At 39.2% G+C, this 142931-nt stretch overlaps 9 protein-coding genes and 2 long non-coding RNA genes across 17 annotated transcripts in view; 7 read left to right on the top strand and 4 right to left on the bottom strand.

Moving 5' to 3' along the window:
• Positions 1-8334: 8334 nt before the first annotated feature.
• On the bottom strand, positions 8335-17426 carry LOC131698891 (C-type lectin domain family 1 member A-like). Its single transcript, XM_058993573.1, has 6 exons — positions 17256-17426; positions 15909-16007; positions 11227-11361; positions 10106-10260; positions 9177-9289; positions 8335-8612 (listed from the first exon to the last, which is right to left on the bottom strand). Exons 1-6 carry the CDS (start codon positions 17356-17358, stop codon positions 8474-8476), a joined length of 744 nt encoding a protein of 247 aa, XP_058849556.1. The 5' UTR covers positions 17359-17426; the 3' UTR covers positions 8335-8473.
• Positions 13376-15580, top strand: LOC131698890 (uncharacterized). The gene is made up of 2 exons (XM_058993571.1): positions 13376-13753; positions 13942-15580. The coding sequence occupies exons 1-2, from the start codon at positions 13546-13548 to the stop codon at positions 15420-15422; spliced, it is 1689 nt and encodes a 562-aa protein (XP_058849554.1). The 5' UTR covers positions 13376-13545; the 3' UTR covers positions 15423-15580.
• Positions 17427-22630: 5204 nt separating the features above from the next.
• Positions 22631-34188, bottom strand: LOC117425252 (killer cell lectin-like receptor subfamily B member 1B allele C). Of its 2 annotated transcripts, none has more exons than XM_058993572.1 (7): positions 34088-34188; positions 28693-28818; positions 28105-28194; positions 27188-27316; positions 25989-26143; positions 25275-25387; positions 22631-24259 (listed from the first exon to the last, which is right to left on the bottom strand). In XM_058993572.1, the coding sequence occupies exons 2-7, from the start codon at positions 28784-28786 to the stop codon at positions 24130-24132; spliced, it is 711 nt and encodes a 236-aa protein (XP_058849555.1). In that variant the 5' UTR covers positions 28787-28818; positions 34088-34188; the 3' UTR covers positions 22631-24129. The 2 variants fall into 2 exon arrangements, with proteins under 2 accessions (XP_058849555.1, XP_033897965.2); XM_034042074.3 differs by lacking the exon at positions 34088-34188 and adding an exon at positions 30434-30554 and having other exon boundaries at positions 23435-24259.
• Positions 34189-38768: 4580 nt separating this feature from the next.
• LOC117425835 (solute carrier family 2, facilitated glucose transporter member 1) lies at positions 38769-52048 on the top strand. The gene is made up of 11 exons (XM_058993570.1): positions 38769-39136; positions 41365-41412; positions 41643-41741; positions 41873-42033; positions 44918-45158; positions 45701-45863; positions 46683-46867; positions 47354-47458; positions 47562-47663; positions 48519-48722; positions 51214-52048. Exons 2-11 carry the CDS (start codon positions 41398-41400, stop codon positions 51397-51399), a joined length of 1461 nt encoding a protein of 486 aa, XP_058849553.1. The 5' UTR covers positions 38769-39136; positions 41365-41397; the 3' UTR covers positions 51400-52048.
• A 17593-nt stretch (positions 52049-69641) lies between these two features.
• On the top strand, positions 69642-79503 carry LOC117425250 (killer cell lectin-like receptor subfamily B member 1B allele A). Of its 2 annotated transcripts, none has more exons than XM_034042070.3 (6): positions 69642-69846; positions 70476-70574; positions 71210-71341; positions 75200-75351; positions 76119-76228; positions 76394-79503. In XM_034042070.3, exons 1-6 carry the CDS (start codon positions 69720-69722, stop codon positions 76512-76514), a joined length of 741 nt encoding a protein of 246 aa, XP_033897961.3. In that variant the 5' UTR covers positions 69642-69719; the 3' UTR covers positions 76515-79503. The 2 variants fall into 2 exon arrangements, with proteins under 2 accessions (XP_033897961.3, XP_033897960.3); XM_034042069.3 differs by having other exon boundaries at positions 75197-75351.
• A 1521-nt stretch (positions 79504-81024) lies between these two features.
• On the top strand, positions 81025-86370 carry LOC117425249 (killer cell lectin-like receptor subfamily F member 2). Its single transcript, XM_034042067.3, has 6 exons — positions 81025-81156; positions 83122-83220; positions 83557-83721; positions 84918-85072; positions 85450-85562; positions 85832-86370. Exons 1-6 carry the CDS (start codon positions 81066-81068, stop codon positions 85956-85958), a joined length of 750 nt encoding a protein of 249 aa, XP_033897958.1. The 5' UTR covers positions 81025-81065; the 3' UTR covers positions 85959-86370.
• A 243-nt stretch (positions 86371-86613) lies between these two features.
• On the top strand, positions 86614-87859 carry LOC131698888 (uncharacterized). Its single transcript, XR_009307889.1, has 3 exons — positions 86614-86641; positions 87182-87314; positions 87656-87859. It is a non-coding gene; the product is annotated as an uncharacterized LOC131698888 (long non-coding RNA).
• A 1274-nt stretch (positions 87860-89133) lies between these two features.
• LOC131698889 (uncharacterized) lies at positions 89134-94062 on the bottom strand. The gene is made up of 3 exons (XR_009307890.1): positions 93789-94062; positions 91115-91331; positions 89134-90490 (listed from the first exon to the last, which is right to left on the bottom strand). It is a non-coding gene; the product is annotated as an uncharacterized LOC131698889 (long non-coding RNA).
• A 2479-nt stretch (positions 94063-96541) lies between these two features.
• On the top strand, positions 96542-108417 carry LOC117425223 (E3 ubiquitin-protein ligase TRIM39-like). Of its 3 annotated transcripts, XR_009307888.1 has the most exons (6): positions 96542-97322; positions 100059-100178; positions 100702-100800; positions 102198-102377; positions 104914-105036; positions 105397-105407. XR_009307888.1 is itself a non-coding variant. In XM_034042017.3 (5 exons), exons 1-5 carry the CDS (start codon positions 97226-97228, stop codon positions 105948-105950), a joined length of 993 nt encoding a protein of 330 aa, XP_033897908.3. In that variant the 5' UTR covers positions 96542-97225; the 3' UTR covers positions 105951-108417. The 3 variants fall into 3 exon arrangements, 2 of the variants coding, with proteins under 2 accessions (XP_033897908.3, XP_058849551.1); XM_034042017.3 differs by lacking the exon at positions 102198-102377 and having other exon boundaries at positions 105397-108417; XM_058993568.1 differs by lacking the exons at positions 104914-105036; positions 105397-105407 and adding an exon at positions 102977-104514.
• A 10262-nt stretch (positions 108418-118679) lies between these two features.
• On the top strand, positions 118680-139301 carry trpv6 (transient receptor potential cation channel, subfamily V, member 6). Of its 3 annotated transcripts, XM_058993567.1 has the most exons (18): positions 118680-119188; positions 120301-120379; positions 121491-121647; positions 122908-123005; positions 123732-123854; positions 124887-125027; positions 125388-125486; positions 125929-126104; positions 127318-127464; positions 127668-127880; positions 128220-128306; positions 128517-128593; positions 130434-130599; positions 130760-130826; positions 132442-132710; positions 133571-133677; positions 134857-134924; positions 136003-139301. In XM_058993567.1, the coding sequence occupies exons 3-18, from the start codon at positions 121532-121534 to the stop codon at positions 136098-136100; spliced, it is 2052 nt and encodes a 683-aa protein (XP_058849550.1). In that variant the 5' UTR covers positions 118680-119188; positions 120301-120379; positions 121491-121531; the 3' UTR covers positions 136101-139301. The 3 variants fall into 3 exon arrangements, with proteins under 3 accessions (XP_058849550.1, XP_033897829.1, XP_033897827.2); XM_034041936.3 differs by having other exon boundaries at positions 118682-119188; positions 134857-139301; XM_034041938.3 differs by lacking the exons at positions 132442-132710; positions 136003-139301 and having other exon boundaries at positions 118681-119188; positions 134857-135006.
• A 2662-nt stretch (positions 139302-141963) lies between these two features.
• ephb6 (eph receptor B6) overlaps positions 141964-142931 on the bottom strand; it is a 40263-nt gene continuing 39295 nt past the window's right edge. Inside the window, exon 19 of the mRNA XM_034041919.3 lies at positions 141964-142262. Coding sequence (XP_033897810.1) covers positions 142157-142262 — 106 coding nt within the window. The 3' untranslated portion in view covers positions 141964-142156. The remainder of the gene's footprint in view (positions 142263-142931) is intronic.

Here is a 142931-nt window from a genome sequence, read left to right as displayed (position 1 = left end):
ACCACCACCAGGAGCAGAGGAGCAGGAGCTGCCTCTGCCTCCGCCACCTCCACCGCTTCCTCCACTAGGAGCAGAGGAGCAGGAGCTGCCTCTGCCTCCACCACCACCAGGAGCAGAGGAGCTGGAGCTGCCTCTGCTTCCGCCCGGAGCAGAGGAGCAGGAGCTGCCTCTGCTGCCCGTACCTCCACAGGGAGTACGGTGGCCGGAGCCCCAGAAAGGGGAGCTGCCGGCCACGAAGAAGGGGGACGAGGTCTGGAGACCACTTTCCCCAGCAGCAGTTTCGCTGCAGGAATTCTTGTGGCCGGAGCCCCACAGGAGGGAGCTGCCGGCTACGAAGAAGGGGGAGGTCGGGGGACCACCTGCCCCCGCAGCTTTTTCGCTGCAGGACGGGACCAGCATGCTGTCAGCCGTGCCACTACCGGCAGGGGAGCTGATAGCATTTCCAGACATGGGCCCACTGAAGCCTCCCTTCCCAGCCCGAGACTTTGGCCTGGACTGCTGGGTATTTAAGGGGGGAGGTGGCCGTTGAGGCCATGTGTGCTGCGCACAAGGGGGGGTATATGTGGCAAAGTGCCCCGCCCCTGTGTGCATTTGTGTGTTCTGTGTATGTATGTATGTATGCGTGCGTGTGTTAATGTTGGTGTATAGTCATTGGTACACGGGATATAAACGGGTCTGTGTTTCACGTGTATTTAAAAAGTGTATATTTGTATTTAGGCACGGGATTGCACATCACGCACGTGCATTTAAAATATAATATGCGAGCACGGGGTTGCACAGAATTAATTCACGTGCTGGGATTCAAGTGAATAATTAATTAGTAATTGAATCCCAGCACAATAGTATATATAGACGCACATTTCTTGCACTCGGGGTTGGGTGTTCGGTGAGTGGAGAACGGGATTGGAGACGGAGGTAGTAATTGTTAGAATAAGAGTAATAGTTAACGTGTTTTCACTCACCGTGTTTGTTCGTCTGTCTGTCCTGCACCGTCTGTTTAGTGTTTAGTCGTTTTGTATGTCTGTTTATTTTGGCGTCAAGTGCCGTGTCCTGTTTTTGTGCTGTTTGAAACCTTTTATTTTGTTAATAAACGCTGAGTGCAGCCATTGCACTCAGCTCATCACCATCACCGTCTGTCTGTGTTTGAATTCCTTCCTGCTTCCGGTCTGACGCCACCCACTCTGGCCGTCTTTGTGACAGGGTGTTATAACCCCTTGGTTCCAGGTCTCGGGGAAATACCCAGCTCTCAGTACAAGATTGAGGAGTTTGAGCAGGGCCTCCTGCAGCTTGGGGCTGCTGTGTTTGAGCATCTCAGCGTTGATGCTGTCAGGTCCACTTGCTTTTTTTGATTTGAGGGCCTTGAGTTTATCATTCAGCTCCTCCCCCGTGATTGGGGTGTCTAGGGGGTTCTGATTGTCCTTAATACAGGATTCTAAATTTTTTAGTTTTTCACAAATGGCATTTTGAGTTTTTTGTTCTTTGTTTTGTATTTCTTTGTAAAGGTTTTCAAAATGTTTTTTCCAAATGTTTCCATTTTGGATGGCCAATTCTTCTTTTTTTGTTGAATTTAGGTTGTTCCAGGTTTCCCAAAAATGATTTTGGTTTATTGACTCCTCAATTTCGCTGAGTTGTTTATTAATATGGTCTTGTTTTTTATTTCTTAGAGTGTGTTTGTATTGATTCAGTGCCTCACAGTATCTGAGGCGTAAATCTGGGCTGTCTGGATCTTTATGTTTTTGATTGGATAGCTGTCTTAGTTTTTCCCTTCTAGTTTTACATTCTTCATCACACCACTTTTCTTTGAATTTATTCTTTTGGTTGTTTTTCCGATTTACGATTTTTAATTTAGATTTTTCTGCTGCTTTTCTAAATATGTTATTCAAATCTTTTACAGCCAGAGTTACTCCTGTTTTTGTGTGTTGATACTGTGTGTTTTGAAATGTGTGTATTAGGGTTTCTATTTCATTGGTGCCAATTGCTTCTTTGTATATTTCTGTGCTGTTTGGAGCCCATCTGTAGGAATGGTTTAGATTGTACAGCTTACAGGGCTGTGTCTGTGTGTTGTTGATCTGCTCTGTTCTTTTTATGAACACAGTGATTTGGCTGTGATCTGACAGGGGGGTTTGTGGTCTGACAGTGAATGCATTAATAAAGGAGGGGTCCAGGTCAGTGATGGCATAGTCCACCACACTGTTACCAAGAGCTGAGCTGTATGTAAACCTACCTAAAGAGTCCCCTCTGATCCTGCCATTCATGATAAATAGGCCTTGACAGAGATTCAATAGTTGTCTCCCATTTTTATTTACCACACTGTCATGGGTATTCCTGTTTGTAGTCAAGTGCGTGTGGTATAGAGGGGATTGTCCGAATATGTGGCTGTTCCCGTGTGTTAATGGAGTCAGGCAGAGTGCCTGTTCTGGCATTAAAGTCACCGCAGAGCAGCACACTTCCCTGGGCCTGGAAGTGGCAGATCTCTGTCTGGAGATCATGGAAGGTGTCTAGCTTGTAATAAGGGGAGTCAGATGGGGGGATGTAGGCTGCACACAGGTAGATATCTGTTTGGCAGGTGACAATACTATTACTAATTTTTAGCCACAGGTGGGTCTCTCCTGTTCTTATTGGTCTAATAGAGTCGGTGAGCTCCTCTCTGTACCACACTATGATCCCCCCTGAGTCTCTGTCACGCTTTACGTGTGAGTGTTTCAGGGAGGGCACTATAATCTCCCTGTAGCCTGAGGGACAGTGTGTGAGCGCGTCTGCACGGCACCATGTCTCCAACAGAACTATCACATCGACATCTTTTGTATTTTTAATAAATTCACGGTCTGTGCTCTTCAGCCCAAAAGCAGAGGAATACAGGCCCTGAATGTTCCAACAGCTAACAGTAAATGAACTCATGTAATCCAACCAATATTATTCTTAATGAAATAAAATGTCTAACAATAACACAACCTTTTATCATTTTAAGTTCCCTTTAAACAGTAAAGTACAAATATAGTAATTATTTTAGTAGTACTAATAATTATTTATTTATTTATTTGTAGTTATTTACATGTAGATTTTTTTTTTTTTTTCCTTCCCTACCCGAGTGTTGCAGGTCTCAGTTCAGCAGCCTGGAGCAGAGGATGCTGAGGAGCTGTTTGATCTCTCCCAGTTCGGTGGGGGCTGGGACAGAGTTGCAGCATAGCTGAGTTGCTGCTGGTGGTCGCTGAGCCTGGCGGTAGTGGGACGAGTGGGGGGCCGGATGGCGGGCGGCTGTACGGTGCTGCGGGGGCGGGATGTGTGCGCTGCAGTGTGGGGGGCTGCATGCTACGCTGGCCTCTGCTGGCACTGCTGCGAGGGGGGCTGGCTGGGCTACGGCCCATGGCTGCATCCTTCAGGGTCTTGGCAAAGACTTTGACCCCCTCCTGGTTGAGGTGCACCTTGTCGTAGAGGTGCCAGGGGCCCACTGTGGGGTGGTGTGCCAGGTGCACGTTAGGCAGCGCAGCGCAGCCTCTGGTGACCTCTGCGTTCACAGCGTTGTTGGTGTGTGGGTGGGTGTCGGCTCGGGGCAGCAGCGTGGAGATGACCACTCTGGAGTCGGGGAACTCCTGCGTGGCTCTCTCAGCCACCCTCCTCACAGCCGTGGCGGTGTCGTGGCGCAGGGAGCCCAGGGGGGGGAGCGGGGGTGGGGATGGGACCGGGGTGGGAGTGCGGGGGGCAGCGGGGGTGGGAATAGGGGGGGAGCGGGGGTGGGAGTGTAGCGGGGGTGGTAGCACGGGGAGCAGGTGGGGGGGGGGGGGGGGGGGGGCTGTGTATCTGTGGAGCTGCTCCCTCAATCCCTGCAGCTCCTTGTCTACACTTTATTGCAATTTCCAACTGTCACTGCCAACGCTGCTTTTTTGAAAGTAAACTGAACTTTTTTTTTTTTTTTTTTTTAAACGCAAACTACTGCTGAACTTTTAATTTTTGTAGTATTTTTTGTATTTATTACTATAAAATTATAAAATAAAATGATGGTAGTGTAAAATGCTTACCTCTACCTCTGTAATTTTCTTCCTTTATTTTCCTCTTTTATTTCCTTCTATCTTTTCTTTCTTTCTCTTTCTTTATCCTTTTCTTTCCTTTTCTCTTTCTTAATTTTTTTCTTCTCTTCCTTTAATTCTCTCTTCTTTCCTTCCTTCCCTTTGCTCTGTGATTTTCTTCCTTTCTTTATTTTCCTCTTATTTCCTTCTTCCTTTCTTTACTTTCTTTCTCTTTCTTTTTTCCCTTTCTTTCCTTTTCTTTTAATTTGTCTTCTCTTCCTTTAATTCTCTCTTCTTTCCTTCCTTCCCTTTCCTCTCTGTGTTCTTGTTTCTTTGGTCTTGGGATCTTCTTTTGGCGTTTTTATAATATTTAATCAAATGTTTTCTCTTATTTTTTCATATTACGTTAAATACTACTTTAAGTACTACTTTACATATGTTTATGTTATTAAATTGGCATTTTATTTCACTAAGAAACATATACATTTTTAAATTTTCAGGAGCTCATATTTTCTGTGACTGCTCACTCTAAAAGTCTCTCTCTCTCTCTCTGGAAAGTGGTCCTTCTCAAACACTGTCCAGCTGCCTCTCAATTGCTACATTTATTTGACGATCTAGTCACTGTCTCTTTACTTTCATTTCAAGCACGTATTAACGGTGCATAAACTTAAACTTTGCAATACAATATGTTGTTTTAACAAGACTGTATATAACAATGCCTAAAGAAAATAACTCGTACTGAGTGACTACGTAACCTGACAGACCTACGCTGCTTAAAATAAAACACGAGCTTGGTACGTGAACTCAAAAGAAATAAAAGCAGAAGTAACAGAATACTCTTCTGAAACTTGTTTAAACTGAAGTACTGTCTACTAAAGTTTATAGGAATTTCCTGACTTAAGAAATCCTCACTTTCACTCTGCTGAATCACTTAGTCTGTACTGTTCTATTCTAGCTCCCGTTTTTATTTTTTTCAGACTCCCCTCTATTCTCTTTTTTTTTCAAAACTTTTCCCTGAGACTCCCTCCCACTCTTGCAGGGACGATTTCTATTGGCTCTCGGGAGATCAGTTTAACACACAACGCCACATTGGCCATGAGAACACCTCTCCTTCCTCTGAGTCTACTCTGCTGAAAACAGGTCCTAAAGCCATCCAGATATAGTCTATACAGAATTTCTGTATATACGTAATTCGTATTTTACCACTGGGCTATATATATATATATATATATATATATATATATATATATATATATATATATATATATACACACACACACAGCAGTTTAGAGATCCAGTGTCAAATAACGTATTCATATTGAAGACTTTGAATCTTACATTCAAATCCAATCGTACTGTTCCATATCACTTTGTGTTGCTAAGCAGACGCAAAGTTCTCTAAATTCTGCTGTTTAATTTAGGTTTAAACTTGTGTTATGCAACATATATATATGTTTTTAATTTCCTCACTATTCAGGAAACATAATGATTTTGTTAACAAACTGAACAAACTGAAGAACAAATAGAAGAAATGGAAGTTTCTACGACAGTGACTGACTGACAAGACAAGTTCTGTACCACATAGAGAGACAGACAGATAGACAACTGGAGTCCATTACAGCCATACCTTGTCTCATCCTATTCCACGGAACACGTTAATTTAACGTAGATTAAAGCTCTATCTTGTATCATCCTACACCACATTACTGCACTGCAGTACTAAAAAGTAGTTTCTGCCAGAATTGAGTTTCCCAGACTTTATGAAAGTACTCACAGTACCTGCTCTGTTTGCTGGAGGGGTGCTGGTTACTGTACCCCCCTCCCCTGGGGCATTGGAGAATTTGATATCTGAGTAGATCACCTCTCCATCCATCATCCTTCTCTTTCTGCTACTCTGCAGTGTCTTGGTACAGGCAAGCAGAATGCAGGAAGTGAGAGACAGAAGGAAAAAGGGGAAGTAAACGTACTATATGGGAACACCCTGTGAAATTAACTTGAAGCACTTCGAAGACAGCCTTTTTATTATATTAATGCAGCAGTAGAGAGAAAGAGACATCGCTGATATTGACCTGGTCAACATTCAGATCTCAAATAGACTAATTAAGCAACACAATTTGAAAGTTGTACCATATTTGATTAAATATGATAGAAACTAATGATGCACAGTTTCAATGCAGATCTGCATTTCCATTTCCTACATTTCCATTTTTTAGTGGGGTTGTCCTATACCTACTAGCGACAAGTAAGTAACAATTATGCACCGAATCTGTAAAACAAAAACAAAAACTATCGGCCAGCACTACTGAAAAACAGCTTCTTATCCCCTCAAACATTTTTTCATCTTTTTATTAGTGTTTATGACATACAGACTGATAAGGACAGATTCATAAATATCAGACTGTCTATAGACAGTCAATAACGATTGAGACCAATGCCTTACGAATAGAGTTCTGTAAATAAAACACCAAGAGACTGAAGAAGCAGAAGTTGGAACTGAGCAGGAAGTGAATCACTGCAGCCAGTTGCTGAAATTTCAGTAAATTGAACAGCTTGATTTTATATCAGAGCACTTAATTTCCGTGAAACACAACTGTAATGCCTTTCATACCACCTCACACCCACAAAAGCACCTCACAATTCACAGCGAGGCCATTCAGACCGGAACTACTAATAACTCTACTATTGTTATTATTGCATTCATTTAAGGTTTGACTAACTATCCTCAACAAGCTCAATATCTTGCTGGCTTATTAATACACTCTTGTCAGCTGGCATGTAGCACAGCCTCTGTTCAAAGAGGAACAGAACTACTGTTGTGATCCTGCTCTGCTGCCTTATGGCCAGAATCTCTGCAGTGTAAATGATGGCTCTCTCCATAGCTAGTTCTGTTATAGAATTCAACTAATGAAAACTTTATATAGACATGTTAGATAGTGGCTATAGTTCTACTGGGCTTTATAGTGTTGTATAGTGAGGCCACGCCAGCATTACCCTGTGAGTACCAGGACAGTACAGCGAGGCTCTGACCAGCACACATCAGGAAATGCCAGTACACTAGATTACAGCTTTATATAGACACCATGTTGGGTAGCTGCTGTAGTTCTATAGAGGGTTTTGTAGTGTTATATAGTGTGTTCACAAGAGCATTACCTTGTGTACAGGACAGAAAGGCTCTGCAGAGTGCACTATAGGTAGAGACACGCAAAGGTTATCAGTACCTGCCTTTCTAAGACGTTTTAATTATATGTAAGAAGGAGCTTTCATACTGGGTTGAGTAGTTCTACAACATTTTATCTGAACTATCTATCTTCAGTACCTGCAAAACTAGGGTGGTGCCGGTTTACAATGAAGACTCAGTTTCATAATCTCAATAAGGAACTTTTATACTGGGTTCAGCAATTGCTGCAGATCTACAAGGTTTTATTTAACTTTATACAGTATTTTCTATCAGTTTTATAATCTCATTAAGGAGCTTTCATACTGGGTCTAGAATGTGGTTTTCCATGGTTTTAGCAGAACTATCTACAATTTACACCAATTGCTGTAGTCCTAAAAGATTTTGCCAGCCATAAAGGAGAATGGAGCTGATTTATAACTAGCTATGGCAATACCAATAATGATGCAGATATACTTTAGACGCAGGGATGGCTACAGCGTTACTGGATTTGGCTTACGTTCATTCAAGCCAAGATTAATAAAGGTCCATTGTTGTTCTATTAGTGACAGAATGGACTTGCATCATAAGAGATAGGGATGTGATCTGTGATCACCCTAAGCATCATTGAGATTTAACACAATGCCAAAAGCATGCTGGCCATGGAAGTGTGGCAGGCCTGTGTCATGTTCTTCAAAGTATTCAGATCATTTGGTCACTGTGAAAAGTCACATTCACTCATCTTAAAACTCAACTTGTCCATCAAGGTAAAAGTGAAGCATTCCGAGAGAGATCCACCTGATCGGCTTCATTTTAAAAATAGATGGGCATTGACTCTACCCTCCAAAGGGATAACGTCCCAGATTATGCTGTGTTTACCAGTGATGGTAGAAGTATCATTGAATGTTAATGGCCATGTTGTGTTGAATTGTGAATGTCCATCCGAACTGTAACGAATCTCATCTTAGCAGCTGATGAGTTAATAATATTGACTACAGAGCTTGCTGTTTAATTGAATGGTAAAGCCTTCGTCTTTTGACTGTATGGTTTGCGGTTCATATATATCCTTAACCCTTCCCTTTCTATTCAATTCAATGGATTGAGATACCAATTTATTACAACTATAACAGGGTAGTTGAGTCAGGCAGGTTAACACGGGAAACAACAGGGGTGGGAATTAAGCACAGGTTTGCTCATTTTTATTTTCAATAAAAAATTAAGAAACAAAGGGTTGCTTGTTGGCAAGGCATTTTTAGAGGCATTTAAAAAATATCCTCCTCTTCTGCAGTTAATTTACAATCTCTTTTGAAAGTGGTCAAGGATTGGGTGACAAGCGGAGAGCTTTCCTCTCACAGATCCTGGGTCTCCCTGTCTCACAAGGTTCTGAATATTTCTTAGTGTTAGAAATGATAACACAGTCCCGTCCTCTGTGATCAGTGTTGTTGAAGGGAAACCTGGGAGAAACAAAGTAACAAATGTATGAATCCTGTGAGTTTGCAAGATACACAGAGGGCAACATGGTAAAAAGTGAAATGCCACCAATACAAAACACAGTTTGAGAAAGTGCAGGTTTATTCATTAACTAAATCTGGTGTTTAAATATGCAACCACTCTAGTTTAAATGAGTGTTACACAAGGTTTTAATATCTATATTCATATCCTTTTAGCTCATACATCATTATCACTGTCCTCCCTTATCATCAGAGCTCAGGGATCTTTGCTTGTATGTTATACGTCTATATGGGATATGCAGATATTTCTAAGAAACTACAGAATAAAAAGCTTCTGCTGCCTACTGCTACAAAGTCATTTAACTGGATCTTAGTTGAGCTGTAAGAAGCTACTACACTGGAAGTGATTTGATACCATGAAGATAGTTAGATTTGGTGATAGGTAGCTTTGGTGTTAGGGCAATACCAATAATAATGCAGATATACTTCAGAAGCAGGGGATGGCTACAGCATTACTAGAGTTGGGCTACGCTCATTCAAGCCAAGATTAATAAAGATAAGACTCACAGAGTTGCATTGAAAGTTGTGTTATCCACCCAGCGCCATTCTTCCAGGCTCAATTTGCCTTTCAGCCCAATCCAGTAAAATGTACCTCCTACCATCTTACTACGTAGGAAGTGCTGGTGAGATGAACATCCTTATTATTATGATACTCTAATTTAAAGTTAAACATCCCAATAAAGCAGAAGTTAATCTCTTTGCAACCCACCGAAACACCACCATTACCAAGGAATCAATCTGTACAGCATCAGCCACTTATTTTTACAGATAAAATGCTCTTTAAAAAAATCCCCTATGTGTAAAGTAACTGTAGCTAGTAAAATAATTACATAAATATTAGCCATTTTGAACATCCATTATCTACATATACCTCAAGTTTGCAGTTTTGAAAGAAACACGTCATATCACACATGTATTTTTATTTTTAAACATGATATGTGGTACTACTTTACATTAAAGGAAGCCCTTAGTTTATATGCCTTATTATTGGGTTATCTGTTGGCACTTGCACTCCCTGGGTCATTTCACCTCAGCAGTGTTTTTTCGGTCAAAACTGGCTGAAAGCATGTCGGTCGATTGAGGAACAGGCTGGTTAGTTATTGACAGGAAAGAAACCAGTGAAGAGGTGGGAATAAAATCACTTTCAGGTGAAATGACCCAGTAAGTGCAAGGCCGTCTAAAAGCTTGGCTTGTCAAACAGAGATTTATTTAACCTAGTTTAGTAAAAGAGCATGTTTTAAAATGAAAATACATGAGTGCTATAATATGTGGTTCTTTCAAATCTGCACATGTAAGACCTACATAATGAAGGGATGTGAACGGAGGAGACATTTTTATGGAATTATTTTGCTAGCTACAATTGCTTTAATAAGTCAATACTAATATGTAACTGTTAATCGTCTACAGACATTATTGTTATTTTAGTTTGGTCCTACCAACTCCTGCTGGTCATCAATCACAACGAGATGACCTCCATCTTTAGAACAGGCATTGCTACTGGACACCCATGACTGTGGTATCAAGGAAAAGTCATAACAGCTTCCATTGTACTTCCACCTCCAGGTCCTTGGACAGATTTCACACAGATCAGCTGTACATTGAAAATAACACATTGTTTAAATTATGATCACTTCTATTAATGTCACCTTCCGCTTATTAGTAGCAACACACTGCTGGGAGTCAACAGTAAATAACTGCTTCATCCCAAACTTTTCATCCTTCAACATACATTCAGAGGTCAAATTATTAGAAACGTTTTCGTTAATGCCATTTTTGGACAGTGTAATGAGTTCAACAGTAAGTATAATGTCTTCTGATGTTGTTTTTGAGTGCAGGGCAGTGTACAAACTTAAAACGCTCTATCAGAAACACCAGGGTAAAACTAGAAGTAACAAAGTCATTTAGACATTTGAGTTCATGCCTCTGGTAGTAGAGGTTCACTCAACAGGTTTCACTTAACTATTGGTTTGATACTCATCAAGATGTGTGTATACGGTAAGGCACTTTGTTGCAGCAGCCATATTCTGCTCTCATTCCAGGATACAGATATAAAAAGACAAATCAGTACACTAAAATTTAAAAAAAAAATCTAATTTATAGGAAACAAAAGAAAAACAACAGCAGTGTGCAATTCAATGTTTTTATAGCAATATAAATAAGAGACTGCTGATGAGTTTCTGCAAAGGTACTCATGAGACTTCAATTTGTACAAAAAAATGTCTATGTGTCAGTGCTCTACCTGTGTATGCCACTATTCATACCAGAACTTTGGTTCCAGGGATTGATAGTCAACACATATTCCACCCTGTTGCCATTATACAGAAAACATTTTGAAGCATATTGGTACAACACAACTGAGCCATAACTTTGTCTGGAGTTCTTTACAAACATTTGAGGCCGTCATTTGAATGCTGTTGCGGGTTGAACTAATGCAGACTTTGTAAAACCATTTTACTGTATGTTTAGATTTTGCAACAGCGGAATGTCACAGTGAAAGTTAGACATTTTGAGTCTGAATGCAGAAATGTGTTATTCTAATAAGAGAAGTAAGATTTACCTTCATCTCCATTGTCTTGATCCCAACAAAATGATCTCACCAGGCCGCTGCTATTCTTCATATAAGAGTCTGTTGACGTTTGTGATGCTGTACTGCTATTTCCAGGAACACAGTGTGTTCCTTGTATTTGCAGAACTGGAATTCAATGTAGTCCCATTATTAAACAATTTTATATCTTCTCTATTTTCTTAATGTATTTCTTACCTGTTTAATATCCTATTACACATTTTCTTTATAATTTCAATGGCTGTTTCTGCTTTAACTGTGATTTTGTAACTAACTCAAAATATGTGTAGTCTTTTCATTGTGTCAAACGGAATGAAGATCACCAGACGACCCCAACGGCTGTAACTAACAGATGTTACCAATAGGGCTCTGCTGTTACTTGTATTTCTCAAGTAATTTCTTTTACAATGTATTTGTTGGCAAGTATTAAATAAATCCATTTAGTTTTGTGTTCATTTCAAAACAAGAAAAGCTGTCCTTCCTTTACAAATGAGTACCAATCAGTGGCAACTAACTTCTGCAATGAGTGTTTTCAAGTGAATTTTCCTGGGGGCTGGCATTCTTACTGTTGTACTGCCGTACCAAGACTGTAAATTCACAATGAAAACATGTTGCAAAACTAGCAAATGCAACTGATTCATTGTGTAAATATGACCATTCCTTAAACTCAAGAGCTGCCTCTGTGGGACCTGGGATATGTATTTATGCCAAGGACTACAATCCCACAAGTCAATGCAGAGATTATTTTTATTATTTATTTACCGGACTCTGCCACCGACCAGGGGTGTAAAGTTGTTGTTAAGGCAAAAGCATGTGAGTGGGGGGTGGAGAACTATGTGGTGCCATGTGTACAATTTGCATATTCCCCGATTAGCATTACAAGAGCCAATCAAATCACATGAAAGCACAAAGCTGGCAGAGGTCATTTGCATACAAACGCCAGATTTAGCTGGCCAGTTAAATATTTAGCTAAATGTTAAATCTTGTTAAGAGATTTAATATTTAGTTAAATATTTAGCTAAGTGTTAAATCTTGTTAATAGATTTATAAATGATATCTGAATGTACACATTTAAAAAATATATATATATTATTTTCACAACATTTTTAAATCTGGGGAAAAATACAAGATTTAAGTTAAATCTGGAAAAAAAATATTAACACTTTTTTTTTTTTTACACATGGCACCCCATATGGAACAGGGGGTGTTGACTCAGGCAGAGAAAAGATTACAGGCATTATTAACATTAGCTAGATAGATTACGTTAGCAATTAGGCATGCTTACATTTCAAAGGTAGAGCTCAGCACACAGTCACACTAAAGAATCAAGAAGTGCAGTTAACATATTTATTGACTGGTGAAATACACTTCAAAGTTGCTGCAGTATGTCCACTGTTTTGTCATTTCAAATATTTTCACAAACCAAACATTAAACTTTAAAACTACAATGTGCAGTGCAAAAGCACATAAACACAGGATATTTTCAGCCCACTAAAATAAATTCGTAGTCCCAGCAGTGTCAGCACCAGTTCCAGCAGTAGCAGCACCAGTGTTATCAGTCCTAGCAGTAGCAGCACTAGTCTACTAGACTGGTATTAATGTCATTTTCAGTCCCGTAACTCAGTTTCATCACTGCTGCGGTAGTTTAGTTACGACTGTTCGTTTCAAACTACTTTCGAAACTGTTATTTTACCAGGAGCGTAGCTAGGAATAGATTTTTATTGAGGCAAAAATCTAATTTTTGTCTAACCCCCCCAACCCTGCATATCCAGTTCATGAAGCCTGGAGAGTATTAATGCAAACTGCAAAGCAATATAAGTGGCTAACTCTTTTTACCATCATCCAAGGTGACCCACCTTGGATGATGTTTGAAATTTCATGAGAACAAGTATTAAAGAAAGGAAACACAAATAAACTTTTTAAATTATAAATGAGCTTTAGTGAGTTTGGTCAAGACAGGCTCTATATTAAATAACACTGACAGATTGGAATTGATTGATCCCACTATGTAACACAATTTTTGTTCCTGGGTAGTAAGTGTTATTTCCTAATTGCTTATACCTCAAAAGTATAGAAAATGGCTATTATTCCCCACAAACTTTGCTTTTGTGACCAGGACAGTGATATTTTGAAATTTACCTATTTTCCAGAACATTCCAGATAGATTCAGTGCTGAGTAAACTTGGAGTAACTTCTAGAACTTTCTAGAACTTTCCAGTAATATAAATAGTAGTATAAATACAGGGGCCTTAAGCCCACCAGTTCAGTTTAGTTCCAGCTGCCTAAGTGGATACATATCTGCATTTTTCTGAGATGGCATCAAGAGGCTGCAAGCATCCGGCAGACGCATTTTGCTATGTCTGCGGCCAATTTATCAAGATAAGAGCGAAAAAGTACTCTGTGGAAGCATCTGCTAAGATGTGTGAGGCCTACAAGGCATATTTCGGCATGCCTGTCACGGATCAAGACAAACCCTGGGCACCTCATTTCACCTGCAAGCACTGCAAAAAAACTCTGGAAGGTAAGATGGACAATTGTTGCTGGGAATTTTATGTTATAAAATTTGTTAAAATTTTTAAAATTGTAAAAGTTTTTAATTTTAAAATGTTTTACAATTTTCAATGTTATTGAAAAAATATATCATTTATGAAAAATGTTGCGAGAATCTTTTACACATTAGTCATGGGTGAAATAAATGTATTTTTGTAGGATGGTACAGAGGGGAAAAGAGAGCCATGAAGTTCGCTATCCCAAGAATTTGGCGGGAACCCACTGACCACTCAAGCAACTGCTACTTCTGCATGGTGGACCCTTCCAAACGTCGGACTGGCAAGAATGCACCTGCTATCACGTATCCGGACCTTCCTTCATCCATCGCCCCGGTGCCACACTGCCATGAGCTCCCTGTACCCACTCCTCCGGAGAGAGAGCAGCCGTCTTTAGAAGAGAGCAGCAAGTCAGAGAGCGAGGAAGACGTTGTAGATCGAGATGACAATTTCAGAGGTGGAGCTGAGGAGAGAAACCCATACTACCCCAACCAAAAAGACCTCAACGACTTGATTAGAGATCTTGGTCTCACCAAGTCCAATGCCGAGCTTTTGACGTCTAGGCTCAAGCAGTGGAACTTGTTGGATGAAAGTGTGCAAGTCGCAGATCAGAGGAAGCGTCACCAACCTTTTTCCAGCTTCTTCACCCGTCAAGATGGGTTCTGCTTCTGCCACAATGTGACCAGTCTGTTCGAGGCAATCGGAATCGCCTGTAGCCAGAATGAGTGGCGCCTCTTCATTGACAGCTCATCCAGGAGCCTCAAAACCGTGCTGCTCCATAATGGTAACAAGTACCCGTCTCTTCCCTTGGCTCACTCGGTGCACCTCATAGAGGATTACAACAGCATCAAGACCTTGTTGGACGCCTTGAAGTATGATGAGTACGGCTGGGAGGTCATAGGAGACTTCAGAATGGTGGCATTCCTGATGGGTCTCCAAGGCAGTTTTACCAAGTTTCCCTGCTATCTTTGCCTTTGGGACAGCAGGGACACCAAGGTGCACTACCACAGGCGGGACTGGCCACAGCGGACCGAGTTCTCTGTGGGGAGGAACAACGTCAAGTGGGAGCCACTGGTGGACCCCCGGAAGGTGCTGATGCCACCACTGCACATCAAATTGGGCCTTATGAAACAATTTGTCAGAGCTCTAGAGAAGGAGTCGGCAGCCTTCAAGTACCTTCAAGACTTCTTCCCTAAGCTGTCTGAGGCAAAGGTCAAAGCCGGTGTCTTCGTCCGACCACAGATAAAGAAGATCCTGGAGTGCAATGAATTCCCCAAGAAGCTCACTAGTAAGGAGAAAGCGGCTTGGAATAGCTTAGTCGCAGTGGTTCGGGGCTTCCTGGGCAATCACAAAGCCGAAAACTATGTGGAGCTGGTTGAGACTCTGGTGAAGAACTACGGCACAATGGGCTGTAGGATGTCCCTCAAAGTCCATATCCTTGATGCTCATCTTGATAAATTCAAGGAGAACATGGGAGCGTACTCGGAGGAGCAAGGCGAGCGCTTCCACCAGGATATACTGGACTTTGAACGCCGCTACCAAGGACAGTATAACGAGAACATGATGGGAGACTACATTTGGGGGCTGATTCGTGAAAGTGATTTACAGTATAATCGTAAAGCTCGAAAAACTACTCACTTCTAAATCTTTTGTAGTCATTTTTGTATTACTTTAGTATAAATACATGTTAATTTGGATTCATATGTTGTTTTTTTTCTGACTTTATGTGAACGAAAAGACACAAATTCGCCCGTTTTCTCAATGGAAATAGGTAAATTTCAAAATATCACTGTCCTGGTCACAAAAGCAAAGTTTGTGGGGAATAATAGCCATTTTCTATACTTTTGAGGCATAAGCAATTAGGAAATAACACTTAATACCCAGGAATAAAAATTGTGTTACATAGTGTTATTATTATTATTATTTTTTTTATCAGAAAAAAAAACCCCAATATGGTTGGGCCAGGTCAGTAATCATTCTACTTCTTGGACAGTGATCTGGTCAGATTTATAGCCTGTGCAGATAACTGGTGATATCAAACGCATGCACTCCGTATATCCCTAGCCAAATTAATTATTTGTTATAGCTCACCACTCGAAACTGAAGCCCTTATAAACCTGTTGTTCTTACTTGCTATTCCCATGCCGATGACTGCAACCAGTAAGACACACACTGTAACTCCCAGAGCAATGGTGACACTGGAACAAGAACTGGGCTGGACTGGGGAAACTGGGAGAGGGAGAGATCCCTGATTGAGCACACAAGCTGCATATACAACAAGACCATTATAACATTAAAGAGCTAGTATTGTATCACTTCTATATAAGTTATAACAGAACCTTTGAGATGTATCACTTGAAATCATTTTCAGTATTTTTAAGCATGCTTGTAGGACTTGAGGTGTGCAGGAAACTCATTACTCGTACTTGTACTCGGAAACCAATGTTTGTATGGATACTCGTACTCGTGTGATGTCACCAGGAGTGGGCGTGGCCAACACTAGAAGTACAGTAACAATGAATTTCTGGCCCTGATTTTCACCCGGCATGTAATCACACAGGGCTTTAATGTTTAACAGTGATCTTTATTGGTTTGAATTCCTAATGTGTCATTTTAATTCACGTGGAGCCAGATTTTGTGTTATTATTTAACATAACACCAAATTATATCAGATTTACAACAAGGACAGTGAAAAAGATCAAATAAAATAAAATACCCCCAGAAAAACCACCCCCTTGAAAAGGGTTATATTTTCCTAATCCTAAATATTATTTTGGTTTAACAGAAACACAGAAGGGAAGGCACTGCAGTACAAGAAAAAACAACAACAACTGTCTCTGTTGCTTTTCTTTTTAACAGAATGTACAATATAACAGTAGGTTCTTTGGTTGCAAAAACAGAAATTAGTCTATTTTCAGGATACTCAACTTCAAACCCATTTCATCGGTTAGCGGACATTAGTGTTATCCACATATCAAAAACAAATACCACTTCACAATTCAGTGACATGGTGCTTGAGAGAGAGACCTGGGACTGAACAGCACCTTTAACTACAGTAAATTTGCACTGTAACTGACAGTTTTCCCATGCTTCTTCCATGGTTATACTATGCATTTACCATAGTTTGCTAGGTTTTTATATGGTTTACCAAACCACTTTAGGCTTTACAGTGTTTAACTATATTTTACTATATTTTGCTATGCTTTTACTATGGTGACCTTTTATAAAGGCAGACAGGGAGGTTCAGTTCAGTATTGGCAATAATATGGAGTCAAAATATACTAGTCCAGCAGGCAGTCAGGCAGTCAGGAGCCATGAAAACTCCTCTGTCCTGACCTGAACCCCTCCTGCCTGTCTTTCAGTCATGGGCCTTATACTATTCATGTCCTATCCTCAGCAAGTGCAGTATACTCCTGTTTTTTCTTGTTATCCAGCATATTGTACAGTCTCTATTCAAACAGACAAATAACTACTTACCACCCTGTTGTACACCTGCTGTCCTGCCTTGGGGATTGTTTATTGTTGAGTAGACATCCTCCGAGGGCTTCTGCAGCCCAGTGTAAATGTTGTCCATCTCCATTGCTAGTGTTGTAGAGAAGTGAGCTAAAGAGGAAGTTCTGACTGTTATATTAACAGTGCAGACTGTAGAGCTGGGCAGGGGCTAGAGGAAATTAAGCAGAGTGGTGGTTCTGGCAGGGAACTCACTTTGATCTGTAAACATCAAGCATATTTTAGGTGCTTCCAGTGCCAGATCCAATCGTTAATCGAATAGCTACTTTCTGATTTTTCCTTCTATAAAAAAATACTTCCAATGATTGGCAGCTATCCTGCCCCCCTGCCCATGGCTTCGCTATGATCAGCTTCTCCACTTATCTGCAAACTCATTTATGAGCTGGGGAACCTCGAAAGTCAAAGCCAAAGGTCAAAGAACGTAATGTGAGAATATGTATAATGTAATAGTGCTGTCTAGTCTTTTTTAATAAATAATCAATCATATGAGTTTCCTGACTGAACTGGAGTGTCACACTTCAGTCTGTGTGGTTCACTGTAAATAGTCAGAGAAGTGAGCTGAATAAGAAGTTCTTAAATGGTGCAGGCTAAATAGTTATCTATCTTGAAACAAACAAAAAATGTTGAGTGCTCAGTGTTCTGATTGTGTAATTTTATTGTCACACTGAAAACACTGACTACTTCCCCCTTCACTGTGACTGAAATCTGTTTAGGCACAAGCTAGGGGACACAAGCCATGGGAAGGTCTCCTCAACGACCCTGATATGCCCATCTAGTATGGAAAACTACAGTTACCTTAATCCCCTAACCTGTGAAGACTTTCACTCTGCCAGTCATTTTAAAAGTCCACACCTTTTCACATAGTATTCTGGTTCATATAAATGGACTGTGTAGCTGAAATACCCCTGCACAGGGAATGGGGAAATGAGTCAGTGTTTCCTGCCTGATAATAAAACTGAGCTACAGCGATGGTGACCACACAAACTGCGTTTGCTGCGTGAAATCCTGAAATAGCTTTTTATGCAATACAGGACAAGAAAGAGTACAAAATAATACTCATAGTGAGTATGGCAGTTTTTCAGAATATGCTTTTAATACACTGGGCAAAGAAATGATTATGTGTATTTGAAGCATTCTTTTCTACATGAAAAAGTGCATTCAATTACTTGTCCTTCGATAAACAATACGTCTAATGATTGGCACCTATCCTGCCCACCTGCCCATGGTTCCTATAGGGCAGTGAGGACTGTCAATCTGAAGTCTAGCGATAGGGGGGGAGGAGGAGGAACCAGCAGCTGCAGTGTGCTGAGTGTTCATCCAATCCATTCGTTCACAGAAAAGGGAAGGAGACAGGCACTCCACAGATCTTTTCCAACAAGTTTTCCAAAGATTATATATATATATATATATATATATATATATATATATATATATATATATATATATATATATATATATACAGTGCCTTGCGAAAGTATTCGGCCCCCTTGAACTTTGCGACCTTTTGCCACATTTCAGGCTTCAAACATAAAGATATGAAACTGTAATTTTGTGTGAAGAATCAACAACAAGTGGGACACAATCCTGAAGTGGAACGAAATTTATTGGATATTTCAAACTTTTTTAACAAATAAAAAACTGAAAAATTGGGCGTGCAAAATTATTCAGCCCCTTTACTTTCAGTGCAGCAAACTCTCCCCAGAAGTTCAGTGAGGATCTCTGAATGATCCATTGTTGACCTAAATGACTAATGATGATAAATAGAATCCACCTGTGTGTAATCAAGTCTCCATATAAATGCACCTGCACTGTGATAGTCTCAGAGGTCCGTTTAAAGCGCAGAGAGCATCATGAAGAACAAGGAACACACCAGGCAGGTCCAAGATACTGTTGTGGAGAAGTTTAAAGCCGGATTTGGATACAAAAAGATTTCCCAAGCTTTAAACATCCCAAGGAGCACTGTGCAAGCGATAATATTGAAATGGAAGGAGTATCAGACCACTACAAATCTACCAAGACCTGGCCGTCCCTCTAAACTTTCAGCTCATACAAGGAGAAGACTGATCAGAGATGCAGCCAAGAGGCCCATGATCACTCTGGATGAACTGCAGAGATCTACAGCTGAGGTGGGAGACTCTGTCCATAGGACAACAATCAGTCGTATACTGCACAAATCTGGCCTTTATGGAAGAGTGGCAAGAAGAAAGCCATTTCTTAAAGATATCCATAAAAAGTGTCGTTTACAGTTTGCCACAAGCCACCTGGGAGACACACCAAACATGTGGAAGAAGGTGCTCTGGTCAGATGAAACCAAAATCGAACTTTTTGGCAACAATGCAAAACGTTATGTTTGGCGTAAAAGCAACACAGCTCATCACCCTGAACACACCATCCCCACTGTCAAACATGGTGGTGGCAGCATCATGGTTTGGGCCTGCTTTTCTTCAGCAGGGACAGGGAAGATGGTTAAAATTGATGGGAAGATGGATGGAGCCAAATACAGGACCATTCTGGAAGAAAACCTGATGGAGTCTGCAAAAGACCTGAGACTGGGACGGAGATTTGTCTTCCAACAAGACAATGATCCAAAACATAAAGCAAAATCTACAATGGAATGGTTCACAAATAAACATATCCAGGTGTTAGAATGGCCAAGTCAAAGTCCAGACCTGAATCCAATCGAGAATCTGTGGAAAGAACTGAAAACTGCTGTTCACAAATGCTCTCCATCCAACCTCACTGAGCTCGAGCTGTTTTGCAAGGAGGAATGGGCAAAAATTTCAGTCTCTCGATGTGCAAAACTGATAGAGACATACCCCAAGCGACTTACAGCTGTAATCGCAGCAAAAGGTGGTGCTACAAAGTATTAACTTAAGGGGGCTGAATAATTTTGCACGCCCAATTTTTCAGTTTTTTATTTGTTAAAAAAGTTTGAAATATCCAATAAATTTCGTTCCACTTCATGATTGTGTCCCACTTGTTGTTGATTCTTCACAAAAAATTACAGTTTCATATCTTTATGTTTGAAGCCTGAAATGTGGCAAAAGGTCGCAGAGTTCAAGGGGGCCGAATACTTTCGCAAGGCACTGTATATATATATATATATATATATATATATATATATATATATATTTACTAAAATCACATTGTTTTATTTTAAATGTGTATTTTTGTTCATATTAGGTTTATTTATGGATTGTATTCTTTTTCAAAGCTTGTCTTTCAGTCCGTGTCCACCTCTGAAAGACTAGTCTTGAAAAAGAATAAGAAATCAACATATGTGTTGGTATTTCAGTCAGGAGATCTCAGAAAAATCTAATAAGCAGCAGGATAAAACTTGCACAGCCCTTCTTGGACTGAGATATTGTTAGTTGTCAAGATGCTGGTTCTGGTTAAAACATTTATTTTTATACAGTTAAGTATGAAAAGAGTCTGTTGGAACCATTAATGTTCTTCCATAGGTCAGAATCGAATTGTTTTTTTAATGTTCCATGGGTAACTTGATCCCGCAGGGGCTAATTTGCTTGAATTAAGTAGTAATTGGTTTGTTCTCTTTGGTCTGCTGTGCTGGTGCTCTGCTTGGGTCCTGTTTTGTAATTCTTCCCTATCTGTTATAAGATAAACTGGTTGCCTTTAATGATCGGTTCTCCTCTTTAAATTTATAGGGTTTTTATAGGGTTCATTGTTTGTAGGGATTGTTTTATTTATGTTATAGTCCACAAGTTTTTAGCCTATGGTTTTATTATTGGAGTACTTTTTTTCAACTCAAGAGTAAACATGATATGTAGTGAATGTCGGACTTTATAACCTTTCAGCTTTGATAGTTGTGCATTGATTGTGTTAATCTATGCAGATTTGTGAGTGCATGATATCTGGAGCACTGATATCTGGAGGCAGAATGGGCAGGTGTAAGGTTCTTGGTCTGGACTGACCTGGTAGGCAGAGTGGGCAGGTGCAAGGTTCTGGGTTGCCCAGGTTGTTCCCTCCCTCAGTGATCTAGTCCTTGGTTATAGATGCTTTCTCCCTTAGGTGCATTTTCTTTAAGGGCTCCAAACAATGAACTGTTTTCTTATTCCATTGTCCTCTTACTGCAACCATTGTTGTTTTATCACTGTATGTCTGAATACATGATCCTGCTCGGAACAGAGCAATAATTGTGATCTCTTTGTCTCTGATTTTCATTTAATTGAAAAGGCTTGCGCGTGGGAAAAATAAGTGTCATTCAAGAGGTCCCATTCCTCTTAAAACCATTGGGTGGCGTAGTCAAAGTTTATTGGTCAGCTTTGCCCCTATGGGCACTCGCCCCACTTGCCACACAAGTATTCTATGAGGGGTCTAACTAGAGCATTATATAGTCTTAACATAATGCCCCAGACTATAGTAGTCTTCCATACTTTGGCTATGTAACCTAACGTTCTATTTTCGTTTTTTATTTGCCTTTCCACATTGGTGAGGTGCTGTTATTATTATCCTAATATCCTTTTCAAAACCTTCAGCTCGTATTTCAGTCTTTTTGGTTGTGTCGTTCGAATTACCTGGGCCCCAAAAATAACAAACTTTGATACAAAGCATGTATCTTAATCCAAAGTTGAATCCTAGTCAGAACTTTCTATTCAATGGGGATCTGGTCAGAACACTTAAGAGTTCAACTGAGTAGCTAAGTTGTAATAGGGTCAATGGAGACCAGTACATCTTCTTCTTACATCGTGATGTGCTTTTGCTGTATTTCAGAGAGATATCTAGGCAGTAGGGTCAGGCCAGGTCAGTCCTTTCATTCTTGGCTAGCGATCTGGTCATATTGCACAAAGATAAAGTAAGGAGCTAAGCAGCAGTAAGGTCAGACCAAGTCAGTACTTCAGCTTGAGTTGCGATCTACTCATATATTATTTCAGAGATGATCTAAACAGCAGGACCAGGCCTGGTCAACAGTTTTTCTTGGATTGGGATCTGCTCCAATCTCACGAAGAAACAAAGCAGCTGCAGTAAGCTTTTTCTGGTCTAGTTTGCTGTATGATACCACATTTGGCCAGACTTGGCCAGACAGGAACTTCGTCATCATGTACCAGGGAGGCATGTGCCGTATATGAAGCCAATAGGGGAACAGAGCTACACATGTCAAGCTTTTTTTAACTACTGCAATGGCTGTCAAAGAGTTTGGCCAAAAAAGATAATTGTGGCGGCACGAGGAAGAATGAAGAAACAAAAAATATCTTAACAATCTGGGCAGACAATTGGATCTTGAGAAGGCTGTCTAAAATCATATGTAGAGTGAAAATAAAAATAGCAACAAACGCTCTTTCTATTGCAGCATCCACAGCACAATACTATCCCACAGACTCCAGTCATATGTCAACGGTGGGATTTATTTATTTAGTAAACAATACAAAAAAGTACAGAAAGTTGCTATAGAGTTTTTGATGAGAATCACCCAAAGCCCTGTACAATCTTAAAAAAGCATTGGCGACTAAATATGTCTTTAATTATAGATTTTGTATTGGCTTTATTCCATATTGCTAATTCACTTGCTTGAAAGTACTGTTCCTCAAGTTGGACAAACCAATAAACCTATTAAAGTTAAATATATTTGGTACAGTATAAGTAGGACGGCTAATTCCAGGCTCTTTATAATATTTATCTAACCTGTTCTGTCTATGCTGGCATACCGCTACACTTAGCTTTGCACATTGTAGTGTATTTGCAGAGACTTACTAGATACATTTAATAAATACTAGCCTGGAGTTTTATACATACAATTGTTTGCATTTCCTTCAGAATAGGGAGAGTATATGGTTCTTCCCACAATCATTCTTTTTTCGAGTAAACATTTTGCAGTAATAACAATCTCAAAGATGGCCCAATAAATTATTCATTTTACCTTGGAAGGGAACTCTCAAACATAGAGATCTCATCTCATTAATCACATGTCTCTTCACATTACACTTCTCTGTCCCTTGACAAACTGGCTCAAACAGACGTCCCTCATGATTCATATTAGGATGAAACAACAGGGTAAGTAATAATATTGATGGGGAAAAATATTCAAACATAAATAAAAACAGTTAGTTTTATCAGTCATTCTACTTTAACACACTAGAAAAGTTATAAAAAAAAACCTTCAATTTGTTAGCAAAAACAGACTACACATATGTCATCCAAATTGCATTTTAATATATGTGTTTATGAACACTTGAAGATGCAACTTAACTCAAGCAGTGAGCAGCAATATACAGTACCACCTTAGCTGTGCAGTACACAACAGAGTACCATCATTTTTTCTGTATTCAGAATAAAAAAAACACATTAATAGCAATGTAATATTCTACATTTGTTTAATTCTAACAAACAATAACATTCATAAAATAATCTAGATGTAAGAGATAACTACAGGACATATCAATTGTATGAGGAGATAACCATCAAAAGTCAAACATTTTCAAAAGCTTTTTTCTAGTGAGTGGGGTGGTTACCTCCAAGTACACTCAATGCATTCATTAGTTCTAACTATTATGTGACAAGTGTTTTTGGCTGTCCTTATTTAGTTTATGGATTTAATATTAAAAAAAAAAAAGCTGGGTGACTTCAGACGAATCAGTCTGGCTACTGTGTTGACAATGGGAACCTTTGTGACATCCCTGTATATCAAAAGTGTCCTGCATATCACAATATGGTTTGTTTCCGTATGTGTCTTTTCCAAGTGTCTCACACTATTATCAAGCTTTTGTGACTTTAGATTGTCAGTTCCACTCAAGGTAAGGTATGTTTTTGGGATATCATGTATCCTGTCCCCTTGCAGCTCTCCCAATATTAATGGGTTCAACATCCTTGCATTTTGTCATGTGATTCAATTTAATGTGACAGCTCTCCTTTCACAGATCCAAGGTCTCTGTGTTGTACAATTGTCTGCAAGTACCTTTTGTTTGGAAACACTGACACAATCAAGACCTTTATGGTTTGTATTGTCAAAAAGGAACCTGAAAGAAAACAATTTGATATCAGCAATCAAAGCGTCTTGCATCTTAAAACACCAACTAAAGTATATAACATTTTGGAAGGCTGTGAATTAATAAGGTGACTGAAATAATTCTAAAATGGCAATCGATACCAATCTTTGACTTTTGTGTCATGCCCTGTTGCAGATTTGATTGCAAATTGAACCGTTAGTTTGTTATTGAATTAAGAAAATAAGTTTGCTTTTACAGACTGTGTTTTCTGTGAATTTGACCAGAAATGTGTTTTACACCATTGTCTTTTGGGCCATTACTGGTTTCATAGTGCAGTGGCAGCACGTTTGCTAAATTACACTGGCACAGTACAGTTTATGGTATGTTGTACAAATAAGAACATAAAAAACGATTGGGAGGGACAAGGCCGTTCGGCCCATCAAGGCCCATTACTTGTTGGCACAACATTTGCCCCTACTTGGGTGGGGGGGGGGGGGGGGGGGGGTCAAATTTAAAGCACAGAATTTAGTCTTTTTAAAATGTTCCCAGTGTTTTAGATCCTACTACTTCACCTGGTAGGCTGTTCCATGCATTTATAACTCTCTGCGTAAAAAAGGGCTTCCTACCTTCTTATTCTATTTATTTTTACTCAGCTTCCATTTATGTCCTCTTGTTCAACACTCTGTGCTAAATCTGTAGTGGTGTCTTGGGTTAACTTTATCTTTGATTATGTATAGACTTCAATCAAGTACAATCTTTCCATTATTTGTTCTTGGGATTAAGAGATTTAATTAGTTTGCCCTGTCCTCATAGCTCATGCTATTAAGTGCCATTGGGATCAGTCTAGTTGTCCTTTCTCTTTACCTTCTCAAGTGCAATGATGTATTTTTGTAGTAGGGTAACCAAAACTGCACATAGTAATCTAGGTAGGGTTTAACTAGGGCATGGTACAATCTTACCATAACTTCCCTAGACTGTTGACACTGTGCATCTAAGACTGTATGATTTTATTGTATGTGTAAAAAAAAATACATAGGAGACTCACAGAGTTTCTTTGAAAGTTGTGTTATCCACCCAGCGCCATTCTCCCAGGCTCAATTTGCCTTTCAGCCCAATCCAGTAAAATGTATTACCTGTAATCTTCGAACGTAGGAATTCCTGGTAATAAAACAGAAAAGAAAGTATTCCCCAAACAGAAGTCTGAAAACCCCATTATAATCCAATCATAATTACCCTAAAATACCCTAGATAAGAAAGTATTACTTGCAATGACAACAATATAAATGTGGAATAAATATTGCCCAGGGCAGCTACACTGAGACAAGAATGTTATTACAGTGTTGGATAGACAGTGTACAACTGTACCAGGACCCCTGTCATTACTGTGCAATATAGTTGTTCCCAATCCATTGTGCAGTTGCCATTGCTGGTTGACTAATGGTTCTGCTAGCCAGGGTTTCTTAAAGATAATGTAAGGTGCATTATTCTCAAGACAATCTGTCTATTATTATTATTTGTTTATTTAGCAAATGCCTTTATCCAAGGCGGCTTACAGAGACTAGGATGGGTGAACTATGCATCAGCTGCAGAGTCACTTACAATTACATCTCACCCGAAAGACAGAGCACAAGGAGATTAAGTGACTTGCTCAGGGTCACACAATGAGTCAGTGGCTGAGGTGGGACTTGAACCGGGGACCTCCTGGTTACAAGCCCTTTTCTTTAACCACTGGACCACACAGCGTCCTCTATGTTCTTACCAACTCTGTGTTGTTCTCAATAACAACAAGGTGATCTCCTTTGTTGGGACAGGCATTACAACTTGAGTCCCAGGAATTTTTTTCCTTGGAAATGTTATAACAGCTTCCCTTGTACCTCCACATCCAGCCCTTTGGACAGATTTCACATGGATCATCTGTTAATTAAAAGTAGGTTCTATTAGAAAAAAAATAGCAGCTCATGTGTTCAACAGTAATCATTTAAACATTAAGTACAGAGTCTCTATTTTCTTTGTGTTGTAGACTCACAGCCTTATTATTAGCCTTTTCAAGTTTTGCCAGAAATCACTGTGGCATTATCTGGTAGAGGATTCTGGTAAGTCTGAAACAATTGCTTTGTACTTATAAAGATACATTTAGTCCATAACAGCAGACAAATTAAAAAAAATCATATAATAAAATATTTTACGCTGTTTTTTCTTAAACTCTTTCTTTACTGCAGTGTGGCGGAGTGTCCCGCCCCTATTTATTATTATTTGTATTTTTGTTTGCGGCGCGGATAAAAGCGTTGCGTCTTTTATTATATTTAAAAACCCCGTGAGGATGCATGGCTGATCAGCTACTGATTATTTAACTAGCTGACAGTCATGCATCCTTACCAAACGCGTGCAGACTCTGGCCGAGGGATAAGATAATTACCAACTAGTTAATCCCTCGGCCAGAGTATATAAACCTGCAGCTCTCTGCACTCGAGGTTGGGTGTACAGAGGAGAGTACGGGGAGCGGAGAGAGCGAGCAACGTGCCCTTTTGTTTGTTTATTAAATACGCTGAGTGCAATAGCATTCAGCTTCACCCGCCCATCCACTGTTTTGGTGTCAGTTACTTCCTGGTCCGTGACGTCATCCACCTCACCACTGTGAGCCAAACTGTCACATGCAGTCTGCAATGTTTTTTTTATATATAATATATTGTACTTTTATGATTGATTTCATTTTTATATTTGCCTATTTTATTTATGTCTGTATTTATAGAATTTTTTTTAATTAATTGTTGCTGATTGTTTTGTACAACGCCTTGAGACACCTTGGTGTGAAAGGCGCTATAATATTATTATTATTATTATTATTATTATTATTATTATTATTATTATTCAGTCAGTGTGGCATAGGCTCTACAAGTCTGAAGGTGGATCGCAAGTGACCAGTGTTAACTGGATAAGAAATAAGAAATTGTTTTTAACCTTCATTTTCAGATTCTGGATCCCAGCAAAAGTCTTTTCTGAGGTCATTCCTCCGCTCTGAAGGTTTTACAGTTGTTGACCCAATAGCATTCTTTTCATCCTCAGACTGGGATGCTTGTATCTGTATAACTGGACAAATAAGCAGCGAGCATACTGAAATAATGCAAAGTGAGGCAATGCAAAGCAAGGCAATCTTTTCACTTGCCTTTTATAAACACTGTATCAGCCCCCCTGTTAAACCAGTGCTAACCAAGGCTTAACCAAGTCTTAATAGTCCACAATTCTAATTGATTAAGTTTAAACATCTGCTTTACATCTGTACTGGGAAAACTAAAAGCAGAAATTGGGAGCGGAGAGGTAAAAAGAAGAGGGCTGTTTTGAGAATGCAACAAGTTTGCAAGTGGGCTCTGTTACAAATGACTTCCTGTGAAGAGAAAGGGCTAACAGGCTGCCAGCTTTTCTGCAGGTGTTGTTTACCATGTTTGTTTCCTGTTTTGTGAGAAATCATGTGGTAGTGTGAAATTTCAACACTGTCTTCTATATTATACCGTGAAGGAGGTGGAGTCCACACAGTTTGAAAAAAACAACTTAAGTTAGATGGAATGGAAATATCAGGAAAAGGTATGTGCATTTGTAACTATTATTTATTTCTTAGCAGACGCCCTTATCCAGGGCAACTTACAATTGTTACAAGATATCACATTATTTTTACATACAATTACTCATTTATACAGCTGGGTTTTTACTGGAGCAATCTAGGTAATGGACCTTGCAAAGGGTACAGCTGCAGCAGTGTCCCCCACCTGGGACTGAACCCATGGCCCTCCGGTCAAGAGGCCAGAGCACTAACCACTACTCCACACTGCTGCCCTGTACTTTCAAACTTAAAGTACTTTCAAACTTAAAAATGTACTTACTTGCTATCCCCATGCCGATGATTACCACCAGTAAGACACACACTGCAGCTCCCAGAGCAAAGATGACACTTGAACGAGAACTGGGCTGGACTGGAGGAGGAGAGAGGGAAAGTATTTTAAAAAATGATTTAAATCACTGATGGTAGACTATTCAATGGAGACACAGTAAAGCATTGTTGGTTACCACTTTTAAATTACACACAAGTGTTTAGTCACCTAAATCTGGTGTCTAAATATTTAATGATATTTGCATATTAGTTTGTTTTATTTTGTTACATTTAAAAGCTGCTGTTAGAGTTGCAGCACCATCATGTTAATAATGTGCTTTCTGCCAATCACATCTACAATATCTATAGTTAAAGATGTCATGTGAAATTTTTTTTTTGAAATAGCCAAAACTGAAGTGAAAATATTGTAAGTGAGCACAAAAAGTAAAATAAATAAAGTAATAGTTCAGTAAAATATTTCAGTAAAGTAAATTAAAGCTCTATCTTATATCATCCTATGACACATTATTGCACTGCAGTACTAAAAAGTAGTTTCTGCCAGTATTGCATTTCTGAGGCTTTATAAAAGTACTCACGGTACCTGCTCTGTGTGCTGGAGTGGTGCTGGTTACTGTCCCCCCCTCTCCTGGGGTTTTGGAGAATATGATATCTGAGTAGAACACCTCTTCGGTCATTGCCCCCTTCTCTTTCAGCTACCCAGCACTGTCTGAGTATAGCCAGACAGACAGACCAGGAAATGACATAGAAAGAGAGGGAGGGAGGGGGTTGGGGTTTAGTGTGAAATCAGTTTCTAGATTTGAGGAAGAACTTCATAGTGCTATACTGTACATGTAATTTAAAAAAGCAGATCTTAAAGCTTTTTAATTTACTGTGCTCTTCAGAGGTTGCAGGCTTTTGATCCATCAAGCCCAGCCCACTTCGCTCAGTACAGCTCAATCATCATTCAATCAATCACTAGGGGACTACGCAACTGATATCAATGTTGGTGAATATTAAAACCACCATCATTAAAATCATTCAATAAGACCTAGCTGCATTCAATATGTTTGCACTAAAGAGGCTCACATGCACTGTTAGATGTTTATTTTTCAGAATCGTGGAACTTTTATTATCTCAGTATTTCAATCCCTTGCAAAGTGGTAGAATACCATGTTTAATATTTACAGACGCAATATATTTTTGTAGATATCATAGCTGTAATTATAAAACTGATCAATTTTGGTAACCAGGACCTTTTCTGTGGAGGTAACATCGTTCATGACTGTTTTTGTAAATGTGAAATGTCTTGGTTAGAGTTTGTGTGTGACATCTGTGAGAGAGTGCGAATGAATCCTAGTCAACAATCTCCCTCCCGACCTGTAAGGGCGCGGTATAACAGGAACAGTGTGCTCCGGACTGGATGGTTAGGCAGTTCATTCCAGGGTCAGTCAGAAGTCGGCCACCCAGAAAGGGGACGGAGTCACAATACCAGACGTCATCGCCTTAATGCGGTAAGCGATGTGTCAGTCATGGATTGGAAGATACGTGATTGCACTCGCTACTGAATGGGGCGTGACTGAGGATGTATATCAGGGGATGTGGCGAAGCAATCTGTTCCTCTGTTATGGCTATGAAACGACCAGATTAACCAGAAACCATGAGTGTTTAGTGTTGTCTTGTCTGTCTATTTAACTGTTGTTATTTGTCATTGTAGACAGCTAAATATCTGGGAGCTGTCGCTGTTAAGCCAGCATCAAACTTGGACTGCACTGCACCACTGTTATCACTGTTTTTGTACTTACAACACCACTTGCACACAGAGCACTAATTGTTGGACTGGTGATTGTGTAGGTGTTTTAAAGTGTGTGTTATTATTATTTTGGGACTAGACCCCGTGGCTTTGACTGGTTTTACACATCGCTGTATATAGCCAGTATTATTTAAGCAAATAATAAAGCTTCGTTTTTCACCATTGAACTGTTGTTTGATTGTTATTACTGATCACTGCATCACCTCTACACTGCAAACCACTTTGCCACACACCCATGCCACTTTTTATAGCAGTCACCCAGAAGATTTTCCGTTCGCAGAAAAAAGCAGAAGTTCAGAAATAGATGGAGGCTGAAGCAACATCATCGGAAGTTGCACAGCACTAAGAATGGCTAATCATATTGGGAGGCAATCTGTTCAAAATGACTTTTGGTCCAGTAAATGCTTTATGTTGAGCTCTGACTCCGTATATTGAAGCTCAATCTTATATCACCCTATTCCACAGAGCCCACACTGAACTGCAAACTAAGGAGCTTCTCACAGTGTATGTGAGTGTATGTGAAGATACTCACGGTATCTGCTTTGTGTGCTGGTTGCTGTTGAATTGGGGCCTCCTGTATCCCCCTCTCCTGGGATTTTGAGAATTTGATATCTGAGTAGATCACCTTTTCAGCCATTGCCCTTCTCTCTCAGCCTTACTGCCAGTATACAGGCACAACAGGAAATGTATGTGAAGACAAGGGGGGGGGGGGGGGGTTTGCGCAATAAGCAACAAACTGCCTGTTTAGTTTGAGCAACAAGTTAATATTGGTAACCAGAGTCAGAGGCAAATAGGTAAGAGATCCTGCTTCAAGTAATTAAGTAATTAGCTGTATTTAAGTAACATTATAAAGGTTGTTTTAATTAGGTGATCTTCTGTTTGTGATTAGTACCAGGTGAGTGTGGTTAAATTGAATAGAGGTTGATGTGCAATTTGATTGGTTTCCACACAATGTTTTGTAGATGTGTGATCCCATTGAAGTGTATTGAAACTATTGTATTGCTTAAGTATTGTCTTTAGCGCCATTTGGCAGCTGTTAACCAGTTCCCTTGCAAAGTGAGGGTGGAGTCTACTTAAGCTGAGTGAATCTACTAGTGGTCAGTCTACAGGTAACAAGACTCTGACCTCTCCTCCCTCCTCCAGGGCCACAAATTCACCATGTGTGCCCTGGACCCCCTCCCCACTCACCTCTTTCAAGCTGCTGCTCCAGCTCTACTCCCCTTCATTTCCTCCCTTCTCAACTCCTCTCTCCTCTCTGGCCTCATTCCCTCTGCTTTCAAACAAGCCTCTATCACACCCTCCTCAAAAAACCTACCCTCGACCCCACCTCCCTCCAAAACTACCGTCCTGTCTCCCTCTTATCCTTCCTCTCTAAAACTCTTGAGGGGCAGTACACCGCCAGCTCTCTGCTTTCCTGTCTAACCATTCTATGCTGGACCCTCTCCAATCTGGGTTCCGCTCTGTTTACTCCACTGAAACTGCTCTCCTGTCTGTCACTAACTTGCTAAACTCTGCCCCTGCTGCCACTCTCCCCTCTGTCCTAATTCTCATTGATGTCTCTGCTGCCTTTGACACTGTCGATCATTTGATTCTCCTATCCTCTCTCACTGACCTGGGAATCTCTGGCAACACTCTGGCCTGGTTCTTCTCCTACCTCTCTGACTGCACCTACCAGGTAACCTGGCGCAGCTCAACCTCCACACCTCACCCTCTTTCAACAGGAGTCCCCCAAGGATCATTGTTGGGTCCGCTCCTGTTCTCTCTCTATACCCGCTCCCTGGGCCCCCTCATCGCATCCTATGGTTTCTCATACCATTTCTATGCTGATGATGCTCAGATCTTCCTCTCCTTCCCCACCATCCCCTCCCGTAACTCTATCTGTCTGTCTGCTTTCTCCTCCTCATCACCTCAAACTCAACCTCTCTAAATCTGACCTCCTTTTCTTTCCCTCCTCCTCCCCCTCCTCTGATCTCTCCATCTCTGTTCCTCTGGAATCTACCACACTCTCTCCATCTTCCTCTGCTAAGAACCCCGGAGTCACCCTGGACCCCTGCCTCTCTTATTCCCAGCACATCTCCACTGTGGCACGCACTTGCCGATTCTTCCTGAGCAACATCCGAAGAATCCGACCCTTCCTCACCAACTACGCTACCCAGCTCCTGGTCCAGGCCTTGGTACTCTCCCGCCTAGACTACTGCAACTCCCTCCTGGCTGGCCTCCCTGCGTCCGCCACCCGTCCGCTCCAGCTCATCCAGAACTCCGCTGCCCGCCTGGTGTTCTCTCTGCCTCACTTCTCCCACGCTACTCCACTACTCCGCTCACTCCACTGGCTCCCGATCACCACTCGCATCCAGTTCAAGACTCTTGTACTAGCCTACAGATGCCTTGACCAGACTGCACCCAGCTACCTCCAGACCCTCATCTCTCCCTACACCCCCACTCGACCTCTCCGCTCCGCCTGCACTAGAAGACTGGCTCTACCTCCGCTACGCTCCCCTGCCTCCAGAGCCCGCGCCTTCTCCACCCTGGCTCCGCAGTGGTGGAATGACCTTCCTACAGATGTCAGGACTGCCCAGTCCCTGACCACATTCTGGCGCCTCCTTAAGACTCACCTCTTCAAACAGCACCTGTAGAACTCCTCTGTTTTTACCCTGGGACACTATCACCCTTCCTTAAATGCACTTTATTTGCTCTTATCTGCCCCTTGTTTTACTGCATTTAATCCTGTACTTCAGAATACTGTAATCTGCCAAGTGTCTAATCTGTAGTATTTTGTATTTAATCATATCCTGATGTAACTATCACTGTTATCTGCTGTATTATTGAATTGTATTTTGTCACACTTGTACTTTGCTTGAACAAAAGTCATTGTATTTATCTTGCTCTTATTGTATTACTTGTATTGTAACACTTGAAATGTATTTGCCTATGATTGTAAGTCGCCCTGGATAAGGGCGTCTGCTAATAAATAAATAATAATAATAATAATAATCTCTACCTACACCCTCACCCGACCACTCCACTCAGTTAATAAATATCATCACAACATAATGCATTAACTCCTGGGCACAATTAAGTGTGGATTGAGTTTAATCCATTAATCCATTGATACACATTGTCAGTATGATAGTTATCTGTTGTAATCACCAACACTTTATTGTTTCAAAGTTGCAGTGAAAAGTGCCAACATCATCCAATGACTTTGCCAACCTCAATATCCCTTAAAAAAGTTTACCATAGCAAAAGCATAGAAAAGTGTAATAAAGCACAGTGAATGTATGGTAAAGCATAACAAAGTGTAATAAAGCACAGGTAAGCATTGTAAAGAATAGTGAGATAGGGTAAGGCATATTTGTAGACATGGTACACCAGGGTAAACTTAGTTAAATGCACAGTATAACCAGGGGAAAGGATGGTGAAACTGCAAAAATACCATGCAAAAATACATGGTAAATCTGTGTTTAATTAATACCCCTTCTCCACTGGCACATCCAACCCATGAGGACTCGGTATGGCATGGGTTTGGATGGTTTTCCACTGGCTATTTGTCAAGCCGAGTGAGAACCAAACCATGAAACTCCAACCTCACAAGACATCTGAATCCGGCTGCGAGGGGTGGGGTTAAGGATATTCGTCATTACGTTGCATCAGTCAGTACAGTCCAGAAAGAAAAACAACAAACATGGCGGGCAGCGAATGTGATAAGAGAAAAGTACAGCCCTGGGACGCTGAGGAGGTGCAGGCTCTTTTTTTTAAAGTACCCAAACAAAAAACAACTAGAAAAAACATCAACTATCCTGTGGCAAAGTGCCCCGCCCCTGTGTGCATTTGTGTGTTTTGTGTATGTATGCGTGCATATGTTAATGTTGGTGTATAGATTGGTACACGGGATATAAACGGGTCTGTGTTTCACGTATATTTAAAAAGTGTATATTTGTATTTAGGCACGGGATTGCACATCACGCACGTGCATTTAAAATATAATATGTGAACACGGGGTTGCACAGAATTAATTCACGTGCTGGGATTCAAGTGAATAATTAATTAGTAATTGAATCCCAGCACAACAGTATAAATAGGCACATTTTTAGTCAGTCAGGGTTGGTGTTCGGTGAGTGGAGAACGGGATTGGAGACGGAGGTGAAGTAAAATAATAATAATAGTAAAAGTAATAGTTATCACTCACCGTGTTTGTTCGTCTGTCTGTCCTGCACCGTCTGTTTAGCGTTTAGTCGTTTTGTATGTCTATTTATTTTGGCGTGTAGTGCCGTGTCCAGTGTTTTTGTCTGTTCCAACCTTTTATTTTCTGTTCTGTTTATTAAATGCTGAACGCGATCACGTGTTCAGCCTCACCAAAACCCCATCTCTCTGTCGTTTGTGTTCCTGTTTCTGGTCTGACGCCACCCACTCTGGCCGTCTTTGTGACACGTGGTGTCCTGCGTGGGATCGACAGCGCCTCCAGGACTCAGGCCAGAGCAGGAACCGCAGTTTGGATTTAAAAAAAAGAAAAAAAAAAAAAAAAAAAAATGGCAGAAGACGCCATCAAAGTGCGGGACTGGATGCTGGAGAATGCTGGGCTGGAGGCCCAGTCTCTGCCCATAGTCGTCCAGGCCCTGTGGATGATGGACAGTGAGAGATGGGAGGCCTATCAGGAGGAACACACCCCAAACACCTTGGAGGAAGGTGTGGAGTTTGTCCTCAGCTACCTGGAGGCAACCATAAATGGAACAGCAGCCCAGGTAGCAGGACCACCAGCAGAGGAGTACCTGCTGTCCCCATCTCCACCAGCAGAGGGTGAGTACCTGCTGTCCCCATCTCCACCAGCAGAGGGTGAATGCCTGCTGGTTTTGCCTTCACAGCCCAAATGGGAGGAGCCCGAACGTCCTACGCCTGAGTGGGAGGAGCCCGAACGTCCTACGCCTGAGTGGGAGGAGCCCGAACGTCCTACGCCTGAGTGGGAGGAGCCCGAACGTCCTACGCCTGAGTGGGAGGAGCCCGAACGTCCTACGCCTGAGTGGGAGGAGCCCGAACGTCCTACGCCTGAGTGGGAGGAGCCCGAACGTCCTACGCCTGAGTGGGAGGAGCCCGAACGTCCACAGCCCAAGAGGGGGGAGTCGGTGCGTCCACAGCCCAAAAGGGAGGAGTCGGTGCGTCCACAGCCCAAAAGGGAGGAGTCGGTGCGTCCACAGCCCAAAGGGAGGCAAGTCGGGGCTTCCAAAGCCCTGGGACCCAAGCCACCAGCAGAGGGAAAATGCCTGCTGGTTCAGCCCCAAGAGCCGGAAGGGGAGGGGTTACAGGCTCAACCCCCTGAAAATTTTTTGGGGGGAGAAGGGCAGGATGCTGGTGTCCCCCAGCAGCCTCTCGCTATGCTGCTGAAGGCAGCACGGTGCGCACATGCCCAGCCGCCACAGCAGAGGGAGCCAGCACCGCCAGGAGCAGAGGAGCTGGAGCTGCCTCTGCCTCCACCACCTCCAGGAGCAGAGGAGCAGGAGCTGCCTCTGCCTCCACCACCTCCAGGAGCAGAGGAGCAGGAGCTGCCTCTGCCTCCGCCACCACCACCTCCAGGAGCAGAGGAGCAGGAGCTGCCTCTGCCTCCACCACCTCCAGGAGCAGAGGAGCAGGAGCTGCCTCTGCCTCCACCACCACCAGGAGCAGAGGAGCTGGAGCTGCCTCTGCCTCCACCACCGCCAGGAGCAGAGGAGCTGGAGCTGCCTCTGCCTCCACCACCGCCAGGAGCAGAGGAGCTGGAGCTGCCTCTGCCTCCACCACCGCCAGAAGCAGAGGAGCTGGAGCTGCCTCTGCCTCCACCACCACCAGGAGCAGAGGAGCTGGAGCTGCCTCTGCCTCCACCACCGCCAGGAGCAGAGGAGCTGGAGCTGCCTCTGCCTCCACCACCGCCAGGAGCAGAGGAGCTGGAGCTACCTCTGCCTCCACCACCGCCAGGAGCAGAGGAGCTGGAGCTACCTCTGCCTCCACCACCGCCAGGAGCAGAGGAGCTGGAGCTACCTCTGCCTCCACCACCGCTAGGAGCAGAGGAGCTGGAGCTACCTCTGCCTCCACCACCGCCAGGAGCAGAGGAGCTGGAGCTGCCTCTGCCTCCGCCCGGAGCAGAGGAACAGGAGCTGCCTCTGCTGCCCGTACCTCCGCAGGGAGTACGGTGGCCGGAGCCCCAGAAAGGGGAGCTGCCGGCCACGAAGAAGGGGGAGGAGGTCTGGAGACCACTTTCCCCAGCAGCAGTTTCGCTGCAGGAGTTCTTGTGGCCGGAGCCCCACAGGAGGGAGCTGCCGGCTATGAAGAAGGGGGAGGTCGGGGGACCACCTGCCCCCGCAGCTTTTTCGCTGCAGGACGGGACCAGCATGTTGTCAGCCGTGCCACTACCGGCAGGGGAGCTGACAGCATTGCCAGCCATGGGCCTACTGAAGCCTCCCTTCCCAGCCCGAGACTTTGTCCTGGACTGCTGGATTTTTAAGGGGGGAGGTGGCCGTTGAGGCCATGTGTGCTGCGCACAAGGGGGGGTATATGTGGCAAAGTGCCCCGCCCCTGTGTGCATTTGTGTGTTTTGTGTATGTATGCGTGCGTATGTTAATGTTGGTGTATAGATTGGTACACGGGATATAAACGGGTCTGTGTTTCACGTATATTTAAAAAGTGTATATTTGTATTTAGGCACGGGATTGCACATCACGCACGTGCATTTAAAATATAATATGTGAACACGGGGTTGCACAGAATTAATTCACGTGCTGGGATTCAAGTGAATAATTAATTAGTAATTGAATCCCAGCACAACAGTATAAATAGGCACATTTTTAGTCAGTCAGGGTTGGTGTTCGGTGAGTGGAGAACGGGATTGGAGACGGAGGTGAAGTAAAATAATAATAATAGTAAAAGTAATAGTTATCACTCACCGTGTTTGTTCGTCTGTCTGTCCTGCACCGTCTGTTTAGCGTTTAGTCGTTTTGTATGTCTATTTATTTTGGCGTGTAGTGCCGTGTCCAGTGTTTTTGTCTGTTCCAACCTTTTATTTTCTGTTCTGTTTATTAAATGCTGAACGCGATCACGTGTTCAGCCTCACCAAAACCCCATCTCTCTGTCGTTTGTGTTCCTGTTTCTGGTCTGACGCCACCCACTCTGGCCGTCTTTGTGACATATCCTCAAATGGGATATCTTCAGCAAATCATATTTTTAAAACCTTCTTTTTTCCCCTTCAACAGAAGTAATTGAACTTTATTAAGTCGATATAATCAATAAAATGTGTGGATTATAAAGACATTCCTAAATATATTTACAAAATATAGCAATACAAGATTCAGCTGTACCGTTGGTCTATTCATTTTTGAACACCATTTGTTTGCGCATCTTTTGGCAAACTGAGTTAATTAATAAAAACTTTCACTGCGTGTGACGTTAGAATTGTATCGTGCTAAAGCAAATAGGAAACAGCTTAACTCTGCTTACAACCCCCTACATGAGTTCTTTATTTCTGGTTTGGTTAACTTTATCGGTTGCCTTCCCTTGCTGTTAAAAAGTTAGCAAATGACGATTTGGAGTTGAATTTGGAGAATGTAGCCTGGGGTGTTTTCACCTTGGAGGTCTCAGTTAGATAGGAAACAAGCCCAAACTTGAACACACACACACGCACTTGCGTGCACCTTTCTTGAAGAAACTGCTCTCTGTGCATTAATACAGCACCCTTGTAAAAGCAATTAAGTGTGCCTGTGGGTTTGCATTCTGTTATGTTAGTGTGAAGGGTGGGGTACGATAATATGTCTATGCATCTACCCAGAGATCGAATTCCATGATCTACTGTTACGACCAGCAAGCCCTCCCTGGGGAGTTCAAGTGCTTCACTGTCTACCCGCTGGTGATGCACATCCCTGCTGATCCGACTGTTGAAACAGGTCATACATTTCACATCCTCTGGTTATCTGGAAATAGCAAGAACAACCCATTTGAACCGAGATCAAGGAATAGTTTATATGTCAATGGAGGGTTACCTTGGCAGGATTGTGCTGCAATTTCTGTAGGTAATATACACATCCCCAACTTTATTAATGGCGTAATTAATTGTATTTATTTAACCATGAGATTTACCCATTGAGACCAAGGCTTCGTTTACAGGGGGGCCATGGAAAACAATAAAAAGAGATTTACAAATGCAGAATGAGAGCTGTTTGGATCATGAAAAAGTTGACCACCTTGACAAAAATGTAAAAACGTATACGGGACATACACTTTATGTCCAATTTATTTGGACATTTACTTAATATTGGGTCAGGGCACTTAATATTGGGTCGGGTTTTCCCTGATCACTGCCTATACCAGGAGAACACGCCCCACACCAGGGCAGTACCAAATCCAATTGGGTAGACATGTCCTAATGAAATGGCCAGGCAGTGTATGTAGGTACGTCATACACCCCTCCTCAAGAATTTGTGCAAAAACATGCCCTTACCAAGATCCATCACATTTGGATAAATAGGTATATAGGTAAACATGTAAATGACTTGGACAAATTAATAGGCCCTTCAGTATATCGTGTATTTCTGTATTCTTAGTTTGTCAATAACTAGGACTAGATATGTCCTTGCCATGTTCCATTAAAATTGGATACGTCTACAAATGTCAGTGTGACATGCGGGTCCACATTCTAATATTCACAATAATTAAAGAATGCCCTTTCAAGTTTTCTGTATTCTGGGTTCATGACTCCCCTGAAGATGGGGAGAGGTGTAAATGTGAGCATGGTTAGTACTAGTTGTGACCCCAGTCACTGAAGAGCCATTGCTACATTTGCCAGGCAGGTGCAAATTCATCATATGAGAAAGAGAGCGAGAGAGACAGACAGAGACAGAGACAGAGAGAGAGAGGAGAATAGTAAAGGAAGATTAGGTAGAACAACAACACATATTTTTTCACTGGCACACAGACATGTAATTTGTTTCACAGTTAAACTTACAGTACCTTATACCTTAAATCAGTAGACAGATTTATAAAAATGTTTCCATGAGATTTGAACAAGACAGGAGGATGGGCACTTAGTTAAATTGGTGGACATAGACAAACAGTTCTGTACAGTAGTTACATTGGAGTTGATTGATAGATAGATAGATAGATAGATAGATAGATAGATAGATAGATAGATAGATAGATAGATAGTAAGCCAACATAAAGACAGAAGGACGGACAGGCATACAGAACTGGCTTCAGAACTAGGTGAGACTACCAAAATCAGGTAAGAACTTGTTATTAAATCTGTTTTATAATGTGATCTTGTTTAAAAAATGTGCATGTTAGATTCTGTTATTTTTACTGTTTCCGTTTTATTTTCTCTAAGCTTTGCTTGAGTGATTAATTTGGACAAAGGCAAATAAACATGCAATTCAGAAATAATAAATGAACAGATTAGGGAGAAAATAAGCAACAAAATTCAAATCCAGCCTTCCCAAGCATGCCAAGGTTCACAAAGAAGTTTTAAATAATGTCCGGAAAGTTATGAATTCCACCACATTAGCTGCTATTCCTCAATTCATTATGTTTTTCTGGCTGTTTATTTTATTTATTTATTTTTATCTTAAAGGCTATGAAAATCCTTATGAAACAACAACAAAGCCATTTGTTTTTCAGAAGTTTCTCCTAAGTAATCCCATGCAACTCTGTTGAAATTCAGAGGAATTTGGAACTGTTATTATAACCGTATAACAGTGTATTGTTTTATAAACTGACAGAAAAAAAGACATTACACATGATGTCATCTCTCATTTCAGCATAATACAGTACTTGCCTTCGGCTACATGACTATTGGTGTACTTCAGCGACGGCCATGCAAATAAATTACTAAATTATTATACATAATAATAAGAGAGAGAGAGAGAGAGAGAGAGAGAGAGAGAGAGAGAGAGAGAGAGAGAGAGACTGACATAAGGGTCAAGACAAGTTTGTTCCTGAATTCACTGCTTACTAGAGGTAAAGTTCACACTTTTTATTCAATGAAAATGTTTTTTTTTTTTTTTTTTAACATGTACATAGATATTTGAATGATCAACTAAGTTTCACTAATGAAGGTCAAAATGTTTGTCTGTTTGACTATGGGGTTAATTTTACCTGTTTATAAGCAGCCAGGATAAACCACAGCTGGTTTTTATTAAAGCATGTTTCATCACTGAGGAACTGCTCGGATTGGGTCAGTCCCCTATCCTTAGTTTTCCTGGGATTACCAGTAAATGATTAACTTTATTCACTTGCTTTAAAATGCTCAAGTAAAATCAGCCTATGTCCGGTGGGACATAAGCTGATGACATAAATTGTTCAAATCAGCCCCTTATTATTTTATAACTGAAATGTGATTGCCGAGTTAAAATACAAACAGAAATAATAAAAAATGTTGTGTCCTGGCTGTGCGAAGTAGCCGGTCTTCACTGGGCTTCCAAAGGGAGCGTCACATTAGCTTTGGCACTCCTGTGGGTTACCGGGAGGGGGTGTTTTTCCTCATCATGCTACAGCAGGCACCTTGTGAGCTAAAAAGCAGACACCTGTAGGGCTGGCCTTTGTCCTCCAGAGGCCGGTAGCTCGCTGACATCCGCTCTCGTGTTTCTGGGTGTGGAAAAGTAAGCTGGCTCGGTCGTGGGATCGGAGGACGCCCACTGAACCTTCAGTTCTCCTGAGCTGTGTGGAAAATTGCTGCTGTGAGGGGGAAAATGATTGGACGATTCAAACTGGGGAGAAAACCAGGGGGTAAAATAATTGGGCATACTAAATTTTGTAAAGAAATAAAAATTTTTTTTAATAATAATACTATATAATAACTTTAATTCTATTGATCTGATATTGTGTTATTTTTCTCCATATCTGTCTTACCTGAATGTCAGCTTGCCTGGCAAATTTGAACTGCTTTTGGTTTTGTTTAGTCAAATGTTGTCTTAGGCAGCTGGTAAAAAAAAAAAAAAAAAAAAAAAAAAAAAAAAACAAAAAAAAAACAGAAGACAGCACTCTTAAAAAACCTTAAAAGGTATATAAGGGCCTTTTTATTTTATTGTGTTACATGTTCCCATGTGTTGCTACAACAGTTTAAGTTGTAGCAACACATCTTGGCCAATTTTTCCACTTTTAAATTGCAGTGCTCTCTGGCTGTTTCTATTATAGCTCCAAGATGGCCGAACTATATTTCCCATCATCCTCCTGCTCACTGGTAAATCCATCTCCATACATATGTGAGCAGGAGGATGATGGGAAATGCAGTTTGAGTGGTCCATGCAAGTCCATGTGAAGCTATCTTGGAGGCAGTGGAATGCAATTTAAAAGTTTAAAAAAGTGGACAAAATTGAAAAAAAGATAAATACACACATCTTACTTAAACAATTGTAGCAACACATGGGAACATGTACACAATAAAATAAAAAGGTCCTTATATACCCTTTAAAAATGATACTTTTAAAGATATAACATTTGTGTAGTTTTTTTCAGGGGATCTATTGCAATCCAGACCTTCAGAGTTCCATGGGTTCAAAAGAGGTGAGTAAGCCATTAGAATACAGTGAGTATTCATGTGGGTATAATTAAGTGTGTGTGGGGGGTTCATGAGTTACATGGCTCATCTTTAGAATGCTCAAGACCACTACACTGGAATCCTTTTCTGTATCACATGTGGTTTATGTATCACCTCCTCAAAGAGTAGGTTCACTTAATCGCCTGTGGTTTTGTTAAATAGTGCTTGTGTTTTTACCATACCCTCTCGCACTCAGACCTCCCTGAGTCCCATGCTGCTACTGTCAGTTTTGGCAGCAGTCTTTGGGAACTTCCAGGTGGGCTACCATTCTGGAAACATGAACGCACCTCAACAGGTAAGAACATAAGTTATAATAATAAGATAAAAAGCAAGCAAATGGTTTTGAAAGCCCCTTTTTTGTGCTGTACTTATTTGAGTTTGTGCTGGAAAGATTGCTTCTAGTACAATAATTCTTTCTCTTGTTAGGTCATTGAGAATTTCTTCAATACCACATGGCAAGCAAACTACAATGTGTCCTTGACAACATCCCAGATGACTATTCTCTGGGCTGTCACGGTCAGCAGCAAAGACTTTGGGGGCATTGTGGGGGCCCTGGGGGTTAAGGGGTTAGCTGACACTTTCGGGAGGTGAGAGAGAGTTACAATCTGTTGTGCATGAAACAGGGCAAATCATTAATACAGGATAATTCTAATAAAACACCATTGGACATGAAAACATCATTAAAGGAAGTAAAATGCATATCTAAAAAGTACATGTGTGTCATTGATATGGTAAAAACAGTGTAGCAGTGAAAGGAATACTTTTATTTGACAACACCTGTAATGGAACTTAACTAAGAAAAATATGTGTACATGATATGAAGTCAATAATCTATACAGTACAGCAGAAACCTGGTTACATGACGTGAATATTACAGCCAAAATATGTCAGAGATCAGTGTCAAGGTCACCACTACATTTAGCATGTTTATATAGCCCAGCAAATACTGTATCTAATTTGAGGAAGTATGTGGCAGGAGATTTAACAAAACGGAACTGATTAAAACTCCCATTGTTCATTTGTTAATAAATCTTTGAAGGAATGCAGCAATTTACTCTTGATCTTACCAGTTCCACATGTTTTTGAAGGCTCAATGCAGGCCCAGTAAAGTCAATAAGTGTATTAGTGTGGTTATCCTGTTATCTCACCCTCACACCTAAACAGGTACATACCATCATCAATTCAAGGGCTTCACATTAACTCAGTAGATTTCTAATTCACTTTTATATATTTATAAACTAAACTTCACCCTGTGTAGCGGGAAACCAATAAAACACTCTAAACACTAAAGGAAACTGACAAGTATTTTGACAAGAAATCAAGGTTTTTGCACTTTACATTTTTCTTCAAGCTAATTAAAACAAACAATTGATCCCTACCTTCCCTCTCTCTCCCCTGTCTCTCTGTCTTGATCACATCGTGTAACAATTTTTTATTTTTTTTTGGTTCCTGGGTAGTAAGTGTTATTTCCTAATTGCTTATGCCTCAAAAGTATAGAAAATGGCTATTATTCCCCACAGACTTTGCTTTTGTGACCAGGTGTGGCAATGCGCCCCACCCCTGTGTGCATTTGTGTGTTGCGTGCGTGTGTTAATGTTGGTGTATAGTCATTGGTACACGGGATATAAACGGGTCTGTGTTTCACGTGTATTTAAAAAGTGTATATTTGTATTTAGGCACGTGCGTGATGTGCAATCCCGTGCCTAAATACAAATATACACTTTTTAAATACACGTGAAACACAGACCCGTTTATATCCCGTGTACCAATGACTATACACCAACATTAACACACGCACGCAACACACAAATGCACACAGGGGCGGGGCGCATTGCCACACCAGGACAGTGATATTTTGAAATTTACCTATTTTCCAGAACATTCTAGATATATTCAGTGCTGAGTAAACTTGGAGTAACTTCTAGAACTTTCTAGAACTTTCCAGTAATATAAATAGTAGTATAAATACAGGGGCCTTAAGCCCACCAGTTCAGTTTAGTTCCAGCTGCCTAAGTGGATACATATCTGCATTTTTCTGAGATGGCATCAAGGTCATAGGAGACTTCAAAATGGTGGCATTCCTGATGGGTCTCCAAGGCGATTTTACCAAGTTTCCCTGCTATCTTTACCTTTGGGACAGCAGGGACACCAAGGCGCACTACCACAGGCGGGACTGGCCACAGCAGACCGAGTTCTCTGTGGGGAGGAACAACGTCAAGTGGGAGCCACTGGTGGACCCCCGGAAGGTGCTGATGCCACCACTGCACATCAAATTGGGCCTTATGAAACAATTTGTCAGAGCTCTAGAGAAGGAGTCGGCAGCCTTCAAGTACCTTCAAGACTTCTTCCCTAAGCTGTCTGAGGCAAAGGTCAAAGCCGGTGTCTTCGTCTGACTACAGATAAAGAAGATCCTGGAGTGCAATGAATTCCCCAAAAAGCTCACTAGTAAGGAGAAAGCGGCTTGGAACAGCTTAGTCCCAGTGGTTCGGGGCTTCCTGGGCAATCACAAGGCCGAAAACTATGTGGAGCTGGTTGAGACTCTGGTGAAGAACTACGGCACAATGGGCTGTAGGATGTCCCTCAAAGTCCATATCCTTGATGCTCATCTTGATAAATTCAAGGAGAACATGGGAGCGTACTCGGAGGAGCAAGGCGAGCGCTTCCACCAGGATATACTGGACTTTGAACGCCGCTACCAAGGACAGTATAACGAGAACATGATGGGAGACTACATTTGGGGGCTGATTCGTGAAAGTGATTTACAGTATAATCGTAAATCTCGAAAAACTACTCACTTCTAAATCTTTTGTAGTCATTTTTGTATTACTTTAGTATAAATACATGTTAATTTGGATTCATATGTTGTTTTTTTCTGACTTTATGTGAACGAGAAGACACAAATTTGCCCGTTTTCTCATTGGAAATAGGTAAATTTCAAATTATCACTGTCCTGGTCACAAAAGCAAAGTCTGTGGGGAATAATAGCCATTTTCTATACTTTTGAGGCATAAGCAATTAGGAAATAACACTTACTACCCAGGAACAAAAATTGTGTTACATAGTGTCATCATTGACCTCCGCAAGCTCCCTGACAGTCTGATCCCTTTCTCACCCCTTCTCACCCAGCCTCTCCAAACTCCCTTGACTTATCTCTCACCCTTTCTGATTCCCCTGTTTCAATCCTGATCGTCAATGATTTCCCCTTTCACCCAGCCCACCTGATGTAGCAGTGTCCCTTCTCCCTTAAGCCCTTCTCCAATCTCCTTTTTCACTTAGCTCCCACCCTTTCTGATTGTTTAGATAGAAAGAAATCCTGATTGGCAATACCCTCTCCATGATCTCCTTCCCTGTCACCCAGCAATTTCATCTCTCTCTCTCTCTCTCTCTCTCTCTCTCTCTCTCTCTCTCTCTCTCTTCTCTCTCTCTCTCTCTCTCTCTCTCTCTCTCTCTCTCTCTCTCTCTCTCTCCCAGGAGGAACTCGATCCTGATTGCTAATGCCCTCTCTGTGGTCTCTGGGAGTCTAATGTCCATCTCTCAGCTCTGTGGCTCTCTAGGTTTGATCATCACGGGGCGGCTAATTTTTGGGTTGTTCTGCGGCCTGTGTATGAGTCTGATCCCACTCTACATCCAGGAGGTCTCTCCAACAGCACTGCGGGGGGCTTTCACCATCATGAGCCATGTCTCCTTCTCTCTTGGAATACTTGTGGGAATGGTATGAGCTAAAAAGCGTATTAAAAGCACAATGCATGACAGTAGCATTTAAAATACTTTCAGCGAGCATTCCAAAAGCCCTAGACACCTTATACCTAATCACAGCTCAATGAAAAGATTTTTCTAAATATAACATCTCTGTGGAAGCTGTATTCTTTATTTTCCCTAAGATTTAAACATTTATACATAATTGTTTATTTGTCTATCCTTGGAAAAAAAGTTAATGACCTCTAGTAGTGCTTATAATCTTAGATGTCAGACTGTTCTAAGTTTCTCAGTTCCTCAGTTCCTAGGATTTGAACGGAATTTTGAAAAAAGGCATTCCGTTTTCTAGCTCAATGATCTTAGAATAAATTTACAGAAGATCCTGGCTTATCTTAGTGGCATATGTTAACATATGTTGTTGGAAATCACGTTGGAACCTCACGGTAGAAATATATGTAAAAAAAAATTTTTTGTCCTGTTCTCATTTGACTAGCTACACAGTAACAGGGTTATTAAGAGCTCAGTAATGGTCTTCCCTGTCTCCCATGTTTTCTGTAGGTGATGAGTCTGGAAGAAGTGCTGGGGAATGCTCAGTTCTGGCCTCTGATGCTCTCTCTGTCTGTGATCCCGGCTGTGCTTCAGTATCTCACCCTGCCCTTCTGTCCGGAGAGTCCTCGATACCTCCTGATTAACCGTGGTCAAGAAGAGGAAGCAGAGGCAGGTATGAGAGAACAGGACCCTCACTGTACTAACAGAGAACTCATTATATCGCTATAAACAGGCTTCCAAATTCTCCTAGACACAGTTTCAATAATCTCAAAGCATTGATCCCTAGCGCAGCCTGCCACTGAACGACTGATTCCACTGAATTCACAGCAGAGACAGATGTAAGAACCCACACCATAGCAGTACATATTGAGCAGTGAGCATACATATATATATATATATATATATATACATATATATATATATACAGTATATGGAGAGAGAGAGAGAGAGAGAGAGAGAGAGAGAGAGAGAGAGAGAGAGAGAGAGCAGTGAGCATATATATATATATATATATATATATATATATATATATATATATATATATATATACTCACTGCTCAATATGTACTGCTATGGCCAAAAGTTTTGCATCACCCTATAGAACACATTTTGCTTCATAAGGTCGAATGAAACCTGCTGAAAAATGTTACGTTAACATATTGAATTATATACCACTTTGTAGTTTTCCATATACTTAAATGAAAAACTGACAAAAATTGAAAAATGTGACATTTCGAAATCTAACATGAAATACTGTACTTAGACTTTTGCGATATCATTTTGTAGTTTCTTTGCATTATATGATGCAAAATAAGAGATTTTAATTGTGTTCATATAGTTTTTTTTTTAAATTATGTCTCAATCATAAAATTCTAGGTGATGCGAAACTTTTGGCCAGAGATGTAAAGGTCGCAAGACTGGCTATCACTGTTTATCATAAGCAGGACTTGAATTTCATATCGTACAATGTGCCCAATTCTTTGTCTCCCAGCTCTCCGCAAATTATGGGGAAACTCTTGGGATATCCTCACTGAAATCAACAAAATGAGGGAGGAAGCTTCTCAAACCCAATCAAAGGTCACCTTGAGAGATTTCTTGTCCCTGAGAAGATACCTCAATCCAATCAGCATCATCGTTGCCATCACCCTTGGCGCTCAACTGTCCGGGTTCAACGCGGTTAGTTTTTAAATCAACCAAACTCTGGACTTTCCTACTTTCCATTAGCATTAAAACTTTCTTCTGAGTTTGTTTCTCGTTTCTTCTGTAGATGGTTTAGTTTTCCAGACTTCATTATTTCCACTTGGTGAAGACCATTTAACCAGGGGCCACTGCTACACAATAGATTCAATCCCTGTACAGCACGCCTTACCTGAAACATGAAACTTCAGTTGATACACCTTGATAGACCTGCGGTTGTGCTAATAAGAGACAGCTAAATGTTTTTTTTTTAAACTCCTGGTCTACCTTCTAACCAAGGTTACAGTCCATTGTATTGACTCTCAATAGCACAAGCAATTTCTGAAGGAGCAGAACAAATATCCTTAAACCATTGTCCTTGGTGTTGTTTATTTAAATTGTGTGTAACTATGTGTGAATGTATCTAAAAAAAAAAAAAAAAGTGACAACAGCTTCTCTCTTGTCTAAATATCTGTCTCTTTTCAGATTCTCAATTATTCAACAGATATTTTCACAAAGGCTGGTTTTTCACAATCTCAATTTCTAACTCTCGGCACCGGAGTTATCAATGTGGTTTTTACAGTCGTCTCTGTAAGTACCATCTTGGACCACAGAAAAATGAAAACCTAAGTCTGTTTGAAGTTTCAATGGATTTCCATAGTAGTAGATTTGATAGCAGTAACTCCTCTTACAGGTGTTACTGGTGGAGAGAGTGGGCCGCAGGAAGTTGTTGCTGACTGGCTTCATGGTAGGAGCACTGTGTAACATCCTGCTAACTGTCAGTGAAGCAACGATGGTAAGAACCGCTGCACCTATTCTTCTAGACATTTCAGAAAAGACATGAAATAGGAATCCCATTGGGTTTTCTAGATATGTTAATGAGTTCTCAGTCATGGTGGAACAATCCACCATTTATCTCAGAGGTTGTTGCTACCTGCTTCTAAACGAATCTGTGTTAACATTAGAAATCTCCAATCTGGCATTTGTATCAAATACCAATAAATTCAGAGTTACAGGGACAGCAGTTACAAACACACTTCTTGAAACTGGAAACTGTCAATAACATACATATCAGGGTCACATTGTAATTATTATATTACACATGTACTCAATAAGTATCTAGTATGTAAATACACAGTAATTAGAGACACTTAATGTAAAGTGTTACCAATATCAGAGACAGGACATTTTAACATGGCTCATTTTTGTTGTCCGGGATTATTATTCCTCTGGTTAAAGACCTTTGTTGACTTTTTATTAATACACTATACCACATTTTAATCACTGGATATAATAACAGTTTCAGAGTCATTTAGGAGAAACCTGAGCTCCTGGTGCGTTCGTAACTTTAAGGTTCTCCTGTAGGGCATTAGTATTTATCTTGATTATTTTTTCATGTGAGGATTATATCCCTGCTTTCAAACAAAACTAGTATTTTGAATAAAACAATATTTAAGCTTTCTTTACAACCAGGTAGCTATAAGGAGAGTGATTTTTAATTCTGATTTACGCTCCATGGTAACCCACGCTTGATGAGTTTCCATTTTTGTAAGGGTGGTTTCTGATAAAGCAAATTTCTCACACAGAAGAATAAATGTACTTGTGTGCCTCACGCTTCTTCCCTTTCTTCCTCTGTCTCTCCCTCGCCCAGCGCTGTATCCCAGGGATGTCCTATCTTCAAGTCCTGCTGGTGTTCAGCAGCATCTCGGCCTACGAGCTCGGTCCTGGTCCCATATCCTGGTTCATCGCTGCCGAACTGTTTGACCAATCAGCTCGGCCTTTTGGCATGGCATTCACATGCATGTTAAACTGGGGGGGCAAGTTCTTGTGCTCACTGTTGTACCCACCACTGCTGGTAAGCAATCTGCTTGTCTATATATATATATATATATATATATATATATATATATTAGAGGTCAACAAGGGTAGAAAATCAGGAACCGTGTGTTAAATTTCCACAAATGTTGATCTTTTATTTGAAAATAAATAGTCCAGCTCTGTAGGCTTGTGTAATCTCTTTTAGTACTGAAAACTATTAGATACATTTTGTTTTTGTCTCAGCAGCTTCACGTCAACTACTTTAGCATCACGTGCAGTATTCAGTTGTGTCATACAACATGATCATGCAAATACTCTGAGTGCTGGGGGGAAAGCAGTCAGAATAAGCTGTGCCAAGGCAAGCAAAGCATCAGCCCTGCAGGATGACGCATGCTAACCTTTCTATTGCAGTTGCAACCAATTTTGCACACCTAAAACTTTTACTTGGTAATAAATAACCAATAGATATGCAATGGGAGTGCTAGTGTTCGACTGTCATTCCAAGTTGCAATCATATTCCATATGTATTCTGAGTATGTGTGGCGAGGGGGAGGGGGGGGGGGGGGGGTGGAGCACTTTGAAACTGCGCCAATAACACTAAAGTATCTGACTACACCACAAAGGGTGTTACATCATAAAAATAGTTAAATTAAAAAAGTTCAATACTTAAATTGTTTTGAAAGTCTTGCGCTCAGGTCTTTTAATTTGGAGAACACACTAAGCCCGTGAACACATCAGAAGAAATGACAGCAACTCCACCACTTTATTTTGGTAATGTAAAAACATAATTTTTATATATCTGGGGCAATTTAACAATTTCTCCAGTCCCCCCTACCGTCTGGTTTGTTGGAGGTATGACTAGTGTCGGTTTGACAAAAAAAAAAAAACTCTAGCTTCCCCTCTTTAAAATCTCCAATTTCCCTGTCCCCACGGTTGCCACTGACCAGATCTTACAACCACCACGCACAGGAAACACCTCTTAATTAAAGCCCCAATTTAAAGATATTCTAAAATTGAACAATTTCACAATCACACTGCTGGTCAAAATCTATTTAAAAACAATAAATAAATAAAAAAAGCACTAGTTAATTTAGTTCAAACACAAATTAATTCACAACCATCCAGCTATTCAATACAAAAATATTCAAATCATCAACAAGCAGGTTAGTGTAGGGTTGAGTAGTTGGTGCCGGCTGGCCTGTCCGTCTGTAGCTCTTTCCCCTGTCGACAGTACCCATTTATATTGCACTGTACTCTCCTTCAAAAACACAGAAAGAGAAAAAACAAAAATGACTACTAACTTATTTATCCAGTAAGTTGGAAAAAATAAATAATAAAAAAAACAACTACTATGATAGGGACGGGTAAACAACTAATAATCAAAACTCAAAGATGCACGATACTTATACTATAGGGAGTAAATATTGAAAAAAGTTGAAGGGTTTCTAATTGTGGCAAACAAAACCAATCTATCAAGCTCCTTATACAATGTGGCTACTTAGCTTGGTGTTCACAGTAGTCTAAATGATACTCGTTACTCCACTGCTCCACTGGATTATCACACGATCTTATTAGAAACACTCTGTGTCCTTTCTGTGTCTCTCACAGCTGATTCCTTTTAGGTTTGTTATGATTTCCTATGTCCTGTCCTGTTTAGTTTAGTTTCGTTTCGTTTCGTTTCGTTTCGTTTCGTTTCGTTACGTTACGTTACATTTAGTTTAGTTTCATTTCGTTTCGTTGCCTTCCGCCCTTGTGACCTGATCACCTGCTCTCCTGTAGCGCTGCATTAGCTAGTATTTAAGCTGATAAAGGTCCGCCCACCATCCATCCATTCATTGGTGGACACCTCATCCTATGGGTAACTCTATTCAAAGAATGCTGACAATCAAGTTAGGTAACACTAAACATTTAGTTTATACTGGTTATTGCATTTACCTCTATGGATGCCAGTCAGGAAGTAAGCAAAGATTTGTGTTCAACAAAACACACCACCAAAAATGTAATAATATTATAAAAAACATGCAAACAATAATAAATAAAGTTAATCAACCAAAATAAAACGTGCAAACAATATAAACAAGTGCACAAAACATATTTTAAAAAGTGTACCATTCAGTCACCCCTGTGACATATGTTTATTAAGACTTGTATTAGCCCCCTCATTTTCAGAATATAACACTCAATCCTTGTATAACGCTCACCGTCAGCCTCTCCACTTATCTATAAGATAATTTATGGCCAGGGATACCTCCAAAGGTGAGGCCAAAGAATATAATGTAAAAATATGTATACTATAGTAGTGTAAGATTTAATAAATAATTTATCACATGAGTTGACAGACTGAATTTATGAAGCAAAATATAATCTTTTGCTTTTCTCAAAGGCTTGACTGTAGCATCAGCTTTTGTGACTTGATGTGTAAACTGCACTAAAGTATGCCATGTGCCTCGTATATAATATATAGCATGGGGAAAAAAAAAAAGCTTTACCTTGCTTTCTCTAATTTCTGGTTACATCTCTCTCTCTAGAACCTTATGGGTGCCTATGTATACCTCATCTTCACGGCTGCCCTGTGCTGCGCGTTCACCTTCACATTCTTCCAACTTCCCGAAACAAAAGGACGCACCTTTGATGAAATCGCCTCGGAATTCAGACAGGCAAACCGGGTTGTATTGTTAAAGGAGCTCCAGAAGGATTTCAGAACCTTCAACTGACGGCATGAATACTACCAACAAAACAAACCTAGATCTTACCAGCGCAATCAGGAATGGACCTCACAGACGCAACAACTGATAGACAGAAATGTTCTAGTTAAGGAAAGTACTATTGTTTTTTTAGCAATGCTCCAAACAATTAATAATATGCAGAGGTGCTTACATAAGCTATGTGTATTCAGGCATCCATTGACACAAACATTTCCAGTAGTGGTGATCCACACAATATTGATGTATTGGGCAAATACGGTTGGTGGACAATTGGGAGCCATTTTTCCAGCATTGATTGTATATAGGGTTATGTGATGGTGAACATCTGTGTATGTGGGTAATATAGACAGGGGTTGAAAAAATATATTATATACTACTTTTTACAGCTATAGCTAAGTTTTGCATCTGCTAGGCTGTGTGGTCCGGTGGTTAAAGAAAAGGGCTTGTAACCTGGAGGTCCCCAGTTCAAATTCCAGCTCACTCACTAACTCACTGTGTGACCTTGAGCAAGTCACAACCTCCTTGTGCTCCATCTTTTGGGTGAGATGTTGATGTAAGTGACTCTGCAGCTGATGCATAGTTCACACACCCTAGTCTCTGTAAGTTGCCTTGGATAAAGGTGTCTGCTAAATAAACAAATAATAATAATCACCTAGAATTTTAGGATTGAGACATAATTTAAAAAAAAAAGATATATACAGTATGAACATAATTTAGATATTTTATTTAACGTTATGTAATCAAAGAAAGGAATATGCCTCCTTCTTTGTTCTCTTTTTCAGTGCAGCCACAGTAATGAAGTCATGCTTTATTTAAATAAAGAAATTACATTTTAGCAATAAAAATCATATTTACATAATTCCGTAATTATTTACACCTTCATATGAGATGGTGCAAATTTGCACAAGTCAGTTACGTATGAATAGTTTTTAATAAGTTATGAAAATAATTGTGCAGTTACTTGAAAGGGTAAAGTTACTTGAGAAACGTACTTGAAAGTAAAAATTATTTATGCAACCACTTCTGACATAGCAAATATCTACACAGAAAACCATCAAGCAACCTTAGAACGTAATCTCTTTTGAAAACAGAAAAATTGCATAAAAATGTCTTACAACGTAAAATACAAGGTGCAATACTTAATGTATACATCATCCTGTATACTGTATATGGCACATTTTGTCAACGTGTAATGTTAACAAGATTTTCATATATGCTCACATAGTGTGGAGGAATCATACCACATACACTTACGAAGCATTCAAATCAACACCTTGACATTTCCATTAGCCCAACACTTCAACAATAATAATCACACTGCTGAAGACATCACCATCTGTGGGATCAGTCAGTGCTATGGAACAAATGCTACACGGAAACAAAGGGAAGGCAAGTTTATCTTCAAACTTTGAACTCTTGGAACCTCTTGGAATGAACATTCTTTTCTGGTATGACCATGACATCATCCACAGAATTACTGAAAAATAACAAGTTTACTGTACTGTGTTTACTTTTCTTTCTACACAGCTGAAGAAGGGCATTTTGTCAGAAACATCCTGAGATAAATTATTGTTTTTATCATTTAAACCTTTTGTGTACACTGCAATTACACCTTCTTTCAAACACACACTCACACACGCACACGCACACGCACACGCACACCCCCCCACACACCCACATATATATATATATATATATATATATATATATATATATATATATATATATATATGTCACACAATATGAGGTTGGTTGTCACAAAGTATGTTCTTGCTTTTACAGTAGACAATAATGCAACTTTTTTTTTTTAAATACATAAAGTTTCTACTGTGTACAATGACAGAAAAAAGTTGCATTCTTACTTTTTATGTGAACATACAAAAATATACACCTATATATATATTTGAAATGTTGGCCCATGCTACAAAATAATATCACAGCCTCCACAGAACCGGAGGATAAACAGTAAATAATTTAAATAAGCATTATATGTTGACATATCCCACATGTTGGTATCCCACATGTTGACATTTCCATTAGCCCGACACTTCAACAATAATAATCACACTGCTGAAGACATCACCATCTGTGGGATCAGTCAGTGCTATGGAACAAATGCTACACGGAAACAAAGGGAAGGCAAGTTTATCTTCAAACTTTGAACTCTTGGAACCTCTTGGTGTAGAAAAAAATAAGACTTCTTCCTATAGGATTTACATATGACAACCAACCCCAAAAACTATGTGATAACCCCCCCAACCAGACTTTACATGATAATTCCATGATAGCACTGGGAGAACCTACTGGTTTTGTTTTTAGACCAAAAGATAACCAGTATCTGGTTCTATTTAACATGGCCATCAGTTCAAATAAACTCCAATACTACTAAGAGTTATAAGATAAATAACAAGATATACATTTTTTACTTTGGGTATGGAAATAAAAAATGTGCTAACTTTTTTGTTAGATGGAATTGACCTCAAATTACAAGATGGTTCCAGACAATAGAACACACATTTCAGTGTTAGTATCACCTGCCTGCACCATCTAGTGTTATGAGCACTGTGACAACCAATCTCGGTCTCCCCTACTTTTTACCTTTACACAACTACAATATACAATGACTCACACAAAAGGTTTCTTCGATATTCTTAAATTAAAGCAGTGAAAGCATAGGGAAGCACATGGTTAGGGTACACACAAGTACAAACATAGTAAATTTACCATGGTAAACATTCATATATATATAAACACGTTTAGTTTTATTTCTGCTTTCCATTTTTCGGGACCCTTTCAGATCTACGTTTTGGTTTGTTTTTGCTGTGCCCTGGGTCTGCGCTACGTTTAACACATCACATTCGCCTTTTTTTTTTTTTTTTTCTGCTGCTTTCTTTTTTGTAATACTCCTAAGGTCATGCCATTTTTTTTTCAATGTCAAGTATCTGTCACTTACAGTGAATTAATTTTGTTAGTTATTTCTTTCCATGTTTTATTTCTTAATGTTTTTTTTTTGGCCCTGCAAAGTGTTTTGCTACTACTTTCAGTTCACTATACCACATTGCCAGAAGGAAGTTCTAAACTAGTCTTTCAGCATTGCAAATCTATTTATAATGAGATGCAAATTCTGATATCTCCTGTATAATGAGCAGTAATTTATGCTGTTTGTAAACTTGCAATGATATTACGGTAGTTGTTCATGAAAAAGAGCTATTTAGTACATCGCACGCAAAAATTCTACGAAGGCAATGAATTTGCAGTATTTACAAACATTTAAGTAATATTAGTACATAGTACCCAATATTTCGATATTTTATTTAACATCTTGTAATCAAAGAAACAACAATAGTAGTACAGTATTTCATGTTAGATGTCAGTTGTTGTTAGTCTTTTGTTAAGTATATGGAAAACTACAAAGCGGTATGTAATTCAATATGTTAATGTAATATTCAGGAGGTTTCAATCGTCTTTATGAAGCAACATTTGTTAATAATATAGGGTGATGCTAAACTTTTGGCCAATGCTGTAGTTCAACCGGGTTGTCCAGTGGCATACTGTATGTCTTCATGCCCTGTGTAATGTTTCTAGCAATCATCTTTATCATGCAAACAGGATGGGTGACCATGTTTTTGTTTTTTTGTTTTTTTAAAAAAGGAGAAGTTCTGAGTTGGCAAAGGAAGTTAGTTCAGTTTTGCAACATATTGAAGTAACAGCTTGGTTTCCATTGTTTGCAAAATCACTTTAAAGCATTTGTTAATTCTATAGGGTGACACAAAAACTTTTAGCCATAGCTGTAATTACAGGGAAAGTTAATTTGATAAACGTTTCATGAAGAGCTTTCATCAGTACAAAGATGAAGGTACTGGCCAAAACCTTTACTTAATAACTTATCCTAGGATTTCTTAAGGTGTGACCATTTCCTCACTACACTTTTTTAAATGATTCAATAAAGTGCCATAAAAGAGGTGGTTATGCTAGAACGAGGCATAGTTGTCTGTGGGCATCATTTGGATTAAGTACCAACCTGTGACACTCACATGTTCATATTAAACAGAATACCAGGATTTCTTTTAGATACCAAGCCCACTTAGGAGCCAGCTTAATAACCTTTAGGGTATATAGAACGCTGTGGCCCCTCAAAGGCTGAAGGATTGTTAGAATGGTAAGGAGAAGATGGCATTATCAAGTATCTTACGAACTGAAGCTCTGCTTGATTTGTAGGTATTTAAAAACACATAACTATATTTACACTGAGAGGCACAGCTCAGCCATTTGGTCTATGGCATCAGCTGGTATTATTATTAGTATATAAAAAAATGACATTCATATTCTTGATAGTCCTAGCAACTTTAGATAAGAACAGCTATCTGAAATAGCTAAAATGGAAAGGCATGCCATAGATCGTACTCATAAAACAGAATAAGCAAAATGGTTTTAATGTTTTATTTTTTATGTTTCTTCTAATACAGCTTTCATTTGTTGTAACATGAGTTCTAATGTCTTTATCTCTTACAGTTCAAGAGTCTCCAGTCTTACTCACATATAAGTCACATTTTTTTCTTCTGATAAAGTGAACTCCACTTACCCTTAGAATAGTTTACCATGGCACAGTTTTTGCTACGCAGTTACCATAGTTTACCCTAGTTTGCCATGTTTATTAATAGGCTTTACCATACCTCACTGTTCTTTACAATGTTTTATCATGCTTTCAATATGCTTTATTACACTTTGCTAGGCTTTTACTGTGGTAAACTTGTCCCCTTGAAGTTATGTTAAAATGTTTTGACTGTAATATAACCTTCTTTCAGATTTGTTCTCAGATGTGGGCTTATCTTTATAAAGTCCTTGCCTTTCCTTACATACTGTAGGAGAGGCTAACATTAGTGGGGGTGAGAGTCTGCATGACCTGCTTCATATTGCTAGTATACTCAAACTGTGTAGGGTAGCAGATAGAGAAGGGTGACCTACCAAATTATCAAATTCACTACAATCCCTGGAGATTCAGCAGCAACCAGCACCCCTCCAGCTCACAGAGCAGGTATCGTGAGTACTTCTATAAAGCCTCAAACACTCTCTTTTCTAGTAGAAACTACTTCGCTGCTTAGTAATGAAGTACAGTGATGTGTTCTGTGGAATATGATAATACAACTTCAACATTCAACTTTCAGAGATTGATTATTCGCTAGACTAAATGCAAGTGTTAATTTGAGTAGATTGTTTCATGACAGATGTGTATGTCTTAATGTTGTGCTCGCTTTCGATATCGTTGCTTCAGACTTCATCGGTTTCTGGACTTCTGCTTTTTTTGTCAGAAGTCAAAATAATATTTTTGTGTGATTTATAAGAGCTTCCCTAAAACAAAGATGACAATTTTCTTACAAAACCAGGCCAAATGTATACATTTATTGTACTGCTACAATGTACGCGTGATCTTTATTTTATGATATATGCTACATTAAATTATATACAATAAAGGATAATGTTGCCAGTACTTAAAAATAGATGTTAATGAAGTCTGGGCTAGCACTCCTTTAAAGGGGAGGAAAGTGACAATGTTAGCAAAGGTTTTCCTTTATCGTTGCAGATCACAGAGGCAAAGATTGTGTCCTTTTTTCCACACAAAGGGCACAAGCAGAACATCTAGACCCTGGTTTTGTGAGAGCTGTAAGGGTGTGCAGAAGCTCATACTCATAATTGCCTTTAAGTATTTATCGGCAGGTATTCAACAAATCCACTCACTAATGTGCTTATTTCTTTTTATGCTAAAAGTTTTCAATCTAATGGAATAGTATACCAGGTGCTGAAACAATTAGATGATGTCCTTTTTATTTATATTGCTAAGAAATAAATAATAATAATAATAATAATAATAATAATATTCCTTTAGACAGGACAAAGTGTGTGACCTCTTCTAGTTTAACAACGCTGCTGATGTTCTTGTTCAGGACTGATCCTGCTGCTGAGGTTGCTCAGTTTCTCTTTCTGATCTGAAAAGATCACACAATCCAAGAGGTGCTGAGCAGGTGCATATAGATGGTGTCTCTATTATTTACTGCAGCAATACAAAGGCTGTCTTCAAACTGCGGAAGTGTAAAACTCAGTCTTGTATGGGGTTTTGGTGATGCATTGACCACGTCCCCTTTCCTCTGCGTACTGCCATGAAGCTCTTCTTTAAATTTCATATCTGATTGCGCACCTCCCCCCCCCTCCTCCTCCCAACTCCTCCTCTCTCTCTCCATCCTCTTGTTTCCTGGTCTGTCTGTCTACACTCAGACAGTGCTGTGTATGAGAGAGAAGGGCGATGGAGGAAGAGGTGACCTACGCAGATATCAAATTCTCTAAAATCCCAGGAGAGGAGGTTACAGGAGTCCCTGATTCAGGAGCAGCCAGCACCCCTCCAGCACGCAAAGCAGGTACTGAAAATACTTCTGTAATTGCTCAAACACTCTCTTTTCTTATAGAAACTATTTCACTACTTAGTAAGGAAGTACAGTAATGTGTTCTGTGGAATACGGTGATACAAGATTGTACTTCAATATACTGCACAGAACTCCTGATAGATTAAATACATAACACTCAATAGATCATTGACTGAAATGAGAAAGTTTACTTGGGGATTGCTTCATGGTATTTCATTTTGTTGTTCTTGTGTTGACTTCTGATATTACTACTCCAAACTTCATCTATTTCCAAACTTTTCCTTTTTTGCATGGCTTAGAAAAAAAACCTACTTCACAGTAATGCAGTAAAACAATGTGTTTTGTGGAATAAGATCAAACATGCTCTTGGGCAGTGTTTCCTTGTTGCAAAACTCTTTTCTTGGGGTGAGATCTACAAGTAATATTCCACCCAGTCATTCTGCATAGTTCTTTTTTCTCTTTGTATTTAAAGACAAGAGTGGTGCCAAGGTGTGCAAAGTCAGTCTCTCTCTCTCTCTCCCTCCCTCTCTCCCAGTTCCCCCAGTCCAGTCCAGTTCTTGTTCCAGGGTCATCACTGCTCTGGGAGCTGCAGTGTGCGTCTTACTGCTGGCAATCATCTGCATGGGAGCAGCAAGTAAGATCAGGTTTAAACGTTATCAATCTGCTCTTTGTACAATAGTTCATTTTAATGGTTGTCTTAAAATGTGATGCAGTTGTTCATCATTGAAAATGAGGTGCTTGTTCTGCACGAATGAAGCTGTTCAATTTACAGGTACAGGAAGTTCTCAAATGTCCATTTTAACACCCATTGCCATGCAATGCTTCCTGCTTTTTCAGAATCTTGCATTTTATTTTATCCTTTACCTATAGAAATACATTCTACTCTACTTATAAAATTGCCATTATCAAGGAACTATTAAAATGTCATTAATAGGCACAACTTTTACAAGGGTGTTACCATCAGTAGTTGAGCACACCTGGAGGAACAAAGGAATTTTTTTAAACAGACATTCTACCTTAATGTTCCACAGTACCTTTAGTTAAGCAACCTGACTGGTCGATGGAAGTCTGAGTCTGTGATTGATCTCCAGTGCTGGTGAATCAAATACTTTTTATTTTTCAGTTCTGCTATGTCACAATCACAGTGAACCCGATGTCAAGAAATCACTCCAGCAGTGCACCAATGACCTCAGCACGTACAAGAATTACCTCAGGAAGACATTCTGTGTGGATCCTAGCACTGGCAAGGAAGATAAATCTCATTTAATATTTTTGAAAGCCTAAAGATATAGGTAACACTTTAGTTTAGGGATCCGTTATAAGTGGTTATAAACAGTAGCAAAAACAAAACAATGGCAAAAATGTATAATAGGTGTATTGCAAAAACAAAGCAGCCCCATACAATTGGTGAGACAGACATATAAAGACACACAGACACACAGACAGGACAGACACTGAAAAGACAGACAAACTATATCTGTTATAAGCAATTATAAACAATAGCACAAAAAACAATGACAAAAATGTATAACAATAATCTTATTATTTCTAATCACATTCTATAATTGTTATGTTTATAGATTGTTTATAATCACTTATATCGGATCCCTAAACTAAAGTGTATATATATATATAATATAAGAGAGGGAGCCTGGAAATGGCGTTGGGTTGATAACACTCAGCTTGATGAGAAGTAAGTCTCCCATCTCAGTTCTTTATGTTTTTATTACTTCTACAGTTTCCTTGATAAACGACATTAGTGGAATTTCTCAAATTAAAAACGTTAGCTGCTTCTTATAACATTCACAGTGTGATTTCCAAACTGCTGGTTCTAATGTGTTCTTTCATTGTTTCTGACAGGATTTCAGTTAGAAATGAGGAAAATAAACTCCAGAATTGTGCATTTGTGCTGTATGAGTTAGTATATTCAAAGGAATGTCACTCAGCTAGGCAGTGGATCTGTGAGCAGGATGCTGTGCGCTTTTGAGTGGATCCACAGACTCTCTTCACTTCAGGAACAAACATCTGCAGAGCTAATAAAAAACTAAGTGAATTAATTTAAAATGACACACAAACGCATCCTATATACATGGATTCTGTATAGGTATATTGTAGGTTTGTATTTAAAAGTATTTTTAGAACATTGCAAAATAAATCCATTATTTTCTATAGTGCAAATGACAAAGAGGCTGTTTACCAGAAGTTAATTGTATCTGTTATGTATGTTTTATATTTCTCACACAATTTTTCCAAATAAAGTTAGGTTTGAGGTTTGCTTTGCATTGAATGTGAATATATATATTGTAACACAGCAGGGAGGGGGTTAATCCTCCCTGCATGGTAGAAAACATGTGCGAATGCACATTTGTGTTAATTGTTAATTATCCCCTGCACCTGGTAATTATTGTTAAATTAGGACCAGGTGCAGGGTATATAAGGGGTGCAGTCAGTCTGCTCAGTGCTGCTGTATAGAAGGAGGCAGATAGTGTGCTCTGTCTCCGAGCAGTCAGACAGAAGTAAGTGCTGTGTCAAACCTGTGTGGTTTTAGTTTGTTGGGTTTTGTTTGGTGGGGAAACGGCTTAGCCGTCCTACTTGTAGTCAGGGTGTTCCTGAAAGTTAAGTTAGTGCTCGTAAAGAGCTAGGTGTTTGTTTTTGTTTTTGTGTTTCTGTTTGTATTATTAAAAGTGCGCGGAAGCGCTGAACCCCAATTTCTGTGTCTGGGTCAATTTTTAAAGGGGCAACGAACCCGAGTGGGGGCAATTTATTACAATATATATATTCTAACAGACTAGGGCGAGAAGGAGAAGAAAATGTAGTCCAGAAGGGGATAAAAGACTACATTCTCCAGAATGCCACGGGAGGAGCCTGAGAGGAAGACATGGCTCCAATAGAGTTAATGAGCCCCTGCATAAAAAGGGTGGAAACCCTGCAGTCAGTGCTGAGTGCTAGGCTGTGAAGCTACATATGCTGGGGGAGACCTGTGGGGTCAGAAACAAAAGGTACTGTGTGTGCACTGGTTTGGTTGCTGGTAAACGGCATAGCCGTCCAGCGTGTTAGTTATAGCCTTTCAAGAAGCGTTTAGTTAGAACTCGGTTCAGTATTTTTAAAGGGTTAAACGAGCCAGAGTCAAGGACTTTGCCACTGTATGTGTGTGTATATATATATATATGGTACATTTTAAATTTGTTACACCTTTTTAAAGTGTTGAAGCTGAATGAATGTGTTGTAGAACATAATTTGTTTTGTATTGCATTAGATTTTTATCCAAATCCAAGCAGTTAATGTATCCAGTGCATATGTTTCAGTAGATTGTAAGCCATTTCATTGATTTTTATAGTGATATAATTTGTGTTATAAAGACTTAATGCTGAAGCTAACATATACAGGTATTAAATATTTTAGTAAAAGTTTGTTTTGCATTGAATGATGATTTTATTCTTCTAATGTTGTATTTATATTTCAAGTGTTTTAGGATTGTATCCAATACAATGCATTTTCATTTTACATGTTGCATTGTATTATACATATAACTGTTAATGGTTTATTTTTGTAATGCTCAGCTAACATATTCATGAAATAAAATAATGTGTGTGAGTTTGTTTTGCCGTGTCTTGTGATGTGGAGGTGGAAAACTCCAGGGCTTGTTTCCTGGTCACTAATAATGCTATTTAGCCTGTAGGAAGAATGAAATGGGTGGAAAGACAGCTGTGGCCACATATGTATTGACAGCATGTCAACCAGTATATTACCAGCCATTGAAATACTGGAAAACAAGAGCATTGAGTGAATAAGGAATGGCATCATAAAGCATCTCCTGTGCTAGACCTATCCCTGCAATATCTTTACCAACAGAATAACCATTGCTTTGAGATCTCTTATTCACACAAAGTACCCCAGGTCATTCATGAAACCCAGCAGATTCTCCTGCATACGCTGGTAGAATTGATCAGCCACTGGGAAACAAGCCCACTGAATGAGGAAAGTAATCTTAGGGTTCTGGAGGAGAGCATATTCCCATCAGCAATGTTTCTCTACACAGATGGGGATTTCATCTCTTCTATATGGGTCTATAGGGATGACGGGGCACCCTGCTACAAGGCATAGGACAGCAGGCTTGGTTTGTTCTATCACATGTCATTGTGGTGAGCTGCTGGAGTGTGCAAGCATGGAGCAGGAAAAGGCCAAGAACCTGTGATCTCCAAAGTCTTGTGTTTATTGATTTGGAGGGAACAACAGATCAGAGATTAATAAAAACAGGTTTAAGTGCAACAGACAGTGCAATGTAGGGTTGCCACCTTTTCAACAGACCAAGCCAGGACACATCTCAATCAGCCTAGGTCAAAACTGAGCAGTATACTGTTCAGTTTAACACAGTACCACCAGATCTTTGTACAAATCAACAATCATACAGTACACACAGTATTGTGCTGTTGATATTTCTAGCATTTGAATTTGCAAGCCGTAGTGGATTCAGTAAAGTAATACATACCCACGCAATTCACTAGTTCATTATCATGTAAATCTACAGTGTAACACCACAGAAAAATAGTAGCTATGTCATGGTACGTCCGTTAAAGTCTAATCTTACCTGAGACAAGTATCTGTGGTGATGAGGAATGCCGTGGTAAGTCAATGCAATTTCTGAAGCGACGATTCTGTCTGCCCATTTTTTTCACAAATAATTTTTCCAGACAGTCATTGGATTTCTGTGCCTGAAAAGCCCATTTGTGATGGTCAGAATTTAGGTGAGTTTTTACAGCTGTTATGTCATGGCAAATTTTAAACACATACGGATCAATGTAATGTAAAGCATCCAGATATGATAAATAACAAAAACAATGCAAGTACAAACATTACGAATAAATACCAATTAAAAATGCAAAAATATGTTTTCGTTTTTTCTCTGAGTGAGTCCAGTTCAAGAGAGCAGAGGCCTTACCCTGTGGTGCAAGCCATGATGAACAGGATGCAACAGCAACAAGAGCCCAAAGCTTGTACTGTAGCTCCCCTTTTAGAGCACAGTGAGAACCAGCAGTGCCTTGCAGAATAGTAGATATGGATTGTAGTCTTCTCCATGTAGCCCAAAGTCACAACGCACACTAGTTTATAAAGGTTTTAATTAAGAGACTTAAGTGGAGTAGTAATAGCACACACACACACACACACACACACACACACACCAACAACAAAGAGCTGGGTTTTCATATAGATTACCAATAGGTATGGTCACATAAGAAATTATGTTTGGCTTCCAATATAATAGATAAAATGTATTCACACGGGTAAATAGCTATCAGGAATGATTTAAATCTCAATCAAAATAAATCTAATAATGAAACTCAAGAGCAACTGTGAAAATAAAAAACAACAAATCAAAAATAGAAAATAATCACAAAACTATAACAAACAAAAATAGTGGCAATCCTGCTCCTATAATAAAACAAACAAAAAAATCATTTGTACGTCTGACACTCGCACGTCCAACACCACATTTTAAGTGTTAAATACAGCCACCTGCTGTTATGTGCAATGAGATATAAAGAGGGCTTCTGTTTTTCAGGTCTTATTAATTGTATTTTTCGGTGCTTATTTTTAGCTATTTTTGTGTTTTATGTAAATTGTTTTTTTTCGGGGCTTTTGTTTTTGATATACTGTATGAAATTTCGGTTACTTTCCAAAATGCCTTGAGTGTTTTTTTTTTCTGTCAAAATAGTAACTTGACAGTGCTTGCACACTTAAGTTGTACCTTCTTTCCTTTGCTGTCTTCCACAACGAAATCCCTATGGTCATGGGCACATTCTTCTGGAGTTTTTGTGTGTAGGCATTTCTGTACATTTCGTCACAATTCTGTTTTAAATCCTCCGTATCTTAACTATAATACAGCTTGAAATCCCGCTAACAAGCCTCCATCCTGATTGTAGTCTTGTTTTAAATCTCGCAAAAGAAATGTAGGAATGTGCTGTCACTCAGTAGTTGGGGCAGGTTTAAAGTATTCAGAACGAATCAATGATAAAGTCAGGAAGGCGGAACATTGCCCAGCAGCGCTGGGAAAAGTTTGTATTATTATTTTTGTAGAAGGTTTTATTTTTTAATGGGAAAAGGGTAAAGTCAAGTTTTTTTTGTATAGGGGGTGTTTTATCGGGTTTTATCGGTTAAAACCGAAAATCAGAAGCCCTAGATATAACTTTCAACATCCTGGTATGCCATCTTGTGTTAACAAAATAAACACATGGTTGAACAAGTGGTGTAATAATCCATATTCATCCAAGAATACACACTAAGGTAAGATATAATCACTGACAGGAAATACTGTCTTAATCTGACTGAAAATGTTTTTTTTTTTTTTATCATTCAGAAAGGCTCTTAGTATAGCCTGCATATTATACCAATCATATTGGTCATAAAAGAGCATGTAAACAAAAACAGGTCAAGGAGCAAAGACAGCAGCCCAAAAATAGCATTGCAAAATGTTGTGACTCACTCCAGTATCTTTGAGGCTTTTGTAACTGATCATTTAGCATGTACACCTTCATAACCCATATCCTTGAATCATTGAAGAGCAAATACCCAGCAATCAAAGAAGTCAAGATCTTTTCAGATGGGGCTAGCTCCCAATTCAAACAGCGATTCCTCTTCTTAAACCTGTATTGGTGGGAGGAGATGTTCAGCTTCAAAGTTAGCACTTTTTCACATCTCGTGGCAAAGGGGTTGTTGACAGGATCGGCAGAACAGTGAAGAGATCAGTATGGTGGTACGTTTGTAGTGGAAAAGGTCAAACAACACCACCATTTGCCTTCTACAGAGCAGCTAAGGAGAGAAATCCAGGAATAAATGTCCAGTATATCTCAATAGAGCAAATTGAAGGGAGAGGAACATGCTTGAGTCTCACTGGGAAGGAACCATTGTAATTCCAAATACACAAAAAATTCACGGCATTCGACCTAAGGGAAAGCATGCTTTGCTTGTTGCTGAAACGTCCAACTCCAATCATTTCATGTTGATGCCAATTAAGGACAAAGATCTGGATGAAATCCTATGAGTCCAGCAGTCAACCAAATCAAGAGGATGATTTCTCCTGCAGAGAAGTCTTCTGGGTAGGAGATTGGGTTCTTCTGAGGTACGATGGCAACATATTTCAGGGAGAGGTCACCGAGCTGAGTAAAGAGGGTGGTCAACTAACCTACAAAGTTAATGCCATCTGCCCATCCAGGACAAAATGGAAATGGCCTGATACTCCTGACCATTTTATTATTATTATTATTATTATTATTATTATTATTATTATTATTATTATTATTATTTTAATTTAGTAGTCGCCAATTGTTTTTTATCATTTTCTCCCAATTTAGAATAGCCAATTATTTTTAAGCTCAGCTCACCGCTACCGCCCCCGCGCTAACTCGGGAGTGGCGAAGATGAACACACGCTGTCCTCCGAAGTGTGTGCCATCAGTCGACCGCTTCTTTTCACATTGCAGACTCACCGTGCAGCCACCTCAGAGCTACAGCGTCGGAGGACAACTGGGCAGCTTACAGGCAAGCGCGCAGGCGCCCGGCCAGACTACAGGGGTCGCTGGTGTGCGGTGAGCTGAGGACACCCTTGCCGACAATTGCCCAGGTAATTTTAAGAACAATAAAATTAGGAAAATATTGAAATTATAAATTTATTTATGAAATATAGGTGAAAACATTACTTGACAAGAATCTGAATGACCTTAACAGACGGGTCACACAGGTACCTGGGTTGATAGAACAGCTACAAAAAGTGTCTGTGAGAGAACAAACACAGAGGCAAACAACAAAGGAGTTCTGAAAAATCAACAGAGGCAAATAAAAACAATTGCAGTTACAGTATGTTTACAGCTGCTACTGTCAACTAGGTAGTGGAGGAGAATTACAGACACAAGCATCTGTTCACTGTATTCACTGACATTTTGCAGTAAATAAAATAATAAAGGTCTATTTTGTAACATGATATTTATCCTATTCATTCCTTGTTAAAATAATTCTGATTCATATTTCTGTTTGAAAATAGCCATTTATAAGTGTTTGCAACAAATAAATTCGGAAATACAATACAAAACATTGTGCAAAGCCACTTTTACTGTCGTGACAGTTTAGATTAAATATTCTGACAAGTGGTGCAAATATTGTATCCCTATTTAAAGACTCAGACCTGGCCTGGTCAGACATGGGGACTGATCTTCTCCCTCCCCTAACATCTTCATTCACTTCTAGCTCTAGCTCTGAGATGGACGGCAGTAATAACAACATCTCACATCAACTCTTTCAATGACACTTTCACCAAGAATCTATCCAGTCTTCTATGCTGCTGACAATACAAGTCTTGTTATTGCACGGAATATTATAAGATATTACTGCCTGAACTAGCCCAGAGTATCTATCTACATATCTATCTGCATCAGCAGGATTCAAACCACTCTGGCATGACACACCCTGCATTCCAAGCAGCAGCGCTTTCAACTTCGTCAAATTTAATAATACCATTTCCATTAGAAATCTTTAGTACCATTACAAGATGTTGACACTTCATTACCTGGGGGTAGAGACCACATTGCTCAGGGATAAAATAATGTGATCCAAAACTAATTTCAACAGCGAACACATTGATAGGACTTTTAGTCGCAACGTTTGTCGTTGAATTTTACAGGTAATAGTTTATTTTCAAATTGTTGCTATTGAGTGTTTTTATAGATATGGATGGAATTATTTTACTGGGTGAGACACAGGGGACCTTCTCGTATGGACAATCCACATCAATAAGGAAGAAGAATATGGCAACAAAGTGATAAATTGAACTAAATACATTATAAAAAGACTACCAATAACATTTCATTATTTTTGTAACGTTCCTTTCAACATATTTGAGCGTTTAAACAGCAAGAATGCAGCATCTATCCACAACACCTTAGCAGGCTCTGATTTGAACAGCAGCTCATTATACAAACACAGTCTGCAAAGAGGACCTCAGACCACACTGCAGTCAGGTACCTGCACAAACCTCTTCCGTGTGGTTCGTGAGGTTAACCAGTCTATATAGATGTGGGTGAAAGAGGAAACTCCAACCTCACTTCCCTCTGCCATGTTAGAGTCAATGAAGCCACACAGCCTGCTTTGAAGACTCTCAGAGTGTGTCATGCTAGAACTGAGTGCACTATGCCTTAATGTTGCATGGAAAATGGTTTTTCACAATGTTGATTTTAATTTCATGTTTTACAGCCTTTTACCTTTCTTGCTCTCTCTCTATCTCTCTCTCTCTCTCTCTCTCTCTCTCTAGTGTATGTGTGTGTATATATGTGTGTTTGTGTGTGTCTTTATGTTTGTGTGTGAATATATATTCTGATGCAGTATTTTCGTAATATAAAAGGAATACCCTACCCATGTATACCCATGTATACCCATGTATATACAACAGGAGGTTGTGTGGTCCAGTGGTTAAAGAAAAGAGCTTGTAACCAGGAGGTCCCTGTTTCAAATCCCACCTCAGCCACTGACATTGTGTGACCCTGAGCAAGTCACTTAACCTCTTTGTGCTCCGTCTTTCGGGTAAGATGTAATTGTAAGTGACTTTGCAGCTGATGCATAGTTCACACACCCTAGTCTCTGTAAGTCGCCTTGGATAAAGGCGTCTGCTAAATAAACAAATAATAATATGTATATGATGTCTAATCTGTAAAAAGCGAATAACATTTTTTATATATATATATTAATGTCTGCTCCCTCATTCTCTTGTGAATTAAATTATTTATGTGCCATGTGTGTATAAATCTTTTTGTTTCTTTATTCCCATTTTTTGAATAATGTATCTTTTTACCTGCTTTCAGTTGGTGTAGCCTTTGACAACTCAGTTTTTGGTCCTGTACTTTTCTGTGTTTTCCAAAACTCATAATAGCCTGCTAATGAGAAATTGAAAAACATACTAATGCCGTGTCAGGTAACGAGTGTGTGACTGTATTTCTCCTAATAAAAATGAGCCTCGCCTTAAGAACACGACATTGTCAACTCTTATTTCTCGCCTCCAGTTTCAAGATGGATGGGAAAGGCAACTGATCTGATAGACGGGGATAGAAAGCAGCCTGACAGCAGGGGTTTGGTGGGCAGGTGCTTCTGATATATCCAAAGCATTCTTGATGTTTTACGAGTAACATGTCAAAGCCAGGAGAACAGAACTGACTGCTGATTTCCATCACCCAATACAATACTACACAACAGCACTCCTGAAGGAATTGGAGTCTCGTATTCATCAATGAGGAACGAGCCTTAATACCTCCAGAACCATTTCACAACCTGCCTGCCACGTCTAATCAGAGCATCCACTAATCACATAAAAAAATGATATTTCCAATGTGTTAATGTTTGCCATACCATGCTCAGCCACTAAAGGGAACTAAATACCACTGCAGTCCAACATTCCTGTATTGTCACCCTCCCCTCTGGGAGCTTCTGGTGGTATTACTAATTGGTTATGGTTATTATCACAATTCCAGGCAGTATTCCACAATCGTGTTCTATTTTAAACTGAATATTTATGACAATCTTCCAGAGTTTAAACTTCTGCATGTGCACTCTACTCTCTTGGCTGTCCAGTTTGTTTGCATTCCCACAGGTAGTTTTAAGCCCGCCGCACACAGCCCGACTCAAGCCGTCCCGACTCATCTCATCTCAACCGGCTGTACAGAGTTTGGATGAATCGTAGCAGTGTGCATGCCCTTAAAACCAAGATTATGCAGATTTCAGTCGGGATGTCTTCAGATTTTAAGATTCAACATGGTGAATCTTTTTCAGACGAGTTTTCGTTCAGATGTGATCAGTCTGTCTGTGTGCGGCGGTTGCTGACCAAGACTGACTGAAACCAATTAGTCATAAGGGTGTCAACCAATGGTGAAGCAGGTTTAAGTGACGTAGCTTGTCATGTAACTTGTCATACAAGATGGCGGAATATTGACAGCTTTAGTTCCACAGGTAAAAATACATTAGTCTTGAATTGCTCTGAGTGTCCCGAATTCAAAAATACCAGATATGTGCACATTTGAATAGTTTTTAGGCATTTACAAATCAAAGGTAAATTATCAATTTACCTTTTTATTATCAATCTACTGGCAGCCTATATTTTATTACTGCGCTAAAACAGAAGTAACCGGTGCGTCGATCTCCAGTAGGTCACAAATCACAGGCCCCTATATTCACACACTGAGAAAAAAATGCCAAAGTCAAATAAAAAATCAACAGGTTGTATTTTATTTACCGCAGGCAAAAGTGTAGTAGACAAGCTATACAAAAAGTCAAACACAGCCTGAAACATTTCAACGGTGTAAATGGTCAATTAATTAATAGGTTAAGCACTTCCTTTGGTTGCCTCGCAACAGCCGTGTGATTTTACAGAATTCCACTTCAGTCAACGAAAGCTTTGGAAGCGTCATATGCTGTTTCTTTGCTTGTTGCTAAGGCAAAGAAACCACATACAATTGTCAAAGAGCTTATAGTCCCAGCTACTCTGGCTATCGATTTGAAAGCTGTTTCAGCTATTAAAACAATGCCATACTCTGACATTTCAGTGGCAAGGAGGGCCGATGAAATGGTGGAAGACATTATCGATCAGACTGGAAGGAATTGTGGCTGCAAAACCATTTTCTTTACAGTTGGATGAATCGATCGATATTTCTTATCTACTGCAGCAAAACAAAGGCTGTCTTCAAACTGCAGAAGTGTTAAACTCAGTCTTGTATGAAGTTTTGGTGATGCATTGACCACATCCCCTTTCCTCTGCGTACTGCCATGAAGCTCTTCTTTAAATCTCATATCTGATTGTGCACCTCCCCCCTCCCTATACATCCTCTGTTTCTCCATTCTCTTGTTTCTTGGTCTGTCTGTCTACACTCAGACAGTGCTGTGTATGAGAGAGAAGGCGATGGAGGAAGAGGTGACCTACGCAGATATCAAATTCTCTAAAATCGCAGCAGAGGAGGTTACAGGAGTCCCCGATTCAGCAGCAGCCAGCACCCCTCCAGCACACAGAGCAGGTACTGTGAGTACTATAAAGCCTCAAACACTCTCTTTTCTGATAGAAACTACTTCACTACTTAGTAAGGAAGTACAGTAATGTGTTCTGCGGAATACGGTGATACAAGATTGTACTTCAATATACTGATCAGAACTCATGATAGATTAAATACATAACACTCAACAGATCATTGACTGAAATGAGAAAGTTTACTTGAAGATTGCTTCATGGTATTTCATTTTGTTTTTCTTGTATTCACTTCTGACATTACGCTCCATCATCTATTTGAGAACTTCTCCTTTTTGTTTACACTGTGAGTTTGTGTTTGTATTACTTTGCAGTGAAGGCACATGCCAAGCATACAACAGTTTCATCTTTTGTTTAACCTTTTATTTTGGCCCTCTTGTCCTGTTTGTTTGTTGCCGTGTTTTTGTTCTCTAAATAAATGTGTGCACCAACGTTTACTGCAGCTTTCTGTCTTTCGGTCTAATTCCTGCCGGTAGCCAGCCTGGGCTGTGACACAAATCTAGAAGTAATATTCCACCCAGTCGTTCTGCATTGTTCTTTTTTCTCTTTGTATGTGAAGATAGGAATGCTCACACAGTGTGCATAGTCAGTGCTCTATCCCTCCCTCTCTCTTTCTCCCAGTTCCACCAGTCCAGTCCAGTTCTCTTTCCAGTGTCACCATTGCTCTGGGAGCTGCAGTGTGTGTCTTGCTCTTGGCAGTCATCGGCATGGGGATAGCAAGTAAGAGCAGGTTTAAATGTTGTTGTTGTTTTTAACTGGGATATTAATCTGCTGTCATACAATACAATAACTCGCTTCAATGGCAGTTTAACATGTGATGCAGCTGTTCAGTTTACAAGAACAGGAAGTTCACAAATGTCCATTTTTACACCCGTTGTCAGGCAACGCTTCCTGCTGACAATAAATCACATTTCTTTTATTCAGATTCTTGCATTTTTTTTATTGTGGGCAACCCTTCAACTACAGAAATACATTCTACTTTACTTATAAAACTGCCATTATCAAGGAACTATTAAAAAGTAATTGATAGGCACAACTTTTACAAGCATGTTACCGTCTGGTAAGCACCCAAGCCTTTGGCAAAAACAGGAGCATTCTATTCAAACATGTTCATGGAACAAAGTCATACCTGATAATCAGGGTTTTCTGTGAATTTTAATTTAAAATCTTTAAATTATAGATCGATTAACCTTGTCAATAATGTTTTGCTTTTCTTTGGATTTTATTTTTAAATCTAGACATTCTATGTTAATGTTCCACAGTTCCTTTAATATAGCTTCCTGATTGGTCGATGGAAGTCTGAGTCTGTGACTGATCTCCAGCGCTGGTGAATCAGATACTTTTTTGTTTTTCAGTTCTGCTATGTCACAATCACAGCAACCCTGATGATGCCAGGAAACCTCTCCAGCAGTGCGCCAGTGACCTCAGCAAGTTCAAGAATGTCATCAGGAAGACATTCTGTGTGGATCCTAACACTGGCAAGGAAGGTAAATCTCATTCTTTCTCAACAAGCTCTCCCAGGTGATCAACAGAACTCACTGCTGTGTAGCAAGTGACGTAACAAGCCAGTTTAAGCTCCGTTTAGCGCATGGTCGTACAAGATTTAGACACAGTAAATTCAATATCTGTTAGGCGCATGGACCAAAAAGGATGTGCATTGTTCTTGTGTTTGACTGTGCTCATATGCTGTGGTGTGTACATAGTTCACATTCACAGTACCTGCAGGCAGCTTTAGGTTCTCCTCTTGCTCCCACTCTTTTCATTACTCTTTACTGTACTTAGCCCACTTACTTGGAGGAAATTGGAATAGTCTAAGCGTCTGATATCACTATGTAACACAATTTTTGTTCCTTGGTAAGTGTTATTTCCTAATTGCTTATGCCTCAAAAGTATAGAAAATTGCTATTATTCCCCACAAACTTTGCTTTTGTGACCAGGACAGTGATATTTTGAAATTTACCTATTTCCAATGAGAAAACGGACGAATTTGTGTCTTTTCGTTCACATAAAGTCAGAAAAAAACAACATATGAATCCAAATTAACATGTATTTATACTAAAGTAATACAAAAATGACTACAAAAGATTTAGAAGTGATTAGTTTTTCAAGATTTACGATTATACTGTAAATCACTTTCATGAATCAGTCCCCAAATGTAGTCTCCCATCATGTTTTCGTTATACTGTCATGGTAGCGGCGTTCAAAGTCCAGTATATCCTGGTGGAAGCGCTCGCCTTGCTCCTCCGAGTACGCTCCCATGTTCTCCTTGAATTTATCAAGATGAGCATCAAGAATATGGACTTTGAGGGACATCCTACAGCCCATTGTGCCGTAGTTCTTCACCTTCAGTCTCAACCAGCTCCACATAGTTTTCGGCCTTGTGATTGCCCAGGAAGCCCCGAACCACTGCGACTAAGCTGTTCCAAGCCGCTTTCTCCTTACTAGTGAGCTTCTTGGGGAATTCATTGCACTCCAGGATCTTCTTTATCTGTGGTCCGACGAAGACACCGGCTTTGACCTTTGCCTCAGACAGCTTAGGGAAGAAGTCTTGAAGGTACTTGAAGGCTGCCGACTCCTTACCTAGAGATCTGACAAATTGTTTCATAAGGCCCAATTTGATGTGCAGTGGTGGCATCAGCACCTTCCGGGGGTCCACCAGTGGCTCCCACTTGACGTTGTTCCTCCCCACAGAGAACTCGGTCCGCTGTGGCCAGTCCCGCCTGTGGTAGTGCGCCTTGGTGTCCCTGCTGTCCCAAAGGCAAAGATAGCAGGGAAACTTGGTAAAATCGCCTTGGAGACCCATCAGGAATGCCACCATTTTGAAGTCTCCTATGACCTTGATGCCATCTCAGAAAAATGCAGATATGTATCCACTTAGGCAGCTGGAACTAAACTGAACTGGTGTGCTTAAGGCCCCTGTATTTATACTACTATTTATATTACTAGAAAGTTCTAGAAAGTTCTAGAAGTTACTTCAAGTTTACTCAGCACTGAATCTATCTGGAATGTTCTGGAAAATAGGTAAATTTCAAAATATCACTGTCCTGGTCACAAAAGCAAAGTTTGTGGGGAATAATATGCATTTTCTATACTTTTGAGGCATAAGCAATTAGAAAATAACACTTACTACCCCGGAACCAAAAAAAAAAAAAAAAAATTGGTTACACGGTGTATTTAACAACTAATACACAACAAAATGTAATCAACTTCAACTTTCAATGTAGCCGAAACTACAGTCCCGAGTGGGATGAGCAACACAGATCAAATGCAGTGATTGGCTACTCTATCTTACCATACAGTACATGGAGACAAACGCAGGACCAAAGGCATAGGTCTGGTTGAATATTATTTCAAAGAAACACAACCAGTATTTGCTTTCCAGGGGGGATTTTTCTATTAAGCCCAAGAAACTCTGCTTATAATATGCAGACTTGGCAACACTGCTTTCAAGTAAGAAATACAACTCGGAAATAGGGTTGTGAAACAAAAGAAAATTGATAGCCGCTGTGTAAAAGTGACGACGTGTGTGCGACAGTCTGTGGCTCGACCAGCAGCACAGCAACGCTCTGACAAAGACAATGTTTACTTACGTTGGGTTTTAAAGGCTGCAGGAAGAGCTTCGCTCTCTGCTTTTCTTTTTTGCTTATTCCAATTCTCTCGATACCAGTAACAGCTACTTCACCAATTAGACATTTTTGTTCCTCATTTGATGTATTTATCATCTCCCTTCTTGTCCTTTATTTTAATTTTGTTCTGCTTGCTAGATCTCTTTTTTTCTTCTTATTTCAGGAACAGTTGTCTGCTCCACCCCTTGATCATTTACTGCATCCCTGATTATCTGCCACTTTTTCTTTCTTGTCTTCGTTAGTTAAACTCCCAGACAACTTGCCAAACAGAACAGAATTGTGTTGGCCAACCAATTTTATAAATGTATTCTTTGGAAAAATGAGTTTTCCTTGCACCCCTGCCATTGTGTAATTACCTAATCCATCACTGGGTTTTAAAGTGGATTACCGAGTTACTATTTTTTTTGAGCGCAGATCGCTAAATAGCGATCGCAACCGACAGCACTTGCGAAGTGCTTTATGAAACGCATACAGGGACGGCCTCTGCATCCATGCCACCTCATCGCAATCGCAGGACTTAATGAAATGGGTCCCTGGTTCTTTATTTCAAGCCTTTTTACAGAAAGGGCCGGAATGGCCCTAATTCTCTCCCATTCTTCCCGCCTCTCTCCTCCTTCTCCTCCCTCTGCTGTCTCCTTGCTCCTCTCTTCCTCTCTCCTCCTCCCTCTTCTCTCTCCCCTCTCTCATCTTCCCTCTCTCTTCTTGCTACGCCTGCTCTTCTGTCACTTTGTCCGTAACCACCCATATTAATAAGTCCCACCGACGGACACCATTCCAACCCAATCACATCAGCCACCAGGCTAACCACTCCCCTGATCAGCCTAAAGTGGCAGTAAATCAACCCAATGCGCTTCTTTAGTGTGACGTCACATCCGCTGCTAGGTGGTGCCAAACAAGCAGGCGAGTCAAAGGCATTAGTGCGTTTTAAAACCTCTGCAAATTAAATTGGAAGAGGTCATTTTTTAACATAAATCAAAAAAGAGTAAACAGCATGGTCTAGTGTTGTGCTGCAGACTGCAACCACCATTCAGAAACTTTCTGAGAAAGAGAAAACTGCAGTTTTGTTAGTCAGTTTTATGCATTGCTAGTCCCTAAATGGCAAGACACGCCGGTTTGAAGGAAACTAGGCTAATGAATAATAGACTACTAATAAAAATAAATAAACACCACCATTTGTGTATAGACATGTAATTTTATCATGCTCATTGTTATTATTATATTACTGTATACTACAGAGAACAAGCACAACTGTTAAAATATACAGCAGAATAAAAAATCTGTGTCAACTAGTCCACATGTTTTTTCATTAATATTAATATTATCAACTACTAGTATTCTTGTTTAAAAATACATTTTAAATCGTTTATATATATACTTTACAATAATAAATTACAATAAAATCTGAGTGTGAATTTAGCGAGAAACTTGCCTGACATCGTAGGTTTGAAACTTTTTTAGTTTTCAAGACACAAAGTGTACCATCATACACAAACTGATTGTTAATCCCCTGATTTGAAAGAGTTTTCTCCAATTTTAATTCATTTTTAAAAAAATCTATGCAGAAAACAATGAGAGCGCCATATTGTTTAGAACCACGTAGCAACACTATACAAGGAAGTAAGTATTTGTGACGAAAGCACTAAAGAGCCGTATAACTAAACATAAACAGGGACTCATTAGCAAATAAACTGGTGAGGCCTGTCTTTTTCTTTACAGCAGAGCCATGTGAACTCTGTCCGGAGGGGTGGAAGAAGGGATATAATGGAAGCTGTTACTTCATTTCCACACAATATGCTTCTTGGGACTTTGCTAACGAGTCCTGTTCCAAACTCGGGGCTCATCTTGCTGTGATTGAGGACAAGGAGGAACTGGTAAGGGCTATGGTTATCTTTCTAAATACAGACACTTATAATACTGGCGAGGAAAACAGTCAACCAATTCTCTATCCCAGGGGTGGGCAAGGTCAACCCTTCCAGTCCAGGTCTTTGTTCCAACCACATCTTATTAATCTGAACCAATTAAATCCCTGACCTGGTCCAAAAGCACCTAATCATGGAATTCTACCTCTCAAACCTAGAATGGAACAGCACTGCAGGACCGGAGTTGCCTGGCCCTGGTCTAGCCAATGGAATGGTCACAGGGCAGCTTGTTGGCCATTGGCTATTTAAAAGCTCAGTGACTAGGGCTGTTTGGTGCAGTTCTACAGCTACGGCCAAAAGCTTTAGGATTGAGACATAATTTAAAAAAAAAAAAAAAAAAAAATTATATAAACATAATTTAGATCTTTTATTTAACATAATGTAATCAAATAAATTATAAAATGATATCACAAAAGTCTACCGGAAGTCACACCAGTAGTAAAGTATTTCATATTAGAGTTCGAATGTTACATTTAAGTTTTTGTCAGTTTTTCGTTAAGGAAAACTACAATGCTGGTATGTAATTCAATATGTTAACGTAGCAGTATTCAGCAGGTTTCATTTAATTTCATGAAGCAAAATTAGTTCATTCAATCGAAGTGTTCAGTTCACAGTTACTGAAACAAAAAAACAAAAAAAATAAAACATGATCTGTTAATATAAACTAAGAATATCCCATTGTGAGCATCATTAGCTGTGTTGTCTGTCTATCTCTACAGAAGACCATGGACAGTGCTACAAGAGGTTCCTATTACTGGATTGGACTGAGTAGAAGAGAGGGAGACTGGAAATGGCGGTGGGTTGATAACACTCAGCTTGATGAGAAGAAGTAAGTCTCCCATCTCGGCTCTTTATGTTTTTATTACTTCTACAGGAACCTCAATGAACAACATTAGTGGAATTTCTCAAATGAAAAACGTTAGCGGCTTCTTATAACATTCAGTGTGGTTTCCAAACTGCTGGTGCTAATGTGTTCTTTCATTGTTTCTGACAGGGTTTCATTTACACCAAACCAATACCAGCATTGTGCATGCGTGTACTCTGGTTCTTTAAATCCAGGGTATTGTCGCTCAATTTATCAGTGGATCTGTGAGCGGGAGGCTGTGCGTGTTTAAGTGGATCCACAGACTCTCCATGTCAGGAACAAAGAAGATATTACTGCATAGGGCAAAAAAAATATATAATAATAATAATAACTGAATTAATTAAATGATGCAAACACATCGTATATACATGGATACTGTATAAGTGTGTTGTAGGTTTGATGGTAGGTTTGTATTCAAAAGTATTTTTAGAACATTGCAAAAATAAATCTAGTATTTCCTTTAGTGCAAATGACAAAGAGGCTGTTTACCAGAAGTTAATTGTATCTTTTTTATATGTTTTATATTTCTCATGCCACCGTTTTCCCAAAACAGTGTTATTATCATATTAATAGCGTGTCTTTCATTTAATTGTTCTAATGGTGAAGCTTTCCTACTTTTATTTTTATAAAGCTAGGATGAGGTTTACTTTGCATTGATTGTGGATTGTACATATTGTGATAAAGCCCATTATAATAGTTACACCTCCTTTAGGCTATAGCCCCAGTTAAACACAACATTGCTTTTCCAGCCACCACGAGAACATAACTTATGGGGCTAATAGCCCAGCGTTGAGGTGCAACACACCGCTCTGGGTTCTCCTGCAGATCTCCCTCGGGCCGGTCTTTCCCCCCTGATCGTCAGCGGCACACCACGCTGTGCCAAGCACAGGATTACTTACCAGCCTACTAAACTCCCATTTTTAGCTGTGTATTCTTTACTGCATTCATTGGTGTTTACCTTTGTATTAAATGCACAGGCGACGGGGGTGGTTCCTGCACCACTTAATTAACCCCTTTTAGATGTTTGTCACAACATTTTTTTTTTGGTATTACCTTTCAAAATTACGGCAGATGTGTAGCCATGATCTCGATTAGCTGCAGCGTTTATTTCAGACAAACAGTGCATTAAGTTATTACATTGAATTTAAGGGCACCAACCCATCATTTGGTTCGAACCCGAATGGAACAAAATGAGCCGTTCGGAACGGAAAAGAATCCGGTTCTAATCCCTGCAATCAACAAGTCCTAGTCACCAAGTATATTTTAAGCATGTACATGCACTTTTCCTAAACACAAAATAAAATACAAACCAAACAAACACCTAGCCCTTCTTGGGCCCTTAACAATTGTTTCCCTAATTAAATTATTGGGACGGCTAATCCGTTTTCCCAACAAAACCACACCTTTAAACTACCAGGCTGGGCAAAGCCTTCACTGGTTTTCTTTTACCTCTTGCTGTTGTATTTGCTGTTGTTTGCCAGGCTAAGCAGAGCCTTCACTGGCTTTCTTCCTCTGGAGGACCTTTTTACTTGTTTTCAGCTCTTAAACAGTTGCAGATTTGAAGTTAGCTATAACATTTTATAAGTAACTTGAACTCTGCAACTGTGTAAGAGCTGAAAACAAGTAAAAAGGTCTAATTAAGCAAATTATCAGTTCAATGAAGGGTCTCGTTAAGTAATTGAGAGCTCAGTTGGAATGAAAACCAGCAGACAAAGTGGGGCCCCAGTACTAGGGTTGGGAAACCCTGCTCTGGAGCATTCGCCTCACCACGCCCAACAACAGGGTTTCCCTGCCTTGCTTTTATGCAGGGGTAATTGCACACAGGTGTCTTAACCAACTAATCAATTTCCCAATTAACAATGAAACCATTAACCCATAACTAATTATCAAGTTGTTGTAATCAAGGCCATGTAGCTGCGCAAAGGTGGCCATCTTGGCTGCAGGCTGTACCTTCACTCCTGAACCAGCCACATGACCTTCACACAAAGAGACAGGACCCCCTGTCACATATATATGTGTGTGTGTGTGTGTGTTTGTGTCTGTCATTTATAATACATTTAAATTTGTGTATACCTGTAAAGTTTGGTTTTGTATTGAATTAGATTTGTGTACATATTCCTATCAGTCAATATGTATCCAGTGCATATGCTTCAGATTCAAGATTGTAAAACATTTAATTAATTTTTATAGTGATGTAATATGTGTTATAAAGATGTATCACTGAAGCTGACATATTCAGGTATTAAATATTGAAGTTAGAGTTTGTTTTACTTTGAATAGTCCCCCGTGAATAACGTGAACGCGGACTGCAGTGCGATTTCACGTAATGCACCCTGGATTACAAAATTATTGATTTTCCGTGGCAACAAGCCAAACTAGTATTCATAAGAACAAATTCTAGTTTTTTAAACATTCCACAAGGTGGCGCAGTGAGATTTCTGAATACCTATGGTTTGTTTATCTTGCTCAACCTGCTCTTAGGAAAAGCAAACCACTCATTTTAGACAGTGAGGTGCTGTGGCTATTAAATTCCCGAGTTAAAATGGATACATTTGTTTAGAGCAAACATGTGTCTGGAGGTAAAAGCCAATTGAGAATTTGTTTTAATTTAATTTTTATTTCTTTCAATCAATTTTATTCAGAATCAACACTATTTGAAAGAATATGACATTTGTGGTAATTGAGCAAAATACTTTCAATATTGTTCCTAGATCCAGTAACTCACTTTCAAAGCATTTCATCCTCATAGCAGTAAAGGTTTAAAACTGCAAAATGCCAGTATTTATTTGATTATTTTACTTTTCTACCTGCTGACAGTGGCCTCAAAATGTTGTTTTTGGAATTAATAAGTTACTAAAAGTTTCAATAAATGTTTTTGTTGTTTTCTGCTATTTGTTTTAGCATGTACTGTAATAAACTTTGAAAACAGCCTTATAAAAACAGAAATCAACAAAGAAACAGGTTGGTTTTAACTTTTGAAAGGCTACCGCAGAATTCAAGAATTTCTGTTGCAGAAATCACTGACCCTTGTCGCAGAATTTGAAAAAATTTGCTGCGCTTTTCACGGGGGACTAATTGAATGAAGATTTTATAATTCAAGCATTTTAAGATTGGATCCAATACAATGCATTTAAATTTTAATTTTTGCATTTTACTATACATATAACTGTTAATGGTTTATTTTTGTAATGCTCAGCTAACATATTCATGTAATAAAATAAAGTGTGAGTTTGTTGTGCCGTGTCTTGTGATGTGAAGGTGGAAAACTCCAGGGCTTGTTTCCTGGTCACTAATAATGCTATTTAGCCTGTAGGAAGAATGGGATTGGTGGAAATACAGATGTGGCCATAAGTGTAATGACAACATGTCAGCCAGTATATTACCAGCCATTGAAATCCTGGAAAACAAGAGCAATGAATTAATAAGGAATGGCATCTTAAAGTACTTGCATTTAAAATGTATTTGTCAATTAAAAAATGAAAATAGTATTAGGTGATAGAATCCTGTTCATGTCAGCAGAAGCTAGGGGAAGGGCTCCTCTATTGGCGTAACAACCCTGATAAGCACCACCTGTGTGCAGCTGAGCTCTCCAAGCAAAACTACAGTTATGAGGCTTCCTGGCTGTCAGAGCAGGGACTGAACCTCTGAACCCCAGCTCTGCTAAACCTGTGCAGCGTTTGTTCGTTCGTGACAAAGTCACAGTCACAAAAGATTCATATAAATGGATGAATCTTGTGTGGCTGAAATGTCCCTGCTCAGTGAAGGGGGAAGTGCGTCAGTGTTTCCTGTTTGAAAATAAAATTCAGCTACAGAGAAGCTGAGCACTCAAAATATTTTAGCTTCCTAAAACAAAATTAAATTAAATAATAAACTGAATGTTAATTTAACAAGAGTACCTATGCCAAACTAGTTGCATCTTTTCTTCAAAGCTCAACAGGGTCCGGTCTGATCTGCTCAGATAGTAGAAAGATAGGTGGTGTTCTAGTCACGCAGATTCTTGCTTGTGTAGATCTGCATAGACCTGCATAGATAAGTCTGTTTTTGACGAGTGCCTGCATGACCTTAGCAGACGGGTCACACAGGTACCTACGCCGACAGAGCCGCTACAAGTCTGTGAGAGAACAACAAAGGAGTTCTGAAAAATCGAGGGACAAATAAAAACAATTGTAGTTACAATATGTTTACAGCTGCTACTGCCACCTAGGTAGTGGAGGAGAATTACGGACACAATCTGTTTACTATAGTCACTGAAATGATGTTAAGGTTTCTTTGCAGTAAATAAAATAAGAACATTGTATTTCCTAATCTGATATTTATCCTACTGTGTTGATAGAATACTATTCTTGAAATTCCTTGTTACAATAGTTCTGGTTCATATTTCTGTGGTCGAAAATGGCCATTTATACAGGAATGTAAACTTTTAAGACAAATGTTTTTCAATAAGCATTACTGATTAGTAAAAAAAATACCAGTAAATGTTTGCAACAGTTTACTTGGAAAATAAAAAATGAAACACTGAATGAAACACTTTTAGTGTAATGACAGTTTATTTTTAAATCGATTAAATATTCTTACAAGTGGTGCAAATATGTTATCCATATTTAAAGACGCAGACACAGGCCTGGTCAGACATGGGGACTGAACTTCTCTGACAGCTCTATGGTCGGCAGTAACATTGCGCCACACAGAGCCTAATGTGAAAAAACACAATCCCTCTAGCCCTGCCCAGACCTTTAGCCTGGTCTATATTCCAGTCAGAACTTCCTCTCTAGCTCACTTCTCTACAGCACTATTTATTGAGATGGACAGCATTTACACTGGGCTGCAGAAGCCCTCGGAGGATGTCTACTCAACAGTAAACCAGACCCAAGACAGGAGAGAAGGACTGGGGGGTAAGTAGTTCTGTGCATCTTTGAATAGAGACTTCCTACATGCTAGCTGACAAGACCGTACTGAAAACAAGCAAGATATTGAGCTTGTTGAGGATAGTAAGAGTTTAGCAAAGGGTGGTATTGTTCAGAGTGCTAGTCTCTGCTTGAGAGAGGCCCAGGACTGAATGGCAGACAAAGGGTGTTCAGGTAAGGATTGAGGTGTGCTCATATAAAGTGCTCTCATATAAATTAGAAGTTCACTTTCCCGAAAATAAGCTGATGTCTATTTTAACAATTACTGGCCCCTCGTTGCTATGATACTCTTCCTGCTGTCAGTTCCAACTTCTGCTTCTTCAATTTTTTGGTATTTGATTTATAGGATCTTGTCTGTCCACCTCTACATGGTGAACAAGAACATCAACAGTACATGGAGATCATCGTCTAAACTTTATTACAAATGTTCTCCAAATTGTATCATTAGACCATCCCACAGACCTTTGGAACTGGTATTAGCTTATAGAGCGATAAACTGAGGATTCTATAAAAAATTTTTATAATAGTTATAAGATTATGAAAAATCTTTTGTATGTGTGTGTATTGGTTATATTTAGGGCATCATAGGGGTTGTTTCCAATAGAATACAATGTTATATAGTGTGTTGCATACACTATGTACGGTGTTTGAAGACAGATGATTTCATTAAATGCAATCAGTGTCCTTCAGCAAATTCCCTATGATCACCATCTTCTACCTTTAGCACAAGGTCCCAGCAGTGGAATGTGGCAAAAACAAAGTTTTCCAACATTAATGCTGCAGTTACTCTAGATAGTATTAGTGTACTCATTCTTCTGGGACACGCTGCATTTCTTAGCATTTACTATACATGTAACAGGTAATGTTTGTTTGATTGTATTACTGTGGCACATCACATGCATTAGTCTATTATCCTGGCAGTCAGAAGGCTAAGAAGCTTACAAACATGGGGCTCTGTTCATTGTTAGTCTGTGTTTTGGTGGTTTTGCGATACCACCTCCCCTCTCTCTCTCTTTCTCTCTCTCATATTTCCTGGTCTTTCTGTTTATGCTCAAATGGTGCAGGGTTGCTGAGAGAGAAGGGTGAAAGCTTATGAGGTGACCTACGCAGATATCAAATTGTCCAAAATCCCTGAAGGTGGGGCTGATCTGAGCAGCTCATAATCCAACAAGAAGTACTTGCCAGGCCTGTCCTGCTGCCACTACGTTTAGTTTCTTTCTGAGATCTCAGCAGATCACACAATCCAATTGAACTTCTGGAGTTTTGAAGTAAATATAAAATACTGAGCAGGACCATTCCTGCTTAGTTTTTCTTTCAAAATCCAAGAGGTATCGTGGTCTATAGAGATGGGGGTCTGTCTTCAAACTGTGGCGGAGTTCTTGGTGGCTGTGTGGTCCAGTGGTTAAAGAAAAGGGCTTGAAACCAGGAGGTCCCCAGTTCAAATCCCACCTCAGCTACTAACTCATTGTGTGACCCTGAGCAAGTCACTTAACCTCCTTGTGCTCTGTCTTTTGGGTGAGACGTAGTTGTAAGTGACTCTGCAGCTGATGCATAGTTCACACACTCTAGTCTCTGTAAGTCTCCTTGGATAAAGGTGTCTACTAAATAAAATAATAATAATAATAATATGTCTTTGTATTACATTGCCCTCTATGGACTGCTAGTTTTTCGAAGTTCTTCCCTCAAATCTCATAGCTGACTGTAATATTATTGTAACAAACTTGAGTTATTTGAATGCTGGTATCAATCTTGGCAGTCTTTCAATGTTGCGCAAACTCATTTTTAATGTTGAGAAGAATAATTCATATTTCACCCAGACATTTAGCAAATTCATAATAATTAACGTACCACTGCACTGCTACATTGAATGCCAGAGCAGCCTTGTATCTGCTGTTTGTGTGCATAGTCAGTGATACATGTCTCTCTCTCCCTGTTTCACTCCCCCTCTCTTAGCTCCACCAGTCCAGCCCAGTTCTCGTTCCAGTGTCATCTTTACTCTGGGAGCTGCAGTGTGTGTCTTACTGCTGGCAGTCATTGGCATGGGGATAGCATGTAAGAACAACAGGTTTATATGTTGTTGTTTGTTATATTGTGTAAGTTAAGTGGAGTTAATTGGGATATCATTCTGGAGTGTTGTCTATGCAATAGCTCACTCTAATGGTTGTCTGATGTCACAAGGACATAACCCTGTGGTAGTTGAGTGCACCCGAGCCACAGGCAAGAACAGGTGTGCACCATTTAGATCATTAAATGACAAATGTATTAACCTTTTCAATAATATTTTGCTTTTTTTCTGATTTTTTTTTAAAGCTAAACATTCAATATTAATGTTCCACCGTCCCTCCAACAGCTTCCTGATTGGTGAATCAAATAATTTTTGTTTTTCAGTTCTGCTGTGTCACGCTCACAGCAACCCCGAGTCAAGCAATCTGCCTGGTCAGGAGAATAAAAAGGATGTCAGCAAATCACTCCAGCACTGTACCAGTGACCTTAGCAAGTATACGAAGAGACTCCACAAGATATTCTGTGGGGATCCTAACACTGGGAAGGAAGGTAAATCTCATGTAATATGTTGGTATGCTTAAAACATATATATGACTTGATATCCCTGAATAGATCATCTTCACTCTTCAGGTTTTAATGAATGCCCCTCAAGTGCAGTGGTACGGTGTTAAACATCCAATTCACATTTTATATGTTGGATCTAACCGTAGCAAGGATAAGGCCAGTATATATTGGATTGGCCCCTACTAGTTTTTCTGTATTGTGTCTTCCCAAAATATCTTATAGGGGAGCTGTGGCAAAGTGGTAATGACGTGCAGGTGAGTGCAGTGCAGAATAATTACACAGACAGACGTTGGTACAGGTGCAAGGGTGTTTATTTATTTTAGTAAATGTCCAGAGCCTCAAGGCAAAACCTGTAAATAATAATAGTGCTGGAAGTGATACAGCGGCGTGTATCACTTCTAATTTATAATCCCGCGGGTTTGACCCGCAACCCCAAAGTCCCATTCCGACACCCACACTAAACACGAACACAAAAGACAGTGCGTGATTCAAGTGCTAAAAGGTGCAAACACAAAGACAGTTGGTAGTGAAAGGTGAGTGGTGAAGTCCGGGTTTTTCGCTGGCCTGCGGCTGCAGCTCCGGATCGTGCTCAGTAATCTTCTGTGACAAATAACACACAAGACACACAGTGTTAATACACAGACACAGAACACTCACGGCTTATTCACGGTACGGGCTCCTTCTCGGTTATTTAACTTAACCATATGCAAAGGAACCGATCACTCAAGCCATGCCCCCTATTTATACCCTCGCCCATGACCCCGAGGTTAACGAGCGCATCCGCTCCTCCAGTCCTCGGATGCCACGCCGCTTACCGTCTGGGTCACTGAGCTCGGGTGCCATGGCTCCGCCCCCTTCCGAACTGACCGACTTCCATCTACCCTACGGAATAAATTGTCGTGCCATTTCATTAAGGGTACTCTGTTCCTCGTATACCGTGCTCTCACAGGTCGAGAGGGAGATCTAACACTAAGACTCATTCGATCTCTGTCACAGGAGCATATGAAGATGGTGATCATGGGGAATTTGCTGAAGGACACTGATTGCATTTTATGAAATCATATATATATATAATTTAACTAAGTTAAATATAACTTCTTATAGAATGGAACAGAAACAGTTAGTCTGAGTTTTTAATTATTCTTTAAATAAACTGGAGAGGCCTGTGTCTTTACTTGCAGCAGAGCAGTGTGAACTCTGTCCAGAGAAATGGAAGAAGGGACATAATGGAAGCTGTTACTTCATTTCCACACAATATGATTCTTGGGACTTTGCTAACGAGTCCTGTTCCAAACTCGGGGCTCATCTTGCTGTGATTGCGGACAAGGAGGAACTGGTAAGGGCCACGGATATCTTTCTAAATACAGACACTTATAATATTGGCCTGTAAAACAGCCAACCAGTTGTCTATCCCAGGGGTGGGCAAGGCCGGCACTTCCAGTCCAGGTCTTTGTTTCAACCACATCCTTGATTATTAAATTGAATCTGTTAAACCCCTGACCTGGTCCAAAAGTACCTAATCATGGAATTGTACCTCTCAACCGTGGAATGGAACAGCACTGCAGGACTGGAGTTGCCTGCACCTGGTCTAGCCACAATGGGCAGCTTGTTGTCCATTGACTGTTTGAAAGATCAGTGACTAGGGCTGTCTGGTACAGAGCTACTGTTCAATATATGTACATATAACAAATTTGTGTCTGTCTAACTCCACAGAAGACCATACAGAATGTTTCAACAGGTGGTTACTATTACTGGATTGGACTGAGTAGAAAGTGGAGCGATGGGCAATGGCGATGGGTTGATAACACGCTGCATGATCAGAACAAGTATGTCTCCCATCTCTGTTCTTTATGTTTTGTATTAAGGCCGTCACACACCGGACGCGATGCGACAAGCAAATCTGTGCAGCTCTGTCACAAAACTAATAGAACCTGTGCTTTGTGCCTCCGATGTCTGGCAGCTTTTATTCACAGAAACTACAATGAATTACGTTTCTGGAATTTCTCAATTGAAAAATATTGCCTGATGATTTTAACATTCACAGTTTGATATCCAAACTACTTGCGCTAATGTTGCTTTCATTGTTTTTTGGTAGGATTGCATTTCACGATACACCAAACCAAGACCAGCGTTGTGGATGTATGAAAAATGATTCAGTATATTCCGAATTATGTCGGCCACTTATGCGATGGATCTGTGAACGGGAGGCTGTGCGCTTTTGAGGGGATCCGCAGACTCTCTTCATTTGAACAAAGAAGAACTTATTGCAGAGCAGCAAAACTAAATCAACTGTGTAACTGTATTTCTACAGCTTATTTTAGGAGGGGACTTTTTTTTTTTTAAGTCTGCCTCTAATGTTCTAATTTTTTTTAGAATACATTATTTTATTTTTAACTACCAATATATATTACACACACTGTGTAAACAACAACAAATCAACCTGATTGAAAGTGCAAGGGACTGCGGAGGTTGATTACAGTTAATCATTTGTTGTTTTTGTTTGCATACAATACAATTTTTGCAATACAAATGTATATATATACGTTGCAATGTTGTTGCTAACCTTTGTTTTATAAAATATGGATGAAGTTTGCTTTATATTAAGAGGATTTTAAAATAATAAAATAATAATAATAATAATTTCACTTTTTATTTTTATACTTTTTACATAAAATAATAGCACCTTTTTAAATGTTAAAGCTAACATTGATGTATTAAAATTAAGATATAGGATATATATATATATATATATATATATATATATATATATATATATATATATATATATATATAATTAAAGATAATTGGAAATGCCGATCAGCTGTGTCTGATCAACGGGGAGATATAAATGAACCTCAGGTGGGTTATTGGGTGTGGGAGTTTGGAGAAAGATAGGAAGTGGATTGTGAGTTAAAAACATAGAGCAAATGAAGTATTTTGATTACTGGTAAATGGATTAGCTGCCTGGTTATAGTTAGTTTCTTGCAAAAGTAGAGGCAGTACTCTGAAGGGAGTTAGGTTTTTATTTTGTTTGTTTTGTGAAGAAAATAAATATACAATAGCATAACATATGTTTTAAAAGTTCAATTTTTAGAATACACTTTCATTCTTTAAAAGGTGGAAAATCAGGAAAAATTCAAGGAAATTGTCTTCTAATCATTTTATTTAATTACGCCAAAGTTTCATTTGAAATGTTATATTGAACCTAGGGCCCAGATAAAAAAGATAAGGTGCTGCCATAGCCGTTCTAAAGTATATTGTAGGTGGTGCCATCAGTTTAACTCTTTTGAGGCTAGTGGCAAGAACTGTAAATCTTAAGCTTAAAGATGTTACTTTGAACTCAATTAGTTAAATTAAGTCAAATGTGTTCTTTTCAGATTGATCTAGGATTTGGGATATCTATTTTTAAAGAGAAGTTTGCCATGGTTAACCTTTCTAATCACAGGAATGACAAGATTTGATGGAACTTCTCTTTTCAAAAGAGGAAATGGCTACTTCTTCAGTGACTGGAAGGAAACTAACACTAAGAAAATGCTGTTAAGAAACCCCCTTTGTGCAAAAAGTTTATGCAATTATTGGTGAGTGAATCATTTAAAAATTCAAAAGACTATTTTCTGTTTTTCACCTACTAAGTATTTTTACTTTGTTGAAAAAATAACAGTACCGCTGTACAAAGAACAACACTACAAAGAACAATATAGCCCCACTATAGCTATTCAAGCAAATCAAAACCTGAAACAAAAGACCTGTAAAGTTAAGGCATCTGCCATATTATCTATTAAGCGTGCCATTTAGTCCAGGAAAGTTATTAAAACTGACGTGGAACATTCAAATAATAAAAAACATTAAAGTAAAATGAAGTAGCCATTTATAGGAAATATAGACCATTCAACCTGACCATTTATTTGATTTATTTCAGCAAAAGTGCAGCAACAGTTTCCGACTGTGGAGAAAACTGCAATAAAGACCACAACGACATAAAAGCTAAAAGATGTGGCCACTCACTGCAACACTAGTCCAGCAATCTTGGAAATTAAAAATTGAATCATCAATTTTTATTTATATATTTTTTTTAAATAAATAAAAACTTTATCCAAGTAATTACTCAATAATCCAAAATGCATTTTTTGTACAAACTTTGAGTAATTATTTTCCTATTTTTAAATGGGTGTTTAAAAGGTTTTTTTTTTTTGTTGTTTTTGTATAGGTAAGAAACCCTCATGAACCCCATTAGTCCCAAGGTATAACCCACAGAAACACCATTAAAATGCCTTGGGAACCCCATTGAAATCCCCATTAAAATCCCATTGATAACCCACGTGAACCCTATTAATCTCATGAGAACCCCATGAAAATCCAACTGGGTAACTGAAATTTAAAATCATGAGATTTTCATGGGTCCCAATTCACCATGGGAATTCCATGTTTTTTTTTTTTTGTTTTTTTCAAATTTTCCCCATTTGAGTTTTCCATAAGGGAATGCCTGTCCCTGGAATTCAGTTTTTTTGCGCATTTTGGATAAAAAAAAAAAAAAAAAATTCTTAATTTGCCATAATTTTAATTTGAGATCTCATCCTCTCTTACAAGTTTCAAATTCCATCTCCCCATGACATTGATCATGATCATATTAAAATGTTAGGTCTTGTTGTAAGCATGAGATTTTTAAACATGTATTTCTCCTTTTACCTTATTTAAAAAGTTTGATTGTTTTTTATCATTACACCATGTTGCCAATAAATACTTATTGGGGGTGGGGGAGTACGCTCCTTGTGTAACCCAATTCCTTGTATTAAGTTTGAAGAAACATTAGAATCTGGTTCTAGACAATCTTGCAAACAGAGACCATCTGTTTAAGATAAGAATCAGGATCTTGTCTAAAGTTTTGTTCCCACTAGCTAGCCCGGTTGAAGTCCTGATTTTGTAACAGACATAAATGTTGCGATTTTGCTTTGTAGTCAGAATAAGAAATGAGTGATTGCTTGTTGCTGATGTAACTACATTAGCTGATTGAAGGAATTAATTTTCTAAAGTGCTCAGAGCTGTGGTTGATCGAAGTGAATGCAGGACAGTATACATTGGCAATCTTAGAACACCAGCTGTTGAAGGGCTACACGTCCAAGGATAGTCTGAGCTGTGGCAGTCTATGAGCCACAAGTCCAAGGGCAGTCTGAGCTGTGGCAGTCTATGAGCCACACGTCCAAGGCAGTCTGAGCTGTGGCAGTCTATGAGCCACACGTCCGAGGGCAGTCTGAGCTGTGGCAGTCTATGAGCCACACGTCCAAGGCAGTCTGAGCTGTGGCAGTCTATGAGCCACACGTCCAAGGGCAGTCTGAGCTGTGGCAGTCTATGAGCCACACGTCCGAGGGCAGTCTAAGTTGTGGCAGTCCGAGCGAGGACCTTTCCAAAATCCTTCCCAGTGGCTACTATAGGCCTCACTCCAACTCTTAACATTAGCTATATTTAAGTAACATTATAAAGGTGGTGTTTTAATTAGGTTATCTTCTGTTTGTGATTAGTACCAGGTGAGTGTGGTTAAACTGAATAAAGGTTGATTTGCAATTTGATCGGTTTCCACACAGCGTTTTGTAGTTGTGTGATCCCAATTGAAACTATTGTATTGGTTAAGGATTGCCTTTAGCACAGTTTAGTATAATAGACAGCTAGCCTATTTGTGTGCCCACACGGAGTGGCAGCCAACCGAACAGCCTCTCTACTGTCGGAACAATTCAATAATTGATCATTTAATGTGTATCAGGGTTGATAGTTCTCTTATTAATAATATTTAATTGACGTGTTACAAAGAAAGATTGAGGATTTACTATGAACACACATTCACGCTTAGACACAAGGAATGTTTAATCAATAGTAGTATTTTATTAAGTACACAAAATAATAAACAGAAATCAGAAAAGTCAAAAGTAAATGTCTTCGTCTCTAAGCACAAAACACAATTAAAAAACTCTCACTGTCTTAACTTGACTAGCAGGCAATTGAAATATTACACCGCCTGACTCCTCACACACCAGAAGCACTCATTCAAGCAGGTAGGCTGTGACATAGTAGCTTGCTCAAACACACACACGCCTACATCCAAGCACACAGCCTCAACTGAGATGATGCAGACAATCTTAGAATATATCACATTAAGCTTATTAATGGTATATAGATTAAGTATATGGCAAGAAATTCTTCATACAACAATATGAGGTAGATTACTTATAGTTGCGTCATCAAGTTTCACAAAAAGTTATTCCATATGAAAAGTGTGCAAACTAAATTAACAGTTCAATTCTATGTGAATGTGTTACAATTAAAAGGAAAGGAAAATGCAACTGGAATTATACTCAACAGTTCCTTGAAGCTTAGACTTTTGGTCTGCTGGCTCGGAAACTCAATCTGTTGAAGTGTCCAGTTCAAAAGCTCTCCTCTCCGCAACAGTCTGCAATCCTACATTGGATCAAACTTGGCAACAAAGCTTTCAATTCTCGATAATCAACAAACAGCTGCAACAAAGTCTTCAGTCCTCGGTATAGGATCCAGAACAGCACCCGTCCGCTCTGTCCTCTTCGCTGAATGTTTTAACTACACAGGTAGCAGGGCACAGTTTCTTTTGGAAACTGTGGTTTTAGGTGTACAGCAGACCCAGACTGGTTTGTCTGAGGACAGTGTCTAAGTTTTACGACCGTCCTTCAGCCTCGTTGCTTGTGGTCATTGACTCGCTTGCAGCTTGCATCCTTGTCTTGATTCCGTTTTCCTATTTATACAATAGAAAGATAATTACTCATTCAAAGTTTGTATGTCTTTCAGTTTAATTATATTTAACTGCAAAATTAACAACTATTTAAATAATATTTTATTTTGACAAAATAGGTCAACAATAAAAAAAATGCATTTTGTATTATGAGTAATTACTTTTATATAGTTTTTTAATTAACATTAAAAAAAAGATGATTCCATTTTTATATCCAAGATTGCTGGACTCTAGCGTTGCAGTGAGTGGCCACATCTTTTAGCTTGTATGCCATTGTGGTCTTTATGGCAGCTTTCTCCACAGTCGGAAACTGTTGCTGCACTTTTGTTGAAATAAAAAAAAAGAAATGGTAAGGTTGAATGGTCTATATTTCCTATAAAACTTCATTTTATTGTAATGTTTTTAAATAATTTTCCTGGACTAAATGGCACTCTTAGTAGACAATATGGCCACTGCCTTAACTTTACAGTTCTTTTTGTTTGCGGTTTTGATTTGCTTGAATAGCTATAGTGGAGCTCGTAGTGTGGTTCTTTGTACAGCAGTACTGTTTTATTTTTTCAACAAAGTAAAAATACTTAGTAGGTGAAAAGCAGAATAGACTTTTGAATTTTTAAATGATTCACTCACCAATAACTGCAAAAACTCTATTTTTGCACAGAGTGTTTCATAACAGCATTTTCTTTAGTGTTTGACTTCCTTCCAGTCACTCAAGAAGTAGCCATTTCCTCTTTTGAAAAGAGAAGTTCCATCATATTTCTTGTCATTTTCCTTTTATTTTCCTTTTATTAAGGTTAACCATGGCAAACTTCTCTTTAGAAATAGATATCCCAAATCCTAGATCAATCTGAAAAGAACACATTTGACTTAATTTAACTGATTGTGTTCAAAGTAAATGACACATCTTTAAGCTTAAGATTTACAGTTCTTGCCACTAGCCTCAAAAGAGTTAAACTGATGGCACCACCTACAATACACTTTAGAATGGCTATGACCTCCTTTTCTTCCCCTCCTCATCTCCCCTCTCTCTGATCTTTTTATCTCCATTCCTCTGAAATCTACCACGCTCTCTCCCTCCTCCTTAGCCAAGAACCTCTGAATAACCCTGGACCACTGCCTCTCCTACTCCCAGCACATCTCCACTCTAGCATGCACCTTCCGATTCTTCCTGAGCAACATACAAAGAATCCGACCCTTCCTCACCAACTACTCCACGCAACTCCTTGTCCAGGCCCTAGTACTCTCCCGACTAGACTACTGCAACTCCCTCCTGGCCGGCCTCCCTACGTCCGCCACCCATCCACTCCAGCTAATCCAGAACTCTGATGCTCGCCTGGTGTTCTCTCTGTCTCGCTTCTCCCACGCTACTCCGCTCACTCCACTTGCTCCTGATCACCGCATCCAGTTCAAGACTCTTGTAGTCGCCTACCGATGCCTTGACCAGACTGCACCCAGTTACCTCCAGACCCTCATCTCTCCCTACACCCCCACCCGACCTCTCCGCTCCACCTGCACTAGACGACTGACTGTACCTCCTCTACGCTCCCTTGCCTCAAGAGCCCACTCTTTCTCCACCGCCCCCCCCCCCCCGCAGTGGTGAAACAACCTTCCTATGGATGTCAGGACTGCCCAGTCCCTGACCACCTTCCGGCGCATCTTCAAAATACACCTCTTCAAACACCACCTGTAAAACTCAACTCTTCCCTTAATGCACTTTAACTTGCACTTATCTGCTCCCTATTTTACTGTATTTAATCCTGCACTTAACCCAATTTGTAGTAATTTGTATTTCACTTGCACTCGAATCCAACCCTGATGTAACTATCAACACTGTTACCTGCTCTTGAACTGCCCCGATATCAAATCGTACTGTGTTTTGTATTTGCTCTTATTAGGACTAAAGTCATTGTATTTTATATCTTGCTCTTAATTGTACTGCAATTCTTGATATGTATTTTTTGTATACAACTGTAAATCATCCTGGGTAAGGGCGTCTGCTAAGAAATAAATAATAATAAAAATATAGTTAACTTAAAAAAAGTTATGATGAAATGTATTCAAGCAAAAAATACTTTCACATTAAAATGTGCTTTATTTGCTCTTATCTGCCCCCTATTTTACTGCTGCACTTCAGAGTACTGTAATCTGCCAAGTGTTTAATCTGTAGTATTTTGTATTTAATCATATCTTGATGTAACTATCACTGTCACTGTTATCTGCTGTATTATCGAATTGTATTTTGTCACACTTGGACTTGCTTGAACCAAAGTCATTGTATTTATCTTGCTCTTATTGTATTACTTGTACTGTAACACTTGAAATGTATTTGCTTACAATTGTAAGTCGCCCTGGATAAGGGCGTCTGCTAAGAAATAAATAATAATAATACAATGTGGGTCTTGTTTTTATATTTTTTTTATTACTTATATTTCTAGCATAATAAAGTTGGTTTCAATACAATTCCCCTGAGTGAATAAGGAATGGCATCATAAAGCATCTCCAACACCCTGTAGTGGTTACTTACTGTTACTGCCTCCTGTGCTAGACCTATCCCTTCAATATCTTTACCAACAGAATAACCATTGCTTTGAGATCTCTTATTCACACACAGTGCCCCAGGTCATTCATCAACTGGACAATGAAACCCAGACGATTCTCCTGCATACACTGGTAGAAATGATCAGCGATTGAACTGAATGAATAAGGAATTGAATCTTAGGGTTCTGGAGGAGAGCATGTTCCCATCAGCAATGTTTCTCTGCACAAATGGGGATTTCATCTCTTCTATATGGGTCTATAGGGATGACGGGGCACCCTGCTACAAGGCATAGGACAGGAGGCTTGCCTTGTTCTATCACATGTCATTGTGGTGAGCTGCTGGAGTCTGCAAGCATGGAGCAGGAAAAAGCCAAGAACCCGTGATCTCCAAAGTCTTGTGTTTATTGATTTGGAGGGAACAACAGATCAGAGATTAAAATAAAAAACAAGTTTAAGTGCAATGCCACCTTTTCCACAGACCAAACCGGGACATATTTCCCAGTCAGCCTAGGACTGTCAAAACTGAGCAGTATGCTGTTCAGTTTAACACAATACCACCAGATCTCGGTACAAATCAATAATCATACAGTATACACAGTATTGTGCCATTGATATTTCTAGCAATCAAATTTGCAAGCCATAGTGGATACAGTAAAGTAATACATACCCACGCAATTCACTAGTTCATTATCATGTAAATCTACAGTGTAACACCACAGAAAAATAGTAGCTATATCATGGTACGTCCGTTAGAGTCTAATCTTACCTGAGACAAGTAGCTGTGATGATGAGGAATGCCGTGGTAAGTCAATGCAATTTCTGAAATGACGATGCAGACAGTCACTGTTAGCGATGGTCAGAATTTAGGGGAGTTTTTACAGCCATTATGTCATGGCTGTAAAATTTCTAACCTACTGCTCAAAAAAAAAAAAAAAAGAAATCTCTCTCTCTTTCTCTATATACTGTATATAATAAAAAAAAAAATAGAATCAATTCTACAATCAGCTTCTTCAGCTGTGTTTGAAATTCACCTTGGTGAATATTTATAGAGATTTATTTAAGTCTTTATATCCAGGCTGTGGATTACTGGTCATTGTCTCACAAAGCCGTTCCTGTTTTACCCTGGGATTTAAAAGATCATTTGTCTGAGCTACTTTTCCATTGGGAAATCATTTGTTAGAAGGTTTTTTTTCAAACCCGGGTGATGTTGCTGCTGTACTGCTTGGTGAGATTGACCAATTTATTCATTTTCTTGTGCTGGATTAATTCTCAGCATTATATTTCTGTGTTTTTTCCGTAATCATCTGGATTTTATATACTGTATACACTTGTTATTTTTTATTGAGGTTCAATGACGCCTCAAGACAGAAGTCTCAGTTTATTTTCTTTATTATTTATTTATTTAGTCCAGGGGACACTTTTTGGACATTTTAGTTTTCTTTTTTGATTTTTTTGGTTTATTTTTTAACTCTGCCTCTTTGGCAATCAAGGACTCAAATTGGCTTTATTATGGATCAATTGACCTGTAAATATTGGATGAGATTTACATTTGAAGGGAATTGTGAATTTAATTCTCATTATTCTAATGGTTTATTCTTTCCATTAATCTTATTGCTCTACAATTATCATTTTCCAGTGTTTCTATTCTTTGTGCTTGATTACCTCAATGCAGATTTATTGTAATGAATATTGATTTACCCAGCGTTTATTTCCTGGATCTGGCACTCAGCTCAGGTAATTAATTATTTGCGTTGAAATTAAGTTATTTATTTATTTTTAAAATATAATTAAGGAAATCGGAAAATATCCCCACAAGAGAGACAAAAAAAAAGAAAAAAGTTCAACAAAGTAAGTTGCTGCAGCTTCAGCAGCAGAAAAACACAGTATTTACCTTGTCTTGATCTTGACTGGTATCCTAACTCCGTCTTAAATTTGGTTCCACCATAACGATACTAGAAGCAGTTTAATTATAATGAGGGAGCTAAAAACAGGCAGGCTAAAATACTGAAGTGTGTAATGTTGCTAAGGACCTAAAGGTGGGGCAGAGTGCAATGTTACTGAAAGTACTAGTTAATCACCAAAAACAAGCAACAGTGAAACTAGAGTAGCATAGGATCTTAAAACGAGGGGCAGTAATAGCGGACCCGGCTTCTGCTATAAACACCACAAGTAGTATCCCACAGCAAGTCTAGTCAACATGCACAACACTTTGAACAATTGAAATGTAGCAAGAGGTACTTTGCTCTGTGGGATGAGCTGATCATCCAGCCACTCCCCAAAATGGAAATTTGCTTCCCTCCAACCACTGCTACTGGTTTAAAGTCTCAGAAGCTGTCTGTCTGTCTGTCTGTCCTTCCTTCCTGGTCTGACAACTGTCCTCCCACACACCACCTCTCTGCTCTGTCCCTGTTTTCGATTTCCTTACTTCGCCACCCCGTTCCTCTGAAATCCCTTTGTTTAAAAAGTATCTTGACTTTGACAATCAGTCTGTGTGCTCCAATCCCGATCTAGGGGCAATTTGTTAATATCCATTCCACCTGTGGGTACTCAATATTATTTTCCTTGTGAGTACAGTTTAGCGAGTCACTTCAGGATGGCAATAACAAAATAATAATAAAAAAATGTAACCCTCAATCCCAAATCAACATAGATCTATACAAGTCAAATGCGCAAACAAATAAACAAACAAAAGAAAACCTACAGTGTATTAAAAGAAGTTATGAAGCAACCAAAATACAAGTGAAATTTAATAAATAGTTCAATGTTATATTCTATAATTTAAAAAATTACAATAAAAGTAAATAAATCAAAAAGCGATTTTATTTATGCAAAATTATTGAAGTGATTTTCACCCGGTGACATAATGTAAAGCATCCAGAGATGATAAATAACAAAAGCAATGCAAGTATAAACATTACGAATAAATACCAATAAAAAAAAAACACAAAAATATGTTGTTTTTTTTTCTCTGACTCTTAATTGCAAATCTGAATTGTCAAGTTACTCGTTTGAGTAACAGGTGTGTAAATTAAACAGTGTTCCTTTAAAGAAGACAAGTCCCAATTGAGTATCAAAGGACTACATAGTGCAGGGCTTTTAAACACAAACAAAGGTGAAGCTGGCTGACAGCAAGCAGCTGCGAGTCCAGTTCAAGAGAGCAGAGGCCTTACCCTGTGGTGCAAGCCATGATGAACAGGATGCAGCAGCAACAAGAGCCCACAGCTTGTACTGTAGCTACCCTTTTAGAGCACAGTGAGAACCAGCAGTGCCTTGCAGAACAGAAGATATGGATTGCAGTCAAGCCAAAGTCATCTCTGTGCCATAGGAGGCTGTGTGGTCCAGTGGTTAAAGAAAAGAGCTTGTAACCAGGAGGTCCCCGGTTCAAATCCCACCTCAGCTACTGACTCATTGTGTGACCCTGAGCAAGTCACTTAGCCTCCTTGTGCTCCGTCTTTCGGGTGAGACGTAATTGTAAGTGACTCTGCAGCTGATGCATAGTTCACACACCCGAGTCTCTGTAAGTCACCTTGGATAAAGGCATCTGCTAAATAAACAAATAAATAAATACCATAGGAAAAAGTACTTAAAATGTATCTGACAATTAAAAAAGGAAAAGAGCTGCTGGTTTGTTTGTGTAACAGGTTTGTTGAAGTCTGAAATTAGACAGACTGGTTTCTGCAAGGCACTGCTTTATAGCCCCAGTTCCCAACCATCCAATTGGGTGATAGAATCCTGTTCAGGTCAGCACAAGCTAGGGGAAGGGCTCCTCTACTGTCTTAACAACCCTGATAAGCAGCACCTGTGTGCAGTTGAGCTCTCCAGACATGGAAAACTACAGCTACTGATCCCCTAAACCTCAGCTCTGCAAAAACCTGTGCAGAGTTCATTCACTGTGAGTCACAGTCACAAAAGATTTTTTTATTAATACAGTGGTGCAAATATTGTATCCCTATTTAAAGACGCAGACCTGGCCTGGTCAGACATGGGGACTGAACTTCTCACTCCCCTAACATCTTCATTTAAATTAGTCAGAGCTGTAGTTCACTTCTTTGACAGCTCTAGCAATGAGATGGACAGCAGCAACACTCTGCCAGACAGACCCTAGTGTGAAAGCAGTTCCTTTAGCCCTGCCCAGCCCTTTAGCCTGCTCTATATATAACAGTCAGAACTTCCTCGCTAGCTTACTTCTCTACAGCACCAGCTATGGAGATGGACAGCATTGACACTGGGCTGCAGAAGCCCTCGGAGGATGTCTACTCCACAATAAACCAGCCCCAAGGCAGGAGAGCAGGACAGGGGGGTAAGTAGTTTTATGCATCTTTGCGTAGAGACTTCCTACATGCTAGCTGACAAGACCGTACTGATGACCAGCAAGATATTGAGCTTGTTGAGGATAGTAAGAGTTTAGCAAAGGATGGTATTGTTCAGAGTGCCAGTCACTGCTTTCGAGAGGCCCAGGACTGAATGGCAGGCAGGGGGTGTTCAGGTAAGGACTGAGGTTCGCTCTCTCGCTGGCAGAGCTGGGAAGGGAAGCTCTCATAACCCCTGCCTGCGTATTTATTTTTAGTCCTGACCTGAAAACCCCTGCTTCTCAAGCACTGTGTTACTGAACGGTGCAGCTGTTTTTCTAGATGAATGCCCTATGAGGGGTTAAAATGTGATACAGTCGAGTATCATGATAATGAAGTGCTCTCATATAAAATGAGAAGTTCGCTTTACTGAAACAAGCTGACAAAAAAAAACTAATGTCTGTTTCAAGACCAACTGACCGCGCGTTGCTGTGATACTCTTCCTGCTGTCAGTTCCAGCTTCTGCTTCTTCATTTTCTTGGTATTTAATTTATAGAATTCTATTCTCAAAGCATTTGCTCATGAATTTTTTTGACCTTTTCTAGTGTTGATAAAAATATAATAATGTTATCATAATCATACTATAATCATTTTTTTTACCAATGCATATGCTTCAGTAGATTGTAAACCCATTTAATTAAATTGAAGAAAACAAACAGGTATTAACAATCTGTGTTGAATTTCTTTTCAATTGAATTCAAAATGTGGACCTTAGTTGATCCTGTCTATCCAGATCTACATGGTGAACAAGAACATCTAGAGTACATGGTGATCATTGACTTTATTATTATTATTGTTATTTTATTTATTATTATTTATCAGTGAGCTTCCCACAGACATTTCAAACTGTAGAAGAGTATAGTGTGATAAACTGAGCAATCTTTAAAATGTTTCTTATATTTACTGAGCAAGATTATGGAAAATATTTGTGTGTGTGTGTGTGTGTGTGTACTGGTTATATTTACAGAATCATAGGGGTTGTTTGCACTACTATACAATGTTCAGTTCTACAGTGTGTTGCATATGTACAGTGTGTGAACACAGATGGTTTCATGAAATGCAATCAGTGTCCTTCAGCAAATTCCCTATCATCAGTATCTTCTACCTTTAGCACAAGGTCCCAGCCGTGGAATGTGGCAAAAACAAAGTTTTCCAACATTAATGCTGCAGTTAGTCTAGATAGTATTAGTGTAATCATTCTTTTGGGACACGCTGTATTTCTTAACGGTATTTCTTAACTTAAGGTAATGTTTGTTTGTTTGTATTACTGTGGCAGCACAGGCACTAATGGTCTATTACCTTGGCAGTCAGAAGGTTAAGAAGCTTATAAACATGTTCTGCACCTGAAATGCTTTCTAGGCCTAGAGAGGGGAAAGAGAAATAGGTTTGTGCTTTCTGTTAGGTAGACAGCTATTCAACTAACCACATCTATACAAACTGGTTAATAGTAACGGGTGGGGTGGGGGCTGTCTTATAATTGTGGATGTGTCCTTGCAGGGTGCTTAATACTGTATGTCTTGTCACATTGCCACTTCCCTTCTATGCACTGCTGAAAACTACAGCTATGGGGCTTCCTGGCTGTCAGAGCAGGGGCTGAACCCCTAAACCAGCAAAAACCAGAGTCCATTCACTGTATCCGAGTCACGGTCCCAAAAGATTCATATAAATGGATTGTGAAGCTAAAATGCACTGCACAGTGAGGGGGGAAGTGCATCAGTGTTTCCTGTGTGAAAATAAAACAGAGATACAGAGGTGATGACCACACAAACTATTTTAGCTTCTTCAAACAAAATTAAATAAATAAAAAAATAAAAAACGGAATGTTAATTTAACAATAAGAGTACATCTGCCAAACTAACTGCCTCGGCTCTCAGAAGCTCAACAGGGTCAGGTCTGATCTGCTCAGACAGAAGAAAGATAGGTGGCGCTCTAGTCACGCAGATTCTTGCAGATCTGCGCAGACCTGCATAGATGTGCGACAAAGTCTGTTATTGACGAGCGTCTGCATGACCTTAGCAGACAGGTCACACAGCACACAGGTACCTGCGTCGACGGAGCAGCTACAAAAAGTGTCTGTGAGAGAACAACAAAGGAGTTCTGAAAAATCAAGAGAGGCAAATAAAAACAATTGTAGTTACAGTATGTTTACACCTGCTACTGCCACCTAGGTAGTGGAGGAGAATTAGGCACAAACTGTATTCACTGAGATTTTGCAGTAAACAAAATAATAAAGGTCTGTTTTGTAACCTGATATTTATCCTACTGTGTTGATTGAATACTATTCTTGAAATTCCATGTTACAATAATTCTGACTCATATTTCTGTGTTCGAAAATAGCCATTTAACAGGAATGTATATTTAAGAAATGTTTTTCAATAAGCTTTACAGATAATTAAAAAGAAATACCAGTAAGTGTTTGCAACAGCTTAATTGGGAAAGAAAAATGAAACGCTGTGCAAAACCACTTTTACTGTCAAAACAGTTTATTTATTTTTCTTTGGTGCAAATATTGTATCCATATTTAAAGACACAGACACAGGCCTGGTCAGACACGGGGACTGAACTCTGACAGCTCTATGTTCGGCAGTAACATTGTACCACACAGAGCCTAGTGTGAAAACACAGTTCCTCTAGCCCTGCCCAGCCCTTTAGCCTGCTCTATATAACAGTCAGAACTTCCTCTCTAGCTCACTTGTCTACAGCACCAGCCATGGAGATGGACAGCATTTACACTGGGCTGCAGAAGCCCTCGGAGGATGTCTACTCAACAGTAAACCAGACCCAAGACAGGAGAGAAGGACAGGGGGGTAAGTAGTTCTGTGCATCTTTGAATAGAGACTTCCTACATGCTAGCTGACAAGACCGTACTGATGACCAGCAAGATATTGAGCTTGTTGAGGATAGTAAGAGTTTAGCAAAGAGTGGTATTGTTCAGTTAGTGCCAGTCTCTGCTTGAGAGAGGCCCAGGACTGAATGGCAGGCACAAGGTGTTCAGGTCAGGATTGAGGTGCGATCTCTCGCTTTCTGACTGTGCAACATTATTGTAATGAGCTTGAGTTATTTGTATGTTGGTATCAGTCTTGGCAGTCTTTCAATGTTGCTGAAACTTGTTTTTAGGGTGATATGAAGAATTAGTATTTCACCAAGCCGTTCTGCATTTATAGTAAATTCATAATAATTGAGGTACCACTGCACTTGTGGGGCAGATAACTAGTTTTTTTTTCTCTGCACACTATGTGACGAGAGGAGTGGTACCACATTGAATGCCATTTGTTGCATAATCAGTGGTATGTATCTCCCTCTCTTTGTTTCTCTCTCCCTCTGTCCCAGTTCCCCCAGTCAAGTCCAGTTCTCGTTCCAGTGTCACCATTGCTCTGGGAGCTGCAGTGTGTGTCTTACTGCTGGCAGTCATCGGCATGGGGATAGCAAGTAAGAACAACAGGTTTATACATTGTTGTTTGTTATATTGTATAAGTTAAGTGGAGTTAACTGTGACATCATTCTGAAGTGTTTTTGCAATAGCTCACTGTGACCGGGTCTTACGTCACTTGCGTGGATAGCCGCTGTTTACAAACTACAGAGAGACAACTGGGGGTGGAGTTGAAACGCCGGCACAGGCGCGCAGGATTTATTAACACAACCAGAAAAGAAAGTAAAGGTGGTCATGTGACGTTGCCAGCCATGGTAACGCAGAGAGGACACATACAGCAAGCTGTACAAAAGGCAAAATAAAACACAGTACAAAAACTACAAATAAAAGGTGCCCCAGAGGGCGAGCGCTAGCCTTAAAACGAGGCGTCCCGCTCCAGGAACCGGCTACACTACGTAACCCTCGCTATACATCACATGGGATCACTATCCCCTAACTAACCTACTCATGAGCCGGTATTCATACAACGACTCGTGCTGCTTCATATAGCCTTGGCTGGGCATAGCCTTCACAAGCACCGCTTGCAGTGTCAGGGTTGCGTAGCTGTCGTTTCTGCAGAGCGGACCCTCTCCTCCCCTCTGACATGGCGTTACATTCGCCTCGAACCATCTCCCGCGGATGCTTTTGAACTGACGGACACTCGGTCAAGACCCGCCCACCTGCTGATTGAGGTCCAGCACAGCCAATCATTTGCTGCCCCTCCCCTCAACCAAGCCTAGCAGGCAGCAAGTCTCAATCGAGCGCCCGTCTGTAAAACAATAATTCAATTAAACTCCAAAACGACACACAATAAACCAATTTCCCCATACAAATTATATTCACACTAAATACACACGTGCAGGGCAATCGCCCTGCTACACTCACTTTAATGATTGTTATTATGATTTTATTTATTTAGCAGATGCCTTTATCCAAGGCGACTTTCAGAGACTAGGGTGTGTGAACTATGCATCAGCTGCAGAGTCACTTACAATTACGTCTCACCCGAAAGACGGAGCACAAGGAGGTTAAGTGACTTGCTCAGGGTCACACAATGAGTCAGTGGCTGAGGTGGGTTTCTTTAACCACTGGACCACACAGCCTCCTATTGATTGTCTGATAACACCGTGTAACAATTTTTTTTTTTGGTTCCTGGGTAGTAAATGTTATTTCCTAATTGCTTATGCCTCAAAAGTATAGAAAATGGCTATTATTCCCCACAAACTTTGCTTTTGTGACCAGGACAGTGATATTTTGAAATTTACCTATTTTCCAGAGCATTCCAGATAGATTCAGTGCTGAGTAAACTTGGAGTAACTTCTATAACTTTCTAGAACTTTCCAGTAATATAAATAGCTGCTCCATAATGGTAACAAGTACCCGTCTCTTCCCCTGGCTCACTCGGTGCACCTGAAAGAGGATTACAACAGCATCAAGACCATGCTGGATGCCTTGAAGTATGATGAGTACGGCTGGGAGGTCATAGGAGACTTCAAAATGGTGGCATTCCTGATGGGTCTCTGTGACAGGGATGACGAGTGGTCTGACGTCAGGCAGAAGCAGGAACAAAAATACTGACACCGGGGAAGTACTGCAGGTAAAGGCTGGCTGCCGTTTTTATTAATAACAAAACAAACTGTGCTCACAGAGCAAAATAAAAGGTTTAAACATAAAACAAATCTCGAACACCAAATACAAAATAAAACACAGGTCAGGCTGGGCAGGTTGCCTTCACTGTTCCTATGTCTAAGTTTAGTTTCTTTTTCCGCTCTCGTTCCTCTCACTCTCTCCGCTCCTAAAACACCCCACCCCGAGTGCCGAGAGCTGCAGGCTTTTATAACAGGTGACCATCTCCCAATTAGCAACAAATTAAATCACCTAATTAATTCGGGAGATGGCCACCTTCTGCTCGAGTTTACTAAAATCCTGTATGGATGGGGCTTCCCATCCACGCTACTAAATAATAACACAAACGGCTACATCGTCACATCTATACATAAAACAATAACTAAATATACGCCGCTCGCCGACATATATACAATAATAAATCATAATAATAATACAAAATAACACAGGGGCGGAGGGGGACCCTGATCTAAAAGTAAACAAACAAAACAATGTACAGGGCACCTCGCCCTGTTACAGTCTCCAAGGCGGTTTTACCAAGTTTCCCTGCTATCTTTGCCTTTTGGACAGCACGGACACCAAGGCGTACTACCACAGGCGGGACTGGCCACAGCGGACCGAGTTCTCTGTGGGGAGGAACAACGTCAAGTGGGAGCCACTGGTGGACCCCCGGAAGGTGCTGATGCCACCACTGCACATCAAATTGGGCCTTATGAAACAATTTGTCAGAGCTCTAGATAAGGAGTCGGCAGCCTTCAAGTACCTTCAAGACTTCTTCCCTAAGCTGTCTGAGGCAAAGGTGAAAGCCGGTGTCTTCGTCGGACCACAGATAAAGAAGATCCTGGAGTGCAATGAATTCCCCAAGAAGCTCACTAGTAAGGAGAAAGCGGCTTGGAACAGCTTAGTCGCAGTGGTTCGGGGCTTCCTGGGCAATCACAAGACCGAAAACTATGTGGAGCTGGTTGAGACTCTGGTGAAGAACTATGGCACAATGGGCTGTAGGATGTCCCTCAAAGTCCATATCCTTGATGCTCATCTTGATAAATTCAAGGAGAACATACTCGGAGGAGCAAGGCGAGCGCTTCCACCAGGATATACTGGACTTTGAACGCCGCTACCAAGGACAGTATAATGAGAACATGATGGGAGACTACATTTGGGGGTTGATTCGTGAAAGTGATTTACAGTATAATCGTAAATCTCGAAAAACTACTCACTTCTAAATCTTTTGTAGTCATTTTTGTATTACTTTAGTATAAATACATGTTAATTTGGATTCATATGTTGTTTATGTGAACGAAAAGACACAAATTTGCCCGTTTTCTCATTGGAAATAGGTAAATTTCAAAATATCACTGTCCTGGTCACAAAAGCAAAGTTTGTGGGGAATAATAGCCATTTTCTATACTTTTGAGGCATAAGCAATTAGGAAATAACACTTACTACCCAGGAACAAAAATTGTGTTACATAGTGTAATGTGATGCAGTCGTTCATCAGCTGTTCGTGTCCGTTGTGGCAGGGCGGAAGTGTAAATAGTGTGGGTGGTGTGTTTTTATTTGTTTGGCAGGGATGGGGCTGAATATAAGTGTGGAATGTGGCTGGGTCTTAACTGAATAATCGATCATCAATCAAGACCCAGCCACATGATATGATGAAAGGGGAGAGATCCTTTGTTTGGTGCTGGGAGTTGAGAAGAGTTTTTTGTGAGTGTATGTGCTGTGTTTATGGACTTTGGTGAAGGCAAATGCCCAGACTAAGCAGTAGTTGTTTTTGTTTATTTTGGCCCATGTGCCTTGTTTCTTTCTTTCTTTATGTTCATTTTCTTTAAATAAATATGCGCTCCAGTGCTTTAACTGCAGCTCTGTGTCTGAGTCGCTCTCCTGCCAGTAAGCAGCCTTGCCAGTGACACTATCCTTTCACAGTAAGTTCATTGCCATTGGTTGGTACACCGTTGTGGAGGTGAGGGAAGGACAGCATTTCTTGTTTTGAAGTCAACATATTAATGGATGGATTTATATAATACCTGCTGCTAAATACACACTCCTTAAATGTAACTTATTTTTATAACTAGTGTTAGAAGTTCCTTATGTCATATAAATCAAGAAATTTAAATAAACATGCAATTTGTAAAAAATTATATTTTATATATTTTATTTATATGATCTTTAAATGACTTAGATTTCTGTTTTTTTCTATTACTGTTATACAATCATGCTATTAACCAAACTATCCTCAATCTCTCCAAACTTAAATAATATTTAAATTAGAAGCTACAATCTGGCAAAATTCAAACCAGTTCTCATGCTCACCATGTAGAGTGTGACATACACACACAGATACCAGGTTGCTAGAAGTTCCTGTTGCAATATAAAGGGCGGGGTCAAGCTAGTTATAACTTGGGCCTCCTTTTTTAGATATCCCATCTGTATATGTCCATCTTCATACACGTGAAATGTTTTTGGTCAGATTTAACATTAGAAATTTTTAATAAAATGTTTTATTTTAGTTCTTCAGTGTTGGAACCAGATATCTGAACTCAACAATGCAAATCAACAGTTTAAGAACAACTTGAGCAATGCTGACCAGCTGTGTAAGAACGACCTTATGAAGATACCTTGTGACATGGAAGGTAAGTTATGTATTGAGAATGCTGAATGACCTTTGAGATAAAGACTTCAGATAGATTATTTAAACACTGTATACAAAATGCGTTAGTGATCTCAACATTTAACGTCTTCTTTAAAATGGCCATATTGTTTCAGTTATACGGAGACAGTACACTTTGAGATATTATTATGTGGTACATTGTCGATGAAGAAGAAGAATGGGTCAGCTGAGAACTTCTCTCTGCCACGTTGTTTACACATCTTGCCATGATGCAAAGTACATGATTATCCCCACATCTGTACAAACCATTCCATTAGAAAAGCCATTCCCCTTATATACTATGACCCTCTTCAGTTACTGCTCACTCTCTTCCTCTCCACAGTTGCTATTAGTCTGGATCCCAGTACAGCACACCCCTTACTCCTTGTGTCTAGAGATAGGAAACAAGTGGTACTGGGAAGAAAACAGCAGGTTATCCCGGACAATCCCCAGAGATTTAATTACTGGGCCGGTGTTGTGAGCAGGGAAGGGTTCACCTCAGGAAGGCATTTCTGGGAAGTGCTGGTGGAGAATGGTCATGCCTGGAGACTTGGTGTCACCACAGCATCTTCAAAGAGGAAGAAAGATTTCCTCTGGAATCCCAAGCATGGTTACTGGACTGTTTTGCAGAATAACGATTATTTTGCCGCTCTCACTGAGACCCCATTCACAGTGCCACACATAAAGATGCTCCGAAAGGTGGGGCTGTACCTGGATTATGAAAACGGGTGTCTCTCCTTTTACAACATGGAGATCCCATCTCACATCTACTCTTTCAATGACACTTTCACTGAGAAACTCTATCCAGTCTTCTATGCTGTTGACAATACAAGTCTTGTTATTGCAGACCCTGTTTGCACTGAATATTATAAAACATTACTGCCTGAACTAGGCTAGATTATATGTATCTATCTACATATCTATCTGCTTCAGCAGGATTCAAAACAATCTGGCATGACACACCCTGCATTCCATGCAGCAGCACTTTCACTGGAAGAAACTATGTCAAATTCAATAATAACGTTTCCATTAGAAATCTTTAGTACCATTACGAGATGTTGACACTTCATTACCTGGGGGTAGAGACCACATTGCCCAGGGATAAAATAATGTGATCCAAAACTAATTTCAACAGCGAACACATTGATAGGACTTTTAGTCGCAACGTTTGTCGTTGAATTTTACAGGTAATAGTTTATTTTCAAATTGTTGCTATTGAGTGTTTTTATAGATATGGATGGAATTATTTTACTGGGTGAGACACAGGGGACCTTCTCGTATGGACAATCCACATCAATAAGGAAGAAGAATATGACAACAAAGTGATAAATGGAACTAAATACATTACATAAAGACTGCCAATAACATTTCATTATTTTTGTAACATTCCTTTCAACATATCTGAGCGTTTAAACAGCAAGAATGCAGCATCTATCCACAACACCTTAACAGGCTCTGATTTGAACAGCTGCTCATTATACAAACACAGTCTGCAAAGAGGACCTCAGACCACACTGCAGTCAGGTACCTGCACAAACCTCTTCCATGCGGTTCATGAGGTTAACCAGTCTGTATAGATGTGGATGAAACAGGAAACTCCAACCCCACTTCCCTTTCCCATGTTAGAGTCAATTAACCACTTAAACACCATGACGTACGCACGTGCGTCAAATGAAAACCCACTTACAGTACCATGTCGTACCTGCGTACGTCAAGTTTCCCATTCTATTCTATGAGCGGTTTCTCAGTCTAGTGTTTCAGGTTTCATTCTCTAAGGCAGTGCTAGTACTGTGGAATGTGCAATTAAATTCAATTGCGTGTCATGTAGCGATTCCAATCTACCTGTGGGCATTTAGAAGACTGAGCTATATTGCGCGAAGCCATTCAACTTTTACAAGTTATATATATATATATATAGTGTTTTAAATTATTATTATTATTGTTTTATTGTTAGTTTTACTTGTTTAGTTGTAGTTTAAATAGTTTTTAGCGAAATCAAACATGGCAACGTACATGGAAAGCAACAACAGGAGTGATGAAGATTTCGAAGTTGGTTCGGAGGATTTCGATACCAGCGACAGTGATGCTGACTTATCACTCAGCGGTGATGATGAAGAGGATGTGGAGCCAAGAACAGCAGGGGACTGGTTGTTTATTACTGATCCCTACCATGATGCTAGTCCTCCATCATTGGACTTTCCACCTGTTTACACAGATGTGCACCCCGCCGTGGAACTTGAGAGTTTGCGTTCTCCTTTGGAGTGCTTTTTGGCTTTTGGTCCCGAAAAGCTAATCGCTTACCTTTGTGACTGTACAAACAAAAGAGCATGCAGATACTTTACTGGTAAGCCAGCTGCAAACGGGAAGCTGTTTGGTTTGAAATGGCAGTGCTGTGACGAAATATTATCAAAACACAGGAAGGTAATAAAGCAGGCGTCTGCGGCAGCCAGATCCATCACAATTCCTATGCAAAGTAGCCCTGTACACACATTAGTGACTATCCCTCCAACACAAGGGAAGCAGAGACCGCAAAAAAGGTGTCTGCTACGAAAATGAAAACAAAGGAAATGATACAAGAAAAATGTGCAGTGGTTGCGATGGCAACCCCGGATTCTGTTATATTGAACATTTCAATAAATGGCACAGAGCAAGTTGATAATGGCACACGTTTTGATGTTGTTTGATTTTTATTTGATAATTACTGTTTACTGATTATTATTGTTATTATCAATGTTTTTGTTTTTCATTGTTAAAATAAAAAATAAAATAAAAAAACATGTTTTTATCTCTATATTGAACACAGGAGCATAAAGGGTTAATGTTGCACGGAAAATGGTTTTTCATAATGTTGATTTTAATTTCATGAATGATGAATTCATTTAATTTCCTGTTTTATAGCCATTTACCTCTCTCATATGTGTCTTTATCTTTGTGTGTGAATATATATTCTGATGTAGCATTTTTGAAATATAAAAGGAATACCCCACCCATGTATATGTATATGTGTATGTGTGTGTGTGTGTGTGTGTGTGTGTGTGTGTGTGTGTGTGTGTGTGTGTGTATATGATGCCTACTCTGTAAAAATAAATTAACAAATTTTTTATATTAATACATGTCTTTCCGTCATTCTCTTGTGAATTAAACTATTGTTCCATGTGTGTATAAATCTTTTTGTTTTTTTATTCCTGTTTTTGAATAATGTATCTTTTTACCTGCTTTGAGTTGTTGTAGCCTTTGACAACTCTGTTTTTGATCCTGTACTTGTCTGTGTTTCCCAAAACTTGATTCAGGCATACCAGCCTGCTAATGAAAAACATACTACGGGGGTGCCAAGTAATGAGTAGAAACAAGAATCTGGTTTCAAAGTCTGCTGGCTACTCTGCGCCTACACAAAATTATACACTTAATTAAATCAGCATAACTCATTTAAATGCTGATAGCTAAAAAAAAAAAAAAAAAAAATACTGTAAATGACTGTATTTCTCATAATAAAAACGCCCCTTGCTTCAAGAACACGACATTGTCAACTCTAAATTCTCATCTTCAGTTTCACAATGGATGGGAAAGGCAGCTGATCTGATAGATGGGGATAGCAGCCTGACAGCAGGGGTTTGGTGGGCAGGTGCTTCTGATGTATCCAAAACATTCTTGATGTTTCATGAGTAACATGTCAAAGCCAGGAGAACAGAACTGACTGCCAATTTCCATCACCCAATACAATACTACACAACAGCACTCCTGAAGGAAATGGAGTCTCGTATTCATCAATAAGGAACAAGCCTGAATACCTCCAGAACCATTTCACAACCTGCCTGCCACGTCCAATCAGAACATCCACAAATCACATAAAAAATGATATTTCCAATATGTTAATGTTCGTTTTATGCAAGAGTATAAAATGGTGATGATTTCACACAGTATACACACCAGATTATCAGCAGTGTAAGCCGTCTAAAGGGGTCTTTTTGATTTTTAAAAATCAAATGAGAAGGTTGAATAGGGAACAAAAAATTGAAAGCAAGGGGGACCCTTTTAAACTGCTGCACCCTGGAAAAATATATTTTAAATTACAGTTATATCAAATATATTTTAAATTACAGTTATATCAAACTAATATTAATAGTTTGTATTGAACCAATGTAGTACCAACCTCTCTCTCTCTCTCTCTCTCTCTCTCTCTCTCTCTCTCTCTCTCTCTCTCTCTCTCTCTCTCTCTCTCTCTCTCTCTCTCTCTCTCTCTCTCTCACACACAAACACACACACACAATTGCTGCTTATTGTTTTTACACTTCAATCTGAGTGGCACTGTGGAAAAGAACACCACGCTTCAAGACGGAAACACATGCTTTACATGAGAACGTACGAAAAGCATCAAACGAGAGGAGGCCCTCTTGAAGAATCCCAGTAAATCAGCAATGACCACAGGGCTTGCAACCCATTGTGAAGAAGAAAGCGCCGCCTTCCCTCTGTACTGCAGAACTACTGGGGGTGGGGAATTATTTTGTTGTCCCTTCTATTTATTTATTTAAAATGTTATTCACTGAAAAAGCCATATGAGATACAAACAGCTTATTTAGAACAGCATCCCAGGAGGTTGCTTCAAACAGCAATCTCTTAAAATGAGAAAACAACGCTGTGGATCTGAGTTCCAGTCTGAGGGGGCAGCAAAAGCAAAAGCTTTCCTTCCAATAGTACTTCTCGCTGTTGGTATTTTGAAATATTTAGTTTCACTGGTATTTCTTAAGATATAAACACAATTAAACTCCTGATAATAGATAATAGATACCTCTTTGAATGCCAAAGATATGAAGAAAGAAAGCCATCCCACAAAAGCTCTGCGATCCCAAAATCTATTTACTTGGAATGACAAACAACTGGCTGTGGGACATTGATGGCCTGTTGACCCTAATCAACCCCAATCACCTTGCTTACAAAATGTTGGTATCGTTGAATAGACCTCCTTTTCAAATACAGTCAAACTCTTGTAAAATCACTTTTAAGGAACTGCACATGAATGGAGATAATAAGTTCAGCTGACATTATCAGGAGTTCAACAATGACCTGGCAAAACAGTATTAAAACACAAAAGGAGGATTGACACAACAAATATACCCATTTTACTGTGAAACTCAAATACAGCACAAGGTACTGCATTGATTACAATAGTGTTCATTAATTAGGGTTTTCACACTTTTCCAGTGATCTTATTATCATTTCAATATATAGTACTGGTCCTTTGCTTGGAAAGCAGTTCAGCTGGGGATGGGGAGTTTGTTGCCAGATAACTTCACTCAGACTACTTGCTCACTAAATATCTTGGTATCCCTGAATTGCCTCCTCTTTAAAAATATTTTAAGGATTTAATGAGCAATCCGTCTCACAAGTTCAGTGTTACCCTAAATATGATTAATTTACAAACAATGTTTAATGACTGGGTGGAGCATTTGTTCTCTGTTTTACCCAAAACATTTTCCTGAGTGTTGACTGCTAAGACTGGTATACTATTCAATGTAGTGCTGTCCTTGGCAGTCCTTAGACAGAAACCTATTTTAAAATGAAGAAAAAATGTAATTCTACAGTGGTAGTAATTGAAGTTGATTAATATTCATTTTATTAATTTAACTAGCTTTGTGTCATTTCAGTTGCCCCTATACAGTAATTGTTACAGTCTGCAACCTAACCAGCTACTGTACCCCACCCCATTTGGTTGTTAATACTGGAAATAATATATATAATATATTATTATAGTTATATTCACTTATTTCAAACAAATCTCACACTTACTGTCCTTCTGCTAATAGTTGCTTCTCAAGTCAAGAAAAGCAAAGAGAAAATATATATTATTTTAAAAGAAAATGTACTAATCAACTAATTCTAGATTGTAGAACCAAAATACACAACAGCCAGTCAATTCCATTTTACCTGCATACTAGTTACATTGGCCATAGACTAATTTGCACATCATTATTCTGTTTTGCTTTAAAATGAAAGGACCAGGTTAGACTATTTACATTTCCTAATGCTTTTATTTCTCAATGTAATATCCTAGTATGTGAGTTCTACATGATTATCTATTGTTGTTTCTGCTTAGAACCATTCTGCCAAAAATACCTTCTTAAAAATCTCCTTGGGGCTTATTGTGGGAAGCATATTACAGGTCCTATGCACTTCAGATCACCTATGCACTTCAATGCACTGTAGATCACCTATGCACTTCAATGCACAGTTCAGCAGCCAAATTGATTATTCAGCAAGTATTTCAATCCTGTAATTCTACTAATTATTATGCAGATGCTCTGGGGCAAGTTAAGCAATGCAGATGGCAACACATTTAATTCCATGTCATCTTATTTATTCTCTTGTGAGAATACCATTAAGTTGCATATACAAGTGTATTTGAAGAGTGGACGATTCTCTATGCAGGGATACCAAGGTATTTAAGAGGTCGCAGTGGGGTCAAATCAAATGACAACAAATGTCACACAGCCAATGTTGTAAAATGTTAGAAGTGTATATAAAAAACAACTAATAATTTCAAAAAAAGAGGGGGAAAATGATTTTGTTAGTTGAAACAGAGCTTACTGTATATATGGCTTTCCATTATAACCTCCTGCTGCTGCAGGTTGTAGAAGGGGTTTGTCTGTCTGTCTGTCCGTCTGTCTGTTTACTTCACAAAAGAGTGTCCTGAAAGCTTCGAAGGAAGCCTGCCTGCGTGCAGCTAAAACTACCCGAGGCAATGGAAACAAACTGGAGAGCCAATGGTGTCTGCACTCTTTCATATGAAGTACAGAAGACTCACCCAGGAACACTGTAGCTGAGGCTTATGTTTGAGGCTGTTGGCAGTTTCAAACATCTGCCTGAAAGAGTAGTCAGTGTTAACAAAACCCATATCCTAGCATGCCAGTAGCATAAAGATCACCAACACCTGCATCAAAAAGAAAACTATGCAAGTGCAGGCTGACAACCTGCAGATTATACTCATTAACGTGTGCTAAAGAATGTCATCAACATTAGAATATCATCACAAGTTTCATCACAATTCAACAAGCGGTTCTCTAAATATATGTACAACACTAGTCACACTTTAAAAAAAAAAAAAGTTAATAATGATGTCACCTCGACAAGAACACTAACACTGCAAGTCCTCTTTCACTCATCCTGGTGCCAAATACAGTTCTGTGTGCAGCAAAGGGAGTTTCATGTTTCTAGTGGGATCCTAATACCTGCTGCACAGGGAGTGTGAATCTACAGTGTGGGAGTGTCAGGATCTGGGGTCCTCATACCTGCTGCACAGGGACAGTGAATCTACAGTGTGGGGGTGTCAGGGTGTGGGGTCCTCATACCTGCTGCACAGGGAGAGTGAATCTACAGGGGGAGTGGGACGATAAATCTTGATGTTTATTGCTGGCCAATCAAACAATGTGGTCAAAAGTCAAATGCAACCGATGTGTCAAAACAGCCTCTTACCACAATAATGTTGATGTTCTATATTAGTTTGAGTGATTGACATTAAACATTTCATAAAGTGATAGCGTTTTGCTGTGTGCTGGGCAGAGCCTCGCTATACTGTCCTGTACACAGGGCAATGCTGGCAGGACCGCGCTATATAACACTATAAAACCCTGTATAGAATTACAGCAGCTACCCAGCATGATGTCTATATAAAGTTGTTATCTAGTGCTGTGTGCTGGGCAGAGCCTGGCTGTGCTGACCTGTAATTAGTTAGTTAGCATTAACAAGCATTAACTGTCCAAGCATTAACTGTAATAAAAAATTATACAAATCGCACACAATAGGATATTAAACAGGTATGACCTGAAATATTTAGAAAATGTAAAAGGTATATAGTATTCTTAAAGTGCTCCTAATTTGCCTGTTATTTATTTTGGTAGCTGATTAAACCACAGGAAACAATATTCTGTGTGGGAAAGAGATGATAACATCTTTCAGGTCTCGTTTCATTAACACACAGTCAGCATGCTGTCTTATCTTCAGTCACTCAATTGTTCTGTAAAGGTTTTATCTGACTCGTTTGTTTTCATGATAAATTAACACAGGGTCGCCCGTTGCCCTTCAGTCTTCTTGTTGGGGGTAAGAAAAGGGACAGGGGTCTATATTTCTGAATTATTATTATTATTATTTATTTATTAGCAGACGCCCTTATCCAGGGCGACTTACAATTGTTACAAGATACATAAAATTACATTATTTTTTACACATTATTTTTTTCATACAATTACCCATTTAGACAGTTGGGTTTTTACTGGAGCAATCTAGGTAAAGTACTTTGCTCAGTGGTACAGCAGCAGTGTCCCCGACCTGGGATTGAACCCACAACCTTCCGGTCAAGAGCCAAGAACCCTAATCACAACTCCACACTGCTCCACAATGTTGCTTACATGTGATGACCAGAAATTAATTATTTCCTCTGGAAGTTGTTTTACTTTTAAAAGAACTACCACGTGGTATATCTGCAGAACCTTTTGCCACATTCTTATTTTTCCCATTTATGTCGATTGTCTGTCAAATTCAGTTTGACCTTGCTTCCATTTTTTAATCTTTAAACAATGGCAGCTTTTAGTATTTGTCAGATCTTGTAAAGATGTTTAAAGTAGGAAAAGTATCTTCAAATTATTATTGTTAATTATACTAAAAAATATTAGACATAGAATTAGATGCACATGGAAAAAATATACATCTTTCAAAGGTCATTTTTGCAAATATACATTATGGTAGTTTATACATTCATAGTAAATATTTCCTTTGTGGCCTTCAGTTGTAGGCAACCTTTCCATCTTATAGACACTTGTCCTTTTACTAAAACCAAAACATTTATAAAAATGCACTGTTAAAAGTGTTAAACAACCAGGTATAGTAACATTGCATTATTGGTTTACTCTGAGAGAAAAAAACATCACTCTTAGATGTGCCTTTGCAGTTCCCTATCTCTGGCTGTCTTGAGTAACACTGCTGTTGTTCAATGCAGCACTGTGTTGAAGGAACCGTCTGGTTACACAGACAACCCACTGTCAAGCCCCTTTTGAAGTCACAGAGATCTTTCTACTCTCCCATGATTTTTGCTGAATAGTTGCACACAACTCTCACACAGCGTATCCGTACAGTGGATCACATGACATGTCACAGGACCACATAGAGCTGCATACATTGGAGATGAGGAGATTTTCTAATTGTACATATATTAACGTATAGTATATTCTTGTTGTGTCATTGCGTGGCCAAGTCAGTTTATTTTACAATAAGATTTAACATTATTATTATTATTATTTATTTATTTCTTAGCAGACGCCCTTATCCAGGGCGACTTACAATTGTTACAAGATATCACATTATACATTATTTCACATTATACAGATATCACATTATTTTTACATACAATTACCCATTTATACAGTTGGGTTTTTACTGGAGCAATCTAGGTAAAGTACCTTGCTCAAGGGTACAACAGCAGTGTCCCCCACTGGGGATTGAACCCACAACCCTCCGGTCAAGAGTCCAGAGCCCTAACCACTATTCCACACTTCTGCCCCGACATGATTGTGGGACACTGTGAAAACTTATTCAAAATGACATGGACACACTATAATTATTCAGATCACAAAAAATGACGAAACGAACTTAACAATGACATTGTGTTGTTCCAAAAATAAAATTATTATACAAAACACGTAATCAGCTTTATCACAGTGGTTATGACATCACTCATGATTGTGACCAAATATTAAATTGCAAGGCAGAAAGACTGGCAGTGGCACTACAATAGCAATGTAATGGTTCTGTATACTGAGGGGCATTCATAGTATAAGTGGAGGGCAGCTGCAATGGGATGAGGATGCCAGCAGTTTTGTCAATAGGAAAGAATGCTTCTATTAGTTTAGGGAGAAGGATGAGGGGTCGACTGGACAGAGAGTGATAGACTGTGCATCATATTTGCTACAAAGCTGATAATGTCCTTGACTTTACACAGTGTATCAGGTGTATTGTCAGATGACAATCTAAAGCCAGTGTTAGTGTTGTATCCTTTAATTACTAAGGGTTGGTTAACAGATTACCATACCTGCAATCTGAAATATTTCTCACATTGGATATTGTCTAGAGGAGCACGTTATGAAGCTATCCCTTAGTCACTCAGCATTTAGAGAAGGTGAGTAAAACCCTAAAGGATGTGCAAAGGTCTGCAATGGCAATGCATATGATTCTGTATTATAAGCAAAATCTGGGGCAGCTACAATGGGATGAGGCTGTCATTGGTATAGAGACACTACAATGGCAATGCATATTATTCTGTATTATTAGGAAGGGGCAATGGTCGTACAACTATAGGGAAGCTACAAGGAGTTGAAACTGCTATTGGTAGAATGGTAGCACAGTATACTAGCTCTAACCATCCCAAATGATTTAGAACTGCCCCCTCTGCAAGCAAGGAAACTAATTTTTTAATTGAAAATCTCTATACAAAATACGTTTTGGAGGGGAAGGAAACTACAGCAGATTTTTTTCACTGCATCCGTTATCTTCTTGTTGCTGTGACCTTTCAACTCTGCTGGTCCTAATAGCAGTAGTATAAAGAGCTGAGAGGTACTCTGGACCTCCTGAACTGGTGTTCCTGTTTTTTGAGTGACACGTTGCGAGGGAGGGCTTAATGAAGAACTTTTTGTAAAATGTGACTAAAGGTGGAGTGATCTGGTGCACTCTGGGAGCCTGTTACTATAAGTGTGGGTTTGTTTGCAATGTACAGATACATTTAAGATCTCTCTCACTCCTGCCTCTTAACATGTAATCAACTCAGTGGCTTAACACTGATACCATTATTATTATCCTCACTGTTCACCTTATACTTATCTAGCTGAACTTTTCATTTTGAATTTCTCTTCCTAACTGTGGAAAATTGTTCAGGTGCAACACTTGACTCCAGTCTGTGCTAGATAAGGACAGTGCCCGTTTCATCCTGCGTTACAGAAAGCTAATTCTCTGGCCTCAAAAGCCGTAAGAACTATCTTCGTCCAGAAACAAAAGTTAGCACCTTTTCCTGGCAGAACCAATTAGGAAAGAAAGACTTATTTATTTTATTTTATTTTTTTGCAAATGTAAGCATGTAATGTATGACTCAGCAATATGCATCTGCATGCACCTTCACGTTCCAAAAATTAGAGCTGTGATAATCACATTATCAACAAATGGCAAACATGCACTTTACATACAGGGCTGCTGTGGCTCAGAGTGCTGAATACTGGTACCAGCATAGAACAGGCCGTGTGGAACACAATGAAACAACGAAAAGGTGATAAGATGTTGAATGAATGAGCTGAGAACTCAAACACGTAGTTTCATATCTGCTGTTAATTCAAACTATGGATAGATTCATGGAGTTATATTGTTAAATAGTATTAGGAATTGTATTGCACAGCTAGCATATGATGCAATATGATAAAATCTTCTTATTTAAAATAGTTCATAATAGTAGTGCAAAATAACTTTATTGTATCAAAAATGTATCATAACACAATTGATATGACAGTAGACTTCATAAAGAGATCACATTATATTTCACCAATATAGATTCAGAATAAATAAGTTTACTCATATATATATATATATATATATATATATATATATATATATATATATATACTTAAATGTTAAATGGAAAGATTCCACACATTCTAAATACGGTTGAGCTAGAAGGATATAATCCCTGATATATGTCCTTAGAATATGTGTAACTGCATCACAAAAACAAATCAAACAAGATCACTCCATCAGCTATTAATAAAATGTCGTTTAATGTAAATTTCAGCCTTTTTAATAAGATGTCAGTTGAAGAATGGCTACATCAAAACATCCCGGAAAATACGAGCAAACATCAAAAGTTTACATACTCCACTGGAAATTAATAATTTCTAGAAATTTCTCAAAAACAAATAATTATAAGAAAAATCTTTCGTAGCTTTGCTTTTGTGAATGAAGAAAACAGTTACAAGAAATAAATGTCTACAATTATTTATTTCAGCAATTTTTTGGCAAAACTCCAAAAATACTGATTCAAAAGTATTCATACCCTGACAAGGAGAATTAAGTTAATCGCTAGTTGAGACAGCTTTAGCAATAATAACTTCATTTAAACAATTAGGATATTTGTCAATGAGCTTTTGGCATGATTCTTTAGTGATTTTTGACCATTCTTTAACACAAAATTGTTCCAGTTCATTCAAATTCTGAGAACTTCTCTTGTTCACACACTTGTTCAATTGTTGGATCGTTGTTGTGTGGGAACGTCCAGTTTGCTTTAAACCACGTTTTGTAGCGGAGGGTTTCAGATGATTGGCCAATACCTTTTGGTATGCTATGGAATCCATTTTAACATGTATTGGAACTAAATTTCCTGTGCCATTAGAGGAAAAACAGCCCCATAGAAGGATATTACCAGCTCCATGCTTGACAGTAGGTATGGTGTTATTTTCTTTGTACGCCTCACCAGACTTTCTACAAACATATCGACTATCAGTGTAACCAAATAGCTCGATTTTTGTTTCATCACTCCACAAAACCTTTGACCAGAACTCATATCCATCATTCAAATGTCGTTTTGCAAATTTTAAGCGATTGTCCTTGTGACGTTTTCCTAAGAGTTACTTTTTCCTTGGACTATGATCATTGAGACCTTCACCATGCAATACTCGACCTATGGTTGAAATGGAAACCCCAGTCCCACTTGCAACCAATTCACTTTGAATATCTTTGGCAGTCAATCTCTGATTGTTATTAACCTTCCTCACAATTTTTCTACTTGTTCTTGGTAAAAGAACCTTCTTTCTTTCAGACTGAGGGAGCGTTGTGACAGTACCATGAGTCTTGTACTTCCTGATAATAGAAACAATAGTTGAAATTGGGATACTCAAATGCTTGGAAATCTTCTTGTATCCTTCTCCAGCTTTATGACAATAAATATTTTTTTGCCTAAGGTCTTCAGATAGGTCTTTACTTTTTCTCCATATTGCCTTATTGGTAACAACAGCAATCATCCTATGCCTAACCCTTTTATACTCTCTAAGAATGTTCACCTACAATCCATCATTTTCTAGAATTAGGTTCTGCATTATCATATTGAAATAGACAATACTATCATAGCATCAAAGGGTATTAACACTTTTGAATTAGCGTTTTTTGAGTTTTGCAAAAAAAAAATATGCTGAAATAAATTGTAGACATCTATTTCTTGTAACTTTTTTCGTTATACACAAAAGCAAGTTTTGTTACAAAAGATTCTTCCTAAAATTCTTTGTTTCGTGAAATTTCTAGAAATTATACATTTTCATTGGAGTATGTTAACTTTTGACTACAACGGTGTGTGTGTATTACAAAACAAATCACCTTTTTACAGTTAACTCGCCATTTAACTTGTGAAATGTTTGTCATTTATAATGTTGCTCAGTGAACCAACACAGTTAATACAAGTTCACAGGTTCATGCAGGTTCTGTGTTCCTGCATGGGTGCATGTGAAATTCTACCTCCGAATCTAGGGATTTACCATTAAGTGCAGGACGGGAAAATGTGATAAAGTTCTTGTTGGTACCCGTACTCTCTGGTTCAGTCCAAAGATCCCCTTCCCCTTAGGCTACACCTGATTGAGGGGAGCCAGCAAAGTCAACCTTGACAGGATCCGCCTCTAAGTCCACACCCTACCCGCACCACAATAGCCTGCTGTTGCTGTGATAGCGCATTCCACTATCACCAATTACCATCGTCATTGGGTGGTCATTATCATTATCTCAGGCAAACATCGCTTCACCTGCAGACGTTCTTGTGAGAAACTTTTCACGCTTTCGACTGTTTTCACTTCAGTCAGCGCTTTTGCCCGTCCCCCGCAATAAGAACTGCGTTACACTGTTGTAGGTCGCATCAAACTTTATAAGAACAGCGATTTCCAGCACCTATTAATAGACGCAGGACATATGCATGAGCCATATAAACTATCATCAATATTTTCCGAGGAGCGCACAGTAAGAGACGAGAGAATATTTTTGTCGCCATCCATTTGAGATTCACCGTCCAGTGTTTTGTTTCTATTGGGTTCTGACCTGCATTAAAGCTAGACGCTACCTCAGTACCTGGCATGGTAAGTTTAATTTATTTACTATTTTTATTTATTTATTTATTTATTTATTTATTTATTTAAATAAAATAAAATAAAATTAGTTTGATTTGAAATTTGTACCGTGGGATATATGCTGCAATATTGGCTACAATGAATCTGTGTGTTGGTAAATGTCTTGATGTTTGTGTTTAATTGGCGTGTGTTTATCTGTTTTTGCTTGCAGGTTTGCGTTGTTTTAAATCTAATTTCGTTTGTTTGAGTTTACCCGACATTTTTTTAATTATTATTATTATTATTATTATTATTATTGGCCTAAATACTATTTAGTCAGAAAAATGTACCTGACAGATCCCTTAATGACGCGTTGCTGTTATAAATCAGGAAAAGCAGCTTACTGCCTTAAACAAAAACAAGTAAAGGTGTGTCACGTTTTAAGAATACTTATGCAATATTCTATGAAATCTGTCCCTAATTAATGTTGCTAAATTATGAGGTGGTTTCTGTCAAATCAGAAACGGGGACAGCCATAGGCTACATTATATTACAGACTGTGTTTTCCCCTGGAAACCGGAAACTTTTTTCATGTATTTTCCCACAACAGTAATGTTAAGGTAGTTATCATTTAAATGTTGTCTCTTTTATATGTGTGGTCAGTTTCACATAATGTGCCATAAACCAAAAATATTTAAAAAAACATAACATGCATTTGTTTTTCATATTTGGACTGTAGTGTATGGAAGTGGGTGTGTTTTTACTGTTACATTTTAGTGTTTTGCATAATATCATAAGAATAAAAGATCAGTAGTTATTTTTTCATCTTTTTATTCCTAAAATTAAACCCCAACATGTTGTTTTTTTGTCATTCCTCTCATATAATACAATGTAAATGTAAAATGTATTTGTAAAAGTGTGTGTGATATATATTACACACACACACACACACACACACACACACACATATCATTGGTGTAAGTGCAGGTTTTAATTTGACCACATTAAATACTCAAACAGTAAAGAATTAAACTCTGATCTTTGTCATGATACTGAAGGTGTTGGGGGGGATCATCATAGCACTATATGATTTCCTGTACTGTGGCACCAAAAAATATCTCCATGTGTTTCACTCTCCATAGATTGATATTGCTGATATTCTTCCATCTTGTGGATTTGGCTGCCTCTGAAAACAGTAATTGCAACAGACAAATACTGCAGGTATGTGACTTTGTGGTAAACAGAATGCATCCCCAAGACAGAAAAAAATCTCCTATTGCATAGCGGTTTCATCCATTCCAGGTTTTACTACCAGCTTGATAAGCCACAGAGTATAGCTAACAAGCTCACATGTGTCCTATTAAAACAGGAATGGATCAAACGGCGATGTAACTGGAGTCTTGTTTCCATCCTTGTCATGATTTTTTAAAGCAAGTTCACTATATGCAAGTAAATGTATGCAAGCTGTGTGGGAGTTACTGTATATGCAAGTATTTAGTAACAAATGTGGGGAAACAGAATGATCTCTTTGATGGCGAGATTGCAGAAAACCTCCACAATAACTACATTTCAATAAATTAAAAAAATAATACAAATAATACATTTGTCTTAAAACCTGTTGAAAAACAAAACTCATATCATGGGATTTCAAGTTTTTTCATATATCTAAAGAACCCCTTAACCAGTTTGGATGAAACTTGCTAAATACATTCTTTAGTGCTGGTGATGGATAGGACCAGAATATTGGGGTGTATGGAGACACCTGTCCATCCATCCCTACAGGGCAGCAGTGTGGAGTAGTGGTTAAGGCTCTGGACTCTTGACCAGAGGGTCGTGGGTTCAATCCCAGTTGGGGGACATTGCTGCTGTACCCTTGAGCAAGGTACTTTACCTAGATTGCTCCAGTAAAAACCCAACTGTATAAATGGGTGATTGTATGTAAAATATAATGTAAAATTATGTATAATGTGTATAATGTGATATCTTGTAACAATTGTAAGTCGCCCTGGATAAGGGCATCCTGCTAAGAAATAAATAATAATAATAATAACTTACACTATAGTCTTCTAGATGACGTGTATCTGGTACTTGAGTAATATTGGCACAACTAGACGTGAATGGACCGAGGCTGAAAGTCAAGGCTGCCGATATAACATGTACACAGATACTCTCCGTCCTACTCTATTATATATTGCTTTATTATTAATATACAGGTTAGAAGTCCTTTAAAATACATATTGGAGGGGATATGGGTAAGGTTCATAGATGCCACTACAGTGTAGTACCAATCTCTCTCTCTCTCTCTCTCTCTCTCTCTCTCTCTCTCACACAGTCTCACACGCAAACTGACCAATAGGAGCTCTGTTGGCAGGCATGCCTCCTCCCATAGGTGTCATTAGTAACTGGTGGAATGAACTGGTGTATCGATTCACGCAAAAGAAAGACTGGAGACAGGTAGTGGACGAGATTCATCTGCTGCAGACCAAGAGGTGCGCTAACAATCTGGAATCGGAAGATTGAACAATTTAACACACTGCGGCCAAAGGATGCCTTTCTGTTTGGTCTTGTGCAAAAGTTTATTAACTGTGACCAAGCTTTTGTATTTTTGCCCCTGCAAACTTCTGGAAAAATAGTTGACAATGTGCTCTTCATAGTAAAGTAATAATGTGATGTGATGCAATGTGATTGCATCTGTACATGTCAATGGGTGTAGGTCATGGTGACTACTTAAAGCTCTCGTATTGTATTTAGTACATATACATATGTAATAAGATATTTAAAAGGCAAGACCTTAAATATTGAGAGAACATAGATGGTAGTCCTTTAAGCAATTCAAGAAAGTTTCCAAGCCGCTGAGTGAGACAGATTTTACATCTGATAATGTTGAGTTCAGCTTCATTGACATTCCCAGTTTAAGCCTATAATTACATCTTGTTACACAAGAAGGGAATGTGCTGTCACTCGCAAAAAAACGAATTGCTTTAAATAGAGGTTTGCATGGGTGAAATCATCAGCAATCATCTTTTTCTAAATAGTTTTATTACTGCTCTGAATACCGCTGCATTCAATATGGTGGTGCTTTAAATAGAAAATCTGTGTATCCAAGGTAAGTGCATGGTAAAACATGACTGACGGACAAACAAACAGATGGAGATGGTGTTTTGAGACCAGTTAAATCCAGACTGACCCTCCTGACAATTCCTTTTTTTTTCAAATTGGCGTGAATGCAGTCAAACCTGTACAATAACATTGCCTAAGAGTAAAGACCAGTGTAGTAAGACATTCTTTGAATGAGACCTAGGGGGTGGCATTATCTGTATCTTCTGTAAATGATACTGCTTAAATATCAGGAGAAAGAATGATGCATATTTTACCTGATGTGACTCTCTTAAATAATCTTATTTACAGCTACGTGCTGTAGTCATGCAGTGGGACTTAAACTATTCAAACAGTTCCCATAAGTTTCAACATTCATAGTTTGATATACAGCAAAATTGACAGATTCAGATAGTTCCCCCAAGTTTTGATTGCCATAGTTAATAAACGTACCCTCTTTCTTCACTCACTTTTCTTGATTTGTACCATTTTTATTATACATTTGTAAAGTGCCTTGGCTAAAAGCACTATTAAAATATAAATAAATAAATTTCATTGTGGCACCAATGTGGTTTCTCTTTGCATAGCAATGTTTTACGGTCACATGCTTGGAAAATGCTGTAGAACAATTTTTTCTTTTTGTCTTTTGGCAGGACGAATGAGAATCCACTGTTTTATGCAGCCAAGGATAATGATGTGTGCTCCATTAACAAGCTACTCAAGTGTCCTTCGACAGACATCTTTGAGAGAGGTAACCTGTCTGTCTGTCTCTTTTTACATCCACTTTGAAGTAATATTAAAACCCTTGCATGTTTCATATCCTATTCTGAGTGTGCTGTATATTTCTCCATTGCTGTTTCATCTTGGATTATTATTTACCTGGTTTTCCAACTACAGTTAATTCTCATTAAGACAAACTCAGATTACACACATTTCCTGATATTACCGTTTTTCTACATGGTCCCGGCCAAATTTAGCAGGCGCTTACTGTAAATTACTTAAAACATTTCTCGTCTGTGATCAGAATGGGACATGCTGATTTCAAGTCCATTTACAATGTCTACTTTAAGTCACTTACAACCATATTTTCAATAAAATGCACAGCACTTTATGTATAATACTTTTCATTGTAATGTAAATTAAATTTGTGTTACTGTAACTCCAATAAAAACTAACAGGATGCATTTGGCTTAAACTCCTGATAATAAGAATCATTGATAAGATGATTTTATTTTTTTGGTCCCTTGAAATTCTCTTTAGAGAGTTGATCTCGTGCACTTACTAGCATTAGCTATACAGGTCTCCCATGAGCAATTTTGAAAGCAGCACAGCAGACATGTATTTTCATTTGAAAGACTAAATATGGTAAAGCAGAGATGTCCAGAAAATGACCAAATGTTCAGCCTGAACCTAAATTACGATCCTGTTGCAGAGCTCAATGAGCAGTATCAGTGAGATCCCTGTCGTCTCTGTCCAGGTGCTCTTGGAGAGACTGCTCTGCATGTCGCTGCTCTCTTTGATAACCTTGAAGCCGCCGTCGTTTTGATGGAGGCATCGCCTGACCTGATCAATGAGCCCATGACCTCTGACCTCTACCAAGGTGAGTGCTTCAGTTTCGGTTTGCACCTCAGTTGTGCCGCTTGCAGACCAAACATAACCAGAGCAAGTGAGGGAATCAAGACTGAGATGTACCTTTTTAAGGTTTGGGCTTTTTGGTGTCTTATCCCACCTCCCAGCGGAAGAGATGCATTGTGTGTGATTTACAGGGAATGGAGTTGGATGCTCAGTAAGTGAAGCACATGTCAGTTAACAGTCGTGCAGTGATATCAGAAACTTACCAAAAGCAAATGTTCTCTGAATGTATTTCGGACCTGGTGCTAAATACTAGACGTGAACTCTTACTGTACTGTGCATATATTTGACTATCTGACTTGTGGAACCGATTTGTGAGGATGGGGTAACAAAATGTGTGATGAAAAATAAACCAAGGCTTCTTGGGAAAACAACACGTCTGGACTCCTTATGCAGTGAAGTAGTATTCCCCACAATGTTACTCCAGTAGAAACCTTACACCCTTTTACTAGTTTACAATTTCATAACATCTTGGCAGCAGTTCAGCTTATTGGCCTCCGTGCTTCCCTTATGGGAGCTACACCCCAAACATTGCGTACATGCAATTCCATTGTCATAGACTGATTTTTACATTGTACAGTATTTTAGACTTGTTTTTACACTGTAGAATGTCACAGAAAATTCTTGTTCTTACCACATCCTAATGCAACCTTACGTTCAAACAAAGTTCCCAGACATTATGCTAGCACAGCAACACAGGAAATGTTTTTGGTAACTAGTTAATAAAGCAATTAATTCAGCAACAATTCACACACTTTGCATGTTCCATAAAATCAATTCATTTGTGGTTGAGGTCAGTTGAAAAACCTGGCCTGTCTTCAAGTGTCCCGAGATGCCAAGTGACAACCCTATTCTTGGTCTGTAACTGTGATTGGTGCATTCATCTGAATATTCTAATATCGATTAATGAAGACAGTACACCACTCGCTACAGCTCTACTTTAGATTCAGCAGACAGTTGGCGAGTTGAGCCGAGTTGTGTTTTTTTTTCTTGTTGTCAGGGGAGACAGCTCTGCACATTGCTGTGGTCAATCAGAATGTCAATCTGGTCCGCGAGCTGATTTGCCGAGGGGCTTGTGTGACCACGCCCAGAGTAACCGGGTCATACTTCCTCAAGAAGAGAGGGAACATGGTGTACTTCGGTAAATATTCTACAGTATGTTCTATAGCACAGATGGAAATAAGCCCCCTATTGCATAGTAGGTTCACCCAATCCAGGTTTTACTGAGAGTTTTATTAGCAACCGTGTAGAGGTAACAACTGCTATGCAATGGGAGTCTTATTTCCTTCCCTGTATAGCCCAAGGAAGTGGGGACATTGAGGCAATGAGGACAAAATTGGTGGTCATCTTCAATTAGATTGTGTTCTTTCCTAAACAATTTGCTTCAAATACCTTCACCCTATGTGGCATTATGTGAGTTGTGGTTAGGAACCCCAAGTTATATTGTAATGAGAATCATTACCAGTCAGAAACTTATTTCTCTCTCTTTGTTTATTCTCAGGTGAGCACATTCTGTCGTTTGCTGCCTGCATTGGGAATGAAGAGATTGTGCACCTGCTGATTGAAGAAGGAGCTAACATCCGAGCACAAGACTGCCTGGGTCAGTGCCTGTCTGTCTGTCTGTCTGTCTGTCTGTCTGTTTCTCTCTCTCTCTCTCTCTCTCTCTCTGCCTGCCTGCCTTTGTCTCTCCATCTGCCTGGCTGCCTGCATGTCTCATATATAGCCACTGTTACAGATTGTTAAACTTGAAGCAAGATATGCACAGAATTTTGGGCCAGTCCATTCAAAGAACTTCACATAAACATTTTTAAACATATTACACACCATCTCTCTTGCATCTTTCTTGAAATTGACCATGTTTTCAGTAAAAAATACCTCTGCTTCATGGAGCCGACAATAGCTAAATGGGCAGCTCTGATTTAAAAAAATAAAATAAAAATACATAAATGTATGCAACATATTTTATGGTTGCATTGAATGTAATCCATGTCAATAAATCCTCTCTGCCCCTCCCTGCCTCCCTCTTGCTTTCCCTCTCTCAGGTAACACTGTTCTGCACTTGCTGGTCCTTCAGCCCAACAAGACAATCGCCTGTCAGATCTACAACCTGATCCTGCAGGCGGACCGGCAGATCGAAGGAGGCATTCCTCTGGAGATGATCCAGAACCAGCGAGGACTCACTCCCTTCAAACTGGCAGCCAAAGAGGGCAACCTGGTGGTGAGTCTGTCTGATCCTCAGCAGCAGGGTGAAGTAGTCAGCTAAAGGATTTCATGGGAGTGAATGAGAGTCTTCACTGTGTGTAATTGTATCCCGCCCCCCCTCCCTCTACCAGTATCAATGATGATCCGATGAAGTCAATGGAAATTTTGTGTAAAACAGATTCTCTGCAGGGATAGAAATACTACTCCCATTGCATAGCAGTTTGATCCATTCCTGGTTTCATTATGAGTATGGCTGTTTTTCACAGTCTAAAAATAGGTATTTCAAGATATGTTTCACAATTTTTAAAAATAATATTTATTAAAGCAGTAAAATTACATTGTCGCATTCCAAATTAATCATTTTCTGTAGTTTATTATACAACAAATGTTCCTAAATGTTGAAGTGCAACCGGTAAATGTTAAATTGTAGAATATTTAGTTTTGTATGTCTGCCTTTAAAACGCATTCTATTTTCACTATCCTTGAATTAAACAAAATAAAAACATAAATAAATGAAAAAATAAGATCTGTGAAATGCCCCCTTCTTGTACTGGACACAGCGGTCTTTAGCACAAATATTTCCGAACTTTGATACAGCTGGTGTCTTTTCCGTTAAAGACATTTAAAAAAATTCATGCAGCTGTATGCAATGTGTTCAATCATTTACAGAGTACCAGGTTCCTAATGTCCATCCCTGCTCAGCATCTCACTTGTCTCTGTATCAACTATACATGCCAAGTTCTCAACCTAATTAACTGGTGTAGTCGGCTAATTCCTTTCAAGTGCACTTGTGCTATAAAAGATATTTCCCTTTTCGTCCTCTCTCCTTTTCAGTAGGTAATGAGTAAATTAAAATAGTCAGCTCATAGCTTTCATTGAAGTCCTTGGACACTGCTTACCGTCTCTCTCTCTCTCTCTCTCTCTCTCTCTCTCTCTCTCTCTCTCTCTCTCTCTCTCTCTCTCTCATATGAACCAGCTATGTATGCTTAAGCCTGATTTTAAAGGGTGACGTAGTCGGCTAGTAGCTTTCATTGACATGAATGGGTACCAGGTGCGTGTATTTAATGTACAAACACAAGTATTTTGAAAAGGTGGATTGTTATTGCATTCCCATATAACTTGTAAACAGTTGCATAATGGGAAAAACAGCAACACACCTCCTTGGAGGGCTTTTGTAAACCCTCTCATTGCTGAGGTGGTTAGCTGACGCTGTGCTGTATGTTTTGCAGATGTTTCAGCACATGATTAACAAGCGGTGCACAATGCAGTGGCACTTTGGTCCTCTGTCATCCTGCCTCTATGACCTTTCAGAGATTGATTCATGGGCAGACGACCTGTCCATACTGGAGCTGATAGTCTGCAGTAAAAAACGAGAGGTAAGAACTTCATATTCTTTCAAAGTGAACATTGGACCTTGAAAATCCAGCTTTCTTGACCACGTGTGTGTTTTTAAAGGCAGGTTTGCCCAATGCCATTGGCCACCACTTCCTAGCAGTTAAAATATGTTAGTTTTAACAATTGAATTGACTTTGAGGAAGGAAAAGGAGTGATTACACTCTCTCTCGCTGTCCCGTTCTAGGCGCGCAGGATTTTAGAATTGACTCCTGTGAAGCAGCTGGTCAGTTTGAAGTGGAATAAATACGGGAAGCACTACTTTCGTTTCCTCACGTTCCTCTACCTCCTCTACATCATCACCTTCACACTCTGCTGCCTCTACAGGCCACTCAAACCCAGGACCGACAACGCCACAGACGAGAGGGACGTCACCATCTACGTGCAGAAAACACTGCAGGCACGTGATATTGCAGGGGGTTGGGAATGTTTTTTATTTGTTTGTTTGTTTTTTATTCTCTGTTGGAGCGTTTCCTAATTATGTAATATATTGAAAGGTTCTGGAAAGAAGCAGAAGACTGCAAGATATTGGTCACTTATGTAATCTGTAGCACATGTCAATATATATGACGGTTAATTCTACTCCAAAGTATTGAAGCACTTCAGCTGCCCAATTATGAGAAGTTCTATTGAGACTTCAGTTCAGTCTGCTGTGTAATTTAGAGTTTAAACTTGCTTCTGGTAGCCTAGAGTACAGTTAAAGGAGTTACAACTAATGTGTTTTTCATTCCCTTCTCAGGAAAGCTATGTGACTTACGAAGACCATGTTCGTTTGATTGGAGAGATTATAAGTGTGTTTGGAGCACTGGTTATACTTTTGTTAGAGGTAAGGTCTATATCATGTACTAAAGAGCGCTTTCACAGTTAATGGATTGGATATGGGTTGGAGACTAATTACAAAAACAGGTATTACATTGAATGGGATTATCTCTTGAGGGAAAGGTACAGACAACTCGAGTAAGAAACTGCAAGTATTTTATTAATTTTATGCAGCATTCTGGAAGAGCTAATCTGTAATCTCTCTTTCTTCCAACAGATTCCTGATATAGTCCGTGTTGGGGCCAAGCGGTATTTTGGGCAGACAGTACTGGGAGGCCCATTTCACGTCATTATGTGAGTAACTCTCTATCCTTCTCTTCCATTCTCTTTTGGTGTCCATTCAGCTGGTTCCATTCTATTCCATACAATCCCACGGATGGTAGCTTTGCACCACTGGTTCCTCAGCCAAGCACAAACACCAAATGTTGAACCTGTGATCCCAGTCTGACAATGTCCATTTGTCCTCTCAGCTATAGTGAATCCAACTTCTACTTCATTGAAGTTAATGGGAGCCACTGCAGGGTGAAGCAGTTGGAGCATAGATTTAATTGGAAGTCAATGTGTGCAATAGACCTCCCTCTCTCTCAGTAACAGATATGCATGCCTGGTTCTGATCATTCTCATCTTCTAGGGTAAAGTCTCTTTGACTCCCTCCTTTTATCTCCCTCCCTCTCATTCACTTCCATGGTTTCTGTCTATCTTTCTTTATTTATCTAGTATCCTGATTTGAATTGCTGTTAACGTGGAGTGGTGTAGTCTGTTAGTGAAGTTCGTAGTGTTTAATGGATTATCTCGCTCTCTCTACCCAGTATCCTGGTTGTGATCGATCTCATCCTTCAGGGTGACATTTGGTGCGTTTACACAAACATAACAATTATTATATTTTTTGGAATATATAGTTTTCCGGAAAGTAATTCTGATATCAAGTCATGTAAACGCAGTTTTCCGAAAATGTATCGGAAAATTCTAAAAGTGAGTTTAACGTAATTTGTCATGTAAACACACTTATTCTGGAAGCGTACTGCACGTGTGCAAACTGTGACATCAATTCTGCACATGTGATTTATTAAATCAACTATATCCATATTTCTAGGAGGAAAAAAGAAAAAAACACAGCGTCAGTAATGATTAAACTTTTTGGACACACACACGAGACTTAGTACCCTGAACAATGGGAGTTGGGAGAATTAAGTTTTGTTACATTACTATTTCAATGTCCATAGATCAAAATGTTAGGGACAGTAGTACCTTTTGTAAATGTTTCAGCCCAACAACTTAATTTTTTTATCATAAAAACTTGGCAAGTCATAGAACAGTGTCTGTGTAAGGGTGGAAATAAAAAGCAGGCTAGTGGCACATGATTGGAACCGCTAAATGATTTTGGATTATATCGTCAGTTTACATGGATCCATTAGTTTAGTTAAGGATAAACTTCTATTCATTTTTTAAATAAAGTAAAAAATATGTGATAAAACGAAAACTCCATTGTTACAACTACAGTTGTTCACACAGAAATTGCCTATGCTGTTGACACAGCAAATTAATTCCAGCTAGGTAAAATGCATTGAATTTACAGTACCGTATGCAAGGTACAGTAGCTTATATGAAGAAATCTTAAATACCTGATTATTCATTCCTCGGTCCTACAGCAGACTGAGCCGAGCCCTGTCTGTTCCCATCCTAGTCGCTACTACGTATGAGCAAATGCTCTATGTTTTCTGAAAAATTAAATCCATGTACACAGTTGAATTTATCAGAAGTAATTGGATTATCTATTCCAAGTCATGTTAACACAGAAAAGTAACACAGAAAACAATTTTCTGATTCTTTTTTCCGAATATTTGTTTTCTGAAAACTAAATCTCATGTAAACGTACTGATAGTCTGCTCATAGGGAGTTGACAGGGATGGAAATATGACTCCTATTGCATAGCAGTTTCACCCATTCCAGGCTTTAATATGAGCTTGATTTGCTCTAGTGTATAGGTAACCAGCTCAGACGTGTCTTATTAAACTCGTAGTAAAACCAGGAATGGAACAAACCGCTATGCAGTGAGTCTTCTTTCCATCCCTGCATGGTGTTTACTCTCTCTCCTCCCTCCTCTCTCTCTCTCTCTCTCTCTCTCTCTCTCCAGTATCAGCTATGCCTGCCTGGTTCTCACCATACTGATCCTGAGACTCACCAGTACAGATGGAGAGATGGTGATTATGGCTGTATCTCTAGTGCTGGGCTGGTGTAACGTCATGTACTTCGCTCGTGGGTTCTCAATGCTCGGACCATACATGATCATGATACAGAAGGTAACAACAACCAGCGTTCTATATTTTAGGATTTCTTTGATCACGTTTCATAATTAGAATGTATTGTTTTGTAACGTCCGATTTCAATTATTTTCTTGGATTTGAAGAATCAAGTTCTTGAATGATGTCTAACAAAGTAGGTCTCCCTCCCCCTCTGCAGATTATTTTTGAGGATCTGTTGAAGTTCATTTGGTTGATGATCGTTGTGCTGTTTGGTTTCGCTACAGGTGAGTCTTCAATGCAATGTTCTGCAAAGACATTCTCATAAAGCTCATTAGTGAGCATTATCAGGGGTCATTAACCATTTAATAAAGTCAACCTTCATACCTTATACCTTTTTGTTCAGAAATTGGTTTAGTTGCTCATGAATGTCTTTTTTTTTTTTTTTTTTTTTTGGAATGCGGGGACCAGTATTGAACACAGTATACAGTCTCCGTACTGCATTAAATAATTTGTATACTGTTTTATTTTCTGATCTATTCAGTGAATTCTTGTAAAGGAGATTCCTAATCTCAATGAACATTTCTTGGCTAAAACTTAAATTTGTCACGTACCCATTGCAACCTCTTGGCAGCAGCTAACTTCTCATTTCTATGGGAGTGTAGATCTTGCACTCAGAATGTAAATGACAAAGCATTCTAAACTTTCAAACTACAACAGGTTATATAAAAGATTAAACATGTTCATATGAGGGTTTTATAGGTCTGCACGGTGACGCAGCGCTGCTGCCTCACAGCGCCAGGGTCCTAGGTTCGAATCCGGCCTAGGGTACTGTCTGTGGAGTTTGCATGTTCTCCCCGTGTTTGCGTGGGTTTTCTCCGGGTACTCCGGTTTCCTCCCACAGTCCAAAGACATGCTGTCCAGGTTGATTGGTCACTCTAAATTGCCCTCTGTGTGAGTGAGTGTGTGTGTGTGGTGCCCTGCGATGGACTGGCGTCCCGTCCAGAGTGTAGTCTCGCCTTGCGCCCTGTGTATGCCTGGTTAGGCTCTGGCTCACCGCAACCCTGTAAAGGAGTAAGCGGTTAATGATAATGGATGGATGGATGGATGGATGGATGGATCAGGGTTTTGTCTTTTTTTAGATTTAATAACTTAAAATATGTTTCTTGGTGTTTGGTGTACATTCTCATGTACTCAACTTGATTAGCGGTTGCCACTAGAACTTTTACGGATTTTACAATTTCTGTGAAATTTACCAACTGCCGTGTAATATGTCATTCCCTGTGAAAATTCACTTCCATTTCTGAAAGAATAGTGTAAATATACATATTTTCATATTGCTTAAAAATAAATATAGCAAACGTTACCTGTGACACTGTATTTAGGAACCTGGCAGCCGGTTTAGTTTGCTTCCGGTAAATGACTGAACACACACTGTATAGAGCTGCAAGATTACTTTAAAATGTCTTCAACAAAAAAGATACCAGCTACATCAAAGATCAGAAAGATATCTGCTAAAGATTGCTCTGTCCATTACAAGAAGGGGAAGTTTTACGTGTCTGTTGTTTTTACATTTATTTTTGTTTTTATTTTGTTTGATAATTCACTGAAGGTGAACATAGAATGCCTTTAAAAGGTGGACATAAAAAACTAGATATTCTACAATTCAGCATTTACTGTTTTTCAGGTAAGCAATTCAATATTTAGGAATATTTGTTGTATAATAAATAACCCTAGATAATTATCAATTTTGATATTTGTTTCTGCTTTAGTAAAATAGTTTGGTTGTGAAATACCTATTTTTAGTCCTGTGAAAGAAGACATTTATTTTTACCGTGGGGAAAAAAAATATACAGCTCTACTTCAAAACATACATTAAAATAAGGGTCTGCATCCCCCCAGCTATCTGGATGGCATACATGACTCAGGACTCCACGGCTGTATCCGCCTACAAGGAGTTCTCCAGCACCTTCTTTGCGATGACCGAGCTGTTTATGGGTCTCATAGACGTGCCTGTGAACTATGACATTTGGACTCCAGATATTGTGAAGGTCCTGCACATAACCTTCAGTGTGTTCGCCTACCTTCTCATGATTAACCTCCTGATCGCGATGATGGGAGACACACATTGGAGAGTGGCGCAAGAGAGGGACGAGCTGTGGAGGGCCCAGGTAATACCCTGTTGTAGAGGTCTTCACAGACCCAGGACGGGTTTCGGGTAGCAAATTGTCCTGCAACACTCGGGACGAGTTTAGGTAGGGTCTATTCAATTAATGTTAACGTCTTGCAGTGTATCCCATCTCTATAATGCAAAAAAGCTATGACCTATTAAAGAAAGGCGATTTTCTTTGCTAATGTTATTTTTATTCTCCTAGTATTGTTGTCGTGGTAACTTTTGCGCCTTGCAAGAATTTTGCATTATTTTGAGATCTGCACACGAGTGTTCCAGTATCAACTGTTGCTAGCGAGGCTGTTTTTAGCATTGCCGCTCGTACACTGGAGAATCGGCACACTTCTCTAAGAACAGCATGTCTAAACAATCTTATTTTTAATTGACAACATGAAATGAAGTGCAAGTATATTTTTGTTTGGGTGTGTCTCTGTCTACATGTTTCTACAGCCATGTATAGTTTAAATTTTTAGGAAAAGAAAAGCACATGAACCATTTTTCTTTGGGTTTGGGTCAGATCCGGCTCTCTTAAGAGTTTTACTTCGGGTCGGGTCAACTAAAAACAATGATGGTTCCAGGTCTGATAAGGTTTGTTGTTTTGGACCCATGGAGACCTCTACCCTGTTGTCCAAATGGCTGACCCTTAACCCATTAAGTACCAAATACATTTTCCTTTGAAAAAAAAATCAGAACACAAGCTGTATTTATGTAACTTGACACATTACATTTAGACTTCTGCGGTTGACAAAATCGGAATAAGTTATAACAGTATAGTTAAAGAGCAAATTAAAATAATGCCAGTTAAATACTCCAAAAACATTACAAAGCAGCCTTTCCTCAGCGTGTGAATTGTGCCCCCAGGTTGTCGCCACGACTATCATGCTGGAGAGGAGACTTCCTCGTTGCATGTGGCCAAGGCTGGGAAACTGTGGACAGCACTACGGGCTGGGAGACCGCTGGTACCTCAGGTAAAAATAAATAAATAAATAAATAATAATTCGTTGGTTGAAAGCCCTGCTGCCCCTGATACTGCATTTCCATGTTCATTTAGCCAATCCGAGCTGTCCCTGATTTTTTTTTTTGGACCCTTTCCCAAAGCTTGCAAAGTAGGGTGGGTGGAAGTATGTCACAACAATCAAGTGACAAGTGTGTGTAAATATTGAATCCACATCGCCCGGTGACCTTTGATGCATGGCATCAGTTTCCAAGGTTGGCCAGGTTTGGATACAAAGACTGAAACGCTCTTGATTTCGTCGGCTAGCCGTGAGCAGCCGAAGCCTTTAGCGCCAGGCAGTGGAAACAAGGCATTATTAAACAAGGAATAGATCAAACTGCTTTGCAATGAGACTCTTATTTACAAGCCTGAATTGGCATTAGTTAGGGATCTGCTCAGCTCAACGGGGTCTTAAGTTAATAACAAAATCAACAGCTCTTTTTCTGCTTGTTCATGTTGTAGAATTTCAAATGATAATATAGGAATAATGAACATTCATACAGTGCCTTCGATTTGAGGATAGTGAAAGCTATTGGGACTTCAGTCAACTCCCTCTGCTATCCTGAAAACTGATACCACACACCCCATAGTCCTTTAGTGCTTAAGGGTGCATAAGGACCTTTTTATTGTGTTACATGTTCCCATGTGTTGCTACAACTGTTTATGTAACGTGTGTGTGTGGTGTTTACATTTTGACCACTTTTTTAAACTTTTGAATTGCATTCCCTGCCTCAAGATGGCTTCCCATGTACCCGTATGACCTCTCAGAACTATATTTCCCATCATCCTCCTGCTCACGTTACTGAGATGAATTTACTAGTGAGCAGGAGGATGCTGGGAAGTGTAGTTCTGAGATGTCATGCGGGTACATGGGAATCATCTTGAGGCAGGGAATGCAATTTAAAAGTAAGTGTAAAAAAAAAAAAGAAAAACACACACCTCACGTATACAGTTGTAGCAACACATGGGAACATGTAACACAATAAAATAAAAAGGTCTTTATGTACCCTGTAATTCTTAAGTTGGGAAACTAAAAATAATTTGAAGGCCTTGCACAGCCAGCACAAATTACGTAACTTCTGTAAAACCTGTAAAAAGCTTAATATAACAAAATTGCCAAGGTGGCTAAGTGTTGCTGTCCTCTGTTTGACAGGGTGGAGGAGCGGCATGACAACTCTGTGCAAAAGATCCGGCGCTATGCCAAAGCATTCCAAAGAAAAGGTAACAAAGCCAAGTCGGAGAAAAAAGAAACCATTCCCGATACTCCGATTATGCACCCGCTTATCCGAAATCACCTGGACCCACACAGGAGGTCACTCCGAGGCTGGCAGATCATTCGCAGGAGCACAATGGGATCTGATTACGGGGAATTATATGACAAAACATCTGAGGAAATATACCATGTCTAAAGGTAAAGCTGGAAGAAACCAAGTCAACTACAGCTACGACCAGAAGTTTTGCATAAAATTATATTGCAGAAGTCTACCGGAAGCCATAATAGTAGTACAGTATCTCATGTTAGATTTTGAACCATCACATTTTTCAATTTGTCAGTTTTTCGGTAAGTATATGGAAAACTCCAACTGCAGGATGTAATTCAATATGTTAACGTAACATTCAGCAGATTTCATTCAACTTTATAAAGCAAAATTAGTTCAAGCTATAAGGTGATGCAAAACTGTTGGTGCCTTCTTCAATACATTGATTAGATCACACAAAGTTTCCACATGGAGCATTTTGAAGTTAGGGATGATGTACCAGTATATAGCATGTTCAACAGAGCTGTCTCTTTGGAACACACGCAAGGAGTGTGAGCCAGGGACTGGTTCATTTGAAAGCATCCAGCTAGTTTGCACAAATCAGTCACTTCTAGGTAGCATGCATGTAATCAGATTACTCTCCTTTTTAATGTTTGTTTTATGTCGGCAGGTATTAATAAGAACCCTTTAAAGGGATTCATAATTGAAGCTTTATAATCTATTTCTTAATTCTTAGTACATGGCTTAAATCTTGCACTAGCCCTGCATCTAGTCCTGTATTTCAGAACTACCTTCAATTAAGTATATTAATGAAAAAAAGCCTTATAAAAAAGAAGTGAAAAATACCTAGTAGTTTTATTACTACTTAAAGGGAATTTAAGTATTGTTTTAAAGTAATATGAAAAATTAAATGACTAATGAAATATATTTTGTAATTTTTACTAATATTTGCAGGTGTGTCTTGTGTTAAAGAAATGCTTACCAATGCTTTGAAATCAATTTTAGTCTGCCCTTTTTGTTGTGTGTTTTTGTTCATTCAGGAAACATTTTTAGATGGAATACTGCTGCATCCTGGTATGTATGCGGTCAGACACATAGTCTGATTGTTGACCTTGACCACTGGAGTGAGTTTGAATAAAGATATTTATATACCAAGGTACTCAGCTCTACCTTTTACTTCCATCACACGGCACGCAAGGGATCATGGGCTATAAAGACAGCTCCAGAGCTATTTTTCTGTTGATTTGTCTATGGAGAGGGGTCGGATTGGGCATTTAGACATTTTAAAGTCTGTTTCACTGTTGCCTAGGCTTCATGGTAGAAATGTATAAACCTGGTAAATGATGACAATGTAATTGATAAGAAAAATGTATTTACTGCAGTAGTATGGTAATAACCATTCTTTTTTGTTCTACTAATGCAAATGCACGCAGGCTACGACAGTTGCCATTTCTAATATTACTGTAAATAATTAGCATGATTACATAATTCACAATTATATATATATATATATATATATATATATATATAATGTATCCAATACAGTTGAATTAAATAAATATTGCAAAATGGTAAACAAATTGATAAGGGTCTTTGTTTTTCTATGTAGTGTTTTTTTTTTATATATATATTTACAGAGTAGTTCCAGTAGTAAACGATAGAAGTTAAATTTGAATATGGTGTGTATGTATGTGTGTGTGTGTATATATATATATATATATATATATATATATATATATATATATAATATACATTTTTAAAAAAAAACTGATGTCTAATAGCAATACATCCATGTTGTATAACTGCATCAGTTGTGCAAAGCTGTAGTCTCTGCTTTCTGTGCGTGTGTCATCTCTGGTACTGCGTTCAGAAAAGTGAATTTTTTATGTCAATTACAGTATGTCATCATTAACATGGGTTTGAGACACCCTGGGCAAGGTTTTTTTTTTTTCTTTTAATTTTTAAACATCAATAAAATGAGCTCAAAGCAACTCAATCCAACGCCTCTCCTTTGACAGTCAATAGAAAATCTCCTCCCGAGCTCTCTTCATATCCCACAACCCTTTGCACACAGCTTGATGGAAGTCCTCACAGAGAATCAGTGGAGTTGAGGATCTTTGTGTAATAGAATATGAACTACAGCACAGGAAGTGATCGGGTATCAGGAAGCAGCAGCAACAGTTCATCTGTAATATTCTCTTAAATTATCTGCGTGTTCCAAATTGAACTGGAAAATACAAGCAGTGCTAATTTGCTAGTGCTAATAAGATTGATTGATTGATTTTAAATCCTTGGTTAGCACTCATTTTAATATTAATTGCATAACTATTGAAAAATAAACTACTGTACTTGTGTAATAATAATGATGATTTTTTTTAAGTAAATATATCTGAATTAAACTAAGTGATATGCTACTTGCTTATATTTTGCAATGCCAGAGAACTGCTTATCCAACTCTAATGAAATATGGTTAGACCATTCTATAGCAAATAATGGAGAGTATCTGGGGGAAACAGCCTGTCTACTTATGGGTTAATCATATTGATTCCTCTTTTCATGATACTAGTAGCTCTTTTGTATTTACAGAATGTATTTTCATGTTCATGGTTTTCAAGGAGAATCGCAGAGACCAAATTCTATATAAAACTATTGTAAAACCACATTGATTGGTGCTTTGGAATAATTATGTTGTTAAGAGTGTGACCAGAGGGTTGTACATTTCTTAATCAGGGCATGCTGCTTTAACCCGTTGAGAGATACAGGGATAGCTTTGGGTATATCGGTGCATGCTGTGGCTTATTTGGACTATGCAGAGTGCTAAATTATGGAATTTACATATAACTCAATAATGCAATAATACAATTGGCCCTAGGAGGTGCTGTTGAAGCCCATATGTGCCTATCGCATGGTTCATCAACTGTGAACCGTTATAGCTGTGTGTGTGTTTGAGACATCAGCACGTACATTCAGAATCCTATCACTGTGTTGTCAAAACTCAAATCTAATTAACCATATGAAATGGACTTCAACAACACCATCCTATGGGTTATTTTTTTTTATTTAATTTTTTTGGCATCATTGTGTTTCCCCAAAGCGTGTTCTGTGCCGGTGTAAATTAACATTGGTTCCCCAGAATATTTGTTCCCCCAGGGGAACAGATATTTGTACCCACCAGCAAACATTTGTTCCCCCAACCTGCATGTTTGTCATTTATCCTATTTTTATGTAAATGATGCATGTGTAGTGCTAGTAAATGTGAGCAGTGTTATCCTGTATTATTATTGTAGGTGAGGTTGGACCTGTTAGAGGGGACTGGGTGGTAGAAATTTAGGGTTAGGGAACGTGGTCTTAAATTAAGGTTTTAGTTAAAAGTGCATAGATATAGACTTATCTGCAAGGAAAGATTACTTTGTTACAAAAAAATAGGGGGAACAAATATTGGTTCCTAAGGGGAACAAATAGTCAGAGAGAACATATATTCTCTGACACTGGTACCAGAGTTCAGCACTCTATGTCCTATAGATAAATCTACAATAAGTGTGGATATACCCCAAGCGACTGTCAGACGTGGTGAGTGTGGAAACACCAGGGTAAATGAGGGACACCAAGTATATTGAAAGCAAGAGCTTCCACACAGGTGTGGCTCATGTGTTAATTAAGCAAATAACATCCCAGCATGCTTAAGGTCATGTATAAAAATGCTGGACAGGTCTGGTTGCCTATAATTATAGCTAGCATGGCTGCAAGAGGAGACCTCAGTGACTTTGAAAGAAGGGTGATTGTTGGGGCGCGTTCGGCAGGTGCTTCAGTGACCAAGACAGCTCAACTTGCTGATGTTTCACGAGCAACGGTGTCTAAGGTGATGTCGGCTTGGAACTCCGAAGGAAAGACATCATCAGCAAAGGGCAACGGTGGGCGAAAGCGCTTTGGTGTTTCCATTTTTTTGTCCGCTACCTGTATTTTCCCCTATAGACCTCAATGTTAAAACAAGGCTGTCTCCCCTCATAGACCCCAGTGCTGTATACAGAATTGTTTCCTATGAAGTGCATTTTATCAAGAATCAAATGAATAATTTTAAGAATTAGGTTCTTATAAAAATGAACTATTGCTATGGAAACTAACTTGCTTACAGATTATAACATACCATTTTTAGCGTACAAAAAGTTGATAATGCTTTATAACCAAATGAAGGATAATATTGAGAATTATGCTTAATGAAGATTTGTAACATGTATTTTGAACTGTAATTGTATATTTCATCAAAATGAATGATGGGGACATTTTATCACGTCTAAAATGGAAATTCTTTAAGAATAAAACATATCTCTTTAGAATACAACTGCAAGTTATTTTATTAATTATTTTAATATATGTTTAAATATGAGAGTAAAATATAGTGGTTAAAATGATTGAAGACATAAAGCATGTGTTAAGTGTATGGAATGAAATACGGTGAACAATTAACCACGGTGACCTTGTGAAAAGATGCTTGGTTGCACTTGAATGGAGTAACAGCTAAAGGGCTCAACTCAATTGATAATTAGTAAGATAACAAAAACGCATTGTAGTCATGTATGTCCTGAGCCCATATGGTATAGAAACCTGGCATGTGGGTGACAGATAGAGAAGACTTTAATACCTCCAGGATCATCATGGACGATCTGTGAATCAGTGTGATGGCTCTCTGGGGATTGAGGTAATCTGATCAATTAATACTAGTGACACGTATTGTATCTAAACAACAACATTCAATGTAGAATGTAATGTGGGTATTTTGGAACTAATTGTTAATACTACTTGCTAAAAATTTGAAACGCAGTCTGGTCTCATCCTTTATAGCGTAACAAAGTAGGTAATTCCATGTTTACCATCATTCATAAACTTTACAAATTGTTGATTTTAGTGGGACCCTCCTAAAGCTGGATTAAACCCTGAGGTTCTGAACTGAACTTTTTTAAATTTGTTCCAATACCAACATTGCATTATACAGTGGAGTATGGGACTAGGCTTGCCCTGCTACTACCAGTGCCAAAGGAGCAGTACCTTAACTTAATCTAGGGTGGTCAGGTCTTTTTATAAGAGATTTCTGTGAGGTTTCAATTGCAAAACCCGCTAGTAATCCGATGCTAAGGAAGATATTGTGCAAACAGAAATCCTGAGACATGTTTTCAGAAGCCATTCATAAAATGGTCCTATTGGGATATTGTCAGGTATTATTACAAGCAGGCTACAGACAAGAAAGTGCAGGGAATGAAAGGAAGGGTAAAGTATGTATGAAAAATTTGATTTAATGTCTTGACAGTTTGAACAGACATAAGACTGTTGAAAGAAAATTGCTGAATTTGTGTAATTAAATGGAAAATTGGAACAGGCTTTACCAATAAAGAGTTAAACATAAAATAGATATTGACTGTAGGAATATGCATGCTATTGCAGATCATTTTAAGAAGCTAAACTAGCACCAAAGGATTAGAAAAAAAAGCTAAAAAAAAATTGAATTTGTAACACTGTATTGTTTAATTTTTCTTAAACTGTAGAAAAGCAATTTAAGCAAACTCATGACGTGCCTACACATCCAATTCCTGCTGAATGATAGTCTGCAAAGGAATCTCAAACTGCAGTACTACATGACCCACAAGTTTCTACAACATCACTAATAGACAACCCAATTGAGAGCAGAAATAAGGGTTTGTGGATTTATAGCAGATATGGATTAATAATGTGTATATGTAGTAAACTGGGTATTTCAGATATGGGATTCGTAAACAATAGCGCAGGGCAAAATTATAACTTTTATAAAATACATATTGTGGACAATGTGTTTTTAAAAATTAAAAAGAAAAAAATTGTAAAACATTTATGAAGTGACATATTGACTGAAGAAGCAACGATTGAAGATTTTAAACCACATTGTACAAATATTAGCCTGATAAGGGATTCAAGTACTCGGACAGTTACCTACTCTCTAGTTTAAAAAAATCCTTACAATTATATCTTTACAGTTATGGAGATAGATGCAGTAAATGAACATACAAATTGGCAAAGTAAGGAAAACAAATGGTACTGTGGTAATAACCAATCTAAACGTGCTATCAATCAGATGTCTTTCATTCCTTTAACGTTCTCTCATGTATGAACCCTAGCAATAGTGGCTGGGTTGGGTTTGGAAAGAACGCATAAGAACCTCCACCCCTTGCTATCTTCATCAAATGATGATTAGGACCACTTATGTCCTGTACGTCTGACAAAGTGTCATATGGCACGGATTGTGTTTGTACTACAGTAGCTAATTATTCCTTCTATGCAATCTATTGATACATACTGTATATGTTCCAATCAGCATCACACCATTCTTGTAATACAGAAATATTGGAGAGCATAGGATTGTTAGACACAATTCCACAATTTGACATCAAACTTTCCAGATGAGATCAAGAATTAAAGTTTTGACAGTTGGATTCTTATGTTGATATGTTATTCAAGCTGTCTAACACAATGCACTCAAAAGTGTAATTGTTTGTATCACTGTACTGGTGTTTGAGAAACATGCATAAGATCATTTTCAATTCTCAATAATAACTATTGTAACGCAAGTGCAAAAGATTGATCATTTGAGATTGATTGTGTAAAGGAAGTGATGCATGTGTGATGCTTACTTTACTATGTTCATTTACCGTCAGAGGGGATGGAAATCATATGAGAGTAATATATATTGATTAAAATGATTGAAGACATAAAGCATGTGTTAAGTGTATGGAATGAAATACAGTGAACAATTAATCATGGTGACCTTGTGAAAGAGTTTGGCTAATGGTTGGTTGCACTTGAATGGAGTAACAGCCAAAGGGCTCAACTCTATTGATAATTAGTAAGATAACAAAAACGCACTGTAGTCACGGATGTCCTGAGCCCATATGGTATAGAAACCTGGCATGTAGGTGACATTCTTTAAGACTTTAGGATTGAGCAGTTGTCTTTATAAATGACTACAGACAAAGACTTTTGTTAAATAAAAGAAATGTATTTTACAATTTTAACAGTTAGACGTTACAAACGTACATCGAAGAAATAAAACGATTGACTTTATACAATTTCGGACAGCAAGTTTAAATATCTTTACATGACACATACAGACTCAGATCTGTCAGTGAATTCAATACAGTATTACCCCACCTCCGCCTTCCTGACCCCTCTCTACACCTCGATCTGGCCTTGGTTCTGGTGCACTCTCAGCAGCTGGATGCTGTTCAGGATTTTTTTCTGGTGTCCCAGGAGTGAAACTCCCACGCGTTGAATATCTCTGAGAGAAAGACAGAGACAGGTATTATACAATAAGCTATGATCTAGCACAGCTTTTTCCAATTCCATGATGCTGAGTGAACACACACACATATATATATATATATATATATATATATATATATTACCAGATTTCATTTTGGAATCTTGTGTTCATTCAAATCCAACACTGGAATGAATTACACTGTTTTAAATCATGCCATTGCATTGCTAAGCAGACATGGAGCTCAATCTAAGGATCCCTGAATTCAACTGTTTAATTTAGGTACTTTTGTTTTTCATACTGTGACAGAGACGGAATGATTCCTGGTGATAAATCTCCCTCCCAACCTGTAAGGACACAGTGTAAACGGAACAGAGTGCCTTGGACTGGATGGTCTGACAATTAATTCCCAGGGTTAGGTGGAAGTCGGCCATCTAGAAAGGGGGCACAGCTGTGGTACATTAAATCATCGCCCCAAGGGGAAAGTGATGTGGCAAACGTGGATTGGAGGAGAAACGGTTGCACTCGCTAACCAAGGGGGCATGGCAGGGTGATCTGTTCCTTTTGTTTATCATTAAGAGAATGATAAAGGATGAGCAAAATATTACCGTGAGTGTTTAGTGTTTGTTTGTTCTGTTGAGTCTAATTGTACTGTTTGTTATTTATTAGACGGCTAACACGATCCAG

Source organism: Acipenser ruthenus, chromosome 20 (assembly GCF_902713425.1).
Source record: "Acipenser ruthenus chromosome 20, fAciRut3.2 maternal haplotype, whole genome shotgun sequence".
NCBI classification, from domain to species: domain Eukaryota; kingdom Metazoa; phylum Chordata; class Actinopteri; order Acipenseriformes; family Acipenseridae; genus Acipenser; species Acipenser ruthenus.
Note: the sequence above shows the minus strand (reverse complement) of the source record. Positions and strands in the feature narration are given on the sequence as shown.

What these genes read in the sequence shown, in the direction of transcription:
- LOC131698890 (XM_058993571.1), top strand. Translation starts at nt 13,546, where the DNA reads ATGGCATCAAGAGGCTGCAAGCATCCGGCAGACGCATTTTGCTATGTC. An exon ending in CTGCAAAAAAACTCTGGAAG is followed by an intron (nt 13,754 to 13,941) that starts GTAAGATGGACA and finishes GTATTTTTGTAG; the next exon opens with GATGGTACAGAGGGGAAAAG.
- LOC131698891 (XM_058993573.1), bottom strand. Translation starts at nt 17,358, where the DNA reads ATGGAGATGGACAACATTTACACTGGGCTGCAGAAGCCCTCGGAGGAT. An exon ending in AGCAGGTGTACAACAGGGTG is followed by an intron (nt 16,008 to 17,255) that starts GTAAGTAGTTAT and finishes TCCCTCTCCCAG; the next exon opens with TTTCCCCAGTCCAGCCCAGT. An exon ending in TTGATGACCAGCAGGAGTTG is followed by an intron (nt 9,290 to 10,105) that starts GTAGGACCAAAC and finishes TCATCTCACCAG; the next exon opens with CACTTCCTACGTAGTAAGAT.
- LOC117425252 (XM_058993572.1), bottom strand. Translation starts at nt 28,786, where the DNA reads ATGACCGAAGAGGTGTTCTACTCAGATATCATATTCTCCAAAACCCCA. An exon ending in TCCAGAATCTGAAAATGAAG is followed by an intron (nt 26,144 to 27,187) that starts GTTAAAAACAAT and finishes TTTAATTAACAG; the next exon opens with ATGATCCATGTGAAATCTGT. An exon ending in TTGAGAACAACACAGAGTTG is followed by an intron (nt 25,388 to 25,988) that starts GTAAGAACATAG and finishes TTTTATTACCAG; the next exon opens with GAATTCCTACGTTCGAAGAT.
- LOC117425835 (XM_058993570.1), top strand. An exon ending in TTGGAATACTTGTGGGAATG is followed by an intron (nt 45,159 to 45,700) that starts GTATGAGCTAAA and finishes TGTTTTCTGTAG; the next exon opens with GTGATGAGTCTGGAAGAAGT. An exon ending in TGGTTTTTACAGTCGTCTCT is followed by an intron (nt 47,459 to 47,561) that starts GTAAGTACCATC and finishes CTCCTCTTACAG; the next exon opens with GTGTTACTGGTGGAGAGAGT.
- LOC117425250 (XM_034042069.3), top strand. Translation starts at nt 69,720, where the DNA reads ATGAGAGAGAAGGCGATGGAGGAAGAGGTGACCTACGCAGATATCAAA. An exon ending in CATCGGCATGGGGATAGCAA is followed by an intron (nt 70,575 to 71,209) that starts GTAAGAGCAGGT and finishes TTTGTTTTTCAG; the next exon opens with TTCTGCTATGTCACAATCAC. An exon ending in ACTCAGCTTGATGAGAAGAA is followed by an intron (nt 76,229 to 76,393) that starts GTAAGTCTCCCA and finishes TGTTTCTGACAG; the next exon opens with GGTTTCATTTACACCAAACC.
- LOC117425249 (XM_034042067.3), top strand. Translation starts at nt 81,066, where the DNA reads ATGGACAGCATTTACACTGGGCTGCAGAAGCCCTCGGAGGATGTCTAC. An exon ending in CAGGAGAGAAGGACTGGGGG is followed by an intron (nt 81,157 to 83,121) that starts GTAAGTAGTTCT and finishes CCCCTCTCTTAG; the next exon opens with CTCCACCAGTCCAGCCCAGT. An exon ending in ACGCTGCATGATCAGAACAA is followed by an intron (nt 85,563 to 85,831) that starts GTATGTCTCCCA and finishes GTTTTTTGGTAG; the next exon opens with GATTGCATTTCACGATACAC.
- LOC117425223 (XM_034042017.3), top strand. Translation starts at nt 97,226, where the DNA reads ATGGAGATGGACAGCATTGACACTGGGCTGCAGAAGCCCTCGGAGGAT. An exon ending in CAGGAGAGCAGGACAGGGGG is followed by an intron (nt 97,323 to 100,058) that starts GTAAGTAGTTTT and finishes CTTCCTCTCTAG; the next exon opens with CTCACTTGTCTACAGCACCA. An exon ending in CATCGGCATGGGGATAGCAA is followed by an intron (nt 100,801 to 104,913) that starts GTAAGAACAACA and finishes GTTTTATTTTAG; the next exon opens with TTCTTCAGTGTTGGAACCAG.
- trpv6 (XM_034041936.3), top strand. Translation starts at nt 121,532, where the DNA reads ATGCCTCCTCCCATAGGTGTCATTAGTAACTGGTGGAATGAACTGGTG. An exon ending in CCAAAGAGGGCAACCTGGTG is followed by an intron (nt 126,105 to 127,317) that starts GTGAGTCTGTCT and finishes TATGTTTTGCAG; the next exon opens with ATGTTTCAGCACATGATTAA. An exon ending in ACATGATCATGATACAGAAG is followed by an intron (nt 130,600 to 130,759) that starts GTAACAACAACC and finishes CCCCCTCTGCAG; the next exon opens with ATTATTTTTGAGGATCTGTT.